Raw genomic sequence first — 131989 nt, 5'->3', positions numbered from 1 at the left:
ATATTTCAATTTGAATAAAGTTATTATAATGCGTTATTTGCACGATATATGCCAATAAATATTTTGAGATCATGGCATGCACTCCAGAAAAAAAATATTTTCAACTAAAGTGGGCCATCTCTTATTCATCAAAAGTTATTCTGCATCTTAATTTTAAAAACTTGATATATATGCTAGCCTAACCTACATGTTATTATGAGTAAAATAAACCATCTTAATTCATGTGTGAAATTCCAAATAACTGAAAGAAAGAACATGTTGTGTTGACGTTAAGTTTGATGAAATCAGAATATTGATTTAAAAAAAAAAAACGCTACAATAAGTCATTAAAACTGGTGTAGTTTATATGAGTCATATCCTATATATAAACCTCACCTGCTTTGATACAAATAGTTATTTTACGGATTTAATTGTTGTTGTTGTTGCGAAGGAGGAACAAAGTTGAACAAAGATAGCTAAAAAGAAAAGTAAAAAAAGAAAATAAAATTTACACTAAAAACAAAACATTAAAAACTGTTTTTAATATATTGATATTAATATTAATATTGGAAGAGTTACAATAAATTTTTTTTTTTTTTTTTAAAGAATCCCACAAGAAATATATTTACGAGGCGTATTCTTTCAGTCTAGTGGGCGGCTCCTTGATCTCATTGCAGGGGGTTGCTGCCCCCGTGCGTTTATATATTTCTGAAAGATTTTAAATGGTTCATCAAACCTGGCGCCGTTTTTATGGGAGAACACTTTGAAAATGTTTGCCTAATTTGAAAAAGTGTACCACTGTGAATTATTTTGTATGCTTTTTGTTACAATTTAACAATCTTCATTGGTTAGTAGGCTACTCGGATAAAAAATCAGATGCCATTCTATTCATAGTTTCTACCATAGTGCCAACTCCCAGCTGTTCCGCACAACAATACACTAATGCTTTCTTTCACGTTGCTTTTAACGCATTAATTGGCACAATGTAGCCTACTCCATTTAAATGATGGTTCGGCCTATAAATTGATTGGGTCAGTTTAGATTTACTGTCACATCAAGCTAAATTGCAGTGACAGTTCTTTAAAAGAAAAAAAAACTAACTGGGGTAATTATACCATGGCGTATAATGCACGAGCTAGATATGGTACACTAACCCATCCTTTGTTAATGAGAGACCTTTTCCTCTTTTCATCTGCTGGCAGAGATACACCAGAGACAGCAGGCAAATGTCAACCTCGTCACTTCGTTGCTCTGGAAAAAAAAAAGACACTGCTTCTGTGTCATTTGTAATGACAGACCTTACATTGTTACTGCTCTCTTCACTTTCTTTCTGGAATGTGGAAGAGGTGTGAAAATAAAATTCCAACAGGTGCAGTCACTATTATTAATGCTAAACAATCAGAAAGGTTCATTTGTTGTCTGGAGTAGTAAAGTTAATGAGATACAGTACTATTTCTCATTTAGAGATATTTCAGCTCTCAGGGTTCCATGCAGGAGAAGTATTTGATTGCTAGTCACAGATGGATGATCCTACACAGCTACACGGCTCTGTGTTTGGCTGAGAAAAGATCTGGAGAGGAATCCAAAGACAGGGTGGTGTTTCTGGCTCAGTTCCGCGGTCACCATCATGCATATATTTAGAACCAGCATCTCCAAATACTTTCCAAACACATAAGACCTGGTCCAAAATCACTTTAAAACCAGATTTCTGTTTTATGCGATTGCATTGTTGATTGTATTGCAGTCTATAAGGACTCTTCATTTAATAAATGCAATGAAAAAAAAACTGTTTTAATTTCTTATTTTAGTTTTACTTTAAAGACGCCATACACAGGACTGAAGTATTCTTGAGGATGTTTGTGCAAAAGAAGAGCAAACATCAGCTGTCGATATGTTTGTGCAGGAAGAGGATGGGTAAACTTTTGTGAAATAGATATGCATGGATGAAGGAAAATGTGCTGTATTTGGTAAGATCTGCATGCTTGCGTGAGTTGGATTTATAAATGATCTAATAAGACACGCTTGAAAAGGTAGGAAATATCTATTTTATGCATCCAATCAGACAATGATGCAAACTAATACTGGTAGTGTTAGTTTTGGTGCTTTTTGTTCAATACACAAATGTAATATATGTACATACATTACATATGAAGTAAAAACTTATGAAAGCTGATAGACATTGGAACTATTTTATAGACACTATAAACAAAAAATGGTGCTAAATAGCACTAAAAGTGGTTAATTGGCTTGTATTCATAGGGGAACCACTTTAAGTGCTATACAGCAACTTTGTCAAATGATGCTACAGTACAGTATGTCGAACCATAAGAGGAACCCCATTCTCCTCCTTAGATTTCAGATATGTTACTTCACTCTCATATGCTATGAATGGGAATTCATTAAAATGGCTGATTTACATCCTTTTTATGCTTTTCTGAGGTCAAAAAGTCTTGTGTGGGGACTTGGAATATTTCCTTATGGGGAGCCTTGGGTGCAAAAAGGTTAAGAACCACGTTATCCTTAGGATATACACTGTATTTTTATGTTGTTATTCGATCCTTTGCCTAACTAAACTAAGAAACTAAGACAGAGTTAGAGAACCTTTAAAGCACTATACAGGGTTATTTGTTTGTCAGTGGTGCTATATAGCACATTAACCACCCAAAGAACCACTGAAGAACTAATCTAAAAAACCTGCCAATATATGTTGAAATTATAGTAAATACACAAAACTTGTGCAAAAACATATATAAACATACAGAATGTGTGTGTGTGTGTGTGTGTGTGTGTGTGTGTGTGTGTGTGTGTGTGTGTGTGTGTGTGTGTGTACAAATCAGGATATGACTTTTTGTTACAATCATTTTCATACATGACTTCTGTAGAGGACACCAGGACATACAGCATGTCAGGCATAATCACAGCATAATCAGGCATTTTGGGGAGACACAACAAGAGAACAGGGAAAGAAATTATAGATCAATATTCCTATGAAACATGAGATATTCTCAATAAATGTTGCCAAGTTATTACTCCCATTATTACACTTCTTTTTTCAACACATTAATATGCAAATTAGATACAATGTACAGATACATTGTATAGAATGGGAATACCAGTTTATGCACATTACACACATATTGCATAAATTAAGTGTTGTTTCAATAATTGCATATAGAAATATATTGTTGGCATATATGGTTGCTAAAAATCCTAATCTAGATAATATTAACACATATAAATATAAAAGTTTTACTATGGGGACTTTGTATATGTTATAAACTTAATCTACAGAGAGAATGCACAATGTGAAAATTATATATACTGTAGCTTTATAGCTAACTATGGCAATATCACTCTTTATAAATGTATGTCATTTATTACATTTCTGTATGGGATACAGTATGCTGTGTACACATTTAAAATGTATTATGCACGATAAATATCGGCACGATATTAATGCGCATCTTGTCAGTAAAGCCGGTTCTGTAATATATGCAAAATATGTTTAGCGCAGCTTGTCAGTGAACAATGGCTCTGTGTAGTAAATGCTGATCCACATGAAAGCATGCACGTGTAGAGATTTACCGCTGATTACAGAACCGGCTTTACTGACGAGATGCGGATTAAATATCATGCCGATATTTATTGTGCATCCCTAAAATGTATAGACTTTCTCTTCCAGTCAAAAAATTGGTGACTCATCTTGATCAACACAGATCAAATTTGTTGATCTTTGATCAAATGTCTCGTCAATACCACCAACAAATGTCTAGCATAATGCTACATTGGGAATTTTCTACTTGAAAGTTCAGAAATCGTATGACATGATGCCTACAAAGCAATTTTGGTTGTAGTTAGAACCACTGAACAATTTTATATTTCTTTCTCTTTTTCCCTCTTTCTCTCGCTCTCAGCGATTTTCATAACTTTTACAGCATAAATTAGATTAATTGTCTTAAAATATGAATGTATGCAGGAGTTTTCAAATGCAAGATCGTTAAAGCCACCCATATCAACCACAAGGCAGTTTTTTTTATTATTATTATTTGAAAAGCTAATTTTAACTGGCAGGGTTATGGTTAGCGTTTGTTAAGAACACCATCAACCTGTTCAGAAATCCAGCTTAACATAATTAAAGAGAGATAATTTGAAGTGTTTCAGTCTGCTGTTACATATCGCTCTGCACTCCACATGCACCTAAGATTTTTGCACATTAGACACTCAAGAGAGAAGATCAGGTTTCAGATGTAGCCATCATTGCAGCAGTAAGAGAAGGTGAATCTGTCAGTGGTACTGTACATTGGAAATTGAAATTGAGAATAGCTCTGTTGTGAGAGACAGACATACACGCCAATAGCCTGGCCATAATTCATGATTCACATCCAAGTTTATTCTCACTGGCTGTCTCTAGATCAAGCCAGCTGAGTCAATCTATTATTTATGATTCAGTTCAGAGTCTCAAAAGAATTCGCCAAAACCTGTAGATCACCTGACAGAACAGGGACTGTTCATCTCAGTGGAAGAAAGTGGCCCTTTAGCTCGACTGCAGTATAATAAGGTGATGACTGGCCATGCGAGGTGTAATCTGAAAAGCCTGAAATGAGTCTGAGATCTAAAAGTGAGAGCAGCATTAAAGAAAGAAGAGAGATGAGTGAGGCAGAAACACTGATCAGAGGACAGAGTGATAAAAATAGAGGCGAGCAGACGGAACTGTGGGAGAAAGAGTGGCTCAGAGTCAAAGGGCTATTCAATAAAAGCAGTGTCAATTAGAGATAGAAAACAATGAGCCATTACAGCTATAGTGAGTGAGTGACATATTATCACCATAATATAATATATATATATATATATATATATATATATATATATATATATATATATATATATATATATATATATATATATATATATATATATATATACTGTATGTATGTATATATGTATGTATGAATGATTCTGCAGTATTTATAGGTCGCAAATTTGTGACACTGACCATGTTAAAAGGTCACAACAGATCAGATATCCTTGATTCCATAAACATGCTTGCTCGAATATTTCCAAAAAGGGAACATATCAAATGCTCAAAATTACAGGAATTCATGTTAATTTCTCAGTTTTTTGCCTTTTCAGTCAAAATGTTTATATAATGTATATATAATTTGTAATTAGACAAAATGGAAAAGAAGCTTTTTTCTCTAGTCTATTGAACCTCACTGTATGTGTTCGATTTATAAAGAAAATGATATTCATAATAAAGCTCTCAATATAAAGCAAAAATGATCATGGTAATGCACAAATGAAAATTTGTTGTAAATGTACTCACCGTCGGGCCATCCATGAAGTAGATGAGTTTGTGTCTTTGTGGGAACAAGTTTAGCATTAAATGCTAACCAAGGGATTCTATGCAGTGAATGAAGCAACAGTTTAAAGTTAAAGCGTCTTAATGATGGATTTGTTTCTTACAAACATGCAGATTTTTACTTCACAAGACATCAATTGATCGACTGGAGTCATGTGGATTACTTGTAGACTTGGATCCATAACACCTGAGAAGAGATGATGTCAACCCCTCAGAGGACCTCAGCTAACTCTGCTAACCCAGAGACAACATACAGAACTACCACATTTTGCTACAAGTTTGATTGCATAATTGCTGTTAATAGTGTTAATCGTCTGTTTGTTTACGTCTTTTATTGATTTTTCTGAACATTTCTGCCGTATGCGCATAAACTGACAGTCATCACTGATAAGCTACTACTAAATATTGTAGAAACTTAATTTTCTGTAAAGTTGCTTTGCAATGATTTGTATTGTAAAAAGCGCTATACAAATAAAATTGAATTGAATTGAATTGAATTGAATTGAATTGAATTGAATTGTGATGTTTTTTATCAGCTGTTTGGACTCTCATTCTGACGGCACCCATTCACTGCAGAGGCAGCAATTGATGTGATGCAAAATTTCTCCAAATCTCATCTTCATCTTGGATGGCCTGAGGATGAGTAGATCTTCAGCAAATTTTCATTTCTGGGTAAACTATTCCTTTTAGGCATAAAACAAAAGTTTATAATATAGATTTACTGCGGGGGCATGCAACAAAACATGTCTTATGGCATGGCAAATGTCAACATCATTATCTCAATTCACTGCAAGACAAAACAACATAAGAGAGGGGGCGGAAACATACATTTCCAATTGAAACTCATCAAGACAGAATAACTCATTAAATGTTATGTAGAACAGAGAAACACCCAAGGGAATCAGATATAATTTTATCTGGCTGAACGAAGAGAGCTGTATAATTCATTAAGAATTCTCTGGTAGGTTGTTAACTGAGCAGGGCCAGTTTTTCACACAGGACCAGTGATACAAGCAGCACTAATTGGCCTTCCAATGTCCCTAGAGGAACAGAAGGAATAAGGTGTGTGTGTGTTTGTGTGTTTATAATTAAGTGTGAGTCAGAAAAATGCAACAGAGGGAAGGATAGACAGAAAGAAAGAAAAAAAAAGAAAGAGCAAATGCATTATAATTTCAACCAAAGTCTGAAGCAGGCAAACCCATTGATCCTTTAAAAGGGAGACATGCTTGCTTAAAAATCTGGTTCAAGGCTCTTCACAAGTTAATAAGATATTGATGTTTGTGCAGCATACTGTATATCTTGTATGATACAATGCATAATAGAAAGTGTTTCACAAGAAAAATGTTAATGTAGTGCAAATAGCAAACAATATTTTTTATTCCATCAGCAAGATAAGTCAGTATCTGTCCATATCAGGGCCCAATAATTTTATTTTTCAGAAGCACTCCTTGAAAATTTTATAAAATGCAGTCATCACATCAAAATTATAATTGTTAGCATTTATTGCTAGTTTGCAAGTGAACATGATCATAACTCAATTAAATACTAGACTTAAATAGCTAACAAAATCATTTAGGCTCATGTAAACACTGTATGTAGAAAATAAACTGAACATAAACACTGCAACAGAACATCTGTGAATAAAGGTAATCCTGTGTGTTGTTATATCCAGATAGTTGTTAAAGGTAAACTTAAAAGGAGAAGACTAAATTTATTTTACACTGGCAACCATATAAACCATCAAAAATGTTACTAATTAAACAAATGAAAAAAAACATCATGGCCTACATTCTGTAATGCATTGTACTCTTTTATGTCAAGGACCTAAATGAGAATTCACAGTGTTTTACTGTTCAGAATGAAATGCAGCATGAGAAGCAAGTCTTTCTCAAAGTGAATAGCACACTGTAAAAAAAACAGTAATATTACTATAACAGTACTATTACTATTGCAAATCCACATACTGTCAAACCTATACACGAACAAGCTAATTAAGGAGTTCAGGGAACTTGAAAATTACAGGCAGGTGTGTTTGAGAAGGGTTGGCACTGAATCGGCAGGAAGTTAGCTCTCCAGGAGAAGAGAATCCCTGTTCTATAAATGCAAACCAGACATGCTACATTCACCATGCTGGCATTTTCATGTGACTTACAGTATGACTGGTGCTGCTTCCATCCAATTATGAATCCTCTCCCAAGGCCTCATGGGATAGAAAAGTGTCCTTCATATGCATAACTCAAAATTGCAGGTAGTAAGTCATCCAGGTACTCTCTGATTTCTTGTTTGATCCTGTTATTTGATGGCCAATCAGCAACTTCAATCTTCTGTGTGACCGACTGAAGTGTACAAACTGATGCTGTCACCTGAAACTGAAAAGTCCCATTCCTCCATGCCAAAAGCAGACATGAAGATGTGGCAGTAGACATGTAGGAAAATTTTTGACAGATCATTGACATATTTTTTCGTACTCAAAGTAAGGTCTACCATGCAGTTGAGTCAGCTGAATCAGATAAAAAACTCCCAGATATCTTTTGTTTTTTAAGATCACATAAAGCTGAGAGAACCTAAAAATATAAATGCATCTGGTTGTGTTGAACTGACAATTGACTTTTTATATGTATATATATATATATATATATATATATATATATATATATATATATATATATATATATACAGTATAGTGCAGGAAAAGAACATCTATAAACATTTTAGACTAAAGGATTAACCAAATATGGACCTGATTTGTATGTAAACATGATCAACTTCTCATGTTGTATCTCATGGTGTCTACAAATGAAAGAAGTCGTTTTAATACTAAACCATTATACGGAGTGCCACTCTACTTTTATGTATGATTCTACAAAAAGCAGACATGGAGAGACATCCAGGTCCATTTGTCACTTCTTAGAGAAGTGCGTTTCATTAAGCTGAAAGAGAACACCATTTCTACAGAACTCTAAGATTCTGTCAGTCACATGAATGATCTTAAGCGTTTTCTTATAAGACTCCAGAGGAAGAAAATACCATCAGCCAATAGTTCCTGAGCATTAAATCCGGACCATTAAATCCAGAGACTCTTTTGTATTTTTGTGTCTTTGTAGTTCTAAAAATGTGTGTTTGTGTGTACATACAGTATGCCAGTGTGTACATATGTTTGTGCTCAAATGTTCAGTAGACATCTATGAGTGTAGCACAGCTACTTGGTCAGATCTGAGATCTTCTAAGTACCTTTTCCAGCTGAATGCATCTCTCTTCTTCACCGCTCAGCTTGTCAAAGAAACCTGTCTGCACATCAGTGCTCACAGCTGGGTTCCTCTTTACATATGAGCTGGGATACTCTTACAAGCTGCAATAACTAAAGCCTGTATGTCTTTATTGTTTCAGAGTTACACTTGTCGCATAAATAATTAGCAAAGACAGAAAATGCTTTTGAGTGTTTGCAACTTACAGAAAAAGAGCTTTAACACAACACAACCTCCTTTAATGTACTAAATGGCAAATGTATTCATCGACACCCTCCCTAAGTACCTAAAATGTTCTTAATGTGAACTATACATCTCATTAAATCGCAACACATTTATGTAATGGTTATGCTCTCATAATTGTTATTTTTCATCTTATCCTAAATTAATCCTAAATCTTATCCAATTTTTGAGATTTATTCCATCAGAACAGTCTTGAGATTATATATATTATATATATATATATATATATATATATATATATATATATATATATACAAAACACCAGTGACGTCTTCTGTCCCATTTCTTTATAATAAGAACATTTGTTTTAACCACAATCTAAACGAATTATTGCATCCACAGATTTTTCATTAACAACCAGATTTAAAACCTCTAATATATATATAAATATATATATATATATATATATATATATATATATATATATATATATATATATTATATATATTGTTTAATTTATCACTTTTTATAATTCATGACATTCATGAATATTAACAACAACAACAACAACAATAAACAGGAAAAACAGCATTAAATTCAGTTATAATTACAACTTCAGTTTCAACTATAAAGCAACTCTACAGTACAGTGTCATTATTCAGGTCAGTTCAAATATGTGTTATTCAATAATGTCAATTACAGTGAAATTGATAAGTTTTACTGAATATTAAGACTTTATTTAATAATAATAATAATAATAATAACAACAATTCAATCCATAAAGGAGCTATTTATAAGTATTATTTTTTAATTATTATTTTTATTTTTTAATTAATTATTAAAAATGATATCAGATGATTTTTATATCATCTGCGAAAATCAGATGTAATCTTTCATAATTTTGTGGTATAACAACTAAATTGTGGCTGTATGTACTTCATTTAATATTATATTAAATCAGTACATGCCTAGCTAATATTTAAATATGTTACAAGTTAGATAAAGCAGACTGTTCTTAATGGGAGTGTGTCTACTACTATCTTCCCCCATTCATCACCAGCACAAAGGAGAAATTAACGAACATAAATAAAACGGTTATAAATACAGTTAATTAGACTTTTCATGCAAAGGGTGGTGATCTAGTCTGGTAATCAGAGAGCTTAGTGTACAAAACTCACAAGAGAAGATGCATAGATCTGCTAAATGACTGCTTGCATTCAAAAATTATCATTGTGTTTATCATACTATTCTCCATTCAGTCATAAAATGCTCTCCCTCTTTTTTAATCATTTTGGAACTTCTCATTCTGCTAATAACAGCCAGTCACACAGAGCCCTGGGTTCACACATGACTGACTCCCTTAGCCTTGGTTTGGTCTTTGCATGGCTCTTTATCCCTGGTTTACCTTCTTCTGTCTCCATGGCTTATCTTCACAGGAATGTGGAATAGGCCGTGTGCCACTGCAACTCCTATAGAACACGCACCATTCATTACGATGCCTCTACTGATCTTTCTAGTGAAATCTGCTAGAGCTATTAGTTGCTGTGTATGTGCATTTGAATATGACCTAGACAGTGAGACAATGTTTCATATAAAGAGACAATTCAATTAGATGTTGTAAGAAGATTTTGACCATATTTTAAAATCTTGCTAAGTCTTTCTGTTTTCATGATTAATGACAATAAGCAGAATTTGCTGAAAAAGTACCAATGCACCTACAGGTCATCCAAAATGTAGATGGATTTATTTGTCTTCATGGGAACAGTTGTGGAGAAATTTGGGTGCTGTCAGAATTAAAATCCAAATAGTGGATAAAACATTAGAAAAATCAGAGTACAAATAGTGGATAAAACATCACAATAGAGGAGTCACGTGACACGATGCGAAAGGAGGCTGAGTAACAGCGAGCTCCGCTTCAATCTGCTTAATTTATCCTATCATTCACTTTGTTCCGATGAAAGTTTTTGTGATTTGGGCGTCTAAGTGTTATTTGAACAAGATAATGTCAAAAAACTCGAAATCCTCGGCCTGTGGGGACATTAAAAAACACTTAGGTTCACACGCGCCCGATGCGTCTCAGGATCAAGATGGCCGAGGCCCAGCCGAGCCTGAAACGGTCTCGGAGTCTCTTGCTGAGAAACACGACATCGCCAATATTTACACGATCCTGACAAAAATATCCGGTGACATGGATGGTATTACGGAGATACGGAAAACTACCGCGTCGATGGAGGCTAAATTATCCGCTCTCATCACAAGGCTGGACGAGGTGGAAAAACGAGTGGAGTTTTTGGAAGGATCCGAGAAAGAACTAAAAGCTAATCCACCTGCCAGTAAAGTCGAGCTGGATCAGTTATGGGACAAAATTGAAGATATGGAAAATCGCAGCAGACGCAACAATATTCGTATCGTCGGAATTCCGGAAGGCAAAGAAGGCCAGGATATGGTGAAGTTTCTGGACGGCATTATTCCGCCTCTGATTGATCGGTCGGACCGGCAATTAGAGATAGAACGCGCGCACAGATCCCCCAGTCAACGTCCCAACTCGACTGACAAACCCCGGCCTATTCTGGCAAGATTTCTACGTTCTGCCGACAGGGACTTTGTGCTTCGTGCAGCCAGGAATAAAGGTAGTCTAAGCTGGGAAAACAACAATATAATGGTCTTCCCGGACTTCGCCAGATCTACTCAGCTGAAGAGAGAGCGTTTTAAGGAGTGTAAAAAAATTCTCCACACGAAAAAGGTGAGCTTCGCGCTTCTGTATCCTGCTAAACTGAGAATCGAAGCAAGAGACGGCCGCAAGACTTTCACATGCCCGCGACAGGCTATGGCTTTCATTGAAAAAATGGAGTAAACGTTGTCACTGCCTTTTCCTTATCCCTCTTTTTATTTTTTTTTTTTTATTTTATTTTTTTTATTTTTTTATTTTTTTTTTTCAATTCCCCCCCCCCCCTCATTTTGAACAGAGGCTTGCAAGGCATGTATCTTGCATGTTTACGGCGATTTTATTTATTTATTTATTTTTTTTATTTATTTATTTTTTTATTTTTATTATATTATTTTTTTATTTATTTTTTTTTCTCGTCCTCACCACCGCTGATGGGAGTTTATTGTCTTTCATTGGATAAGTTATTGTAGAAGCAGACTCTACACGGAGTACCTCCTGATCAAGAGCCACGGACCTCTGGATCATTGTGAGATGGACTTTAGATAAGGTTAAGCGCACTGTTCAGGTTCAGCGCACCTTTTCTTTTTCTTTTCTATGGGTTGTTTGGGGCTTCAAGGTCATATTATTGCTTAGTTATGTTTCAGAGAAACTGGGCTTGGCTATATTTGTTACTGTTTATGAAGAATGTCACTTTCTGATTTAGACAAATTATCTTTTTGTACTTGGAACGTGAATGGGTTGGGGCATCATATTAAAAGGAGGAAGGTGGTGTCTGTACTTAGGCGGAACAGATTTGATATTATATTTTTACAAGAAACACATCTTGCTAACCAGGAAGCTGAGAAACTGGGCAGGGCAGTCGGAGGATTTGTGTTCTGCAGTGAAGGGTCAAGTAGTAGTAGGGGGGTAATGATTTTAGTTAAAAAACATCTACAATTTAGATTGGTTAAACAAATGAATGATACAATAGGAAGAGTTATTATGGTCTGGGCTGAAATCCAGGGCCAAAATATACTGTTGGCAAATGTTTACGCACCCAATCTTGATGATCACAATTTTTTTATAGATTTGGAATCTAAGATGCAAGCAACTAGGAACCACTACGAGATTGTTCTGGGTGGAGACTTTAATTTATTAATGGACCCTGTTCTTGATCATAGTGGCTCAAAAGTTTGTACTACACCTAAAGCTAGAATGGTGCTACAAAGGATGTGTAAATATTTAGGCCTTACTGATATTTGGAGACTCCTGAATCCACAAGGGAGAGATTATACTTTTTTTTCAAATGCACATAATATTTTTTCTAGAATTGATTTTTTTCTTCTGTCAAGATCACTTATCCCATCTGTAATTACATGTAACATAGGAAACATCTTAGTTTCAGACCATGCTTGGGTGGGTTTGCAGATGAAACCTTATATTGAGAGGAAAAAAACATTCAGATGGCGTTTGAACAAGTCCCTTTTACAAATTCCAGCATTTAAACAAATGTTAAAAACAGAAATTAATAATTACGTAGATACTAATTGGGCATCTGTGTCCTCAGTTGGTCTGGCATGGGATGCACTTAAGGCAGTTATTAGAGGGCGTATAATTCAATACGCGAGCTTTTACAAAAAGCTTAAGGAAAATGAAATTTCGGAATTGGAAAATAATATAAAAAAAGCTGAAACAAAGATGAAACGTCATACGACACCTAGTGGCCTCAGGGAATTAACGCAACTAAAATATAGATATAATAACATTTTGTCTCAAAAGATGGAGTTTCTGTTATTTAGAGCAAGACAGACCTACTTTGAGTCAGGGGATAAGGCAGAAAACATCACAATAATCAACAAATAATCTAAATGACTCCAGTCGATCGATAAATGTCTTGTTAAATGGAAAGCTGCATGTTTTTAAGAGATAAATCCATCATCAAAATCCACCAACATATTTGTTTAGAACTTTTCTGGACTGTTTTTACTTGTAAACGGTACTTGATCTGTGCATGTTTCTCTCCTGATTCAGACGAGAACAGCATGAAAATCAGGATAGAGGACTCTGTTACTCTGGATATTTTGGTCAGAAGCAACAATTTGAAGTTTAAACACATTATTGATGGATTTGCTTTTTACAAACATGCAGCTTTTCACGTCATAAGTTATTTTCTTTTCACAAATCACAGTATGTCATGTGGATTACTTGTGTGTACTGTGATGTTTTTATCAGCTGTTTAGACTCATTCTGATGGCACCCGTTCACTGCAGAGTATCCATTTGGTGAGCAAGTGGTCACAAAAAATAAATAAATAATAATAATCTACAATCTTGGATGAGGGTGAGTACATTTTTGTCAAAGTTTCATTTTTGGGTGACCTATTCCTTTAAGGTTTAAACTATGAAACTAGTTAATAAAACACAACAAACTATGTGAAACAATATTGTCTCAACAAAATGATAGTAGATACTGTAAATACGATATATTGCTATTTTAGTTACTTTGTTGAATGCTGTTCAATGCATTTTTTATTTTCAGTGTTATGTTAATGAAAGCCAGTAGTATCCTGAAGCCAGTTAGCTCAAGAATCTCATGGGATATTTAAATTTATGAATTTATTTAAAACGCCTCTGCTTTTTGTTAAGATAAATAACCAATGAAATTTCTGAAACCCAAGGGACAATTCCCATGAAATGTTTAAATAACAAATTTATGTTTTATCTTTCTGAGCATAAAGAGCAAAGGGAGCTTCTTGGCACGTATAGCAGAAATGCTGAGATCTTCCAAGTTGATTTTCTCCTTCACATGTGAAGGAGAAATGGCTCACAGGCAGTGAAAGAAACAGGCCAGTCTGCCAGGGACGGTTAGTGTTTATGCAAGACAAATGCCTCTATCTATTCTGTGTATTTACCTCAATTGTCTTAACTTGTAGAGGAATTTATTATACTTTGCACGGCTTGGGCAATCCTTTACCCTACAGGAAAAATCCATACTCTTCTTTTTTTTTGATAGGTTCATGTTGTATTCAGGTTGTTTAGTGATATTAAATCATATTATTGGCCTGAATAAAACTAGGTAATTTAGACATTACCTCATTAATGACATATCTGGCAAAACTTACAGTGCACTGTAAAAAAAAAAAAAAAAAAAAATTTTTTGAAAAAAACACTGATTAACTGTAAGTTACCTTACGGTAAAATTATATTGTTCTTTAAAAGACAGTTAATTCAATTTTACTGTAAAATAATGTTTAAAGTATAAAATTCCGTTTTCTTCAGTATTTTGGTAGCAGTTTGACAAAAGGCAAATGCACTAAATGTGACAATAGCAGATTGTGGATGACAAAAACATTCCTTATCGTTGACAGCGATCTTGCTTCTTCTCTGGACTGATTTTCGAGAGAGGTATCAAATATATTGTAGTTACAAATAAATGCATATTTACATATGGGCCTGCTTTTACATTAGAATATTTTTATGTACACACACACACACACACACACACACACACACACACACACACACACACACACACACACACACACATTTAATTAGTACATCTCATTGTAAATCCTGATGGTGTTTGTTTGTTTCTCTGTGTGTGGGTAACACTGTGTTCTGTCTTTATGCTATTATCACAGATGCTGAAAAGACAAATTATGATGAACTTTAAGTAATCTGTTACAACACACCTGTATTATTAACAGTGCATTTGACATAATTAAAAAAAAAATGGTAACCTAAAAATGTTATCATGATTTAAGTGTTTTATTCAAGTCTGACTGGTTTTAAGTCAAAAATATTATTTAAAGGGTTACTCAACCGCAAAATGAAAATTTTGTCATTAATCACTTACCAACATGTTGTTCCAAACCTGTAAACACTTTGTTCGTCTATAGAACAAAATTTAAGATATTTTGGATAAAAACAGGAAGGCTTGAGACTGTCCCATAGACTGCCAAATAAATAACAGTGTCAAGGTCCAGGAAAGTATGAAAAGCATCATCAGAATAGTCCATCTACCATCAGTGATTCAACCGTGACGTTATGAAGCGATGAGAATACTTTTTGTACACAAAGAAAACAAAAATAACGACTTTATTCAACAATTCCTCTCCTCTGTGTCTCTCCAAATCAGCGTAGCGTCATTTTGGCAATTCTGAGCACCGATGCACTCTTTGCTTTCAAACCAAATCGTAAATACACGTAAAAAACATATCCTTGTGGCGCAGCTGATACAGAAGAGCGAACACTGCCTGCGTACAGCTCAGATTTGCCAAAATGGTGCTACGCTGATTTGGAGAGACACAGAGGAGAGGAATTGTTGAATAAATCATTCTTTTTGTTTTCTTCGTGAACAAAAAGTATCATAACGTTACAGTTGAATCACTGATGGCAGATGGACTATTCTGACGATGCTTTTCTTTCCTGGACCTTGACACTGTTATTTATTTGGCAGTCTTTGGGACAGTCTCAAGCCTCCCGGTTTTCATCCAGAATATCTTAAATTATGTTCCGAAGACGAACGAAGCCTTTATGGGTTTGGAACCACATGGGGGTAAGTGAATAATGACAAAATTTTCATTTTGGGATGGAGTATCCCTTTAACATGATAGAACAAACCTATATGCATTAACTTATGCCAACAAAAGTACATTTTATGGGTTAAATCAGACAGAAAAAAAGCTGTTTAAGATAACAATTGAAGGTCACCACTTTTTTTTTTTTCACTTTAAGTTTAACAATGTATTTTTCCCAGTAAAAACTCGGACCTGCAATCAGACTCAATCATTCCAAAGACTGATTCCTGCTGGAAATTAATGCTGGAAAATGTCATGCAGCAATTGCAGCTGTGGACTTAAAGTTCATGTCTGCCCAATACTTGATATCTTCTGCGGTGGAGTTCATCGGGTTTACCGTCTCAGAGGGGGACGACGAGAGTAACGCTGGTAACACTGACCTAGAAACACATGTGCTTGTGAGCAGGTCTCACATGAGAGCTGAAACCAAATCCGTTTGTGGCTCGGATAGAGGAGAAATGCCTACTACAAGAACGATCTCCTCATGTTCGAATTAAAAAAAAAAAAAAAATCACATTTCAAAAGCTGGACTTGAATCCCTCTGAGGTCTTTATTTATTACGTAGGGCAAATAGTAAAGAGTAATTAAATTCGTTTCGTTGGCCGTGCGCTCGCCCCCTTTGCTTGCATCACAGCCTCGGAGGGAGACGGGCCCGCGCCTGGGAGCTGTCCCAGACAACATGGTGCTGAAACCGCAGCGAGAGCGAGCCTCCTCCGGCTTTACTGATGATTCTCATAACAACTCGTGTTAGAACAGCACAATGCCTATCGTCGCATGAACCGCAACGCTTTGGATTACCAAGCAGGAGCCACTTCAGTATTGTGCCAGCAATTTGATCCAAAGGAAAGGCACTGGATGTGACAAAACGACGGACTGTGGATGGCAAAAAATATTCCCTCTTCGTCGAAAGCGAATCTGTTTCTTCTCTGGACTGATCTTCGAAAGACATGTCTGACATTACACGGGACAGTGAGCTAAACTCCTTTTTGATTTCTGCAACAAGGGTTGGGTGTTTAAGGAGATAGGCTGCCTGTACTAACAAGACGTTGGCACCTTATATCTTTCAGAAGGGGACTTGTGCGGGATGCATTTGTAAGCGGTCGGACCTGAAACATGAGATGAACGCCAATGACAATTGCTGGCTAATTGTCAAGATTGTGGCTGAATTTCGTTTCACGCAACACAATTTGCATTCACATTAACACAATTACACAGTAGTCGCTTATGGATGTTTTACTAATAAGCGAGGACGATGTGATGTGTCATGAATAACAGAAACTGTGTACAGTGTGTATGGTAGACTTCCAGTTGTTTAATTAAAGAATACCAAGATGCCATTTGTTTGGCTCTACTGACGAATAGCCTGCATTTCTGTTTTGATGCTTTTGATGAATAGATGCCACTGGCAAGATTACCTCAGGGTAGCAGCTCTTTTGTCAGAACCTGTTCGCGGGAATCCCCGATATGTTTAATTCAAATCGGGTTCTTTGTCCGCAGGTTCGTGTTCGAATGTTCGATTTGAGTATCTTTGAGTATAAGGCCAGTTGTTGCAAACGCCCTCAGTCCCAGTAAACTGTTTAGTCAGGTATCCTAAAATGTGCTTCATGTGATAACATCCGAATGAATAAATTTTTTTGAGGTACTCAAAATGACTGAATCAACATTTGGTTAAGAACAGGGTTACTAAAGGTAACACCTGCACGTTACCACTTTTGACAGCTGCTATTACATGTGCTTATAATCTTCAGCTTCTCAATGGAAACACTAGCGCGAGGACTCGCTCATATGACGTAACTCTCAGAATAACTGTTGAAAATAAACAAGTTGTCTTTGCCTTTATATCCAAACGGTCGGTGAGGGTGAGCAGAAAGCGGTGTTGCTCACGGGACTGGACCGGCTGCACAGGTGTTTTTCCTCGTTAGAAACCAAACAGTAAGTTCTGTTATGTGACCTGCTGGAGTCCAGTAACAGATAGCCTTAGCATTATAGGCCGTTTAAAAACATAGACCGCCTTTCCATTATTTATAAGACGGGCACATGTTGTTGGCTATCGGTGTCATTGTATGGTGTTGGGGATTGTTGAGTCGCAGACCGATGCTGCGCCGCCAGGGCAAGCAGAAAGGCCGCTTTTGCGTCTTGTTCAGTGACCTGAAGGTTTTCCTACTCAGGCCACCGGCACCGTCGGCATCGCCACCTGCCTTCACACCCATGAACGAACTAAATGCGGAGGGCAATGCGACGAGCAGCGCCACGGAGAGCCACTCTTTAGCCAACGGACATTATCAGCCGGTAACAGGTGAGGCTTTGGACACACGAGGGCCCGAAGTCTGGACTCATAGCGGAGTGGATCCGCCGAGGACTCTGGACTGTTGCAGCTCATCTGAGGATTGCTCTAAGGAGAAGCTGGACGAGAGGTTATCTCTGAACAGCTGCACGGACAGTGGAGTCAGGACTCCGTTATGTCGGATCTGTTTTCAGGGTCCAGAGCAGGTAGGGACTCCACATGCTGCTACACTTTTTGTGGGGCTTGCTGAATAAATGTCGATTGTTTATTGCACATATTTGCTCCATATACTACATACTACACTGTGGAAAATTCCATCTAACGCCTGCCAAAGTGACAACCTGCAGTGACAAGTTCGTTGCACTTTTAAGATCACTTTGAATGTAATTAGTAATGAAGAAAATCGAGCTGAAACTCTGAAAACTGAAGAAGAATGCTGCAATTTTTGTGTCACATGAAATGGATGAAAACAAAGATTTTGTTACAATATAACAGAACATTTTCACAGACAATTACACTGCCTGAATGTCTCTAGACATACAATGGACTCAAAAGGTATTTGGACACTTAATCCTAAGCCAAAATATATGTATGACATTGCATTACATGATAAATTATCAAAACAAGAGACATGCATTTTAAAGAAAGAAGTCCACTTTTCAAAAAAAAAAAAAATATTCAAAAAGGTGAAGAAACTATTACTTAAGTCACACTTAAACTCTATGAAGTCATTTATTTTAAAGACAGAAAGCACAAGCACACTTTTCAAGTAACATTTCACTATAAAAGATGTTCTGCTCAAAATGTATAATTCAACTGCAGTACATAACGTAATATTAAATCAATAGCATTTATTTTGCAAAAAGATAGCACAAGCACATTTTAAAGCACAGTATCTCAAAAAAGATTTTTTTTTTTTTATATTATAAAACAGTAGATAGTACTGTTCAAAACTAATGCAAATGCATTTGAATACTTTCTTAGTGGTCACTTTGTTAAAACAATGTTCATAGTTAAGGGGATAGTTCACCCGAAAACAAATATGCCATCCTTATTTAACCATACTGTTCCATATCTGTATGACTTCCTTTCTTCTGCAGAACAAAAAAGAAGATATTTCAAAGAACTGTTTTTGTCCAATCAAAAAAGTCAGTGGGCTCCAAACAACATTAGATCCCATTGACTTTCATAATGGACGAAAAAGGACACATATTTTCAAAATATATTACATTTAAATCTTTTTGAAATTGAACTTTGAACTTGAACTTGAAATTTCCACACAAGAAAAAAGGTCAGGTCTGACATCATAAACAACAATCTGACTTCATAAATATAATCACCAAAAGTGCAGTTTGCAAAAGTAATGTGTAAAATGAAAACTGGCGCTTTGAGAAAAGCACTCAGCTCTAGCAATGAATTTCTTCTCATCACACTTGATTTTTTGTTATCCAAATGTGTCTGGATACATCTGAGATTCCACGTCATTGCTGCTGCTCTTGAAGTGATTTGTCCCATAAATCTAACTGTTCTGCCCCAGCGGTTTTATGACAGTGGTATTTATCCACAGCTTGGTGATTTGTTCTAATAGAATGCACCACATGACTGAAAGGTCAAGGGTTTGAACACAGAACATTGATCAAAGATTAAGCAGAACATTATATGACTGGCATATGGACACCTCTGTTGACCGGATTGATATTTGCCCTCGTTTCATCTGTTTCGAGATCATATGCTGTAACATAGTTTTGCATCTTTAGTATTAGAGAGTTTATGCATGTGCAATGCATGTGAAATTGTTTTATTTTCTTTTTCTCTCCTCCTCGTTCGATCATTCTCTCTCTCCATCGTATCCTGTCTCTCTCCTTTTCACTTTCCCCATGCACGTCTCTTTCTCTTTCCTCTTTCCATTAATGTGGGCTGTGGCAGAGTTGTGTGGCTGTGGGCTGATGGATGGGCCTGTGAGTGTAATGAGAGCTGTGCAGAGAGCAGATGGGACTGAGGAGATTCTCTTCACTCTGACTGAGTTGTGTATATGTCTCAAATCCAGACACACACTCCCTCTCTTTCTCACTCTCCTCTCCACTGCATGCTTTGACTTTCTCCAGCTGCCTCTCCCTTTTTCTTTCACTTTCAGAAGCCGAAGTAGTAGATAAGGAAGGTCTCCTGTTCCCCTAAACCCAACAGGGAGGGTGAGAAGGGTCCTTCGTGTGTGTACACAGAACACACAGGAACAATTACATGCTTGGGACACAAAATAATAGTTTTCTCTTTCTTCAATTGTCCTCTTGTTCTCTCTCAATTGTCCTCTTGTTCTCTCTCACCTCAAATGAAATGCCGTGGACCCCCTATGGTCTCATTTTAATCAGTGTGAAAACAAGAAATGGATTGTCACAGATGCTGGAGGTGATTTGAGCATCTCTTTTTCACACCCTGTTGTGAGAAGCCACTTACATAGACATCATTTCACCTTCATCAGAGAGAATAAGTGGGTTATTGGACATGACACAGGCTAAATCATTAATTTAGTGTAGCATTATTAATTATATAAAGTGAGCATGTGGCTTCTGTGGCTTTATACTGAATGCAAAAGAATATTCCACTCTTTGTGGTGGTGTTCATGTGTGGTCATCTCGTAAAATATGGTTTTCTGACATTATTTGAACAAACTGACTACAAAGTTTGACACTGCAGAAATATAAATTAACAAAACGCCCCGTGACAATGCCAATAAAGTGAGATTTCTGGCCATATTTTACCCAAAGTAGTCTGGTCTCATTTTAACTAGACCAAAGTTAAACAGATATATCACTATTTATTGTTTTGTTTACTAAATCAAAGAAATCTAAAGGGTATTTGTAACATAAAAAGTGGTGGAAGGGGTAGTTAGGTGAGAAATAACTTTTTGTCTTCCATACCATGCCTCTTCTAAATGTTTTCACACTCTTTCCTCGTTTTCCATTTGCTCTTTCTCTCTCTCTTTCAAAATTACTGTTCAGTGCTTTGGTGCTGTAAAATGCTGACGATGTAAAATCCCTGTGTGGCCCACATTAATATGTCATTCACATGAAACATGGTCACATCAGTGTTACCAGAAGAAATATAAAAGCTTTAATTTACAGTATTTTGAAAATGTTGTTAATATACAGAAGTGAAAAATAGCTGAAACTGACATAGTCAGCATGACTCAAATTATTTTTAAAAGAATTGATCGCACAAACAACAGTAAATGTAGAACAGTGTGGCCATGCTGTGCCTTTGTGTCACCTCAATATGAGAGTCAATGTCTGTGCCAGAATAAACCTATTGTGGGTCAGTTGTCGAAACCAAGTTAAACATACAGTCATTAAAAAGGAAGAAAAGTTCCGGCATTCCCATGAAAAGGTTCTTATTTCATATTAGTGTACTTATTGTGAAAAAATCATTTGTGTGCACACATATTTTTCACAATCCAATCACTCACCAATGGATAAAATCAAGTCTTGCCCTCGTATTTGGAAATATGCCAGTTTCATGCTAGTTTCGACTTTAAGTCACATGTTGCTATAATTTAAGTCTTTTCCTTACAATGTAAAACAGCAAAATATAGTCAATAGGCCTAAATAATACTAGATTCAGTTCCCTTCAGAAGTTTGGAAAACACTTGGCAAAGTGGGGTATTGGAAAGTATCACCTTAAATCATTATTTTTTTTGGACTGAATGCATTGAAAAAAAACTTTTAATTATCATAGATTTTCTTTTTGATTAGTGTAGACTGAGTACATGCTTCAAAAAAAAAACATGCAACATTCAGATTTTCCATGCAGAGAAAGAATGCTGATGTAAACATGCACACAGATGATGACAGTTTGAGCCTGCATGAGAAATATTTAAATTACAGCTATACCCTACATAATAATTGCAGTAAAGGTTACTGTGAGACATGCCCCTCAGACAACTGTGATGCACGATTAGTGGATTAAACAAGATTAAGAATTTGTTACAATGGCAACGGTTTAATTAAAACAAGGGAAAGAATTAATAACACATGGCCACAAACTAAGTCAGGGGGACCAATTATTTATTCTTTTTTTGTTGTTGTTGTTTCACATGCGAGGCTTTGTATATTTAAGCTCTGCCTGCAAAACTAGTTTTTAATGTCAGAGCAGAATTACCATTCAACATCTTTGTTGCTTTCTTCATGAATGAATCAGTGTCTTTGAATGACTTGATTGAGTTAATGATTCAATGACTCACTCTTAAAAACAGCCACTTGTTTTAAGTTTTTGAATGAATCTGTTGAGTAACTTTGAAATACACTGTAAATCCCCATTACTAATGCAAAAAAGACAAGTGCTATGATTCAAATATAGTAAAATTTCCCAGACTGGATATTGGCCAAAATCCTACATTGTCTTGGGTATTTCCAAACTTCTGGAGGACATTGTAATACAGAAGGTGCGTTTGCATTGTACACATGCAATACCTAATACATTTTGGGTTGTTTTGTGCCAGTAAACATCTCAGGCTATTTTTGAGTCCCAGTCCATCCTTGACTGCAGCCACTTTTACTAGCTACCAACACTGCATCCTTCTCTAGCAGTGTGTGTGTTTAATAGAAAATGACCTTGGCTGAAAAGAATCATTTAAAATTTGCATTGCAGTATGCTTTTAGAAAGCACATTACACACAGTCCAATGCAAAAAGCAAGAGAACTGCACTTCCCTTTATTCTCACTGTCTCACTTTTTCACCACCCTTCAAGTATGCTAATGACAGGAAATACGATTTATTTTATCACCGCTCAGGGCTGTTTACAAGGATTCTCTCTTTCATTTCTCTCCCTCTCACTCTGGCCTAGGCTTGCTGTCTGTTTTCCTTGTTTTCTGTCCCTTCGTGCCTCTTTAACTCACAAAGTCGTGAATAGGTAGTGTATCTTTCTCATTATAAAACACCATGCTCGGTTCTTACTTGTTTCTTTCTGCTTCCATGAATTGGCTGCTGTGTAACGCTGACCTAACATCCAGCACAATAAATTGAAGCTGCACTCAATGCCAAGGGCTCTTAGGGGTTATGTATAAAGCATCAGCCATTCAGATTTTATTGATAGTTCTGCTTTAATACCACAATTAGATAAACTGGCCTCTTCTCCCACTCTGATGAGTCGCACTGTGATCTTCCATCCCACATCTCAGCTGCACAATGTATCATTAAACCGTAAACCATCGGTGATTATGTATAATTAATGTAGAAAGCGAATCTGAATTTACTCGGCAAATGGATGTACATCCAATTCCAAAATCTCCACATCCTCGGATTAGACTCATAATAATGCATGTCAAATGAAATCAGAGGGCCTTTACGCTGGGAATTATCCACATTCAGTTTTTAATGCCCTGCAGTATGGATATTTGATCACTGATGAATCAGTCGAGTGAAGCTGAAAAGCAGTGTCCGTATTTGATACAGCTTTCATAACTGTGGAACTAAACTGCATCAAAGACACAGCTTTTCCAAAAGATAATGTAATCTGTTTAGAGCAGAGACTAGTGTTGAGATTAAGGCCTAACATGGTAATCCTGTTAATTGAAGTTTGTTCATGACGGATGAAATGACACATGCACAATCATACTGTGTTTCTCATAAGAAACTCTAATCCTCTCAAAAAGAGAGGATGTGATGGCCTTGACACAGAACACACAGTACACATATAAACAGCAGTGACTGGATAAGTGGGCCAAGAAGAGTGTAACTTTAAGACTTTTAAAGCAAAATCGAGCTGTTTTTTTGTGTGAATGTGAATGCATGCTCGTTGAAACTGGTTTATATTACCAAATTTAAGTTGAGAAATCCTTTTTACTTTTATGGACTTTGACCTTAACTCATACATATCTTTTCATGTTTGGAATGTTAAATACATTACTATTCAAATGTTTGGGGTCAGTAAGATGTTTATTTTTTAATTGAATACTTTTATTTAGCAAGGACACATTAAATTGATCAAAAGTGATAGTGAATATATTTTTAGTGTAATTTGTTTTGTCTCTCTTGGATGGAGACTTAGGATGTGCTGCAGCTGTTGTTGTCTCCCTGGATGAAGACTCTGAATGTAGAGTATCTCTTTTTTTGCAGGAGGCTCAAAACATGGTCGTATCCGTTACAGTCTCACCTTTACAGGCCAGAGACTCAGAAAGTTGAATGTATCTGGTAGTGTCTCACTGGACATGCCGGAGAAGAATTTGTCTGAATGTGTCTGTTGCTGCCTTCCCTGCAGTGGGCCGTAGGCTCATAACAGGTTGTGTGTGTTAGTGTCTATTCCCTTACTGTACTGAGACTCAGAACTTGATCTGTTTCTATCTCCTACCACGCAAGCCAGAGACTCAGAACATTGGTAGTCTGCTATTGTCTCTCTAGACGGGAGACTCAGAACATTGAATGTATCTGTTAATGTCTCTCTCCTTACAGGACTGAGACTCAGAACAATGTGTGTCTTTTGGAAAGGTACATTAATCCCTTTCCGTTGATGAGGAGATTTCAATTTGGTGCTTCTCCATTTCCATGCTGTGATTGACTGTTTCCATCAGAGCAGGGGAACATGGTGTGGCCCATCCTTTCCTCCTGTGGAACTTATTCGCATAGTCCAAACACAAAGTTAGAAAAGTGTCACTAAAGTTTTACAGATCTTTATGATGTCTTTATCCACAAAATCATCATTGTTAATAATAAGACATATTTCTTGACTAGCAAATCAGCATATTTGTATGAAAATTCAGCTTTGCATTACAGGAATAAATGACATTTTAACATACATTCACATAGAAAACTTATAAAAAAATTATTTAATAATATTTCACAATATTGCCGTTTTCTTGACTTCTTTCAAAAACATTAAAAAAAAAAATACGAACCCCAAACCTTTGAATGGTAGTGTAAGCCCGCTAGCATTTTATCATAGCAAAGATTTGGCCATGACAATTTTGTCTTTAATATATTTTAAATGAATATTACAGGTACAGTTCAATCAACACTTGTTTCATAATGTTGATTATCACAAAGTTAATACCTTCCTTTTCTTTATATTACTTTTTTTGTGTGTTACAGGGAAGCAGTTACAATGTTAAGTGAATAAGAGTGAATAAGCATAGTCACAAGACATAAACAGTATGCATGTTAACATGACTTCATTAATGTCTTCTATGGTTTCTATATCCAGCATCCGTAATGACAGTGATTTAACAGAAGCATTAATCAATCATAAAGTGCTTTCATAAGATTATAAGCCTCACATTTTTGCTTTTAAATCCTCCCAAAATGGAGCCATCCATTGTAAGTGTTTCACTGTAACATCAATTTTTGCTTAAAAAAAGGGGGACAGCTTAAAATATTTTTTTGTGGTAATGAAAATGCCAAAAATGCTGTCAGCTGAACCTAAAATATTCCGTTAAGCAGAATCTCTACAGCTATTTATACAGACATTTAAAGATACATATACTGTTGAGGCAGAGGTGTAGGGCATTCATGACGTATAAGGGGCTGTTGTGCTCATGGGGACCCAAGATTAAGCCTGATCTGGGTCATGTCCCGAAAGCATTCCCCTCTCTCTCCCTTTACATCTCTCTCAGCTCTCCACTGTCCTATATAATAAGGCAAAAGGCCAGTAATTAAAAAATGCATATACATATACTTGTAAAATAATTATAGAATATACACCATCCAAAGTTATTTATTTTAAAACAACAATTCATTTATAATAAATATAGTAAAGCACTTAATAATGACTTTTGTGTTTAGTACATTTCAACAAATGTTTATAGTCAGGAGTGGTAATGTTTTCCTGGAATGACACACACACTCACACCCACACATGCAAGTTCAACAACAACTTCAACATCAGCAGTGATGACCACTGTAACTTTGTTAAGTGTACTTTGGATGCATATGATACATCCCTAATCTGACTCTCACATTCATATGTGAACACATATATGTGGCGAAATATAGAATATATTGACAGATTGATTTATGTATAGTTAAAGTATTATTACAGCTGTGATGGTTATCCAGTAGGTGGCAGTCACCAGGAACAGAACCCCAAAGTAGACTTGGAAAAGAAAAGAGAGAAACAGGTTAGCCATTGTGTGCATTACGTTTAGCATAACTGACAGTACTGATGATTCACACACGCTTGTTAACCCCTTTCTTTAAGTGTGTTACATATGTTCTTCAGCATACCGGGAAACTTGACTCTTCTTCGTGAAGGTAGACAGCTGTACTGATTGTGTAAGAAATCACTCTATCATTAGAGGCCTGTATCATTAATTTAATGGAAATATAAACAGCTTCAAAACACATAAGGAAATGAATGGCAGTGGCAGCAATAGCAGGAATGCTCAGACTGTCAGGATGGATAGAAACACATTACAGAAGTTGGAGTTTTAATGTTCATACATTGCCAATGTGTCAGAGATAGCGAGGGCTGACAGAGAGGAGGTAAGAGGTGGAACCTTGACAAGAAGAGGATGTAGAAACACTACTACTTTTTCATTTTAGAGGATAAATGTTTCTGATTTTAAACTTAAATCTTGATGTTAATGTCAAATAGTGATAAACAGATATACTTTACATATAACCATTTTTGGCCAATTAAGTGTTCCCTTTGTCACTCACTTCCAAAAACTTATAACATGGTTATACTATTACCACACCTCAAGACACTGTTTAGATTATGTATTTCAAGACATTTGTCAGGTTTTCATCCTTAAAACGTTCTTATGGGTGTGAATTACTTGGGTCTGTGTGTCTCTAAACAGCGTTCGGCAACAGTGTTTACTAATTGTTTAACTTCTTCAAGAACAGCGCCGTTACCACCTTGTCTTTGAGAAATGTCATATAGCTTTTCAGTTGTTAAATAATTTTATTGATAAAGTTGCAGGACAGTGCTGATAACTTTGTATGTTGCTGCAATTTTGTATTGTGTAAACTGTAAAGGCATCTATATTTAAGATTCATTTCTAACAAACAAACAAAAAATTAGTTATAGTATCAATAAAATCTTTTAATCTTAAAGCTGTATTATTAAGCTTTATAAAATACCTCAACAATTTTACAAAGTGTGCACCAAGTGAAGTACTTGAAAGGCTCTAAATATAGGGGGGAAAACACATGAATTCAGAGTTTAAGATAGGTATCATGCATAAATAAGAATAATGTTACTTTTAATAGGATAATGTTCATGTGGTAAGGCACAGTTTGTTGTTGTAAATAGTAATGTACCCAATGCCTTTATCAGAACTGATTTACAGAAAAAAATAATCCTGGAGCTTTTCTTTACTGAAAGGCACATCAAAGTCAAAAAGTCAAAGTCTGCTTTATTGTCAATTCTTCCACATGTACAGTACATACATACAGATAATTGAAATTGCGTTACTCTCAGACCCTTGATGCATACAGATAACACTAACAGTAGAGCATAAAATACATATAGATACAGATTAAATATAAAATACAACTATACAAACAAGGGCATGTAAAAAAAAAAAAAAAAAAAAAGTTAAATAAAGCAGCACACGGCACATGGCAGATAGAGCAAACCACTGAAGTAAACAAACAGTGCAGTTAAAGTGATTGTAGTGCAAAAGAGCTTATTCAGTCTAATTAAAGTGACAAAAAGCTCAGAGAGCAGTTCTTTATTTAAACTGACAGAAGAGGTAGTTGAATGAGGTCAGTTAAATGCTGAAAGAGGTAGTGAGCAGACCAATGCTGCACAAAGTGTCTGGTGCAGGTCACAGTTTGTTAGTGGGAGGGGGAGTGGAAGGACCTGGGGATGTGGGAGCTGGGGGGGCAAAAGAAGGGAGGGGTTCAGAGTTCAGTGGTGCCTGGGGCAAAAGAGGGGAGCTGAGTTGGGGGCATGGTCAGGAGGGAATTCAGCTTCCTGACAGCCTGATGAATGAAGCTGTCCTTCAGTCTGCTGGTCCTGGCCTGGAGACTCCGCAGTCTCCTCCCTGATGGCAGCAGACTGAAGAAGCTGTGTAGGGGGGTGGTGGGGGTCACTGCAGAGGGCTTTGCGGGTGAGACGGGTTCCATAAATGTCCTGGAGGGAGGGGAGAGAGACAACAATGATCTTCTCAGCTGCCCTCACTACATGTTGAAGGGTCTTCCGGCAGGACGTGTTGCAGGCGCCATACAACACAGTGATGCAGCTCGTCAGAATTCTCTCAATGGTGCCTCTGTAGAAGGTGCGCATGATGGGGACCTGGGCTCTGGCTCTTCTCTTCTCAGAGACTCTGCTGTGGTTTCTTGGCAAGTGCTGCGGTTTTGTCATTCCAGGAGAGGTCCTCTGTGATGTGCACAGGCAGGAACTTGGTGCTGCTCACTCTCTCCACAGTCACACCATTGATGGTCAGAGGAACATGTTGAGTGTGCACTCTCCTGAAGTCAACAACAATCTCCTTCGCCTTCTCCACGAGGTGGCTCACCTCCTGTAGTTTGTCTCATCTCTGTTGCTAATGAGACCCACTACAGTTGTGTCATCCGCAAACTTAATGAAGAGGTTGGAGTTTTGTGACGGTGTGCAGTCGTGGGTCAGCAGAGTGAAGAGGAGGGGGCTCAGCACACATCCTTGGGGGGCCCCAGTGTTCAGTGTGATGGTGCTGGATGTGTTGATGCCGACCCGTACTGCCTGAGGTCTTCCAGTCAGAAAGTCCAACAGCCAGTTGCACAGCGAAGTGCTGAGCCCCAGCTGGACCAGTTTGTGAATGACCTGTTGAGGGATGATTGTGTTGAATGCTGAACTGAAATCTATGAACAGCATTCTGACGTATGACGTATGCATAGTCTGACATAAATGGCTTATGATTCTGTCTTGATTATTAATTGATTAATTTTATTATTAATACATATTATATGGTAGAAATGTTTGAGCACATATTGAGACATATGACATTTGCACACTTTGTATCATTGTTGAGAGACAAATGAGACAAAGGAGACAAATGTGAGAGCTCCCGAGTCTTTAGTTAAGAGAAAAATCTGAGCACAGTGTGTGATGTTGTTGAGATCTGCTTTGAAACATTGGAGGAGACAAATGTGAGAGATCCAAAGTCTTTAGCTAAGGAGAACTATCTGAGCACAGTGTGTGATGTTGTTGAGATCTCTTTTAAAGCTTTGAAGGAGACATAAATGGGAGAGTGTAAGGGCCCTATCATACACCCGGCGCAATGTGACGCAAGGCGCATCGCAAGTGTGTTTGCTAGTTTCAGTCTGGCGCCATTCGCATTTTCCCGTACAGCGCCACGTCGTTTAATTAGCAAATGCATTTGCACCCATTTGTGCGCCCATGGGCGTGCTGGTCTAAAAAAGAGGTGTGTTCAGGCGCATTGCTGGCGCATTGCTATTTTAAGGAGCTGAAAATAGACTGCGCCATAGACCAACTCAAACCTGGTCTAAAGTCTGGCGGAATGTTTTTTCTTTGTTATTTAAAGAGCACGTTAGTATATATACGGGTCCACATCGCGGGTACACGCTGCTTATTAAACACACAGGGATGCACAGCAGCACACAATGACACAAACATGCCAAATATTAAAAATTAAAGGATGGCAATGCATTCTAATTTTTTGTAGGTTAATTAAATATAAAAATGCCTACATGTCATAATGGATAGTCATCGCATGTATCAGAATTAGGCTATCTATTTGCTCGCACACGAGCAGCTCCGTTTCATCTCGGAGACTCATTCTGTCTTTGCGCTTGCCAAATTCCGCCGTGAACATAGCAAATCCGTCATGGCACGAGCGCAACTGGCTCTTAAAGGGAATGGAAGATGAGACTCTGTTTGGTTTATTGCACATTACGCCCAAAAACACCCATTACTCATTAAGATAATAGGAACAACCCCTTTAGACCATGTGCCCGGGCGCGCCAACCATTTTTGCGTCGTTAAAATAGCAAAAGTGGATTTGGACATGCCCTGAGTGCACCTGCGCCATGTGCTTTACACTTTGCGTTTAGATCATTAAAATAGGGCCCTAAGAGTTTTTGTCTCAGGAGACAAGTTTGAGAAGCAGGAGACTCAAGCAAAAATCTCCATTCGATCGTAAAGTAACCTAATTTCTGTCTAGGAGAAATATTTGAGATGTAAATGATATCTCACTTTTGATTTTTTCTTTCCTCTGGGTACAATAAACAGCCTTTTTTCCCCTTTTTTTTAAATACAAACATTTTACTAAAATTTTACATGGACTATCTTGAGGCCACGCTCATTGACAAAAGACCACTAATATTGAATGATTTTGAATGGTGAGAACTACATGTTTTTCTGATATGGTGATAAAACTACATGATGGCATGGTACACTGCGTTAAAAGTGGGTAGTTTGCCTCTAGTCCTGCTTTCTTAAAATATAACTTTTTCTTGTCAAATTATACCTGGATCATTTGCCACACTGAATTGCACTAGGTGTTACAGTATGAGCAGGGAAGTGATGTGTGAGTGAATGTGTGGAAACGTATGTGTGTGCAATTTGTGCCTGTACAGGAGATTAAGAATAGATGAACATCTCAAATTTGCATCAGTTGTCAGAGGGAGTAAATAAATCAAGTAGATTCCACTAGTAGATTTCACTGGTATAAACAGTTAATGAGCACTATTGTGTTGCAACCCAGAAATGGGTTGTAGGTCTGTTCTGATGCAGACAGCAATGAAAGAGCAATGCTACAGGAAAATAAGAAAATGCAAGATAAAGAAGATAAAGAATGGCAAAATAAATAGTTCATCAACTTTTAAACAGGAGGAAAATAACGCTTCACATGTTGAAGTCAAAGAATATGTGACTTTGTCAAACTCTACAAAAAATGTTCTGCAAAATCTGGTTCCTGAAGCAAGATCCACTGCACAAAACCATCATGGGTTATGAGCAATCCACTGCAAGGGCAATTAATTAATCAAATAGTGAGAAAGGATAAAAATCTATACAGCAAATCAATATTTTATGTATTCATTAATTAAATAAAAGAAAGTTTATTCAAAGCTCTAAAAGTACAGAAAATGTTTGCTGTGTTCCCTTTTGTTTCTGTAACTAAATGGACTTTAAAATGCGATTTAAAACAGCGATAAAGGTAAGTCTGGGTGAACACAAAGACACATGTTTTGCTCAGGTCCTCTTTACATTTACACCAGCCTTGAATATTCTGGCCCAAGTCTAGACTGAAAAACAGTCTGGTTTTCATAAAGAGGTCTACAGACATACTGATATGACCATACACACCTGTTCTCTTCAACAAGGTTCTTGCAGGGGCCAGAAAACATGCAAAGACGTGCATTTTCAGAGAAATTATTCGATTTTAAAACTTTCAAGATTAGTTCAACCAAAAATGAACTCACCCTGAGGCCACCCAAGATGTTGATGAGTTTGTTTCTTCATGAGAACAGATTTGAAGAAATTTAGCATCAAATCATTTACTGAACAATGGATCCTCTGGAGAGAATGGGTGTTGTCAGAAGTCCAAACAAATGATAAAAACTTTACAATAATCCACAAGTAATGCACACAACTACAGTCCATCAATTAATGTCTTGTGAAGTGAAAAGCTGTGTGTTTGTAAGAAACAAATCCATCTAAAGCCCTGCACAGGCCTCAGATTTAGGCCCTAGCCCGGCCCTGGCCCGAGATGCTCAGACCCTAGCGCAGCCCGTGTCTGACAGCTTATCAGAATTACCGGCCCGCGTCTGACCCAAGCCCGTCTTTTTTCCCCTTCTCCCAAAACAGCTTATACCACTTTTCCAGCTATTAAAATAGTTTCGTTTTGTATGTAATGGCAAAGTGATTATATTTCATTTTGTTTTTTTATTAAGTTATTTTAGAAAAACGTTTGGAGCATTTTTTTTGTTTGTTAAATATAAGTTTTTGTTTTTTAAAGTAATGACCAAGTGGCCAGTGGCAGACAGTGAGCCTATGTTTGATCAATTTAGCCTTCTCAAATCATCATGACTTGCCTAAAATAAATATAAAACAGTTCAAGCATGTAACAATGTTTAAACGTTAAACCTAGATAAATGAAGCGCACTTTGCAGGACATGGAGGCACCAGTGTAATCACTTGCAATTTTTTCAGTGAATACGCCATCATTTTTTCTCATAAAGGTAAGAGTAATACATCATTCATAACTGTAAATGGTGTACTTTTATTTGCATGCACTCACAATAGCAACAAAACGTTGTGCTTTTATAAAATAAACAAACATGATGCGCTTTATGCTGTCTCGTCTTCAACAGGAGCGCTTCACAAAAATGAACCGAAACTCAGCGAATAGATGCTTCATTGACATGATAAATATATCTATAGAAAGCTTTAAATTACTAGTTAACAAAAAAAAAGAAAAATTATTTCATTATAATCATAATCATTATCTGTAAAGATGCACTTCTCTATGAAGGTGCATCTGATGAAGAGGTGGCGAGTGGAATCTGTAACTTCATTCTTGCGACATAGACTCAGAAAACACTATTTATTAGGAAATAATTCAAATATCACCTTCCTCTTTTCCCCTGACACATTTGCGGTAAATACTTTTGCCGATGCTTTGCAGCAAGCTTAAGCCTATTGCGTGCATTTGAACGCAGAACTCTTCAGCTGCGATGACGGCACGCATGCTGCTGCTGCTGGACACTAAACACCATCGAGCTGTTCTTGACAGTCACGGTAGCACAGTCTCATGGTGTTTCCACCAATGCGGCAATTTTTTTCATCACTAATTGATGGATGTCTAAAATATAAAAATAAGGAGAAGCATAAAACAGGCCCAAGGCCCGGCCCGCGTCTGAGCTATGACGTGAAAAGTCGGAGCCAGTCGGGCCCAGCCTGAAATGCAGGGCTCTATAATCCATCAAGACGATTTTTTTAACAGTCCATAATCCATAATAACACTTCCTCCACAAAATCATGGCTTTGTTTCTTACAAACACACAGCTTATCACTTAACAAGAAATTAACTGAACAAATGAGACATGTTTTACTTTTTAATCAGGGACAATAAAAGCAAACTCTGCTGTTCATTCTCATCATCAATTTCTCTTTTTTTTGAATGACACTGTTTCCTCATCCAAAGGAGTAGGCAATCTGCTGTCTCATCTAATTTTTTTGTCTGAGTATTTGTCTACAGCTGAATCATTTGCATAAATACATTTGACTGGATAAGATGCAATCAAATATGTGGACCTAAATGAATTTGAGAAAACTAGTGTATCTAAACTATTGCCAGACAAGTCTTGAACATGCTCACTCCAGTCTGGATCTGAACTGCTAATTGTGAACCTCAGCGTGCTGTTGAACTCACCGAGTTCTCTGATGTATCGAGCAGCACAACAATTTTATCAAAATCAGTTGGAGGGCAATAAAAAATGATTGACTTTCTGCTAGGTGTTTCTGCAACCTTACAAGCGAAACTTTAGTGTTATAAGCGACTTTTTTGTTTACTTGAAAATAATAACTGTCTCATATGTTGGCTGCATATGACATTGAGAATGTGTCATTTCAGAAAAGTAACCAATATAAAACTGACTGTTATTCCTTGTGAGGTGTACATTTTTGTAATTTCGTTAATTGCTACTTTTCTTAAAAGAGGCAGCCTCAATGACATATACAGCCAACAAATGCAATCCAAAATTCAATCTCAGAAGACACCACAGCACCTGCAGTTAATTCAAGTTACATTTGATCAGTTTATGTGTTTATGCAAGTTGAACCCATGACCTTAGCATTGCCATTACTAGTGCCATGCTCACTTAGGAAAGCTACATTAAAATCTTAAATAAGGTCTACGACAAAAGTTTTGCATTGGAATAGTTGACACAAAACGAAAAAAAAAAAATCAACTTTTACACTACATTTTACTTATTCAAAGGCATGCAACACACTTATGTAAGGAACAGACAAAAAAAAAAATATTAAGAATTACTTTCGCCTCTGAGGTGAAAGTGACGTGACATACAGCCAAGTATGGTTCAGAATTTGTGCTCTGCATTTAACCCATCCAAAGTGCACACACACAGCAGTGAACACACACACACACCGTGAACACACATCCGGAGCAGTGGGCAGCCATTTATGTGTGATGTTAGTTGAATTTGTCATGTGATATAGCTAGCTATGTGAATGCCAGAACCACTAGATGCACACAAACTGAGAGCTTTTTGATCAAGAAATTATTTGTTAGAAAGAATGCCTACAAAAGTTTCCTAATATCTTCTGGATTTCTGATTGGAAGGTGCACACTGTATGTTTGTTTATTCTTTGGATTTCATCTGTTAATTTGCAAGTTAATGAACTGTGTTATTGACTGTTACTGTTCAGTAAGCTACCGACTTGGTTAAACTGTAATATGGATGGAAACACACTCACACGCTGTGTATTTGAAGGTCATTTTATTTTATTTCCGTTTTTTTACAGTGTTATGACGTAAAGTAGTCAAGTTGTTGAATGGTATCCAAATTGTGTCACAATGTTCAAACGGTGTCGAAATATGATCAAGATGGGGTAATGATGACGATGATGCTTACTCTTTGCAAAGAAGACATTAAACGTTAAGACATCAGTTGAAGCATGATTCTTTTAATCAGAAGAAAACCTCCAGGAGCGGTTATAAGCGTCATGTAGGACAAAACCCCTGTGCATGTAGAGCTAAATAAGTTTGTCAGTTCAGTGAGGGGCATCATGCCGACTGCTGGAAACGACGCTCATTAGCGCCGCTCCTCATAGCTCCAGGGCAAAGTAGTGATCTGTGTTTCCTTTCCCTGCACAACTTGAAGGGAATTTGAGTTGCCATCCTGATCTCTCCTTAAATATCTCCTTCTGAGAATACTGTGGGTAAATAATTAATACTTTATGTTGATGGAAATTCAGTACCCCTTATAGGTGCTAAACTGAAGCCCTATAAAACAGACTGATCAGCGCAGAAAGGTAATTTCTTTCAGTGCCATGGGGATCAGTTTGACACAGTTCCAAAAAGTGAGCAAGTCCAGGCACTCTGTTGCCAGGGACCAAACAGAAGCTTTTATCTGATCAGCCCTCATTATGTTGTGTGTATGTGTATGTGTATGTGAGGCCGAATGACAGATGCCGTCATTGTGTCTGGTTCCTATTTACAAAGCAATGGAATTTGCTATGATGACTGTTCACTCTTGTACAATTAATTCTGTAATTTTGACAGTACCGGATGGATGTAGATATTCTTGATACTGGTTAAATGAGCTCAAAATAAACACACTGGATGAGACAACTATTTGTCACCCACACAAATCTCACTAGAGGCATGTTTGAAACGTGTGCTATTTTGAAACATCGTAAATACTGCTGTTAGGCTTCTGTGAAGATATTTTGACATGCAGCACTTGAAATGTTTAAGCCTGCAGTGGACATGTGATTTCGAGGCAGGAGGTTTGTTGTCTCAGTTTATGCATGATTCACATGATTACTGCAAAGCAGTAATCAATCAAATTTAGTCCCTTTGCTGCTGAAAAACGATTCTGGAGATTTTATTATCTACTGATGTCAAACAGGGGACAATTTTTTTAAAAAGACAAGCTACACTGTTAAACCATCTTTCCCAAATGAATGTCCCATGGGTATGGTTTTTGTGAAGGTCACTAGGGCATGTCCCAAGTAACTCTTATGTAGTCCTCATTAATAATTTGTACAACTAATGGATGGGTCAATGATGTGACATTCATGTTTTGGACTGGATCTATTAATTTTTTTGAAAATACATTAATAATGCAATTCATGCCTACAGTGGCTTGAATAAACCTCTTCCTCGTGCTTTCAATGTGGAACTAGCCACAGCTAGACAGAGTTTCTTCTCAAACCTTATAAACAGTAACTTAAACAACACTCGCACTCTTTCTGCTATTGTTGAGAGACTGACAAAACCCCCAAATCAGATTCCCAGTGAAATGCTCTCAGACAACAAATGCAATGAGTTTGCTTCCTTCTTTTCTGAGAAGATCATTAATATCAGGAAAGCGATTAGCACATCCTTAAGTTATGCAGAGGTCAGACAGATTCGGCCGCAATATAAAAAAGAAGACACTATGTCTATTTTTGAAGCAATTGGTAGAAAAATGTTGGAAGAAATAGTGTAGCACCTAAAATTGTCTACACGCTATCTTGACACACTTTCCACATCTTTTTTCAAAAGTGTGCTAAACTGTTTAGAAGCAGATCTCTTAGAAGTGGTGAATGCCTCACTTCTTTCTGGGACTTTTCCAAACTCACTGAAAACTGCAGTTGTTGAATCCCTTCTGAAAAAGAGCAATCTTGATAACAACTTTTTGAGCAATTAGACCAATTTCAAATCTTCCTTTTATAGGCAAAATTATAGAAAAGGTCATTTTTAATCAGCTGAACAAATACTTAAACTCAAATGGATACCTGGACAATTTTCAATCTGGTTTCTGAAGGCATCACAGCACATTAAGATAAAAAATGATATTCGCTTAAATTCTGATTCTGTCAAAATATCAGTGCTGGTATTATTAGATCTCAGTGCTGCATTTGACACTGTCGATCATAACATACTTCTACAGAGACTGGAAAACTGGGTCGGGCTTTCTGGTATGGTACTCAAATGGTTCAGGTCATACTTAGAAGGGAGAGGTTATTATGTGAATATAGGAGAGCATAAGTCTAAGTGGATCTCCATGACATGCAGAGTCCCACAAGGCTTAATTCATGCACCTCTCTTGTTTAGCTTGAATATGCTCACACTAAGTCAATGAGAAAGAACCAAGTTGTTTTTATGTGATTATAGGAGGATATAACTAGCATTATCACCAAGAATTAGATGTTTTGTTTCCAGTCAAGACTTGGAGAAACTTGTTCATGCCTTTATCACCAGCAGGGTGGACTACTGTAATGGTCTCCTCACCAGCCTTCCCAAAAAGACCATTAGACAGCTGCAGCTCATCCAAAACCCTGCTGCCAGGATTCTGACTAGAACCAGAAAATCTGAGCATATCACACCAGTCCTCAGGTCCTTAGACTGGCTTTCATTTACAAACCCGATTCCAAAAAAGTTAGGACACTGTACAAATTGTGAATTAAAACAGAATGCAAAAATGTGGAAGTTTCAAATTTCTATATTTTATTCAGAATACAACATAGATGACATATCAAATGTTTAAACTGAGAAAATGTATCATTTTAAGGGTAAAATGAGTTGATTTTAAATTTCATGGCAAAAAAGTTGGGACAAGGCCATGTTTACCACTGTGTGGCATCCCCTCTTCTTTTTATAACAGTCTGCAAACGTCTGGGGACTGAGGAGGCAAGTTACTCAAGTTTAGGAATAGGAATGTTGTCCCATTCTTGTCTAATACAGGCTTCTAGTTGCTCAACTGTCTTAGGTCTTCTTTGTCGCATCTACCTCTTTATGATGCACCAAATGTTTTCTATGGGTGAAAGATCTGGACTGCAGGCTGGCCATTTCAGTACCTGGATCCTTCTTCTACGCAGCCATGATGTTGTAATTGATGCAGTATGTGGTCTGGCATTGTCATGTTGGAAAATGCAAGGTCTTCCCTGAAAGAGCAGCATCTGGATGGGGAGCATATGTTGTTCTAGAACTTGGATATACCTTTCAGTATTGATGGTGCCTTTCCAGATGTGTAAGCTGCCCATGCCACACGCACTCATACAACCGCATACCATCAGAGATGCAGGCTTCTGAACTGAGCGCTGATAACAACTTGGGTTGTCCTTGTCCTCTTTAGTCCGGATGACATAGCGTCCCAGTTTTCCAAAAAGAACTTCAAATTTTGATTCGTCTGACCACAGAACAGTTTTCCACTTTGCCACAGTCCATTTTAAATGAGCCTTGGCCCAGAGAAAATGCCTGCACTTCTGGGTCATGTTTAGATATGGCTTCTTTTTTGACCTATAGAGCTTTAGCCGGCAACGGCGAATGGCACGGTGGACTGTGTTCACCGACAATGTTTTCTGGAAGTATCCCTGAGCCCATGTTTGTGATTTTCATTACAGTAGCATTCCTGTATGTGATGCAGTGCCGTCTAAGGGCCCAAAGATCACGGGCATCCAGTATGGTTTTTCAGCCTTGACCCTTACGCACAGAGATTGTTCCAGATTCTCTGAATCTTTGGATGATATTATGCAATGTAGATGATGATAGCTTCAAACTCTTTGCAATTTTTTTCTGAGAAACTCCTTTCTGATATTGCTCCACTGTTTTTCACCACAGCATTGGGGGAATTGGTGATCCTCTGCCCATCTTGACTTCGGAGAGACACTGCCACTCTGAGAGGCTCTTTTTATACCCAATCATGTTGCCAGTTGACCTAATAAGTTGTAAAATGGTCCTCCAGCTGTTCCTTATATGTATATTTAACTTTTCCGGCCTCTTATTGCTACCTGTCCCAACTTTTTTGGAATGTGTAGCTCTCATGAAATCCAAAATGTGCCAATATTTGGCATGACATTTCAAAATGTTTCACTTTCAACATTTGATATGTTATCTATATTCTATTGTGAATAAAATATGTTTATGGGATTTGTAAATTATTCCATTCCTTTTTTACTCACAATTTGTACAGTGTCCCAACTTTTTTGGAATCGGGTTTGTACATTTAGGATTGATTTTAAAGTACTTTTACTCATTTATAAATCACTCAATGACCTAGGACCGAAATACATTGCAGATATGCTCACTGAATATAAACCTAACAGACCACTCATATTATTAGGGTCGAGTCAGTTAGAAATACCAAGGGTTCACACAAAACAAGGGGAATCTGCTTTTAGCTATTATGCCGCCCACAGTTAGAATCAGCTTCCAGAAGAGATCAGATGTGCTAAAACACTTTTAAACCACTTTTAAATCTAGACTCAAAACTCATCTGTTTAACTATGCATTTATTGAATGAGCACTGTGCGATGTCCGAACTGATTGCACTGTATTTTATGAATTGCACTTTACATTTAAAACAGTGATTGTCCATTGTCTATTTTCAGTAGCGTAGATGTGTAAAGCACAACTCACACAGAAGTCACTTTCAAGGGGAGATTTTCTTTCAATTCTGTGCATTGGTTGATGGTTGATTTTGAGATGAACACAGGCTTGCAGGGGCGGGGTTTAAGAAAATTAAATGACTGGAGTCCTGAAAAAAAAGAAAGAAAGAAACATATGCACAAATGAAGATCAATAACATGCATTTAAAACATTTTTTTAATTTGTGCTGACTCAAAGATATGGAAAGATATGACAAGATATTCCGCAACAGGATTTAAAAAAAAATAATAATAAATTCTCAGAAACTTTCTTCTGGCAAAAAGATAAAAAAGTCAGAATTGCAAAATATAAAGTAAGAATTTGTGAGAAATACACTTGCAATTCTGAGAAGAAATTAACTATGAGATGAAAGTCACAATCACTCTTTTTATTTTTTATGTGGCGGAAACAAGTTTCCATATCTTTAAGCCAGCCTGAAATCAACATTTTCTAAATTGCTATATGTAAACTCACAATTCAGAGGGGAAAAAAAGAAGTCAGAATTCTGAGTTTGTAGTCTGAGTTTATATCTTGGAATTCTGACAGAATTGTAAGAAAAAAAGGTCAAAATTGTGACGTTAAAACCTGCAATTAGCATTTTTTATGTTTTAATCCCATGGTGGAAACAAGAATTTGTACGCATTTATTCAAAGTGGAAGGAAAATATATTTTTGCATCTTATCTTATTTATCAACAAGCCTGGTGTTCATGTACAGGGGATTCAGGATTATTTGAAAAATTGGGGGAGATTAGCTACTGCTAACGTGAGCATGTGTTGTGTCCTGCAGGGGGAGCTGCTGAGCCCATGTCGCTGTAGTGGTTCTGTTCGCTGCACTCATGAGCCCTGTCTTATTAAGTGGATTAGTGAGAGAGGATCCTGGAGCTGTGAACTCTGCTACTACAAATACCAGGTCATCGCAATCAGCACCAAGAACCCGCTACAGGTAACTCACTGCCTGCTTGGGGATTTAGTACAAAAGTGCAAAAGTATGTTGCAAAAGTATTATATATTATTTTATTTCATATACTTGATTCTCCTACTCAAAATACCTAAAAGAGAGGGGTCTAACGCCCCAGTCACACAGATAGGACAGAGTTTAGATAGGATAGAGTGGGTTAGAGCTTAGTCTGACATTATGCATTTTTAGAAGTCAGAACACTTGAACTCTGGGCATCATATTACTCCTGGTTGGCTCATTTTGAGTCAGACAAGACCAATTCAGTGATTTGTTAACTTGAGACTTGATCAGCCCGGATCCTTGAATAAGTGTTTTGTGAATCGATGCAATCGGATCAGTTGAATTCACAAATAAATCATTAAATGCGATTTATGAATCAGTTCATTGAAAGTAATTCAATGAATAATTTATTCACCAACCAATCAATTTATCAGGTCTCAGAGCAGGTCTCAAATTCTTTACTTCAAAATAACAATACTTTTTTTCTGAAATGTAGTGGAGGGACCCATATGCAAATGTGAAATATGTACATACAATTTCCATATATGAAGTATATTGTCATAAGAAGTAAAAACACATGAAACCTATTAGAAACTGGAATAATTTCATTAATATATACATATACATACACGGTCCCACTTTATATTGTGGCCCTAATACCTGTGTATTTACAGTACACTGTGGTTACATACTATGTATACATCTAGTTACTATGTAAGTACACATTGGTACATAGAATCTACAGATGTAATGTTTGTGTAACTACACATATATAACAACCCACTGAATGGTATGTGTAAATACAAATGTTTAACAAGGCATTGGTAACTACACTTTTTGGTAATGAAAGTACAAATGTTACACTTTATATTGTTACAGAATGTTACACTTTATATTGTGGACAGTTCCTGAGGAGTTACCATGTAAATACACTGGTATTACAGTGGTGCACTAACTCCACCAACTAGAGATCCAACTCCTCCCACTTTACATATCCCTAAACCTACCCATCTCCACACCCTGGATCAAATGGTTCCAGTTACTCTTATACATATTGTTGTTACAAAATGTAGTTAGTTATATATGTCCTCTTACATATTTGTACCATTCGGAGGGTTGTTACATGTGTGTAGTTACAGAAATATTACAGCTCTAGATACTATGTACCAATGTGTACACTGTGGTTACATACTATGTACACATCTAGATACTATGTAAATTCACGTATATTAGGGCCACTTAATATTAATTGGGACCAAAAAAAAAATTATTAAGTAAAATGCAAATGCAATACTGCAACAATACAAACAACTACCACTTAATATAGACTTCTGGGTTTCGTGATCCTGGTTCACGTGCCTTAATCCATGCAGGCTTAACAGAATCTGAGCATGTGTCATTAGAATATTTCAGAGTGACAGTATAAGATTAATACACAATGTTTTTGCTCAAAACTCACTCTACTGTGACCTGATGCAGATATTGTATATAATAAACTGACATATAAATGTTTTATGAGACAGAACGCAAAGGTTTACCATCACTGTAATGTGAGAATTATGAACACGCAATATTGACTGATGGATCATGTCATTACGAAATTATGGTTCTATTCTATTTAAAGAAATGTGAGCTAAACGTGTGAATACATAATGTTTACACTTATGGAGTAAAAGTTTGTATGGTGTGTAGCGAAGCACTGATTGATTGATTTTGCGTTCCTGTGTCATTGTAACCAAGTATTATCATAGTGTTTAAATATCAAAGCTAATCTCAAGATCAAACCAGAATATTTATTGTAAAAATGTTTCAGTAACAGCTGCCAAAAATAATCTGATTATATATAGATCCACTGTGATCTTTGATATATTTTCAAGGGGAAAAATTATTTATGTTTGTTCAAAAATCACACCCTGTATATATATATATATTAAATACATATAAAAACATACGTTTCATTTCTGTACACTACATGGCCAAAAGTGTGTGGACATCTGAACACGACACTCATGTGTATTTGTTGAGCAAAACCATGGGCAATAAATTTCAAAACCATGGGCATTGATAAGGCATCAGGCCTTTCTTCCACTCTTCTGGCAAGGCTACATGGCAGAACACGGCCGCAGAGAACATTGCACTCTTTCAGACACCAGAGCATCAGTGAGGTCAGACTTTAATATGCTGGGGCCTGGCTCGCAGTCATCCCAAAGGTGTTCAGCGAGTTTCAGGTTTTGTGAAGGCCAGCCAAGTTCTTCTCTACAACAATCAGTAAATCATTTCCTCATGGATCCCGCTTTGTGCAGAGAGCATTGTTTTGTTGGGAAAGAAAATAGTAAGTCCCATTTTTTTGGATATTGGACTGAATCAGAAAACACATTCATTTGAAGGTGATGTTCACAAACTTTGGCCATATATTGCATCTTGGGTTACAATGTATGAAATATGAATATGGTAGTCATTCATCACCATATTATATAGCCATATGATCACTGTGCCCTTGCAACACCACAATACTGAGAGCAGTAGCACTGTGTTTATCTTATTCCTTTCATACTGTTAGCTCAAGTAGTTTATATGCTTGTCTGGGTTCAAAGCTTCTGCTCTCACTGATTTTACTTTTAGTCTTTTTTGATTTTCTTTTGATCTGACCTTCAGATGATAAATATGCTATTTTTTTGTTTGTTTGTTTTTGCTATTTTAAAGGTGCACTACAGAACTTTGGCCTCTCTATTGCCATTTGTGTTTGATACATAAAGCTACAAATTACCCACAGAATTGTTTTTTTTTTTTTTAACATTAGTTGTATTTTTCTATGGTTGATTTTAGGGGTGGGCGATATGACCAGAATCTTATTTCATGGTATGAGAAATTTTATTTCACGATAACGATATGTACCTCGATATAGCTATTTTTATTTTATTTTTTTTTACAAGAAAAATAAGCAAATTACAAGTACAACAGAACAAATAAATATGAAATGAACTTTTAATTGTATTCAGCTACAGTAGACTAGGTTTAACACGTGGTAAGAAATATTACAGAAATTGAAGTGTATAAATAAAACACTGCATAGTCTTCACTGTATCAATCAAACATGGTTAACATTAATAATGACAGACCGTTTAAGACTGACTGCATGGATCCAGTATATTGAAACACATCCGGTTTACATCCAACTGTTTTAGATTTATTTAACATAAATAACCGACTGTGTTTACTTGAATACTCCATTGGCATTATAAAATAACTGTGTGTGTATTTGACCATTCAAGCACAATAAAACATAAAAGGGATCTGTTTTCACATCGCATGCTGTCGAGAGAAGGGGTGTCAATGCGCACGCTTCAGCTATGAGTTCTTTTTAACTGCATATTGCACTTAATAACTCTACCAAGTGCTTCCCACTCTTAATTTTCTCATTCATGCATTTTTCCTTATCACTCAAAAGGTGTATAACATTTAAAGGGTTACTTCACCGCAAAATGAAAATTTTGTCATAAATCACTTACCCCTATGTCGTTCCAATCCCGTAAAAGCTTTGTTCGTCTTCGGAACACAATTTAAGATATTTTGGGTGAAAACCGGTAGGCTTGAGACTGTCCCATAGACTGCCAAATAAGTAACATTGTCAGGGTCCAGGAAAGTTTGAAAAGCATCGTCAGAATAGTCCATCTGCCATCAGTGATTCAGCCGTAATGTTATGAAGCGACAAGAATACTTTTTGTACACGAAGTAAACAAAAATAATGACTTTATTCAACAATTCCTCTCCTCTGTGTCTCTCCAAATCAGCGTAGTGCCATTTTGGCAATTCTGAGCAGTACGCAGGTGGCGTACGCTCTTCTGTGTCAGCCGTGCTGCACTGATGCATTGTTGTCTTTCAAACCAAAGCGTAAATACACGTAAAAAACATATCTTTGTGGCCCGGCTGACACAGAAGAGCGTACGCCGCCTGCATACTGCTCAGATTTGCCAAAACTGCGCTACGCTTTATTTCACGGTAATGATATATACCGTCATACCGCCCAGCCCTAGTTGATTTGCCTATGATTAGATCTTTCATTCTGCATCAAGATCAGCTAGAATATCGTCTACAGGGCATATGTGAAAAAATATGTAGCGTGAGCAAGTAGCCTGACCATTTTTTGTCTATGGATATGATGTAAACCTGAAATTTAAAAACCAACCTAATTGCTCAAAATATAAATCATCAAGGCAAGAACAGAGTTTTGAAAAGTACTTTCGAAAGTACTTGATCAATAATGGAATTGTATTCATTTTTACATCAAAGATCTGCCATAGTGCTAATAATAAAACAATCAATCAATTAATCAATACTGTTAAAAAGTTTGGGGTTGGCAAAAAATTTTTAAAGTGATTTTGAAAGTCTTTTCTGCTCACCAAGACTGCATTTATTTGATCAAAAGTACAGAAAAACAGTAATATTGCAATTGAAAATTTTAAAACTCTTTTCTGTCAGGAATATGAACCTGTTTTGTTGTGTTTTCCCTCCCCACGTGATCCGTGACCCAGTTTCGCCCTTGCTTGATTTTATTCATGTCATCCAGGTGTGTCTTGTAATTACCCTTGTTACCCCATGTATTTAAGTCCCAGTCTGTGCTGTCGGTCTTTGTCGGGTCTACTAATGTCATGTTCATGTGTTACAGTCATTCTGTCATGATACGCGGCCAGAAAGAATGAAGGAGCCATGGATAAACAAAACTGTCATTAATTAAATCCAACACACAGGGTAAATCCACACTAGGAAGGGAAGGAAGACACACATACACAACTGGTAGACCCGACAAACACAGACTGAACAGACTGGGGCTTAAATACACAGGATAACGAGGGAATTGGCAGGAACACAGGTGAACAGAATGACTAATTAGACAAAATGAGACTAGGAACAGGAAAACCATTTATGGGCAGGAAACATGGGAGAAACTCGTTAACGAGCATGTGGGGAGGGAAAACACAACACAAAACAGTCCATTATCCTGACATTACTCCCTTCTCCCGGAGGGCTCGTCCCGCGCCATAACAACTCCACTGGGGAGGGGGGTGGGTGCCCTGGAGGCTGGTGCAGGACTGGGACAAGGAAGGCCTAGAAGGCATATCAGGGAGCTCGGGAAGCCATGGCAGAGCAGAGAGTTCAGGGGGCCATTGTGGAACAGGTGGAGGAAGGAGCCAGTGAGACAACACAAGGAACCAGGGAGGACCAGACAGAGGGAGGAGCGAGGGAGACAGTAGGAGGGACTTGGCCCATGCGGCTGCACTGCCTTAATGGTGACCCACGGTGGAGCCGATGGAGGAGGAAGGGCTGACAACTTCAGGGGGCCAACTGACTGTGGAGGAAGAGCCCGAGGTGGAGACGGAGAGCCAAAGAGCCAGGGTGAGGGGGAGGATCCGGAGGGCCAAGGCGGAGGAGAAGGCTCCGGTGACCGAGGTGGAGGCGGGGATCCACAACCACGGTGGAGCTGAAGCGACAGAGGACTGAGGAGGAGCCAAAGGGATGGAGGAGCCTGACAGAGCTGGAGGGACGAGGCGCAGCCAGAGGAGTGGAGTCCTGAGGCGACGGATGGCCGACGACAGACCAAGGCGGAGCCGGAGGGATGAGGGAGCCTGGTGGAGCCAGTGGACTGATGGGCCATTGCGGAGAGGAGGGAGCTAGGAGCCATTGGGAGGCACTGCGGCCGATGGGTCAGGCAGAGTCTAGGTCTCAGAGGCTGGAGGGTGGGGTCTGGGTTTCTGAGGTTAATGTGGGAGTGGAGGATGCAAGGTGGCGTCTGGGTCTCAGAGGTTAAAGGCGGAGACCAGGGATTCTGCAGCCACTGTGATGGAGGATGGCAGAGGAGGAAAAGAGGGTGGGTGGGTGGGCATTTGTGAGCCTCAGGGCTTAACTTGGGACCAGGAGCCCTCTCAGTGCTGGATGTGGGAACAGGAGCCTTTTCTGGGTTAGACATGGGAACTGGAACTTTCTCTGGGCTAGACATGGGAACAGGAACTTTCTCTGGGCTAGGCATGGGAACAGGAACTTTCTCAGGGCTAAACTCAGGAACGGGAGGGACAGAGTTCACCAATGGAGAAGGAAGGAAAGTCACCAACGGGGTAGGAAGGTGTTTTAAGTTTTCCTCCACTTTGCATTCTCCCAAATCCCTTTTCAGCTCACCCTCAGCCACGATGCAGGGGGTGGAGCTACTCTCCACGCTCTCTCAGTCCACGGCTCTCTCCCTCGTGGCAGGTATTGTAGCCAGCTCTCGCACCTGCTCTGACGATCCATTAGGGTTTTGGCTCCGTGGCGATCCTCAGCTCTGTCGCACTCCTATGCAATGTCACGTCAGTCGCGACAGGCTCTGGCTCTCTGTCAGCGGTGGGCTCTAGCTTGAGCTTCAATGGTAATTGGCCCCGATCCAAAACAGTGAGTTCAGCGTAGCATCGCCGGACACCGTTAAAACGGCAAAACAAAACTCATTTTATTAAATCCAACACACAGGGTAAATCCACACTTGGAAGGGAAGGAAGACACACGTACCCAACTGGTAGACCCGACAAACACAGACTCAACAGACTGGGGCTTAAATACACAGTATAATGAGAGAATTGGGAGGAACACAGGTGAACAGAATGACTAATTAGACATTAGACAAAGAATGGTCAGGAAAAACATATATGGGCAGGAGGAAACACGGGAGAAACTGGTTAACGAGCACGTGGGGAGGGAAAACACAACACAAAACAGTCCATAATCCTGACACATTCCTAGTATGGATTACCCCTTGTTTTGGATTTATTAAACACTGTTTCTCTGATCCACATCTTTGTCGTTCTCTCCGACACAGTGTGTGACATTCTCTACGTGAATGTATTATGAAATGTCATTTATTCCTGTCATGAAAATTTGAACTTTCAGTAGCCTTTACTCCAGTCTTCACTGTCATTCTAATCATTCTAAATCATTCTAATATGCTGATTTGCTCCTTTCTTAAGCGTGTCAGTGTTGAAACAGTTGTGCTGGTTCATATTTTTGTGTAAACGAAGATACATTATTTTTCCAGAATTCTTTAATCAATATAAAGTTAAAAAATAGCATTTATTTGAAACAGAAATATTTTGTAGCACTGACTTTTAAAAAAAAAAAAAAAATCTTGCTGAGCCCAAACCTCTGAATAGTACTGTACCTTTTTATATTATTGTTCTATATTATTATGAGTGATAAGTCACTTATATTATCTTTTGCCTATATTTTGCAGTGACTTGTTTTTTCATGTGTGCTAAAATGTGATACTGGTACTTTTCTATCTATTAGTTCATATTTTTTGTGTCTCCAGTGGCAGGCTATCTCGTTGACAGTGATAGAGAAAGTACAGATAGCTGCAGCTGTTCTGGGTTCACTGTTCCTGATAGCCAGTATCTCCTGGCTGGTCTGGTCCTCCCTCAGCCCCTCGGCCAAGTGGCAACGGCAGGACCTGCTCTTCCAGATCTGTTACGCCATGTACGGCTTCATGGACCTGGTGTGCATCGGTAGGTCATTGGCTGCTCAATAACTACAGCCACCTGGCTCAGCAAAACCAACATTGTGTTTTTTTTTTCTTCAAGTTTGTTTGTTTACTGGACTAAGAGTGTCAGACAATGTCTGTGGGGGAAAAACAAAAAAACCTTTGAGTACATTGTGGCCTCCCTGGCAACCAACATCTGTTGGAACCAGCAGAAAGTGAATAAGATGTTGAATTGCAAGCCAACTTTCCTCTTAAAACACAGGAAAATGTACAAGCAGAACTGAGAGGATTGTATTTTTCATGCATCCATGAGTAATTACTGCATTTCATTTAATATCAAGCATTTTCTGTGAATGTCTACTGAATAAAATGCTTAGCATTGGAAAGACTGAAAGACTGAGAACTTGAAATTGATTCTTGCATAGGTGTGATTCAAAGCCACTTTCAATTAAAATTGGCCAATATACACTGGCTGGCACAATACGAATATGTATAAATCCATAAAATATATACAATTTTAAAACCTTCCAATATTTAATGACAGAATATAAAGCCTAGAAATAACACTAGCAATGCTAACTTAAACTTGGGTAGCTTACCGAATACCACACAGTGTTTACTGCTACTATTTATGTTTGTATGTATAAAGGTATTTATTTTAATTATTTCATTTATTTATTTGGTAACACTTTACAATAAGCTTAATTAGTTAACACTAGTTAACTACCTTAGTTAACATGAACTAAGCATTAATACATTAACTAACATTAACTAATGGAAACTTATTGTAAAGTGTTACCAAAATGTTTATATATATAATAAGCTGGTGTCAAGATCCCGTCAATGAACTTCCATTAATTCACCACCAGAGGTCATCATCCACCACACAGACTCTCACACTACACAGTACACCCTGGACTACATTTCCCATGCTCCATTGCACCAATCACAAGTTGACCTTAAAACAATCACGCCATGAACCTGAGACCAATCACACACACACAGCACAATCATCAGACACGCTTTATAAGCATTGGACTTTCTCTCACACACTGTCAAGTATTGTTCTGCGTATATCCCTCTCCTAGCGATAGCTGTGATACAAATATCTTTCCATTTTAGTTCTCTTAGTCTTGTCTTTGTTTCTAGTTTTCATAGTCTTTTTTCAGTTTCTTGTTTCCATAGTCTTGTCTCTGTTTTTAGTCTTTTATAGTCTAGTTTCAGTTTCTAGTTTTCATAGTCTTGTTTCTGTTGCTAGTTTTTATAGTCTTAGTTTCTAGTTTTGATAGTTTAGTCTTTTCCTTGCCTTGCCCTCTTACTCGTGTTTTGACCCTTTTGCTCTGGATACTGGATTACCCTTCTTGCTTAGCCCTCTGGATATTGTTTGCTCATCGAAGACCCATGCTTGCCCTAGGGTTATTCTTGTGTCTTGTCCTCTATAGACCTGTTTGCCTGTTTGCATAGTCTTTTTTCAGTTTCTTGTTTCCATAGTCTTGTCTCTGTTTTTAGTCTTTTATAGTCTAGTTTCAGTTTCTAGTTTTCATAGTCTTGTTTCTGTTGCTAGTTTTCATAGTCTTATCTTAGTTTCTAGTTTTGATAGTTTAGTCTTTTTCCTTGCCTTGCCCTCTTACTCGTGTTTTGACCCTTTTGCTCTGGATATTGGATTACCCTTCTTGCTTAGCCCTCTGGATATTGTTTGCTCATCGAAGACCCATGCTTGCCCTAGGGTTATTCTTGTGTCTTGTCCTCTATAGACCTGTTTGCCAGTGTTTGACCCATGCCTGTTATGACCACATCTGTCTAATAAAAGCTCGCACATGGATCCGCATGTCTCATCGGCTCCCACGTTACAGAATACTCGGCCACACAAGGATCCAGCGGCTTTTCTAAGGGATCCTGGCCAGGTATGGACCCATTTGAGCAGCTGCTTGACCTGTGACAGGGGAGTTTGTCCATAGAGGAATATGTCACTCACTTTTGTGAATTATCTGCTAAGGTACCTTTTGACGAGGTTGTATTAAAGGACATTTTTCATTTCGGACTGAGTGAACCCATAAAATCATGGTTGCCAGTGGGTAAATTTCATTGTAGTCTAAGGGACTTTATCGACTATGCTTTGCTGTCTGCTGGCTCTTTGTTCACTGTGGGTATCGCAGAAGAGGAACAAGACACTGTGTCTTTGCCTGTAATGGCGGACGCACCAGTTTGCATGCACAAAATGGTGGCAACAACAGATCCTGTTCACAAAATGGCAGCCACAGCAATGCTCCATAATGTCGCTGCTGCCACTCATGAGTCAAGTAAGGTCACTGCTGATCTTCACGAGTCAGGTCAAGTCACTGTTGATCTTTCAGAGTCCAGTCAAGTCGCTGCTGACTTCACGAGTCTCGTCACATCTCGGCTGATGTTCATCCAGAGTCTCATCATGTCTCGGCTGATGTTCACCCAGAGTCTCGTCATGTCTCGGCTGATGTTCACCCAGAGTCTCGTCACCTATCTTCCGCATCCAAATCTTCTGGGATTGGGATTGCTTTAGGTTGCATTTGGGCTGCGTTTATCACCACAGAACTGCCAGAGGTGGCGACTGATGCTGCAGAACCTCTTGGGATAATGACACTCGCAGCTGTGTTCTCCAAAGCAATGGCACTCACTGTGGTTTTTCCCGAGGTGGTGGCAACTACTGCAGAACCTTCGGAGGTGTCAGTAGTATCCACTCATAAATCCTCGTCCTGTCCTGTCACAGCTATAAAGGCCATCTGCGAATCCTAGTTCTGTCTTGTCACGGCTACGGAGGCCGTTTATGAACTCTGTGTTCCCTGCCTCAGTCCCTGAGACCATGAATGCACTGCCTGTGTTGTCTGTCTCTGCTTTCATTAGGCCCCAGTCTCTACCTTGGGTCCCGGCCCCATCTGCCAAGATCTGGTCAATGAACTTCCATTAATTCACCACCAGAGGTCATCATCCACCACACAGACTCTTACACTACACAGTACACCCTGGACTACATTTCCCATGCTCCATTGCACCTATCACAAGTTCACCTGATAACAATCACACCATGCACCTGAGAACAATCACACACACCACAATCATCAGATACACTTTACAGGTGCTGGTCAGATAATTAGAATATCATGAAAAAGTTGATTTATTTCACTAATTCCATTTAAAAAGTGAAACTTGTGTATTATATTCATTCATTACACATAGACTGATATATTTCAGATGTTTATTTCTTTTAATTTTGATGATTATAACTGACAACTAAGGAAAATCCCAAATCCAGTATCTCAGAAAATTTGAATATTACTTAAGACCAATACAAAGAAAGGATTTTTAGAAATCTTGGCCAACTGAAAAGTATGAACATGAAAAGTATGAGCATGTAAAGCACTCAATACTTAGTTGGGGCTCCTTTTGCACTGCTCAGGTGTTATGAGAGCCCAGGTTCCTCTGACAGTGGCCTTCAGCTCTTCCTCTTCACAATACCCCATAGATTTTCTATGGGGTTTAGGACAGGCGAGTTTGCTGGCCAATTAAGAAAAGGGATACCATGGTCCTTAAACCAGGTACTGGTAGCTTTGGCACTGTGTGCAGGTGCCAAGTCCTGTTGGAAAATGAAATCTGCATCTCCATAAAGTTGGTCAGCAGCAGGAAGCATGAAGTGCTCTAAAACTTCCTGGTATACGATTGCGTTGACCTTGGACCTCGGAAAACACAGTGGACCAACACCATCAGATGACATGGCACCCCAAACCATCACTGACTGTGTAAACTTTACACTGGACCTCAAGCAACATGGATTGTGTGCCTCTCCTCCCTTCCTCCAGACTCTGGGATCCTGATTTCCGAAGGAAATGCCAAATTTACTTTCATCAGAGAACATAATTTTGGACCACTCAACAGCAGTCCAGTCCTTTTTGTCTTTAGCCCAGGTGAGACGCTTCTGACGCTGTCTGTTGTTCAAGAGTGGCTTGACACAAGGAATGCGACAGCTGAAAACCATGTCTTGCATACGTCTGTGCGTAGTGGTTCTTGAAGCACTGACTCCAGCGGCAGTCCACTCTTTGTGAATCTCCCCCACATTTTTGAATGGGTTTTGTTACACAATCCTCTCCAGGGTGCGGTTATACTTATCACTTGTACACTTTTTTCTACCACATCTTTTCCTTCCCTTCACCTCTCTATTAATGTGCTTGGACACATAGCTCTGTGAACAGCCAGCCTCTTTTGCAATGACCTTTTTTGTCTTGCCGTCCTTGTGCATGGTGTCAATGGTCGTCTTTTTGGACAACTGTCAAGTAAGCAGTGTTCCCCATGATTGTGTAGCCTACAGAACTAGACTGAGAGACCATTTAAAGGCCTTTGCAGGTGTTTTGAGTTAATTAGCTGATTAGAGTGTGGCACCAGGTGTCTTCAATATTGAACCTTTTCACAATATTCTAATTTTCTGAGATACTGAATTTGGGATTTTCCTTAGTTGTCAGTTTATAATCATCAACATTAAAAGAAATAAACATTTGAAATATATCAGTCTGTGTGTAATGAATGAATATAATATACAAGTTTCACTTTTTGAATGGAATTAGTGAAATAAATCAACTTTTTGATGATATTCTAATTATATGACCAGCACCTGTATAAGCATTGGACTTCCTCTCACACACTGCCGAGTATTGTTCTGCATATATCCCTCTCCTAGCAATAGCTGCAATACAAAAGCCTTTCCGTGTTAGTTCTCTTAGTCTTGTCTTAGTTTCTAGTTTTCATAGTTTAGTCTTTTCCTTGCCTTGTCCTGTTACTCGTGTTTTGAGCCTTTTGCTCAGGATACTGGATTACCCCTCTTGCTTAGCCCTCTGGATTTTGTTCGCTCATCGAAGACCCAAGCTTGCCATAGGATTATTTCTTGTGTCTTGCCCTCTATAGACCTGTTTTCCAGTGTTTGAACCATGCCTGTTATGACCACATCTCTGTCTAATAAAAGCTCGCACATGGATCTGCACGTCTCATCGGCTCCCACGTTACAGTTGGAGAGATCTTTTGTCATGTTTTGTTTGTAATTCTCCGACTGGCTGAATTCTTTCTTCAGGTTTCATTGGCAGTGTAGTGCTTTACCTGGAATTAGTGTGTGTGGGGTTTTTTTCTTTTTTTTTTAAAATTAAACTAAAACAAAAGTTATGGCTTAACAGAGGCAAACAGTATATATTAGCCTGTCTTGAAAGCTTTATGTACAAAAATCTATTTCTCTATTGAGAAAATAGATTTTTTTTTTTTTTTTTTTTACTTCCAGTACACCACTGTTGCTCTCATATGGTACTTTCATTACTTGCTCACTCTCGTTTGGAATGGACGTTCAAGTGAATTACTTTCATAAGGCTATTGCAGTTTACAGACAATCATCCCTTTAAGGAAGTATTTATTTTATTTGCCATTTACATGATTTTATCATGGATTTTAAGATTCTCAATTGTTTTCATATACCCAAAGAATATCAGCAGAATTAGGGTTGCAAAGAGCCAATATTTGATGCAAAAATTTATTTTCTACAACAATCTTAATTTTGCTGCTACATTAACATTCCCATTTAAAATTCTGTGATTATACAGTATACAGATTTCTGTAGGGTGTTCTGAAAATGCACATATTATAGCAATGGCCTCTTACTTCAAGTGCCCTGCCCTTCAGACGGAGTAGGTAGCGCTTTTGATTGAAATTTACCCTATTTGCAGTTCAATCATGTCTGAGAAAGATATAACGATTGTGACATATAATGACTGAATGAATAGTGAATAGACCAAATATTCAGGACTTTCTGTGGTATGTAATACATTGTCACACTGGTCCAAAGTATTAAAGGGAAGGATATGCTGAGTTTGATCTCTAGAGGAAAGGTGAGGCAATGAGAGAGAGTCTAATCAGGCCAGCTTAAGGAGTGATCTTCTTAATGCATCGCTATGAGATGCTCCCTCGCTGCTTCCTCACGATCTGGATACAACTGAGGCAGTAAATAACACACGCACACACACATTGTATGTCTTTTTTTGTCTCTCAGAGGAAATGTGCTCCTAATTAAATGATAAAATTTGTGTTTCAATTAAGCATCAGCTCAACAGCTTAGATTTACATTGCTGTAACAAAACCACTTTCAGGGAAGATGGGGGGTTTTGAATGCCGCAGCAAAAACTAGAGCAACACTTATCAAAAAAAAAAAAAATGTTCACTGACGCTTTTCCTGAAATATTAGAGAACAACAAAGATAAAAACTGTGTGGGAGAAAAACAGAAATGTGAGGTTAACTGTGGGCTAATATACTCAGAAATGAAAATTCTGTCATCATTTACTTACCCTCATGTCATTCCAAATCCATTAGATTTTTTCCTCTTTGGAACACAATATATTTTAATATATTTTAATATTTTTGTCCATGCATTGAAAGTCTATGTAATCAACATTTTCAAGCTTCAAAAAGTACATAAAGATATTGTAAATGTAATCCATAAGAATCAAGACGTTTAATTCATGTCTTCTGAAGAGACATGATCACTTTATGATGAACATACAAACATAGTCAATGTGGCAAATTTGAGGGATTCTCTTCAACACAGTGCAGAATTTTTCAGCCTCAAGTAAAATTTTTAAATGCATAAATTCCTATTGAAATGAATGGTTTTCACCATTAAAAGTTTGCAGATTAGCCAATGTGACCACAGTACTGAGCAATGCCTTTAACCATCACAACAGATAACAAAAAAAAAAAAAAACCTTTTGATGTGACTAACAATTTCATTTTTAGTTTGGATATGCAGCCAAAAACTCTCCAGTTACATCCACTTTTGTTCTTTTTCCATTCTCTTCTGTCCAAATATTTAGCTCTGTCTCTCTGATAACTCAAAACCCTTATTTTCAGCAATTTTCAGGTTTTCGTATGACAGTGACATGAAAGATACCAGTAATTATTCACACAGCAGCAGAATACGGCAGTCAGTCACATTTACAGTGCTATGTATGTTTTCTTTTACACAGTTGAGTTATAAACAAGAATGATACATTCATTGTATAGACAAACTGACTTTAAATTTTCTTTACTCACACCTGAATTTAATATTTTGGTTAAGCTGCACTGGGTTAATGGAATCACACTGGAAAACTCATTTTCACAACATACAGTGCTACTGTATAGCCAGTCTACAATGCACACACACACACTTGATGTGTGTATTTCACATATTCCTGTGGGGTTCTGGTAACTTATGAGCCATTCCAGTCGCTGTTTTCCACCTACGACTATCAGTTATGTGTCTGGGTCCTTCCTGAAAGCTTTACTCTACACTCAAGAATTCGAAGCCACTGTCGGATAATGGATGAATTTGTGTCTATATTGAACTTGTGTATCAAATAATGTCATGTTAACTGTAATGAGGATTTCCAGCGTTATGGAAGTCACTATTTTTGATATTTATTTCAGAGGCATTACAGTTATTGCAAGAACAGAAAAGGGCCTCAACTTTAGCTGTTCCTTCATATACATTCAGGACATTCACACATTCAAACTGCTTATGTAAGCGGTGTATGAACAGGATAATTTGATAGTCACACTTACCTTCACACTTGGGTCGAATATGTGGTCCAAACCAGAGACTGGCCAAAATGGATTCTGTTCACTCTGTATTTTTGGGTCAGAACCGCGGTATGTTTGCATGTGAAAAAATAGTGTTACTTGACTCACTTTTATACCATAGTTTTTTTTAAACTTTGTGTCAATTTCCAAAGTGTCAATACTAAAGGGCACTTGAGTCTATCTGGTGTGAATGTAAGTGCAAAGGTTCCAAACAATGCGAACAAAAATGAGATACATTTATCTCTTTGCTTGCAATGCAGCAGTCCAGCATGTCAGAAAATGGAGTGAGCGATTTGACCAAATTATATGTCATTCACCGATTCACATTCAGGAATTAAAACGATTACATTCATATCAGCATATCATACTTCAATGAGACAAGCCCTCAGAACAGATCTTCAGCAAAGACCTCAGTGACTAGACAACCCCCTTGAATCAACACTGAACTGAATTGAACTGAATAATGACATTGCTGCCTTTTGTAGATTTGCTTATAGCTGAATTGAACTTTTTTCAAATGGATGAACTTAACACTGTTATTGATTTTAACTGAACCAATACACAAAAAAAGCCCTTAAATATAAAAATATAGTAAAGGCAGTCACATTTAGCACTGTTCAGGCAACTTTTGTGAACAAAATCCAGTAAATTCAATAGAATCAATGCAATCTGGAATTTTATGTAAGAGCTAAAGATCCTCAATGCTGATTTTGCATCAGGCTTGGTTGGTCAGTCAGATGTGGTGCAGTGACCAAAAGAAAGCTGCCTGGTTCAAAAATCTATAGACAATAGAAAATGGAGCCTTTTTTGCTTGCAAAATCTTGCTGAAACTTTGCTAATGTGACTGCATCTCAAGTCTGTTTTTAAAGCAAAATTGGTAACACTTTACAATAAGGTTCATTAGTTAACATGAACTAAGAATGAACAATAATTCTACAGCATTTATTAATCTTAGTTATGTTAATGTCAACACTTACTAATGCATTATTAAAATCAAAGGTTGTGCTTGTTGACATTAGTTAATGCACTTTGAATAAACATGAACTTACAATGAACAACTGTATTTTTATTAACTTAGATTAACAAATATTAATAAATACTGTAATAAATGTATTGTTTATTGTCTGTTCAATACATCAACTAACAAAACTTTATTGTAAAGTGGTACCTAAAACTGTGTATGCAAAACTATTGTATACTCGCAAATGACAACTGTATTCTGCTGCTGTATGCATGTAAGCATCTGAATAAATGCACAGGTATTGGAGAGAGGGCTTGCACTAAAACTGCAGTTTGATGTATGTATGAGGTTTAGACAACTCACAGATCGGACATAAAGTCAAATGAAAATTACAACAAGAGCGTCAACAACTGCAGCCATCCACATATGACAGCTGCAATGCAAAATATCTGCTGCCTAGTGCCTGCAGTATAAATGGGCATCACAAAGCTGTAGAACCTGAAGTGGAATGGCTGTTTCGCCTCTCTAGTGGCTCAGAGGGAATAATGAGGTCTTCTCAGAGCAGTGCTGTAATCGTTACTGCAAGAAAAAGGCTGAACAATAGTGATGTTCGGATTGTTTTAGTGGCTCATCCATTTGCGCGTGCGTGTGCTGTAGATCAATGGCAGAGCTCCTCAGGAGTTTCTCACCATGATGTATGGCTCTGTCTCAATAAGCAGCCAGACTGGGAGGGAAACGGAACAAGAGTCCATTCTGTCTGATTAGGTGGAGAAAATGGAGATAATGCCTAAAGGCGATCATTTCATTGAAAACACTATCACTGGGAATAGCATTAACCTTTTATTATTTCCCCTCCCGACAGGAAGGGGGCATCAGTTCCTCTAAGAATATTATGAGCAATGTATCGCACAGCATTTACATGTATTCATTTAGCCGATGCTTCTATTGAATGTGTGTGTGCTTATACAGTATTTTGGATACATGCTGATGAATTAATCTCTGTTTGAGAATTTTTACCACGTTTAAAATCTATTCCACAGACTTCTGCATATTTGTGTCAAAAATCGATGTGAAAAATGCAAGGAGACTTTACAGATTGTGTCTGTGGTTACAAATAAGTAATACAATATAACATAAATGATACATGGAAAGGTGGCAGTAATGAGAAGTGATGCAATACAAAGTTTAAAAAAAAAAGAAATTTGCTGCCAACATTTATTTAAACAACACTGAATAATTTTTATATGGTCACTAAGATTCATAAGTGGAGTGTCATCATCGGAGATATTTTCTTTAGCTGTTTTATCCAAAGTACTGCATGAATAGGGTTCACTAATAATAGTTAGATCGAGGTTACTTCTTGTGACAATGAAAAAATAATTTTTTTTTAAAATAAAATAAAAAAAGTTTAATTATTTTGCAATATATTATTATTTGTCACTATTACCCAAAATATTGCAGCTCATTTCAAGATTGCTGGTGGGACGAAATGTTGCTACAGCCTTCGGTTTAACATTGAAATTTGATTGTGACGTGTGGGGCGGGGCCGAGAGCCGTGGGAACGGAGCGAGTTTTTATGTTGTTGTTTTATGTTTTATGTTTTATGCGGCAGTCGTTTGTGAGGGGCTGCCACTTTTACTTTAGTTTCATGTTTGTTTATGATTATTAAAGTTTTTTTTTTTTTAAATGTTCGCCGGTTCCCTCCTCCTCCTTCTCGTAGCTACGATCATTGTTACAATGATGTAATTTTGCACCTAATTATAGTAATTGGTTTAAAATCATCTGCCATAAGATAAATTCATCTGAAAGGAAAGTCCTATGGGGACAAAAAATGAAGGAGAATGAGAGCAAGATTGAGAATGAAGCTAAGAGAAGAGACAAGTGGCAAAGTGGCTTTTCACAGCCGAACCTTGTTCCCATCCACTGTGGGACTGGTTGGGAGCCAAAAAATCCCACACTACAGCAGAATAAACTGCTGATAAAAATTCAAGCTTTGCCCTGGGAATTTCCTTCAGCTATCCTCTCAGCTCAAGGAAAATGTGTGTGTTAAATCAATACACATCTCACATTCTCTCCTTGTAATGAGAGGATGTGCAGTTCCACTAGGGAAGAGTGGCTGAGAGAAAGAGAGAGTCTGGAAAATCAGGTTGCAGCAGCAGCAATAAGCATCTTCATGATACTGGAACGCTAATAAACTCCCCCACAACCTAATTTCAACTCGTACATATTTGCTGCATATAAATGCCACTGTGAATATATTAATTCTGTTCTGTGTATAGAAACTTCAGTAATAACAGTAACCACTACAGCATCAACTCTAGGATTAGCGCTTTCCCCCACATTTAACCGAACAAATGTGACTGATGTGATATGAACTTTGAAACAAATTCAGTGCATTTCCAGCACTGTATAGTTTTCTCAAGGCTGGGACTTTGGCTTAGGCTCTTGTAGAAAAGTCTATTGAAAACTGTGGGTTGTTATTACCTTCTCACACGCTGCTTGTTTTAGTGGTCTGCAGTGTTTCAGTGATAATGTGTGTTAGTGGTGTGCCTCATTGATTGTGGAGCAGCTAGAGTGAGAGGAGAACCGCAGGGCTCTAGGGAGGGCACTAGCCTTTCACAGCCATCCGAGATCGCTTTCAACTCCACTAGAAACAAGCATTCGTAATCTAACATTCGCAGAGAGCTGGATTGTAAAAAAAACTAAAAGCTGTCATCAGAGCTCAGAGAGTGAAAATCGAAAGAGGGGAAAGATAGTAGCAGTCTGGTGCGCTTGTGCAAAAAAGAAGTGTAGAGCTCTTGCAGACATTCAGAGGGAAACCCAGTGTCACATAAAATATTAATGCAGATCACCGTTGTCTTTCTATTTGGATCTCTGACGAAACAAATTCAATGGTGTGTTAAACCAAGCTGGAGGTGTAAAAGTACAAAGAAATCATATTGACAACACCTCAACACTTTCCTGATCTATATCACACCGTGTTTGTTTGCTTAGTCTGCTCCCCAGACTGAGCTTGGTTTCTCCAGCGTTCTTCACCGTGCACTGCAAATTTCCGTGATCCATGATGTCACTGAGATTTGAAATGTTGCAATTAAAATGCCGAAGTAAACCATTTTCTGCAAGTGTGGGGAAAGTTTCTGTATTAACATTGTAGCCTCAAGACACACACTGTTTACTCATAGCAGAATTACACTGGATTTAAGAATTTACGTAATTAAATACAGAAAAGTGGTGCACTATTTGATGAAGTAGTCATTTTAAATAATCATGTACTTATGTTACTGAAACGTTAATTCAGTATTGGCTTGTAAAATGTCATGATGACCTATGCACTTTGGAGAGCTAAATTAATTGTGGAGTAAAAAGTAAAAAAAATTTTAGCCTGGGAAATGTAATTGAGTAATAGTAAAAGTGTTTTGAAATAGAAGAGAGTAGAACTCTTTATATTGTGATGTTTTATCTGTGAAGCTCATGTGTTTTAGTGTGAGAGTAACTAGCTACTAGTTATTACACGGCTCTTTGGAACACATGGTTCTGACTGGTCAATCCTCCCATTCAATAGAGTGATATTTCCGGTTATCCAGTCATCTGAAACCAGCCCTACTTTCATATCTCAATTGTCACACCATAGAGTCTTATGTTTTAAAGAAACATAACTCAACTGCCGCCATCTTGCGTATCAGGTATGCAAGTAAACTGTAGTAAAAACAAAAAAACAAAAACGGAGTACTTAGATATTAATATTACTGTAATATTTTTGCAGTTACTGTCTTGTTGCTAGGGTGATTGTTTCTAAGCAGAAGATTTAAGTGCATAATTTAAAGGCACTAATTGTTAACACACACTACTGTCCAAACTGTGAGTTTAATAAGATTATTTTAATGTTTTTGAATAAAGTCTATTCTGTTCACCAAGGCTGCATTTGTTTGAACAAAAATACAGTAATTATGAAACATATCACAATTTAAATGAAAAAATGTTATGTGAGTATACTATAAAATGTAATTTATTCCTGTGATGCAAAGCAGCCATTACTCACATGATCCTTCGGAAATTATTTTAATATGCTGATTTCCTGCGAAAACAAACAAACAAAAAAAAAAGTTCAATGTTGAAAACAGTGCTACTTCATATTTTTATGGAAACTGAGATACTTTTTTTCAGGATGAATAGAAAGTTCAATGAAAAGCAATTATTCTAAATGTCTTTACTGTCACTTCTGATCAAATGAATGCACCCTTGCTGAAAATTGTTTCCTTAAAGAACCAATTAAAAAGACTTTCAGCAAATGGGATCACTTCCTAGGCGGACCCATTTGTTTATGACACTGCCTGACTGTACATTATTCCTCACTTAGCAGATCCATCTTTTCTTCTCTTTTAGCTCTGATTGTCCACGAAGGTCCCTCCGTATTTCGCATCTTTAACCGCTGGCAGGCTGTTAATCAGCAGTGGAAAGTCTTGAACTATGACAAGGTGAAAGACAATGAGGAGCATCAGAAGACCGGTGCCACATTCCGGACCCTCTCTCTGCCGCTGACGCACCGAATTGGGCCAACCGGCACGGAAGGTGAAGCCTCCACCTCCACGTCCTCCCTCATGGCTGCAGCTGCAGCAGCAGCCGCGGCAGCCACCGCAACCCCTACCACAAACTCTGTCCCGTTGGCAGCAGGTGCCACGACAGAGCCGCAGGACTCATCTGAGCCCAGCAATGGGCAGCCCTCGCTGCCAGACCACCACTGTTCTTATAACATCCTTCATCTCCTCAGCCACCACCTGAGGCCCCAGGAGCCACGCGGACAGACCAGCAACAGCAACCGCGAACTGGTCATGAGAGTCACTACAGTGTGAGGCCTTCGATGAAGTCCAGTTTAAGGTTGAATCTCTGCATGCAATGTATTTAAAAGAAAGGATTCACTGAGGAGAATTAAACTGTGTTACCTGACGACCCAGTACAGTGCTGTCCGGGTTCAAGGCGTTTGTTTTTTCTATTTTTTACAGTATTGAATAAAACAAGGAAGCGGTTTCTCTCACAGCGGCTACAGGAAAGATTATGGCCATAAAGCTTCTTATGTGAGCAACTGAGAAAAGTCAAAGGTCAGTGGGGTGGAGTCTCTGAGTGTATTGTCAGCTCAAGGCCACAGTCAGAGCTGTGACCGTTCTGAAGCACAACCATAACAATGCAATCCAGTTTCTACACTGACAGCCACTGCTGAACTAAAACAGCTCAGAGTGAAGAACAAACATGTTTGTATGTAAAACATGCAACATCACACTAATTTTATGATTGCTACATGTTGTATTTTCAGATAAAATCCTATTATTAATGTCACTTGCGACGATAAGCAAGTCTAAATCTATTCCTAACAAACCAAATGGGGTATTGAAGGATCAAACCGTTGTGTTTACACTCACAGGCAGTACATTTTTTAGCGAAATCAATCCTCTTTGTCTTCTCTCAGTCTTGTACATCAATAACAGGAAACCAGGTTACAGTGGAGACAACATGCAGCAATCATACATTCCGAAACTACACAAGGTGGCCCAGTTTGAGGCAAATTCTTGGTCAACTGACTTATTTTGTTTACATTTGTTAAATTTATGTGAGAAAAAGGTTGCTAAATAAAAAAAAAATGTTGTATGTGTCTATTTCTCTTCTGGAAATAGCTGCTGCCACACAGCATCCAATCAAATTATTCATTTCAGTAATGCATTTATTGTGTTTCCTTTCCAAGCCTGAGGCTTCAAGCAATCAAGAGCACTTGAAATGTTTACATTAATCCCATTTTTATTGTAACACGTACATTTTTTTTTCTCAAAACAAATACAGACAGAAAGTGGATCTACTGTAAATGGCTCAGTACTAAAAAACAGGAAACCGCTCCAGTGCCTCCTCCAAGCCTGACCACAGTCTGATAGTCTGTGAGTAATCATATCTGCCTTCTCCTTGTTAATGCTCCGCTCCTCTGGATTTCTCAATTTAAGAAAGAGAGGAAAAGACTGAACAATTAAAGCTCAAGCAAATTAACTGTTTGAACAGTGCACCTCCAGACCTAAGAACAACTTGTGCATAAATAATCACAAATGGAGTTTAATGCCTTTGATGACAGAAATGAGGTACAAGTTCTATGGAAACACTTAAATAGATCAGTGTTGGAGTGGTGATTTGAAGATGAAGAGTGAATAGGCCCATTATGTTTGAATAATCATGGAGCTGAAAAATCATTGCATAATATGACTTAATAATTAAAAATGAGTTGCAGCAATGCAAAGCATTCAAAGCACTTCCTCTAAACAATGCTAAATGTACACAAAGAGCAGAGAAAGACAGGAAGGGAGTGTCCACAGTTTACACTGACTGAATTTAAAGATGCTTTCAAACTGCTGCTGATGTGTGGTTAATTCCATGTGAAACAATAAAACCTCCAACGGACGACCAAGGCACAAGAGATCATAAGTGTTTTGACATTTCCTTCACTAGAATCCAGCTAAATTCCAGGCAGATGGAAACATTATTGTCATAATGAAAAAAAGGAGTAAAACCATGAGGGGGAAAAAACGGAAAACAAATGGAGGAATGTTCCATCTGCTCTACTAGTGTCTTTGTTTGCTCATCCACAGCGACTGATGATCTTCAGAACCTGCAGGTGATCTGCTACTCCAGTTCCACCAGTAGATCTCCCTCTCCGACTGTATCTCCAGCTTTACAGTGCACACTCTTCACCTGAACAATAACACACATTCTATTAGGAGAGTCCAAACACTCTGCATCTGAGTCAGTCAGAGATGTCAATCAAACACTGGACACAGGAAACTTCAGAGAAACAATGGAGAAAATATTTAACAAGAAAAATAGAAAACACTGTTTAATTAAAATCACACAAGAAATATCTTTACAACCACCTGTACAAATCTTCCTACACAAATGCATATGGATGATTCAGTTAGGGCAACACTGCGGGCCCCTAGAATAACTTTAAAGTAATTTCTTTCTTTCTTTTTCTATAAATTATAATTTATTAATTTTAGTACTTTTAGGATACAACCGATGTTAATGCTTAAGTGATTCTAAACTTTACTATGAACCTTGAGTATTTTAAGAAAAATACACACACATGCTGAATGAAGCTGCATTATTTTAGTATCACAGAGATACTATTATAGTTTTCATTAATGTTTTGAATTTGTTAGATTTCTATATTTTGCATTTTCATTTTCATTTTTGTAATTGCTGTCATTTTTACTCGTTTTATTTACGTCTATATAGTTTTTTTTTGTATTTTTTTTTATTAATTTGTTTTATTAATTTCAGTCCTTTTAGTACATTAAATACATCAATCAAACTAAGTCCAAATAAGAAATGTCTTGGCCACTATCTGGAAAAAAAATATATATATGTAAAAATGTTTCACATAAAATGATTTTTATGGTTATAGTTTTAGTTAAATATAACAATCCTGACATGAAGTACAATGAAATATCCAGCCATCTATCAAAGGAACCATAAACACCATAATCTGGTTTTAGCAGTCTTACAAGGAGGGAGAGACTTTTTCCAGTAGCTAAGTGGTCTGGTCAGAATAGTGTGGATAGTGGTCAGTGTGGATAATGGGCCACGGCCCCGCTCTCTATCTCTCTCTCTCTCTCTCTCTCTCTCTCTCTCTCTCTCTCCCTTGTGGTGTTGGGTACTGTAATGTAGCTATGTGGAAGAGTGTGTTCTTTATGTCATATATCGATTTATGATGCACAGAGTAGTGAGGAGGATTATATATCAGCTTATGTATGTGTGTGTGTGTATGAGCTCACCTTGGCAGTTTTAGCTGCGGTCATGCTGTTTTGCATCTTCATGGCTTCAATCACACAAATCTCCTGTCCCTCTGCAACTTCAGAACACCAAAGAACAATAAACCACAACAGCTATTCCGCAATGAGTACTTTATAATAACTTCTTGAAACACGTGACTCATAGAATATTTCATAGACTTCTGCAGGTCTAGTACATAAAACCTGAGCACAAAGAGCAGGGGAATATTGTAATATAATTTTCATAAAGGCTCATGCATTAGAAGAGTCATAACAGTTAACAAACGCACAAAGCTCACTGTAACGTGAGAGCAAAATCAATAAAAGAGACTTCTGTTTATATCTATCAAACTCTCCATTAGGGAAATGGATTATGGAAATAAGCGAGCACTGAGGAATTACTGGTTCCCTCTATCCACAAGGATTAATTTCTGTCTTATCGATACAGAAGTGCCGAAATCAGGTGGTGTGTTAGTTTCTGTTGTGTGTGTGTGTGGTGACTAATCAGTGTAAGAGCTCTTCATTGCAGTGCTCTTGTGTGTGTGTGACGCTGCTGAGTGAATGAGATGTTTTACTGGAAGGGCTCAGATGTATTAGCCAGACCCAGCCGGTCTGTGCATTATATATATCATATACATTATATAATATATATATATCATATAAATTATATATATATATATATATATATATATATATATATATATATATATATATATAATATATATATATATATATATATATATATATAAAACTGGTTCCCTCTATCCACAAGGATTAATTTCTGTCTTATCGATACAGAAGTGGCGAAATCAGGTGCGGACATTTGTCATACTGAAGTGCAGTGTCAGCTTTACAGATGATGTCAACCTAATGCAAATCACGTTATTTATAGCCATAGTTCACTCAAAACAGAAATTCCGTCCTCATTTACTCGTCATTTCAAACCTGTATGACTTTCTTTGTTCTGTGGAACACAAAAGGAGATCATTTAATGAACACCTGGAAGTTTGAAAAACAACTCCGTATTTAAAGCTACACCGTGTAATTAGTTTTGGTCAAAATTAGCCAGAAGTAACAATTAGAAGTTAAAAATGTCTTGATGAGTTTGTTACTTATAAACACACACATAAACGGCACCCATTCACTGCAGAGGTTTTATTGGTGAGCACATGATATGCTAAATTTCTCCAAATCTGTTCCCATGAACAAACACACTAAATGGTCTGAGGGTGAGAGCGTTTTCAGCAAATTTTCATTTCTGGGGGAACTATTCTTTGAAATAATGATATTAATTATTTTATTTTTTTGAAAATGCCTAGCCAGATTGCACTGGAAACTCCAAACTCTTGCTATTCATACCTATGTGTTTAAGTTTTCTGTGCGCCATCTAGTGCTTCATATACTCCAGTTAAGTGGGTGACGGAAATGTTTCCATTTACACCAATGTAAAAGGGGCATTTTTACTGTTCAACTGCTTCAATATCAGGCTGCCTTTTTATTAAGCAAATTGATCTGAGAACTAGGAAAATGATACACAAGCCACATGTACTTTTTGCTGCATGAAGGTAATGGTGAGTAAATGATGACGGCATTTTCATTTCTTGGTGAACCATCACTCTATGAACTAACACAAGATAAAGTGTACTTACATACTACATTTATTGCCAATATCAATGTATTCTTTCTCATCTTGTTTCTAAGTGACTGACATGTGACTACTATCTCACTGTTTTTGTGTGAAATATTTAGGGTTCAGCTTCCTTAAAAGTAACAATTATTTCACCCTTTGAACAATCCAAATTAAATGTGAATCCATTTGTTAAACAGGGAAATGGGGGGAAATCTAGTTCTACTGATTGTGCAGTGTATTTGCACTCTTTCCAGTAAGTGACTTACATTGTCTCCTGGTTTAACGGACACAGCCACCACAGATCCTGGCATTGGAGAGCGGAGGATACTACTGGTGTCTTCTGGAATCTTCTCTGGCATGTGCTTACTGAGGTATGCTGCCAGTTTACTCAGCACACGCAACTTAAACTGAGCACATGAAACACAGAGAAACGGTTACACATAGACCTCAATTATACAAACAACATATAATACAAGTTAATGAGACACTCCAAAAGAACATCAAACACACACAAACACATTTCCCCCAATTTTTCTTTTATTTTTTAACAATATAAAGTCTAGTGCACATTATATCTTATTCAGACCAAATTATAGCCTTGTATGCTTATTTAAATAATAATCACAGAAGATTGCACATCCAAGAAAATTATGGAAAATTACTTGCTTGCAGGGCTTTCAGATACTTGGAAATGCTGCAGAATCTACCCATGCTTTGTGCCCATGTATATTTAATTTTTTTGCCTTAACTGCCTTTGACTAATTTTTTAAATCTCATAAGTTTTGGTAAACCCACATGAGTAATGCATCTTCTGAAGTGCTCTTTGTAGCATCGGAGTGATTTATAAACTCCTTAGACTTCCTTCTGTTTGGAACTGCTTTTCACCGGTTCTTGTTATTTTTGTGTAAAGAATGTAAAAGACAAAGTGTGCTGGTTTATTTGGTTATAATGACCCCATTAGGCCCTGGTGTTAGATGCTGTAACTGCATCTTTTCATTGACTGCCTTTCAAAATTAGTCATTTATTCTGAATGCAGTCAAGCAAGAAACACACACTAGAGGTTTGAAAGAGGTTTCTTCTGTTCACCAATGCTGAATTTATTTGATCAAATTAGAGAACAAACAGCAATATTGTAAAATGTAATTTATTCCTTTGATGCAAAGCTGAATTTTTTTAGCATCATTACTCTAGTCATCAGTGTCCCATGATCCTTCAGAAATCATTCTAATACACTGATTTGCTGCTCAAGAAACATTTCTTTTCATTATCTATTTTGAAATTGTATAATAATTTAAATGTTTGGATTTTTTACTTTGTCTATTTAAGATTTTTTGTCTTCACTGGCATATTTGATCCATTTGATGTGTCTTTGCTGAATAAAAGTATTTAATTTCTTAAAAAGAAAATAAAAAAATAAAACTTACTGACCCCAAACTTCTGAACACTGTGGCCAATATTTAATTATATGTGACCCTGGACCACAAAACCAGTTTTAAGTTGCTGGGGTATATTTGTAGCAATAGCCAAAAAAATATTGTATGGGTCAAAATTATTGATTTTTCTTTTATGCCAAAAAAGATATTAAGTAAAGATCATGTTCCATGAAGATATTTTGTAAATTTCCTACCGTAATTATATCAAAACATAATTTTTGATTAGTAATATACATTAAAAATTCATTTGGACAACTTCAAAGACTATTTTCTCATGATTTTGATTTTTTTGCACCCTCAGATTCCAGAATTTCAAATAGTTGTATCTCGGCCAAATATTGTCAGATCCTAATAAACCAATGGAAAGCTTATTTATTCAGCTTTCAGATGATATATAAATCTCAATTTTGAAAAAGGTTTTGTGGTCCAGGGTCACATATTATAGCAGATCTGTCACTAGTTCCAAGGCCTTTTTTTTTCTTTTTTCTATTTTTTGAAGGCTATATTTTTTCCCATTTTAATGTCACAGCTCACAACAAACAGCTAAGAAATGGTTTGAGAGTGCAAAAGCTCGTGATTTTCTCCATAGCCTCCCATCTTCACCTTTAGATGGCAGCACAAATCTGTATCCGATCACATGCTGGGCAGGGCAGCTAGCGGTTTATTTCACTTTGTGTGTCTCAGACAGATGAAAGGCTCTGTCAGTGCTCAGTCTAATTCAATTAACAGACGAGTGAAGCCTGGCCCTCCGCACTGCTCAGTGAATGAAAAGCAGTTTTGTCAATTTAATGATTACCAACGCAAACACACACAACCTCTCTCCCTCTCACAGCAGCAGCAGTATGCCAAGAGCATCCGCCCCCTGCTCTCCATACAGACACTAATGGAGAGCCATTAGCTCATAACAGCCTGCAGAGCAAATGAAGAGCTTATTAATACAGTCACAAAAAGAACAGGGCACTGACACTACAGGATGGAGGGACGAGCATGTTGTGAGATGAATATTTGAGTACAATGGGGGTCATTCCTCCACACCATTTTCACAGCATTATATTCAAGGAGTTCAAGTTCTCAGAAAAAGCTTCATAAATTATATATAAAACGTTTCTGAAAACTTGTTTCAATGTTCTGCCAGAGTCCATCCTCAACAAAAGTACCAGATACTTTCATTTTACGAGTTTTTTATGGGTGTGTTCATACTTGGATTCAAAAGGACTGTGGTGCGACTGCTCCGTTAATGTGGTTCATTTGAATAAGTGTGAACGCTGCCATCTGAACCTCGGTTTGCACCAAACAAACTGACCAAGACCTTCTTTTTCCACTTCCAAACAAACTGCTGCAGTTCGACAGAAATATGAATGCAACGTGGACCAAAGACATCTAAACGAACTAAAAACATTCTCTTAGCATATGAACTATGGCAAGCGATATGAGCTCATCATGTTCATGCTCATGGCCAGTTTGGGACAGGCATCTCTTTGAAGCGGATGTCCATGTGTGCAGCAATTCTGCCAATTTCTGGCACTGTTTTGACTCCTTTACACATTCTATAAGCTCTTTGTGAGTTATTAGCTGTTAAGAATACCACCATATGTACACACATCCAACAAGCACATTTAGCCCAGCACACAGCATTGTTTGGTAAGTTCTGTTGCAAAATATACATAAAAAATGCTGTCCAATCAGGTTGTGGATGTATCTTTGTGCCTTTTGTTTTGTATTTTTAGGTTTGGTGTTAAAAATGACGGGAATATGTAAACCAGGAATAATTGGATCAATTTCTTTTTTTGGTCCGGACCAAAAGAACCAAGTGCCAAGCGTAAACAAACCCTACGCATTTCCCACCCTCAGTGGTACTTCCTGACCAGCGTGTCATTGTGAAGAGCCCCTTGTATATTAGTGACGATGTCATTTCTGAGCTATATTTAGCAGAAAGGAAAAGGTGGCTCACTCATTAATCACTGGTTAGCTCTCTGAAGGGAATATAGCTGCTTTCCAGGAATTCAACCAAGGAAGCCTTACATCTTGTGTGTTAAGCTCAGTTCACACACGTAATGAAGGGTGATGATTCTGTGACCGGGGTCAAATCACTAAATCTCTGAGCAACAAGGTGAAGTCACAACTGAAATATTTAGTGCTTGCCAGCATGTGCTTAGAAGTACCACAACACAGCTGGGTATTTGAACTTTAAATATAGAAATATAAAATGTGAACTTAAAATGAAAAAAAAAAGTCTGAAATTACTATAACTAATTTTCCACGATTTATCATTACAAATTACATTACAAATCAATTACATTACAATCTGGGGTCAGTTAGAGTTTTTAAATATTTTGATTCTCTATGCTCACCATGACTGCATTTATTTGATCAAAAATACAGTAAAAACAGGAATATTGTGAGCAGTCATTACTCCAGTCTTCAGTGCCACATGATCCTTCAGAAATCATCTGTTCATGAAAAAAAATCTTATTATTACCAATGTTGAAACCAGTTGTGCTGCTTCACATTTTTGTGGAAACCAAGAAATATATATTTTTTTTTTTTGTAAATGTCTTTACTGCCACTTTTGATCAATTTAATGCATTCTTGCTGTATAAAACTATAGATTTTTTTACTGTCCTCAAACATATGGCATATTACCAGTATAACAATTTGAGTAAAAAAGGTGAATTAAAAATTCAGAAACATACATTTTAAACTGCAGGAACTTTGGATATGGCAGATCTGTAATCTGTTATGACAAAGCCCAATTTACAGCATTCATTACTTCAGTAACACTGTTACATAATTCTTAAGAAATCATTCTAATGTGCTGAATTGGTGCTCGAGAAACATTCTTATTATCAGCGCAGTTGAATATAGTTGCGCTGCATAATGATGTGTGAAGACTGCAATAAAGCTGCTAAAGCACTGAGTGCACTAAAGTCCCTGTACACTTGTGAGTAAAATTTAAATATTTTAAAAATGATCAAAAATGAGCATTTCTATACAAACAGAGCAGTCCATATTCTATTGCTGTTTTAAGAAACTAAAGCTATTCCAGGTACAACCTGTAAAACTGAAGAGAAGACTTAGGCCTCTGAGTTTCAAAGAAAATGCCACATCTGCTACTGACAGATATTATAGATGGACTGGAATAATTAAGGTCAGATGAATCACAGTTTGAGGTGTTCCTCTGCAAGGTTCGCAAAGTCTGTTATAAGCCAATCACACCTAGTGGAAGCGCTGCAGAAAACATGATATGAGACTGCACCTGAATATTTAAAAAAACCGATTGCCAGAATGCACAAGGTCTGCACAGCTGTGTCACATGGAGGCTTTCTACACACATTGAAGAAATGTAAAGTGAACTGTCACAAAATCATGCTCCATTCTAGAGCAAGGGGTTGTGGGGGATATTAGCCCGTAAAGCATGCAAATATGCACACATCAAAAATCAACCAGAAACATTATACCATCCTGGCACCACTGACATCATTTTCAATTCACCTGGATTTGGGACACACTAATCCTAATCTTGCATACCATTTAAGATGGATAATATGCAAATTTGGGATGCAGCCTATAAGGTCAAGATAAAGTTTTGATTATTAATAATAAGGATAAAGGCATGATACTGTTTCTGGTACTCACTAATAAATTTTTACTCATAAATTAGGTTAGAAAAGGCGGTTTGAGGCTTGAGGTAGTCTACTGATGGTCTCACAGCATTTCTGAGTGCCATTCCTGAGAAGAAACATCTATATTACTTTTCTAACAGGAGGAAACTCTGAAAACTGTTAAACTCTGGTTTCTGCCGGACATGATGGAGAAACAGACAAGCGCTGAGGACCACAGCCCCACTGTCCCGTTAACACAGAATGAACGGAAGGCATCCCATAATAGCCGTGACCCCAGGGAAACTTTGAAACAAACCCCTCAGAAGATCTTTGAAGCCGAGACCCCCCATGAAGCACACACGTGTGCAGTCTGGAAGCCGGCATTTCCTCTTCTTTTACAGAGTTGCTGTGTTTTTGACCTTGTTTGTTTGTTCAAGCTGGTGATACGCTGATGCTGATTGTTTAGGTGGCTTTGGGTAAACAAAGACGGGACAGCTTGGGTTGATTTGTAGTTGGGTTAAGACACCTGTGCATTGCTTTGGCCACACTGAGTGTGAGAGTCTGTGTGTTTGCGTGTTTGGCTAATCGACTGGCGTGTAAAGACAGGATACACACTCCTGAGAGTGACATTATATAGCATGTATCACCCAGCATGCGGTACACCATAGAGGCTCATGGACATATAGTCTTAAGGTACGTTCAAAACAAAAACAATAACTTTAACCAGAGCCTAAAATGAATACTTACCAAGCTCCAAGTGTGTGTAAAATCAGCACTGGTAAATATGTGAAACAGTGTTTCTCGCCAGTTGGCCAGTAACTTTTTTATTAATTCTAACAATGCCTGAGAACGTGATATGGTTTAACACAAAAACTGTGTTGCAATTATATAATTCATTATTTATGAATTTATATTTACTGATAACAGTGTTTTCAGTGTCTTTGTTTGCAGCAAATGCTGCTCCACATGAAGTCCATCTATGCAAGTGCTATGAGTTTGAGTCACTTATAATGTGCATTTAAAAATGGAACATGCGCCAACCATCTTCCCAAGTTTGAAATGAGAATTATTATTATTGTTATTATAATATACATTTAAATTATTATATAATACTTTTAAAAAAATGGTTCGGAAACGCTATTATTTCTCTGTGTCTTTATCATTATAGCTGTGATGTGGACTTCACTATTCCCGAATTAGAACAATTATTAAAACAGTATCTTTTTACATTATAGCTTTTATCCTTGGTGTGATTTCAGTCATAATGGTACTTATCAGCTACTGAACGACTCACACAACCAATACTTGATGATAGACTACAGACAGATAACTAACAGACACATCTGAGACTAGAACGGTCTTTAAAAACATTCATATTAGCAATGGTTCTCAACTGATGGGTCACAAACAAACAAACAAACAAACAAAAAAAATGTTTCTGACAGTGTCTTGGACAACAGGAAAAAACTAAATAGTAGTAGTTTGGCATTGGTTTGGCATGCTCATCCTTAAAAAGGACCCTCATCTGTTATATACTGAAAAAACATAAAAAGTATGCAAGATAAAAGAAAATATGACCTGAAAATTAAATGCGAGTTAATTTAGAGTGAATCTGAACATTTGTGCTGTGGACAATTATTTGCTTAATAAATAATACATAAACTAAATAAAATAGTCCAATGTTAAAATCGAAGAACAATTTGATTGACTTTAATATGATAGATTTTGCTAGGCCACCATCTCCATAATCTGGGTTTTGAAGTAAAACCAGTTGAGAACCACTGATATATAGTTCATGCTACTACGAGGTGCTTGTTTAAAGACTTACTGAAGTGCCCAGATACTGCAGGGTGATTTCTCCAGCTGCTGTCCGCAACAGACACTGCATTCAGAGACAAAACAGTAAAACACAATGTGTGTTAATGTACTGCTTATACCACAGCCATGGTGAATTCTTCACACGGTGAGTTCTGACTTGCCAACATGTTTCTAGTGTATTGATTCATTTCATTAAATACACAGCTGGTTTGATGACCTCATAACAGCTGCATATAGGTGCCATAAGAAAATAGTTCTACACACAGCAGGTTTTTAGGGTCAAAGAAAACATAGGTAACCATAGTATAACTAAGGGATACATGTAAATAGTATATAAGGGATATAACTATACAAATAGTTCCAACTCTAAATTCTGTTTGGATGAGTATGTTTGAAGCAGTTGTAAAATACAAATAAACACACTCATCATGATGCATTCTATTATAATAAAGTTACTACATTGTTAATCAAAAATAAAATAATTGTTTATACATTATTAATTACGGAGCCCCGCACATGCGCACGATTTACTAATTTGTTTCCTTGATGTACTAAAATGTGCACACAATTACTATTTAATTCCCTTGATTTGCTAAATCGTGCATGACTTAGCAAATCGAGGGAATGAATTAGTAAATCGTGCGCACAATTTATAAATCGAGGGAACGAAACAGTAAATCGTGTGCATGACTTAGCCTACTATTTTTTCCTGCATGCCATGTGCGAGGCTCCATAATTAATATTAAATTTAATGTTGTAAAAAAAGTAGGTAATTTCCTTGAAGGGATTTATTTTACATAAAACAAATATTTTAAATTTTTATTAAAAAAAATACATGACATTGATTTTGTCTGGGATGCTAGTCAATTTATAGCGGAAAAAAGAAAAATCACAATGCAGTTGATCAATCAGAATCAAAAACTCCAAAGAGCTGCGTAATAAGCTGAATAACTGACTCTGGATCAGTGGCGAGGCCAGTAATCTCAAAGGTGACTGATGTTTGTGCAATAGTGTAGTCCTCTATTCTGTGCCTCTATCCAATAATATTACGGGCTTATCTAATGAATGAACAATCCCAATTAAGGTTACAACATCAAACTAAAAGGGATACATTTATACTAAATATAAATAAATAAAAAAAAAGAAGAAAAAAATAACTAATTTAAAAATACTCCCTAATTTGTGTAACTTCATAGTTCATGAAGACATGAAATCCCATGTAGGAACTCGAAATTCTCAATCATTTTGGACATTTACAAGAACCATTTGAACACAGCAATTCAGCAGAATAAATCAGGCTTTCCAAAGATAAATGAGCCTGTGTAGGACAAATTAATTCATTAGAATGAATCAGACTTTCCTAGTTTAGAAGTCTGTTTAGAACAAAAACATTCATTAGAATAAATCAAACTTTATAAAGCTACATACAGTATGACAAAAGAAGGAGCATTTTGGGATTAATAGATTCACTACAATAACTGAACAATGCAACATTGCAAGCAAGCGCAACAGTGTGGTTGTTCACCTCCATTCTTTTGGCTGTAAAGTAATAAAAATGTGACATTTAACAGCAATCTTTATAATAACCCGATAAGGATTCAATACATTGTATTCATTAAAAACAGCAGTCGCAAATCTCGAGAGCGAAAAAAAAAAAAAGGTATATGTGTATTTGTATAAATGGTTATTTTGCAGTTTTATTTCCACATTGTTAGTATATTTTGGCAGCTTTGATTGACTAAGTGGACCGGTCAGTAATCTGGGTCCTTATGTGGCCTCTGGACAGCTGGACTGATTGGACAGTTGAAAAATGTATTTACAACCACGGTGTAAATATTACCACCTAAGGTGCATTACTTATCAATAATTCATCATAACTTTGCAATAATGATAAGAGTCAATTATTCCCTACGTATGCATATTTATGTTTGTCAACCTGGAGATTCCGGTGTTTGCCGTTGATGGTGATGGGCAGCAAAGCTGAGGCCAAGTTCCATTCTCCAGACACTTCAACCTTCTCTCCATCTATCTCCACCTAAACCAACAAACACACACACACAGTAGGAGTTAGATGGAGGACAACAAAGTCTGTTATAATTGAGTTACACAGGAAAAGGCCTGAGCTGATCTGTATGAAAGAAACAGCAAGACAAAGAAATCAAATGTAAGTTTCTGAACTCATGTAAGGTCAGTCAGTAGTTTCTGCACCCAAATCCACCTGATGCCTGTTAGGGGAGGTGGGGGGTTTCATGTTAGTCTTTTCTTAAAACCAGTGTCTCTGGTCAAACTGATTACCCTCAGCCCTCAAACACTTGTCTAAACAACAGTTCTGAATAATCAGTTACATTCCCAAAGCAGGCTGGGACACTGAAACCTCCAGGGCCCTCTCAGGAGCAGGGGGTCCAGTTTGAAGTGCAGTTCTGGGAGAGAAACACATATCCAGCCCTCAGCTGTAAGAGAAAGAGAGAGAGGGGTCCACAGAGATCAGGTGAGGCCCCTGAACCCCCGAGGCTCCTTTTATCCCTGACTGAAGGGCCACAGGTGTCTAAACACACAGTTACTGAGTGACGTCTTAGGGAAAGTGTGAGAGCTGCCACTCTGTGAGGGTCTTTCAGTAACAGAATAGGAAGACACACAGATCCTAAAGTGATTTAGACTCAAGAGTTGAGGGATTGATTTCAACGCAAATACCAGCACAAAGAACATGGGCATTAGCGAGAGAGCAAAAGCGCTCACTAGGAGTACTATAACAGAAGCAGAGAACATACCTTCTCACAGAAATCATCTGAATAAGCAGCATGAGTTATGATTTAATGAGGACAATATTTGTTGAAACTGCGTGAAATCTGACATGTTTGCTTATTGGAATCACAAAAGTTTGTAAGTCAACCACCTGAGCCCCAGAAAAATGCCTTAGCTTGACAAAAGACAAGAAAAGAAAAGAAAAGAAAAGAAAAGAAAAGAAAAGAAAAAAAGGAAAGAAAGGAAAAGAAAAGAATCCTCCCAGCGCTTTCCTGTCATCTTTCTCTACTGTCTTATCTATAAAAAAAAAAAGTGCATAAAAGGCCCATAAAAATATATTTAAAAAAAATAAACAACAGAAAGCTTGCAAGAGCATTCCCAAATTAAATGCAATAATAAAACATACATAAAAAACATAGATAAAACATAATATACTGGCCATTCATCTAGGGTGCTTCCCTGTCTATGGTCCGAGATACTGGGACAGGCTCCTGAATTTTCCACGACCGTACACAGGACAAGTGCACTACTTAATGTATGAAGTCTTGCACCACAGCTCCTACTAAGATGTGACATGAGATGTAATATTTTGAACAATTTCACTCACTGTATAGTTGTTTCCAGCCCGAGACACACCCAGCATGTGTACGCCTTTATCAAGTTCCACACACAACTCCCACTGTCTGCTCTCTGCAGGAACAATGGACACCCTGGAACACACACACAGAATGTTTCTCATTAGTCATAATGGGTGCTTCAAATACACTGTCTTTCTCTCTATTTAAGTCAATCACAAATCTCTCACTGTACCCATTTTCAGCTATAAAGTGTCTTTCCTCTACAGATGAACTAAACCCCAACCGCACACACACACACACACACACACACACACACAAACCACCTGGTTGCTGGCTGTTTGACTGACAGCTAGGAGACCTAAAGTAAATGTATTAGGAGGAATGCACTGTTTTTCCACTGTGGTGGGCTGCATTTACTACAAAGAGAAAGTCCACCCCCCACCAATAACTTGTGGAACACATAAAAAAGAGAAAAGAAAGAGACAGAGAAGGGGGAAACTGGAGAGATGTTTAGACAGATGGCCTCTCTGCATCTTTTTTTTTTATGTAAATTGGTGGCCTTTTTCACTAGCCGAGTCTAAGGGGTAGATTGACAATAAATTAATTTAGAAGTAAAAGAAGAGTTACATTAAATGTATTAAATACAACTTCTGTTTTTTGTGGTTATACTTTCAAAGCAGTTTGATAGTTTCATACACTCAATGTTTATTCGGAGTGTTGTACGCTGGCCTGCTGGGCTTCAATTGTAAGCAGATTACGGCCAAGCGCATTTCCTGTTTGTTTGTACATTCGGAGGTTATTGTCTTTACTTTGTATTTTACCTGGTATATTGTGTTAATGCTTGAAAAAGTAATAGGTGGATTTACACAGCATTATAAGGAAAAGTATGGAACATGGTGCCCCTGAAGCATAAGCTTTCTTTTACAAGCACACAGAGAGATACTGGACTGATGCAGATATTCGGAACTGAAACAGCTTCAAGGAGAGAAGATCCTTTTGGAATATTCTTTATTACGCATTATTATCTGTTCCCGTGAACTCATCTACATCTTTAATGGCCTGACAGTGAGTAAATATTCAGCAAATTTTTCACTTTTGGGTGAACTATTCCTTTAATAATGGTCATAGAGCACTTGGAAATGGTGATGATTGTGAACTACTGTTTAACTAATGACAAGAGTGTCCATAGGTGTCAGTGTGTGTAATGCAGACGCCCCCCTATCGGTCTCTCACCTCAGATCTCCCAGGAACTTCTGAGATCGGAGCTGTGCAGCTACATAAAGAGCCGCAGTCGTAGCCAGCAGCTCCCGTCTCTCTCCTGCTGTTAACATGTGACCTTTGAACCCATCAGGATACACCTCCGGGAGAAACTTAGTGCTGATATCACCAGACACAAACCGAGGGTGGACAATGATCTCTCTCAGTAGAGGAATGTTATGGGTCACACCTGTGCGAATGAGAAAACTGGAAATTAATGAAATGTGGTGCATTTGAACTATTTTGGCACTAAATTTCTGCCTACTTATGGAATTTACCTCTGATGACATAATTATCAAGTGCTTCTTCCATTTTCTTCAGAGCTTCTTCACGTGTTTTACCGTATGTGACCAGCTAGTCGACGTCAACAATAATAAATCAGAGGACTAGTCTGACAGTTGAAATGAAATGAGACTTAAGATGGTCTTGTATTACTCTTCTATTACCTTAGAAATCATGGGATCATAGTAGATACTAATGTCACTTCCTTCTTGAATTCCACTGTCCACTCGAACCTTTGAAAGAAAAGAAAAATAACAATAATCATCAAAAATCTAATTCCCAAAAACAATGCATGAACTGGCCTGCTTAAAGAGCTTTTGCAGTATGTCTTTTATTCATATGGCCTTCTTCACAAAAAGCGTGCACTGCATTTCATGTGATTTTTCAAAACAAATCTTTAAGGCAAAAATCACCGGAACACAAAACTATTAATAACCACTGAACACATCACACAATGTTATCTTTTTGGCCCTGCCTATAAATGAAAGAATAATTTGTAAATATCCTCAGTGATGTTTGCTTTCTTTAGACATTTAAACCTCATCCGTGTATATCTTTGCTTGTGTGTTTCTGAAATCAAAACATTTTGCTCATCCTGTCCTGAGCAGCTTCCGGAAACCAGTGATCTTTCATTGAAGAGGACGTGTCTTCCTGTTCTTCCTGTATTGATTGATGTGTGAATCTCACACACAAACACATTTACTCTCACCTGAACACACTTAATTATGTAGAATAAAGAGGACTGGATTGTTTTCCTTTGTCCTTAACTCGCAGACAACGTCAAAATAATCTGTCATATTTTGGATCATTCTTATATACACATATGAAATATTACTGTTACGAATAGTATTTAATATAGCAATTATTTTATAATAACAATAATAATCTTATTATATATATTTACCTCCTCTCTCTCTCTCTCTCTCTCTAAATATATATATATATATAGTATTATTCCTACAATTAAAAGGCTTGATTATATTGAAATCAGAATGTTATAATTGCCCCAATAAAATGTTACCCACTATAAATCAAATATGAGCACACATTAAAGTAAAAATATATTATCTTTGTTTAATGATATTAAAGTTTTAACTTTATATGGCTTGATTTAGGAAAAATTTGGGTTTTTGGCAAAATAAACTAGAATACAACTTTTAAAACAAACAGAGATAAAATAAATACGATTTACATTCAAAGGATTAAAAGGAAACAAATATACCTCAAATCATACCAATTATAGTTTATAATGTCAAGCGATCACATTTTTTTCTCAGGCAAATAAAAAAAAGGTTTTAAATAAGTGTCATCACTCTAGATTGGTTGTGATTGAAGTTGTTCCCAGTCTCCACTAAACACTCACAAGAGAACGGGGAAAAAAATGGGCTAAACAGATCCGTGTACTAACATTGGGCAAGTTGAGTGGCTCCTGGTACTGTGAAAGCCGGCCGATGGAGGGGAGACCAAATGATTTGTACGGATCCTGAAAAAGAGAGAGATAAAGAGAGGAAATATTAGTTCTCAAATAAAACACAGGAAACAAAAGGTCACGTGTCTGTCCCTAAAGTTTATGTCTTAACTCGATTCAAACTGTGGCTCAGTTAAGCTGAGTTAAGATGGCCTTTCTGGTTTCTCTCCTCTTTGGCGGGCATAAACACTTCTCCCATCCAGTCTGGGTCATGCGGGCAGATTTTAACATGACATGAGACACAAGACCCACACTGGGTTGGAGTCAGTTCACTGAATATAGATGAATTCAATATTCTCATCATCTGATTAGGTGTTTTTCAGGCTTATTAAAATGTCTGCCTATAATAATCCTGAACACACAAAAGACAGGTTGTTTAGACACGGATTAAGGTGAGTCCAGGATTAAGCAGATCTGTTGAGGGAGTGAAAAAGCTGTGCATCCCACTTAATCTTTTTTTAAACCAAAAAGCAGAGGAAAATCTTAAAGCTGAACTTTAAAGCATTCAATGTCATTTTATGGCAGATAATCCATCATCATGAAGACAAATCTTTTAATAGGACAGGACAGGAAAAAATATGTGGGCAAATCTGTCAATAACATGTCCAGATCATGAGATCATCTGATTTTTTTTAAACATTTTATAATTATTTATTAGTCATATATTTGATGAGAGAGTTAAAAACAGCCTTTATTTGAAATAGACATCTTTTGTAACATTTTAAAATGTATTTTCTTTCTTTTTTAATTATTTTTTGCTAAATAAAAGCATTAATATCCTACTGACCCCAAACTTTTGATTGGGAGGGTATATTTAAATATATAATTTTATATATAATTTTATACAATCATATTGTTTTTACACATGTATATTATATTTTTATATTTATATTTATATTATATATATATATATATATATATATATATATATATATATATATATATATATATATGCCCAGCAGCTTTCCTGATTATCTGTTGATTTTCGGTCATTTTGAAATATTGGCCCACCACTGATTTGAGAAATACTAAGAACTTTAGTCACTGATTGTTTGTTGGTTTACCTCAGCATAGACTCTGCTCTCGATGGCCCAGCCATTTATGGGTATGTCAGACTGTTTTTGCTGGAGTTTGTAGCCCTTTGCGATGCGGATCATCTGATGCACCAGATCCAGTCCTGTGATACACTCAGTGATAGGATGCTCCACCTGAGAGAGAAAGACAAACTTACTAACATCTCAGGACATGAGCAACTGTCTACAAACAGAACTTTAAATGCTGTGTCAATCTCATTTTACCGAAATAAGCAAAAATTGGAATACATCATCACATTTAAAAGGCTACCAATTACCTCTCACCAAACACACTCAAACACTACATAGGTGTTTAACAGACACGTTAACCAGACAGCACCGCTAACAACTAGTCATTAACCCTGAGCGGAAATATTAAACCCTTTTCCTGCCCATGCTACCCTTCCTCATTCTGCGTTTTTTCCTTTGGAGGTCCACACTAATGAGCTTTATAGACACTTTGATGTCCTGTGGCTCTGGGTTCTAGTCAGGTGGCAAGTGAAATAATGACGAAGATCAACATACTAACTTACTAGATAGTGTATGTGCTCTGACACTTTCAGCCGTGGTGCTCTTGCACGGACATGAGGTCAAGTCATCTCTCCAAGCAGTCATCCTGGGTTGTGTTCTTCTTTATGTGTCACGTAATACATTTGAGATCTTCTAATTTAGATAATTCCTGTTGTATTAATTAGGTTAGGTCTGCATGTATGTTCTTTAAATGCAGATCATGTCATCACACATTAAATCAGTAGTTCCCAACCAGGGTCCACTCCCTTTCAAGGAGGCTGCAGGATCAATTAACTATATATATATGTATGTATGTATGTATATATATATATAGTTAAATAAATTATATATAATTAAATAAAATTATTATTGTTATTATTATTACTATAATCTATCTACAATCAAAATTATTACAAAAACCAAGACGTAAACTATATTTCTTTCTAACATTTTTTGGTTTTTATGCAGATCTTCAAACTTGAATTATTATTTTCATACATCTGGATAAGAGTTTTAATTAATATTTTAAAGAATTTTTCTTCATTTTCTGTTTTCATTTTAATTTGAAAGTAAGGTTTTAGTAATTTTTTGTGTGTGTGTGTTTTGTCAATATTAGTACATAAAGTTAAATTCAAACGAGAAAAGCCGCCTTGGAAACCAGCAGACTGGAAAGTTTTTATACTTTAATTCAGTTAACATTCATTTTATTTCAAATACTTTATTCAGTCATTTTCAGTTTCAGGGTTACAGTTATAACCCTGATATGTACTTCCAGTTTCTGTTGATAAAAAAGCCTGATCAATCAGTTTTGTCATATTTACAACAGGGGCCTTGATATTTAATGACGGCATGATCACAGTTCTTAATTATGGAAGCCTTTCTACAAAGATTTTCTGGATCTTATAACTGCCAAAATAAGGGGACAATAAGGGGTTCATTTAAATGTTTAATGTGTAAATGTGTAATCTGTTTATTACATTATACATTTTTCTAATTTTGAGAGGTTTTCTGTGTTATATTAGTGTCAGAGTTGTTAATGTACTTGACCTTAATATATAATTGACCTTCATATTTAATTTAATTCTACCTTAAAAGTACAGTTTTCTACTGGTCACAGCAGACAACGCTGTTGAAGTTCTCATTAAGGCCGTCTGTCTTGTTAATGAGTGCCTCAGACAAATTGCACAGCAAATGTAAGGCTACAATACAAAAGTGTTAAATATGATAAACTAAAGGTCCCTCTCTCTCTTTCACAATCACTTAACAATTCCATAAGGTTCATCAATAGCAGTGATTCTCAGCATTGACTTTAACAAGATATACAAAAGCCACCCAAATAGGCTATAATCTGATTAACTACTTGTGGTTTTCGTCATTCCAAAAACATATATTTCAACAGAGTAAAAAGGGTGTGTTTTAAACATAATCATGCACATACAAACCTGCAGACGTGTGTTCATCTCCAAGAAGTAGAAGTTCTTTTGGGAGTCAACAAGGAACTCCACAGTGCCAGCTGAGGAGTATTTCACTGCTTTCGCCAGAGATACGGCCTGCTCTCCCATCGCTCTCCGGGTGTCTGGGTCCAGAAAGGTGCTAACCAGGCATATGAATTCAAACATAGCAATGTAGGTAGTTGCATAAGGCTGGAAGTGTACTGTCTGCACACAGCTCTAAACGGAATTCACTTTTCTATGTCCCAGTAATGCCTATTTTATGTTTAAACTTCTTGCTGAAAATTATTTGCGCTGTAGCAGGTAAGTGTTTTCTGAACAGCCCTTTGCTATACAGCTTTGACTATTATGTCTACATTCACTTCGGCTGTTTCTGTCTGAAACATGAAAAAAACATCTGTTTACCTGCTAGAAGCCAGTGCAGGTCAAGTTAATTCAACTATTATTTTCTAACTATTAATTTACTTGTTGTAAACTACTTATCATTAAATCTTACCTTTTTTTTATTTATTAAAGTAAATGATTGAATTAAGTTAGGGATGCACAATATTATTGGACCAATATCGGAATCGGCCGATAATGGCTTTAAAGGGGTCCTATTATGCTCTTTTACAAGGTCTTGATTTTGTTTTGGGGGTGTACTAGAACAGGCTCTCATACTAGGTTGTTCGAAAAACACATTATTTTTCACATATTTTATATTATTACAATACCTCTCTCCCCAGTCTGGCATGAACGGCTGGAATAGTTCCTGTATCAAATGAAGGCCTGCCTTCTGAAATATGAGATGTGCTGTGATTGGTTAGCTGGGCCAGTGTGTGCTGTGATTGGTTAGCTGGGCCAGTGTGTGTTGTGGTTGGCAGCACTCGGCGCCTGGTCGGGAAATATCATACCCCTTACCATAGCAGCCTGCTGTGAGCGTCAGTGTAAATATTGCGTCAAAATCAAATCAATTTGAGCGCTCTAAGCTTGTCTGCCTTGGGGACACTAGCGTGTCTCCGACATAGTTATAACACTTGTTGCCTTCTCTAGTGCAGCTCAACCAGGTCTCGTCCCATTCGTCAATCTTTGTGATATCACAAATCACGGAAATCATGCATTGTAGTCCAAACGAGTGTTCGTTGTAGTTTTTGAAAAGTGATTTCTGTTAAATAAAATATCTCTTGGACTTTGAGCTTTGCAGATCTTTTTTTATGCTCAAACAGCAACATTACAGACTAACTAAAGTTGAAAAAGTGAAAAAGCATAATAGCACCCCTTTAAATGTAAATAAGGGCATCGGCCCGATATGAAAAATTATGCCGATATGTCTTGCCGATAAGAGGAGTAACTCACATGTGCTCAGGGTGTGCTAGCGATTAGATCATGTCAGCATCGTGGCTCATTCTTGAAGCAAAGTTTTGCCTGAATGGTGATTGGATTCACTGTTTTGGATCACTGCATTTTAACTGAGAATGCACTTACAGAATAATGCCTTCTGTGTGTGATACCGAGTTAACCATAATAGCAGGTGCAGTGGCAGCAGCAGCAGCCTCCCCAGGGTCTTAATACCCGCTCAGTAAGGAGTTTTAATTCCGTAGGGGGTGCTGTTGGCCTACTTCTAATAAAATGAAAGCAAAATGCACAATTAATATTTTAGACTGTGTTAATAAATAAAATCATGATTATATTTTGATTTAAAGGTTAGAAGCTATAGCTTACTAGGAAAAAAAAAAGAAAAAAAATTCACACACGACACCTAAATTAAATTATTTTATATATACTTATTTATTCATTTATGTGTAATATGTTATATTTTTTAAACAAATTATGAGCTCTAAAAGATGTTCAGAATTTTTAAAATTCTTTTGCTTTGGACCATTTACAAATGCTAAATCTTAAAATAAAATGTTAAGATTACTACTGCATCTTTCTGAAAAAACAAAATGCAGTGATGAATATGTAGTTTATTTATAGTTATTTTCAAATCTTCAATGTACTGTAATTATAAAATAACTTTATTATTTTTTATTTAATTGTAACAAATAAGTTCTTGTTAAAAAACTAACCAAAATTAAAAAATAATTATATATCGGTATTGGCATCAGCTATCGGGCAAAATGAGTTGAAAATTATCGGCATATCGGATATCGGTAAAATTCCAATATCGTGCATCCCTAAATTAAATAAATAAATTAAATTAAATAATTAAATAATTTTTTATGCAACACAGTGTAGTCATGTGTATATCATATTTTTCCCCGTTCTTCCACAATGACTCTCTTGCACATAAATTGGTGCATCAAAATAACTCTCAGGTTGGCTTCAACTAAAGAAAAAAAAACTGCTTAAACCTGGGTGCCTCCTCCACCACTTTCTGGTTTCTTCTCTGGATGGAGCACTCTCTCTCATTCAACCACAGAGCATTGCCATGTTTGTCCGCCAACACCTGCAAACAACAAAGGACACCGTTAGCAAAAATATAATATAATAAATAAAATAAAATATAAATGTCACTGTAGACAACAATGTCTGCTGTAGAGAAAGATGCAGATATGGTAAAAGACTCACATTGGAAATTTAGAAAGAACTCAAATGTGATTGTTCAAAATCCAGACTATTTTAAAATGTTCCACAACAGAGTAAATGATGTTATTTGTCAGGCATCTAGCTTTATAATCTAGAATTTAATCACATTTACAGCTTTGTAACATTTACAAGCATTTATCCAAAGTGACTTACTTTGCATAGAAGGTTTACATTACCCATTTATGCGTTCTCTGGGAATTGAACACACAACCTCAGTGTTGCTAGTGCCTTGCTTTACTGTATTAGCTCCGGGAATATTATTGAATCTAGAAGCTTTATTTAAAATAAGTTGAGCAGAATGTGGAACCTGATGTTAACAGGGTTTCTGCAGGATTTTTAAACACAAATTTAAGACTTTTTAAGACCTTTTTTTAAGACCTGCAAAAAAAAAAAAAAAAAATGAATACCATATGAGCGGTTTAGGTAATAGAAATTAATACTCTTTAATACTCTTAAAACTCTTTTCTTTCATGTTTTCAGACCAAAATTGACACCATTTACAACAACCTGTCCTCTTCTTCTGTCACCACTATCTGCCTTTTCACTCCATCATTTGTTCCTCCCCCCTTTACCTCTCAGTCCCTGTCTCAGTTCTCCCCTGTGTCCAAAATAGTAACAGGAATGAAAACATCTACACGTGTCCTGGACCCCATTCCATCCAACCTCATCAAGGACTTACTACCTGCTATCTCCACACTCATCATAGAAATCATTAACTCCTCTCTCAGCTCTGGCTCAATCCCCCCTTCACTCAAACTGGCTGCTGTCACCCCCATCCTTAAAAAACCCGGACTCAACCCCGACATCATGTCAAACTTTCGGCCCATCTCCAATCTCCCCTTTCTGTCTAAGAGACTGGAACGCACTGTCACCAAACAACTTAAAACTCACCTCTGCTCAAATAACCTTTTTGAACCATTTCAATCTGGTTTCCGATCACAACACAGCACTGAAACAGCCCTCCTCAAAGTCACTAACAATATCCTCCTCTCTGCAGACACTGGTCACCTCACCATCCTCATCCTCCTTGATCTAACTGCAGCTTTTGACACTATCAACCACACCATTCTTCTCTCCCACCTTGAATCTTTTCTTAGTATCACCGGCACTGCCCTCTCCTGGCTCCAATCTTATCTCACTGACAGACAACAATTCATCCATATCAACAACTGCACCTCCTCCACTGCTCCGCTGCCCCAAGGTGTCCCACAGGGTTCGGTGCTTGGTCCTCTCCTCTTCATACTATACCTGCTTCCCCTTGGCAATATCATTCACCACCATGGTCTCAACTTTCACTGTTATGCCGATGATGTTCAGCTCTACATCTCCACTAAATCCATCACCTCTGCCACCCACTCCACTATTACCAACTGCCTCACTGACATTAAATCCTGGATGCACACCAATTTCCTTCAACTCAACTGCGAAAAAACAAACATGATCATCATCGGTCCCCGTACTCATCACTAAAACCATTCACAGTTTCTCCCTCACTGTCGACACCTTCACCCTGTCTCCATCCCTTCACAGTCGCAACCTCGGAGTCATCTTTGACAATAACCTCTCCTTTGAACACCACATAAAACAAATCACCAGAACTGCCTTCTTTCTCCTCAAAAACATCGCCCGCCTCTGTCCATCACTCTCTTTCTCTGCTGCAGAAACCCTCATCCAGGCCTTCATCACCTCCAGAATCGACTACTGCAATAGCATCCTGTACTGTATATCATCCAAAACCTTAAATAAACTCCAATACATCCAGAACTCTGCTGCTCATCTGCTCAAATATATACATTTTCTGCCCCTGTCTTAAATTATGTGATAATTCTAAATGCATTTTAATAGACTGATTACGCACTCTTAATGCACACATGCACTAGTCTAACCTAATGTTACTAGACTTTATCACCTAATGTATGTGTGCACTCTTTAAGCGTGTTTTGTGTTTGCTTTTCGCAATATACTCAATATCAAATCACACATAATTAAAACAACAATTACTATATTATCGCAGACCATACATATCACACACCCCTATGTTTAGATATGTATAATGCATTGTCTTCTTATCGATCCACCAGTTCACATTTAAAGCTCTGCGTGTTTGGGTTGATTTTTGCATTAGTCTGAACTCTGAACAAAACAACAGTTTTATTGAAAATGCTCATTCATTTTCTGCCAGCAGGTGGAGTGTTTGGTAGAAATATAACTGTTTCCCTGGTACCGGCAGAACACAAAGCAGCACAGCACCAGACTTTGAATGTGCAGTGCTCATGTTTATTCAATGAAATCATAGCTTTTTGAAGTTTAATCGTCACATTCAGCCATATCACAATTCTGCTCTTTCCGTCCCCAAATTTAAGACCTCTTGAAATCATAATTAAGACTTTCTTGTACAATTTAACACTTTTAAGACCTTAAATTTGATACAACTGAATTTCAGACTTTTAAAGACTTGTTAAGACCCTGTGGTAACCCTTGTTAAGCTGTTTACTTAACGGCACAATGACAACTGAAAAAAACTCTGAGGATAGATCCAACAACCTTCTAGTTACTGGCCCTGAGGCTTAACCACTACACCAATTACAACTAACCTCCTCCAACCTAGAAGGTAATCCAAGTGTAACATTAATTTGATAAACAGAATGATTTTTTGTGCCTTCCTGAAGTTCAAACATTAGAGCATGGCACTAGCAATGCCAAGGTCATTGGTTCGATTCCCAGGGAAAGCAAGAACTGATAAAAATGCGTATGATAAATGCATTGGATAATACCGTCTGCCAAATTCATAAATGTAAATGTTTGGGTGAAAGTTAACTTAAACTGTAAACGGTTATGGTCACACTTTATTTTAAGGTCCAGTTACTCACTATTTACTAACTATTAACTATGATTTTTGCCTCAAACTCCTAATTACTGCTAATCAATAGTTAGTAAGGGATTTGTTAAGTTTAGGTATTGTGTTGGATTAAGGATGTGATGTAGAATACGGTCATGCAGAATATGTGCTTTTTAAGTACTAATAAACAGCCAACATGCTAGTATGCATGCTAATAAGCAACTAGTTAATAGTAAGAATTGGTCCCTATACTAAAGTGTTACTACAGTTAATAAAGAAGTTAATAAAGACAAAATTACTAAATTGTGCTCTATTCTATTCTATTCCATTCTATTCTATATTTTGGACATTAATTATTATATTTTAGCTGCTTAGTTTTAGTAAACAAATTTTAATTTAAACTGAATGAATTGGTCTCAATGCAGCTAGTGCCCACTTAACTGCTTTTCAGCAATCGGTTACAACTATGGGTGGTCAAACTGGTTTCTAGGGCTGGTCTGAATATCATTTTTTGAGCTTCGAAGCTTCGGTAGTAATCAACACCGAATATTCGAAGCTTCGGAGGGAGGGGCTGAACATATTCTTCTCTCTAATAAAGGCAGGAATCTCTGTGTGTCTGTCTGTATTTTTATTTTCTTGAGAAGCGTTCATCCAATCGACTTCACGCGTGGCAGGTGTGTTGCTGCGGACCCAATGGAGTGCAGTGTGCATTTTGGTGCAATATGGACACGCAACACGTTCAGAATTAATAAACTTTTAATAAACTACAGAACAGCACAAGCCAGAAGCGGTGTGCCGCACATGGGCAGGGCTTATATGCTCTGAGAACAGACACTGCATTAGTGATACAAAACACACAAAACTTTTAATATAGACAAATTATTATTAGGCTGGGCTACTGTACATTTTTTTTATGACTGCCATTTTCTTAAGTATTTTCCAAGCGGATTAAGTGCACGTTTTTATCATGTGTAAAATTACTGATTAGCGGATAAAGGCAGCTTGTTTTTTTTTTAAACCAACAATAGGTGATTTTTTAAACTTGATGCAGCACACTGCTTCTGTCTTGTCCTCACTTGGTGCTGATAACAGAGCTATTTGGAATGCAATACAAATGCGTAAGTTGCTTTGGTAACGCAAGTGTAATATAAACAGCGATATGGACGATGATCAGATATTTCTGTTTTTGGGACTCCTTTTTACTTCGTTCAATAATAGAAAAAAAAAAAGGACACAACTCTTGATGTGAAAAATAAAATAAACAGAAGGCGACGATGGGTATAATATCAATAAGCGCAAATGTTTCCCCCACAGACCAAACTATCTCAGACATTTTTTTCTTTTTTATATTGAACATAGTGTAGCTGTTTACTTGGCTGTTTGATCAAATAGCGTGCTTCCGCTTATTTAGCCAGCTATGGAGAAATTGGTAGCCAGGCAACAGAGTGACAACGTCCACACATGCACTCTAACAGCACCGAGATTGTCTAACCGTGCCGAGAATTCTGGGCTGAGAACGGTTTGTAATCGTACAGCACCGTACCAGGCTCACATGGAAATACAACTGTAACCGTACCTGACAGTTCTTAGAACTGTTTGCCCCGATAGTAAAAAAACCTGCTATTTTCAAGATCAAATGAGAACCGTTTTGTGGGGGATCTGAGGTGTTTATAAAAAAAAAAAAAAAAAAAAAAAAATTGATTTTTCGAATCTCAAAATTGAAAATCGAATGCCAAACCCACCGAACAAATATTCGAATAATCAAATATTCTGGTCCAGCCCTACTGGTTTTATCTAATTACTATTCATGAGCCAGTCTGAGGCTATTTCTAACTACGAGTGTCCAGCAGAAACACTACCACTCAAAAGTTTGGGGTTAGTAACAGTTATTTTAAATTGTAACAATATTTCACAATATTGCAGCTTTACTGCATTTTTTATTAAGTAAATGCAGCCTAGGTGAGCAAGAGCAAAAAAAACAAACAAAAAAAAAAAAAATTCTGACCCCAAACATTTCAAATTCTTTCAAGACTACTAAAAAAGCATCTACGGTGAATATCTCATTAATCTGGCTGGAAGAATACCCAGAGTGTAATCTAGTTGGAATCTAAGCAGAATCTTTTGAAGGAATTAAATATTTTAGTTAATTCAAAAGATTATGCAAAAAACATTGGATTTATTGTAATATTTTTGAGTCTTTAAATATGTGATGACTACACTACTATTCTAATATAAATCCTTTCAAAAGTGTTTATGTATACACAAGTATGGTGGCAACTATCCAGTAAATACCTGAATCTCAATATGTCTGGGGTTATCTATGAACTTCTCAATCAGCAGACGGTCATCTCCAAAACTAGATGCTGCCTCCTGGGAGGAAAAACGAAAGCCTTCCCTGAAACAGAATATCAAAACTTCATATGACTTCATCGCTTTATAATAATAATAATAATAATAATAATATTCATCATTTTTAATTCATAATCTTAAAAAAAGATGATGATTATTCATATTTGATTATATATCAAGCACTTGTTTGTTATTAACTTCTGTTTATAGTTAGTTATAAGATTTTTTACTATTAACTTCCATCAACTACCATTCATGTCTAGTTATAGAGAAATGAGAGAATGACTGACTGTGAACTAACAGATCTAGCTTGAATTGGTTAAACTGCCTGGATCTGGGTTCAAGTGGCCGTTGTAAGGGAACTTGACATTTGTGGCAAGAGGCTTCCTCTTTAGTAGATAAGCATCTATTTGCCTGAGTACTCTCTCTCTCTCTCTCTCTCTCTCTCTCTCTCTCTCTCAGTCTCCATGTGTGACTGTTTTGCCTCTCAGGATAAATCCAATTAAAGCTTAAACAAAAGCCTGGTTTCAGCTTATGACAATAAAAGGCACAATTTAAGTTTTTATTAATATTCTCAAGAACACAGGAAGATAAGGAGGGAGGGAGGAAGACACAGAGAGAATCTAAAGGGTTGATGTGTGTATGTACAGTGTGTCTCTTAGTTTACTACATTTATACGTGGATGAACAAATTAAAAACAATAATTTAACACTCTGGTCACTTTGTTTCCATTCCTGATTCCCCATACCACTGACTAAAAACAAATTTGTTTAATTAACTAACGAATTAGTCTAATAAAACTTAGAACCGCTTGAATAAGAACCTCAGACTGACTCTCTCCAAAGAAAACTTACACAGGGTCTCAGCTGGATCTGATATCTGCTTAAAAGCATCCCTGAATCTGCATTTTTCATGTCTCACCTGGTTTCCTCATCATTCCAGGAAATCCTCATCCCTTTACCGCCTCCACCAGCAGACGCCTTTATCATAACAGGGTAGCCTTTAAGAGATGGACACAAATTCAGAGTTTGCTTTATCACTTTACCTTTTTCTTGATAGATGAAAAACATTATAATGTCGCCATTTGAATGATTCTTACCAATTTCTCCTGCAATTTTAACAGCCTCTTCTGCATCCTGAAATAAAAAACATAAACATCACCTTGCTTAGTAAATGCATATCTGTTTGTGAAGATGTGGCCTGCAGCACCCAAGGCAATTCAGCTCCTCGTCATGTCCAGCAGGGGGAGCAACATAGCATAATAGTTTTATTATAGTTTTTGTGATTGAATGATAAATGTTCAGATTTGACCAAAAGTCACCTGATTAGCAACTCATATTCATGATAATTATGTTTAATGGTTTTAATCTTATGAAACCAAAAAACTGATGAGCACTTTTGGATCTAAGTTTATTTTCTAAAAGACCAATATTATGATTTTGACTGTATTCATTTTATTTAAATCAAAGTTTGGCTCTGAGACAAGGGTTTAACAATAAAATATATAATTACAAGAGTAGGCAAAATAAATGAAGTAGAAAAATGAATGAAGGGCAGGGTAAAAAAAAAAAAATGCACATTGGTTTTTAATGTGATTTAAATATGATTTAAAATATTTAACTATTTAACAAAAACACCTGAAATTGTCTTGTTTTAATTAAAATAATAATAAACAAAAACCTGACACACCAGTGACTGAATTGACTTGAAGAAACCCTTATTCAAATCTTATACTTGTATAGTACCTGCAACTGCATAAAAGTGTTCACTACACTTCAAGAGAATTCATCTGGAACAGATGTGCTTTGTAGTATAAATAACATTAAAAACTGATGAGTGTTAAGGCCCACTATTACTTTTCTGCAACATAAGTTTTTTCCATTTCCTTGTAAAAGAAATGTTGGAAGTGAGAAATTAATAAATAAATAAATAATATTAAATACTGGAAGACTGCCGCATTTCATCTAAAACAGTGAGCAATGACCATGTTGTGCATTTTTTACGCACTGAAAGAATCAAATTGTTAATATTTTCCTGCCAAAACTGCTGATGTGATTCCTTTCAGACTGCAAGCTGTTAGAAGCAATTTTAACATGTTTAGTGACAATAGGTCATATTTAATTGCTTTAAAAAAAATTGCAATTATGCAAATGCAAATTGAAAATGGAGACAAAGTAATTGTTTACAAACAATTACTGAAATGGTGAAACAACCACTGAAAAGTTCTTTCTCACCAGATGTCAAAATACATTAACAGCAGAGTTCTACGCCAGCGTTAAATGAAGTTAGGGTAAGGTGAGAAATCCAGCAGAAGGGACTAAGGGAGAGATGTTCACGTGTGTGTGAGAGTCAGACTGTGATCAGTTTGCTGATGTTATCAGGGTCGTTGAGGAGGTTTTCACAGATGGTAATGCCCATACAGTCAGAGTGTCATGCGGCACATCTTTGCTTTATAGAGCCCTATCAGCTCAGGAAGTGTCAAAACGACCATTAAAGGCCATTTAAACAGCAGGCAGGAGGAGGAGATGGATGGGGGAGGGAGAAAAGGAATAGAGACAAGAGAATTGAGTTTAAAGACATTTTTGAGGATTGGTATGTAGCTTTATTGTGGTTAAGAGCTTTTTTATATGCTTTGCAACAGAGAACACACACACATATAAACATACATACACACATCTCTCTCTCTCTCTCTATATATATATATATATATATGTGTATATATATATAAAATTATTATTATTTAAATATAATGTTTGAGGATGTTAGTAGAGATCTGCGCAGGATGAATTTTTCAGTCCCACTCCAGCAGAAAAATCTCTTATCTGGTCCTGCTCCAGCCCGCATAAAAGTAATCTAAAGTTTTTTTTTTTTCAGCACATCAAAGAAATTTACATTAAATGGTTCTGTAACATCTTCTAATATCCACAACATCGCAACATAAATGCTCCCGATAAAATATTTATTTAGGCTAAGCATCAACATTCACAAACCACTGTTATTTTTAACAGAAAAGCAAGCATGGGCTGCTTCGTGCATGGTTTGGCATGGCAGAACGCGAGAAGTACTTCCTTTAATCACTAAAAGCTGACATCTCAGTTCATCGCGATCTTATAAAGCTCTGTTATAACTAGACATGTGCCGGTAGTCGTTAATGCGATATATCACGGTAATGAATATGCACAATATTGTTATAGTGGGCACTTCTAAATACGTGAATAATTATATATTACAAATTACTCAGAATTTGGAATGCATTTTAAGAATACTATTCCCATCAACTGGTCAGAATGCACAACACCTATGCTGCTTGAAAGAGCATGTGCACTTTGATGTAAACAAGCATGCATGAGAAGCACATGGAGGAACTAGTGAGAGACCGCTGAATGAAAGCACATTCACCCTCTGACAGCAGATGGCACTAAACTGCAGAAAATGCAGCCCTTACCCTGGAAAGCCCTTACCCTGGAAATAAATAAAGCTACTTTCTAAAACATATTTAAATCATTTTAAATAGCCATTCAGATTTGTGGATTTGCTATGGTGTTCATCACAGTGCCAAATACTTAAATATTTAGACTTAATATCCTATTTTCAAACTTTTTTTTTTTTTTTTTATCTGGAAAATCTGGATCGCATTTACAGTGATATCCTTGACTTGATTGCAAATTATTGCACAGATACTATTTAAACTGAACTGAGCTGCATGATGACATCACTGAATTCAATGATGAACTGGCTTTAACTGTCATTTTGCATTATTGACACTGTTTTCATAATTAATGTTGTTCAGTTGCTTTGACACAATCTTTTTTGTTTAAAGCGCTATATAAATAAAGATGACTTGACTTTACTACAACATGCCCTAGACATTGTTTGAAAGTGTTTTGATTCTTTTATTGTTCGTTCACACTTTACATTAAGGCTTCATTAGTTAACATAAACTGCCAATTAAAATTATTCTGAACATTCATTCATCTTAGGTATTCCAATATTTAATAGCACGTTGTTAAAATCGAAAGTTGCAACTGTGTTATTTAATGAGCTAACATGAACTAAGACTTGTATTTTTTAACAAAGATTAATAACTTCTGTAGCAAATGTAGCTATTGCTCACTGTGAATGTTAATGCATTAACTAAGGTTAACTAATGAGGTCTTATTGTAAAGTGATACCTATGGGTCTTTATAGTTCTTTTGCACGTTAATCTGTGTAAAACTTTTTGCACATGCAAAGCATGCAATGACTATGGCAACTTTAACATTTGAAAGGATACTATGGCAAAGTTATTGCTATCCTTATATATTTTTTTTTTTTTTTTTTTTATGAATATATGGTTGACCTGAAGAGTGAAAGCCATATCATACACTTGGAAAAAACAATAGGGGTGCGACAATAGCTCACGAGATGAAACAAAATACAAATATTTGGTTCACTAGAATGATACAATATTTTAATAGAATATTTAAGAAATTTCCAATGACAAAATACTTGTCTTTTGAATTTCTAGTAGTAAAACAATGCAGTTGTATTTTGAAATATTACAACTAATCTACGGCTGTAACTAATGATTATTTTGGTAATCAAGTAATCTACTGATTATTTTGACAACTGAGTAAATAAGTGAAAACCAGGCTTTTGTGTGACTATTTATATATAAACTAACGATGAAGCAATAATAATTGGTTCAAATAAAATACGAAAAACGTAATTAAATGGTTTTATTGAACAACACAGTTAAAATACATAATGTAATATTCCTATATATAATATGAACATAACTAACTTAAAGTCCCCATGATATCAAAATTAAAGTTTTTTGGATTTTAGTATCAATATGTTAGTCTTAAAAAGGTCATATGATGCGATTTAAAGTTTTTTAAGCTCTTGATGTATAAATAAGATCTGTAAAGTTGCAAAGACTAATGTCTCAAATCTAAAGAGACATTCTTTATAAAAGTTAAGAGTCAACCACACCCTCCTAAAACAGCTCATACTAACACGCCCCCACGTCTATGTCACGATGTGGGAAGATTTGCATAACGCTACCCAAATGTTCATGCAAAGACGACGTAACTTTTATTCTCGCTGTTGCTGCTGCCGACATGTTGTGGAGACGCTGTGTGTTTCGTTGTGAAAGCGAAGCTACTTTGTTTGGTCTTCCAAAAGAGGACACAACTAGAAATAAGTGGTTAAGTGATATTCACAACACTGTTCCAGAACAGTACAACCCAAATATTCAGATGTGTGCAGCACATTTTATGGAGTACTGTTTCCTGATCCTGGAAGAGAAGACTACAATGCCGGCTGTTCTGACTGTAAGTCTGTACACAGTATGTAAGTACATTTACATATTTAAAGGATTTGCCACAGATGATTCAAACGCGAGTGGTTCAGTGGTTCTCAATTCCAGTCCTAATGCCCCCCTGCTATGCACATTTTGTATGTTTCTCTTATCGCTTCAGACAATTGTTCTATTCGAATATGAGTACCCTGCGAAGTGGACATCACCATGATTCCAGTTGGAAGCGAATGTATATGTTTCATTCAAAGTGCACTGAAGTGTGCGAGACATGAATTTAATGTTCCGAAGTAAAGTTAACTTCAACAGATTTCCCCTGCTCAGGAAGTAGGAAGCAATGAACACTGTGTAGAAACCATGTCAATGGGAACAAAGTTCATGCACGGAGCTCACTTCTAACAAGCTGATTATCTGAATCAGGTGTGTTAAAGAGAGACATGCAAAATATGCAGAGCTGGGGGCGCGAGGACTGGAATTGAGAACCCCTGGTATTGTCATTATAATCCGTAATTATGTCCCCACTGGATGCAACAAATGCCTCGTTTATAATGGGTTTTCATGTTTTTGTCTCTGCGCTCCAGGAAACACGGCATCACAGTATAGTAAGGGGCATAACATTTCAGTCACACGTTTGAGGTATTCGGCCAATCACAACGTACTGGATAGCTGGCCAATCAGAGCACATCTTTTCAGAACGATGAGCTTTGGAAAAATCGATACGTTTCAGAAAGGCAGAGCACAGAGGAGATGTACAGTAATGTACAATAATGTACAGTATGTTGAAAATAATTTGTTTTTTGAAACTTATGTCGCATGCCACCGAAATTACCCGGAACAATTGTACCTGGAACTTTTTTCCCCAGGAACTATTTTCCCCCCAGACCTGTTGCTCCGAAGCGCCCACCCCGTACACTATAAATAGACGCTGAAGCTGCGGCTGAGATCGTCACTTTGTTCACAGTGTATTTCCCAGATGGACACTGAGTAATTCCAATTCACCACATATACAGAGGAAGAGTTTAGCCCCTTTCACACATACAGTATTTACTGGTAAATTACCAAAAAGTTACCATTAAGAGATCATGTGTGAACAGGACCTTTTCAAAAATCCCGGTAAATTTGTTATGGCAATCATGTCGTTCTTATGGAGATGACATGATTACTGTTTACAAAGCTCTGCTGATTTTTAACTAGTTATTCTATGTAAATATGCGCTAGATGGACATCTCTGACCTTTGCACATCGCAGCTTTTTCAACGTGTCACGCTTCTCCATTCATCAGGGTTGCGCGTTTATAAGAGCAACAAATTCTGATTGGCTAGTAATGTTATAGTTTGGTTTGGTTGAGAGTGAAAGCTGTGCTCATCTCATACCATTGGTAGGCGAACTCATTGACTCGAAAGTGTTATCAAATATTTTTTTCAAAATGCAGGGTTATTTTTTTCTGCAGCTAAACGCTGCACGCCAGAGATCTGGCACGGTGCCGTAGAACTTTAAGGCCTACAATTTATATGTTTTGAATAACAATTTATATGCTCCCGCAAAAAAAAGAGTTGTCCAGCGCCGGGTCCTGTGGTACTCCCGCAGGAGTGCAAGTCTCTAAATGGTAGTGTATATAAGGCAACTTAGTGATTTGGTGAGGTCTATAGAACCATTTGTTTTGTGATGAACATCACAGTATGCACTTTCAACAACAATCCTCCCTGCTTTACCATGTCTTTCCATAACATTCTGGATTCAGCTCCTGTGCAACATGAAAATGATCAAAATATGCAGTTCATAACAGAAAATGGCTGGAGCTGCACAGTCTATTAGATTATTTCTGCTACTAGTTGGCACTTTGGGTCTGTTTTGACTAGTTGTGGATCTCATGGCTAGTGACAGCAGGAAGAAAGCTCCTTTGTCCACAAACTGCATCACACTGTCATGTACCGGTGGACTTTGGCAATACAGTCGGAAAATGTGTAGGCCTATATAGGCTGCATTACAAAGAAACTAAATATTATATCAAACAGTATTGACTCTTTTTATTTTCATTTTAACATATAAATAGATTAATTGAATAAAGACCAAAGAGAACCTGTTAGATTTACCCAAAACTAATCATATTTTATGTTTAACCAATAAAGAGACATCAGAGCCAGCTGCAAATGTCAGAAGGACTAGCCGAGTTGAGACTGCTCTCGTCGGTAAACATGAGCTCTGAGCACCGAGCTTATAGTCTCCGAAATCAGTGAAACACATTTTTAAATAGGTGCTGTCTTTATAAATAAACCACATATTTGAGTTTCAAACAACTAAATTCTCTGCGGGCATGAGTGAAGAACGGCCGGCCGATTCGATGAAGGAGCGACAACAATACTACAGCGAGAATAAAAGTTACTCCTTTCTTTGTGTGAACATTTGGGCGGTTTTATGCAAATCTTCCCACACAGTGATGTAGACATGTGGGGGCGTGTTTAAATGAGGCATTTTAGGAGGGCGTGGACCAGTCTTAACTTTTAAAAAGAATCTCTCTTTGGATTTGAGACTTTAGTCTTTTGCAACTTTACAGATCTTCTTTATGCACCAAGAGTTTGTAACACTCCAAAGAGAAAGGAAAAATTCAAATCGCATCATATGACCCATTTAACAAATATCTTACCAATCCCAAATATCTGAATGGCAGTGTATTCACTGTACATTATACTATATAACATATGTACGTCATTACCTGCACGACATATGCACTGTAGCTCAGCTTGGAAAGTATTTTTGTTATTTTTTTTGTTTTTGTTTTTTACAAATTTTGATAAAATACCTATCTGGATGCAGGCCTAAAGAAAAAGTGTTTGTGAAAATGCCTTTAAAGATAAACAGCATAAGTATGTGAAAAGTAATGGATTCTTGAGAAAAGACTGAGAACAGAAATAAAAAAAAAAAAATAAAACATCCCAAATGTTGATCTGACCTTGACCACCCCATCAAAGCCTGGGATGGTGTTGACTTTGGCAGCTTTGGCGATGAGTTTGCTCTCAATCTTATCCCCCATGGCCTGGATGGCATGCGTGTCAGGACCAATGAAGGTCACCCCCTCGGCCGCCTGTAGAGGAAGAATTCATAGGAAGGCATATTTTATGTCATCTAAGTTATTTATTCTGAGCAGATCTTACGTACAAATCATGATTATAGGCATCAAATCTATTAAGACAACCATCAGAAAATGTCACGTCACGCTGCACGACTCGCATGACTCAGAGATAATCTGATCGTACATCATAACATACACCCACAGTTTTTATTCCCACATCAAACCTCAACACACCTGCACATTACGTGATCCAGCTGTACTCTTCTGGTCATGATAAACAGCTGTGCATCACGATCTGATTCCACTTTTGTTCACAGCACCAGTCAAAAGTTTGGACACACATGACTGATGTATGTTTCTTATGATCTTAAGAACTTAGACTATCGTTCAAAGGTTTGGGGTCAAAAATACAAATATAAATTTTTTTTAAAGAAATTAATACTTTCATTCAGCAAGGATGCATTAAATCAAACAAAAGTGAGAGTAAAGCCATTTATGATGTTACCAAAGATTTATATTATATAAAAAATATTCAAATAAATGCTGTACTTTTGAAATGTCTATTCAGCAAACAATGTATCTCAGTTTCCACAAAACTATGAAGCAGTAGAATTTTTTCAACATTGATAATTAAAAGAAATGTTTCTTGAGCAGCAAATCAGCATATTAGAATGATTTCTGAAGGATGGTGTGACACTGAAGACTGGAGTAATGGCTGCTGAAAATTCAGCTTTGCATCACAGGAATAAATTACATTTTATAATATATTCACATAGAAAACAAGACATTTTAAATGTAAATAATATTTCAGAATATTACTGTTTTTATGGTATTTTTGATCAAAGAAATGTAGCCTTGGTGAGCAAAAGATACTTTTGACCCCAAAAACCTCTTAAACATGAACACTGGTGTAAATAGAAATGTTTAACTTGTTTTGTAGACAAATATAAATCTGTACATTTCTTTACAAAATCATCATCTTCATATATTATTATGTTTACAGATAATTATAACTTCATTTTACTTTTTTTTTTTTTTTAATCATACCTATATAAAACATTTACTATGAGCACTGGCCACGCACAGCATTCTAACATCTTGAATATCTAAATCTCTCAACCTCAAAAGAGGTAAACAACCATACTTTTTTTTTTTTTTTTTGGCCAGGAGAACCAAATCCCTTTACAAAAAGAAGAAGAAGAAAAAAGACCCCCAGGGTATGAACCTTGGTGAAGTAAAGAAAGGTAGCTTCAGGTAACGCCTGCAGAAACATACAACTAAATAACAAAGCCAGAAAAAAAGGAACGGGAAAAAGGAGATCTGTTCTTTTCTTTGTTAGTCTCGAGAATCGGGAGACTATTGCTTCCTGGCTAATATACTACAGATAGTATGCCTGAGGCGCGCAGAACCCACAGAGCTCTGTAATTAAAAGAGGGATTTGACCACATGACTCTTTCAGCTCCAACTGGACCCATGGTGTCATGAGATAAAGGATAAATCTAAATGAGGCAAAAAAAGTGATCTGTTTGTTCTTGACAAGTGCTTGGGAAAAGAAACAAACTAAAGTGTAAACAAAATCAGCTTCTGTAATCAATTAAAGTCAATTACAAATCACTTTTTCCATAGGGGAATTTATTTTTCACTGAATCAGAAGTTTGCAAGCCCAAAAATTTAAAAGGTTCACAATTCTCTTGTTTATTGCCAAATATGATAATAAATAGTATAAAAATATAGTGTATTTCCTTGATTGTGACAAATGAATCATTAGAGCAACTAACGACCATTTACCATTTCAAACAAATGACTGAAAACAACTGAGCTGTAAAAAAAAGGCTATAATAAATAGCAAAAGTCCCAAAAACAAAAGAACTCCAGAATGAAAAAAAAAATCTAAATAAGACAAAAACAACTAAAATTAGATACAAAACTAAATAAAAAAAGAACTCCAGAAAAAAAAAACCCACAAAACAAAAAAGAACATCAAAACAAAATGTCAAAAAAACAGGGGAAAAAAACATAAAACAAACTACAGAACAAAAAAAAACACAAAAACAAACAAAACTAACTTTGAAACAAAATAACAAATGTAAAAAAAAAATACAACAAAACAAAACCACAAACAAAAAAAACAGTAAACAAAACAGGAGAGAAAAAAGTCACAAAAGGGTCACATGAAATAAAATACATAAACGGGACACAATATCAAGCTTTAAATTCACTGACAAATTATGGCGGCCCCAGTCACGCTAGAGACCTTTCCCTCAAACCCCTGTCTGTGTCTCGGTTGAGTTCTGGAAAATTAAATCCAATAAAACGCTTGGGCCCATTCAGATGTCACTCAATCTCTCTGCTCCTCCTGTTCAATTTTATAAGTCCCTCATGTGTATTTGTGCATGTGGTACAATCAAAGGGCTAAACAACCAGCAAACCGCTACAACAAGAGTAAAAAAAGAGTGTGAGCCTCTAGAAGTGTCAAAAACTTGTGTACAACTGTGAACAGGAGTGAGAGAACACTAGGATAATGAAAACATCTTGTTCAAGACAACATCCAAAGAGTGAAAAGGCATGAAAACACACACACGCACACTCCACTCAAACTCAATCTCCTCTCTGCTATTGAAAAGCGCTTCTCTTTTAACATGCTAAAGAGGCTGTAGAGGTAATCCTAACAGAGCTCTCTAGGCTGAACCTGCGCATGCCCAGGGGCTCTGGCCAATCGTTTGCACTGTGTAAAACTGTACTAACAGTTGAGCAGAGGGGGCAGCTATTCAGGATGGGGGCTCATTCACCTCTTATTCATGTGGGGGGTATTGCTATTCAACTGCTAATGTAATGACATCTTCATTTCCACGCACACACAGAAGGCAGTGGATGGCCCACTCATCTGCGCGCGTGTGTGTTTGTGTGTGTGCGCGCACATGCGTATAAGGCAATGTAAAAGAGTGAACGGGGGATGGAAAGGTAGAGACAACAGAGCAGGTACAGATGTGGTTCAGGAATTGGTTATGAAAAATTATTTACATTTATTCTTCAAGCAGGCACGTTTATTCAAAGCAATTAAGTATACATACATGGTAACTGGACAAAAAATGTCTGGAACATAATAAAACAAAATATTAAAAGCAATTAAAGAATACACTATATTTTTGTCGGTCACGATTGTCACTGTGTCAGATAAGATTTTGACTCCTAAAATCTTGTCGTGTTGTGGACAAGAAACATGTCAGACTACATGTTAATTCCCGACCATTCATCGCGTGCCGTATTTAACAATGTATGTGATGTCCTCGACAAGGCGGAACTAGCAACTCACTTCTGCTATCGTTCACCAGCATTTTGCTTTTTTTGTTCTGTCGTGATAGTCCCTCGATGACGCATCATACAGGCAGGAGTACTGTTGCCACAGCTCCACGAACCTTTCCTCCATCTCATAATTCCACCTAGCAGCACCATCATCTCTCCTTCGTTTCACTATGTTTGAAAACTGTGTATGCAAGAGCTTCTGTGCTGCTACTGGTCAATGTCACCAATGTGACAGAACTCATCGTGGACAACAAAAAAAATAAAATTCAACATGCTAGTCTTTCTGTCTTGATGTCGTGAAGCATCGCAGATGTGGAATAGTTTATTGTCCACTATGACACACTACATGAGCTGAAACGATGTAATCTTGCGTCCCGACTCCCATTGTCATTTACAAATCCTCACGACACCCTACGTCAAGCAAATCGTGGCAAAATCGGGCTAAAATCGTGTAGTCTGAACCAGACATAAAACAAAAACTTCTAAAAGTTTAAAATTTAACATTAGTCTGACAAATGGTTTAAATTAAATGCTTATGCTTAAACCACTTTCTGTAAGTGTGTGAATTAACTATTTTAAGTAAGAAATGCATTAATATGACACTCCTGACTCATTTGTAAGCCTACACACAATCAGAATGTTTTTTTGTTTATTGTTTTTTTTGGACTGATTTAGGGGGACAATTTGGGGGATTTAATCTCAGTAAATTTTTAGGGGGATTTAATCATAGCAAAAATATGTTTAAAAGAGATGAAAGTACTATTATTATTAGCTAAAAAGGAATTAATGCCACATTGTTTAATGTAATCATATTTAAAGGTAAAGTGTGCAACTGTTTTGCACCATTAACGGCAGCAAACAGAACCACAACAAACTTTTTTTCAGACTAGTTTCACACCTCCCCATCTGCCATTATTCAAGTCAAATAGGTATTCTACCTACAAACTCACAACATTGGCTGAAACAATGCTGTTATGGACAATTCAATTAAATAGAAAAAATGAAAAACTGACACAAACTGAAACAAATAAATAAATAAATAACAATTAATTCTGAAGTTTTGCTCTTTTTAAATGTCATTCTATGAACATAGTTTGTGTTTGAATAGTTTTTAACCTGAATTTAGCTAAAATTGTTGCTGGCAGGGCAATCTTATGGCGCTTTTCCACTGCATGGTAAAGCACAGTATGGCTTGGTATGGTTCACTTTTGGGGTTTTTTTTGCACTGGGTATAGTACCTGTTACCTGGTACTTTTTTTTAGTACCACCTCGGTCGAGGTTCCAAGTGATCCGTACCGTGACCAAAACATGATGTGTAAACTCTGCTGATCACGGATTGACCGGAGAGAATCGTTGCTACCTGCATCACCGAACTTGCAACACAAACACAAAAGAACCGCTAAATTTAAATCAGTACAGCGAGTGAAGGATCAATGCAACTGTTTTGAATGAGCGCGCCTTTTTTTAACAACTAAAAAGTTTTGTTGTCTGTTGCGGAAGTACAGACGTTCCTCTCGTTTGATAGCAGAGGAGTGGATCCAGCCAGAGCTTGATGGGGCAATGTGGAATGAAAAAGTTTTTTTTAGGAGTCGTGGTAGAAGAGGTGGTCACAACTATAACAACATGTAAATAATCCCACCCACTCTAAAGCGATACTGAACTGCCGTGGAAATGCAAACCGTGCCGAGCCGAGCCGTACTGTACCGTACTGAGCCGTGACGAGCTGAGTCGTACCATACAGTGGAAAAGCACCATTAGTGACAAAACGTATCCTTTTCAGTGCATTTACATATCGATTCAAGTCACAATAAACATGATAGCAACTAAAGAGCACCATAGTGACGATGCTTAAAAACACTAGAAACAATTCAGTTCATTATACAATTGTTATTAGCCATCAAATAAGCATTCTCACTGGCTGCATCTGAAATCTCAGAGTAGATAGACTACTTCTTTTGAATAAATACTTTTTGACCATTAAAAAAATACACTCTATATTATGAAAGTATGTAGTATCAACACAATGTGGAAATACTACATTCGTCATGTTGTCATTCTCATGTGACCTACAGCATCAGTTGTGTTTATTCCCTGCCATTCGCAACTCCGTTTACTGGATCCGACCTTCAAAATCTTACCAGAATAAGTAGGTCACCGGGTGCTTTTTGCCTACCATTTTATGAATACTTCTCTTTTCATATACTGTTGTTTGTCTACTACATAGTAGGAAACTATGCATATTTGGACACAGCCTCTCTCTTTTCTCCTTGGTTGGCTGTGCAAATTATAAACCTCAAATCTGCATAATTTAACAACTGCTTTGAAGAAAAATAGCAGATAACACATTTTGCAATGTCACAATTCATTCCAGCCAATGGGAAAAGGTCGGTTGGTTGGTTGGTGGTGCTAGTGATAACTTCAACTTTCAGTACAATTTCATTTATAGGGGAGTTTTGCATTAACATCACACATCACATCAATACACATGAGGTGGGAAGCACTTTGTAGAATTCATGTATAGCCTACTCATGTAATTCTAATAACTGAGGTATAATCCAAAATGCAGCAAAACTGCTTCTATTCATTCTGAGCTGCCAGGCAGATTTTCCTCATAGAGTTGATGTAGATTAAAAGAAAGAAAAAAAAGCAGTAGTTTGTGACTCATTCACTGCAGGATAACAATCAAATCGAAAGGTGTCCTTTACATCAATGCAGTCGAAAACCTTGAGACATGAAACAAATCTGGGTTCAGCTCGGCTGATTCGGGTCCCTGACTTCTTAATATTTAAAACTTATTTTGACATGCTGATGCATTTTTAACAGGCTCTGTTGATTAACAGTATGATGTTCTGTCGAAAGCCTTTAAAACAGCACCAGAAAAGCTTATTTATTTTAGATTTTTAGCTAAAAATTTGATCTACAACTACTTCTAGGCAACCTATCAACGTGAGCCCGCCGTTGCTGTGACGACGCACCGCGTGTGTTTCCCTCCTGCCTGAATGTGATTTATATCAAAGGAGATCTTGCGAGCACATCAGCGCAGCTGCAGGAAACTCCAGGAGAGTCTCACGGCGTACTACACTCAAGAGAATAAGACATGTAACACGACACACGCACCAGAGATGTGTATATTGCACAATAAATAACCATGACTGACTATTGTAGACAAAAGAAACAGAACGTAAGAAGAGAGGCGTGTCATCTTCCCACATCTCTATTCTCAAATTCTGTCTATTCCTCTTTTCTCTGTTCTACGATGCAGCAAAGCAGGCAAAAAGAAGATATCTGGCAGAAGAAATCTGGAATCCTAAAAAAAAGCAAAAATATCTAGATCAAAAGAGAGAGTGGCAGCCCCATGTGAACTCTCTGTGTGTGTTCGAGGCCTGCCATGACACAAAGCATGTCCTTATTTAGTCATAATCGATTGAAGGGTTAAAAAAAGATGGTAGCTACTGAGTTTAGTTGCCATGGCAACACTGAGGCACAGTTGGAGGCTTGGAGGCTGGCACATGCACTTGTCAGTACCAGAGTGCTCGGCTCAATTATTTTGGGGCACAGGGGTTACAGGGATAGTTCGCAAAAAAAAAAAAAAAAAAAAAATGAAATTCTATTAAACATTTATTAACTGTATTGTTTCAAAATTGCATTATCTTCTTCCATGGAGGACAAATGAAATATCCAAAGTATTTTTTGAATAATATTCTGTATATTATAAATGCCTTGTGAAGCCATACAATAGAAAGGAACAAAATATATAATTCAAAACAAAGCAATGTCCAATTCTTGAACAAATCATACTTTTGAGTCCAATATTTTTTCTAAGAATCAGTTGGTTCACTAAACTAAATTGAATTATTTGTTCATAAATCTAACAAATTTAGATATGGCTCTTAGCACTTAACAAGAATATCAATAAACAATTATTTAAATTTTGGTTTGTTCCTCACTCAAAGCTAAGACTGGTATAAAGCCATTATAAGTTTTGTGTCCTCTTTGAAGCCTGAACGCTCCCGGCCGCTCCTATTAAATGTTATTGCATATGGAATAAATATCAGTCATTTTCAGGGTGAGCTACTTTAGGATTATTGAATATAAACCACCTACACTACCGTTCAAATGTTTGAGGTCAGGGAGATTTTTTGTTTCTTTGATTTTTGTTTTCCAGGAAAAAAAATGATATTTTTCATTAATAAAAATTAATAAGAATTTTTGTTGAGCAGCAAATCAGCATATTAGAATGATTTCTGAAGGATCAGGTGACACCGCAGACTGGAGTAATGTCTGCTGAAAATTCAGCTTTGCATCACAGGAATACATCAAGTGTTAACATACATTCAAATAGAAAATAGTTATTTTAGATAGAAGTAATATTTCACAAATAGATGCTGGAGAGACTTCTTTTAACCAAACTATTGAATGGTAATGCAAGTACACTCAATATTACGTAAATTGACTAATACTATCAGAACTGGCTACATTCTAAGAAATACAACACCGTCCTTCAAAAGAAAAAATGGAACTGAATGTAAATGTGGAATGAGTCTCTTTATCAAATGACCCTTTTGGCCTTTCTGCCTTCATTTGGGTTGCAAATAATCTTCTCACCTTAGAACTCACACCTTTAATTAAATTACTACTGGGGGGTCTGAACTGTTAATTACGAAAACTGTGTGTGTGTGTGTGTGTGTGTGTGTGGGAGGGACACTGGCCGATGTAGAACAATAAGTAAAGGAGCTACTCAGCCCCCCAACTCTAACACAAACTCATTTAAATATTTCTTTTCTTTAACTCTTCAAATTTCTTTCTCACCAGTCTCTTAGCAAACTCCTTATTTTCAGACAGGAATCCATAGCCAGGATGAACCTATAAGACAGAGAAAGAGACTAAATTATTTACCTACATGCATCCATAGAATTAATGTTATACAAGTGACATTTAACAGCTTCATTGCATTACTCAGTTTATCGATAATAACATTGTCCAGGGCACCATGTGATAATATATGACATTGTTTACACCAACATGGATTAGGCTCCAACTGTGCTAAATTCCCCTGTTTCATCTTACACATGTACACACACACACTTACAGCTTGAGCTCCAGTCTGCTTGACGGCGTTCATGATAGCATCCATGTTCAGGTAACTTTTACTTGTAGGGGCAGGACCAACACACACAGCCTCATCAGCCATCTTTACGTGTACCTGACGGAATGAAAACACAGGAAAATAGTCAAAGTCAATATAAAGTCAATATATATATATACATTTTACATTTATGCATTTAGCAGATGCTTTTATCCAAAGCGACTTACAGTGCATTCAGTGCATGCATATAAATATAAATATATATATATATACATATATATATATATACATATATATATATATAGCATTTTGTGCCTTTCTCTAATTTAGGGTCATTAGCATGCCTGCAAAGTGTCACTCTGATGTGTTGTGGAATGTGCGTACAAAATTTCGGTAACACTTTAGTATAGGGACCAATTCTCACTATTAACTAGTTGCTTATTAGCAGGCCTACTATTAACATATTGGCTATTTATTAGTACTTATAAAGCACATTTTCTACATGACCATATTCTATATCCCTAATGCTACTCAATGCCTGACCTTAACAACTACTTAACTAACTATTAATAAGCAGCAAATTAGGAGTTTATTGAGGCAAAAGTCGTAGTTAATGGTGAGAATTGGATCTTAAAATAAATTGACCAAAATTTCTATTTTGATATTTATAGGTCAGTTCTACCCATTTATTTCATTATTTATGGCAGCTGAACAGACCAGATTTATTTATTTAGTGTATCTTTTTTCTTGTATTTTTTATGCCAGTTTCTCAACCATCCTTTTAAGGGAATTACATTTATGCATTTGGCAAGTACTTTTGACCACTGAAACTTACACTGCCTTTAAGGCGTACATCTTGACCAGTTCATGAACATTTAGATTTTGTTTGCTGGAAATTAAACCCACGACCTGGGTGTTGCTAGCACCAGGCTCTGTACTTTAAACATTTAAACACTTCATTTCATTGTTGTTCATGCCAGTTAGTCGTCTGCGCAAATATCTGTGTGGCCAAGATGTCGTCACACACGGTGTGAAGCAACTGTGACAGTGAGCTGACGGAGTGACAGACCTCACAGTGGGGAAGCATTAATACTGACAACTGCATCAACAGGGGAGGTTTGGAAAAGACTCGCTAGCCAACTGCTGCTTCTCTGCTAATGGTTTCCACACATGTGTAAAAAGGGACACAAAGTTGTTTTCCCTCACATTTAACGAGGGTGACGCAAACAGAAGTAGAGGAGTTTCCAAGACTCAAATGAGCCCAAAAGACTTTAGCGCAAAACTTGACGGCTCCCCACCATTTGTTTCAGGAGCCTAATAAACTTCTTTTTCTGTCAGCACCAACCCTGTTAACTGGAGAGGACGCAAGATCTGGCATACTTTTAAAGAGGTCATCGGATGCCCATTTTCCACAAGTTGATATGATTCTTTATGGTCTTGATGAAAAGTATGTAACACAGTTTGGTTAAAATTTCTCAGTGGTAGTGTAAAACAACACCCTTTTTACCCTGTCAAAATCAGCTCTTTTCAGAGCAAGCCGTTTTGTTGCATTTTCCTTTAAATGCAAATAAGCTCTGCTGACCCCGCCCCTCTCTTCCAAGCCCCGCTCTGAGAGATGATAAACTTAACTGCATTCCCCGTGAAACTTGCTAATTAGCACATTGTTAGGAAAGGCGATTTGCAAAGATTCATTAAAAAAACCTTATACTCATTTTTTCTGTTGGTGAAGCTGGATCACGAATGATTCGCGCAAACATAGAAGCATTTATGTAGATCGGGGGTACATTCCCTTCAAAAACAAATGTAATGCACTGTGTTTTCAGCGGCTCAGATGTCAGTGAGTAAATGACGACTGCTATGTTCATTATTACATCCAACAACAGAACACCTCAATCGCTTAGGAGACATTCTTGTCTACATCTGCTCCGACGGTGAAACAATGGCGGACTGATGACAGCTCACTCAGGGCGGGTCTAAGGTAAGACGCCAGTCCAGTCTGTGCTGAAACGCTACTGTCAATCAAACTAGTGTGGGAGGGGCCTGTTTTTGTGACGTCACACAGACTTAATTTGAGGAAGGGGAAATGATTTAACGAGATACGAGAAAAACTGGGTGGATTTTTATTAATATAAGGTGGTTGTGCACACACTGCCAACACACATTTCAGTTCAAACAACTTGTAAAAGTGCATGTAGCATCCGATGACCCCTTTAATGGACCACTTTAATGTAAACACTAAATTTCTAAATAAATTATTTTATCTTTCATGATGTTTCAGAAAATGACATAAAAGTTGAGTTGAAAGAAAGATTCTGCATTAGGAATGTGTTTGTAAAATATTCGAACACATCAATCCTGGGGTCAGTATATGGACTTCTAATGTCAATTTGTTCCCCCATACAGAGTCCAGATTATCCCCCACTGCTCTGGTTTAAACATCTTCATTTAGATGCTCTTTGGAAGCTGCAAATCAAATGCAAAAGATCCCCACCTCTAACCCCCCATCATTCCCAAAATCCAGCACAGAACACAGCAGGGGGACGAGCTGAGTTTAAAACACTGCCTCTATCAAACTCTCATGCATATGGAATAGGAGGGGGTGAAAACTGACAGCTATCAATCATGGCAACAGAGGATTACACTCCATGAAAAAATAAAGGTGAGAGGAGCAAAAGCTTTAGTTTATCTTGTAAATGCTTGTAAAAGTGTAGTGAGGTCTAATTTAGATATTAGTACCAGACTGCCTCCAGATGACTAACCTGCTTCAGCCAATCTAATTATTCGTTTCAAATGCAAATAAATGAAGAGGTTTCTATTTAGCATTTTTCTAATTTAATACAAGAATTTTAATTAAATGATACCATCAGCATAATTATAAAGAGAAGTTAAAATGAAAAACGTATAGTTCACCCAAAAATGAAAATTCTGTTATCACTTGCATTAAAAATTCCAATCCTGTATGAAGATAAACAGTAACCAATTGTTTTTTCACCAGCATTCTTCAAATAGGTCATACAGCTTTGGAACAACATGAGGATGAGGATATGTCTTTTTAAAATCATCCTATTTATTTGCTTTAAATACTTCAAAATTCTAAAACTTTTGCCGCCTTATTTTCTTAAACTATTCAAGCATCAAGGCTAATTTCATGATAAGAAACATAATAGTTTAATACATAATGACAACCAATAAATAAACTTACAGCAGAAACTTCGTTTTTGAAACAATGTGCTCTCAGACTTTTGAACCTCAATGTATTTGTCTTTTTTATTTAGGTAATATTAATTTTTCTCACCGCACTAGAGTCCACATCACTGTGAACTGCGACTGTCTTGATGCCCATCTTCTTACAAGTTTTAATCACCTATGAATAGAAACAAAGGGGATATTTAACTGCAAATGAATGTGAATGTTTTTTTATTTCATAGTAGTAAATCTGTATTGAAGGCAAAATACATCTAGAGATCATACATGTAGGACTTCACCCTGATTTAAAATGAAAATAGAAAGACAAATCTAATGTTTTGCATTAAACACACTGAAAGGATCCTTCCTGGTGAAGAACACACACTCTCACTCACCCTGCAGGCGATCTCCCCTCTGTTTGCAATGAGGATTTTATCAAAGGTCTGTGGAAAGGAAAAAGGAACAGGGCGATTAAGACATTTGTTTTGTCAACACTTGATTTGTCCACAGTGTGTGTCTCTATTAACCCTGACTAAAGCTCAACTCTTCTGGCTGTAAGTGAAAGCTGTTCAACACACTGCTTTTCAGATAACAAGAAGAGAGAAGAGATAAAGATCTTAGAGAACAAGTTCTAAGTGCATAACTAATCATAGTAAAACTGTATCAGGTACAAAAACTACTTGTATACTAAACTACTGTTGGGTCATTCCGTGTCAACTCAACCAGAGTTGAACCCCGGCTCAAATTTTGATTTTGTTAATCTTTTTTTTGTAGAAAGACAAACATAAATAGTGATGAAAAACAAAATATTTCATTTAAAAATGACTTTAGAAAGCTGGCAGCATGAAGTTGTTTTTACATAAAGTCTGGTAGGTCTATTTGTAAAATCGGTTGACTTAAGCCATTTTTGTTTCATTATATGCCAACAGTGAGAAACTTTCCTTTTGGTATCGTCTTTTTAAAGGCCCTCGATGTTTCAATCCCAGAGATATGGAGATCTTAATGTGGCTCCATGAGTAAACTGGTCAATTGTAAACTGGTCTCATTCTTAATAAACTTTCCTTATATGCCTTATATGGTTCAGTCCCTAGATATTGAGACCCCAATTATAAATACACTTTTGAGAGCAAGTTAATGTCCCTCCACTTAACTATGTTTAGTGGATTTTTGTTACTCAGAGAGGTGTTTTATACAGTTCTTTTGATAGAAGGAAACAAGATACATTTATTCACTAAACAATATTTATTCTTCAGACATTCCTCTTTAAATGCAGTAAGAATCAGCTGTGAGCACATGCTGAACCACATTTGGTTTTTGGTCATTGAAAATGTGCCAAATTCAACAAAATTTGAACATGGAGGTGCTTTGAAATCCCCATATCTAAGGAAATGAACTACATGGGGATGAACAATTGACATTTCAAAAGGAAAGTTTATTAAGAATGAGAATCTAGAAGAATATTAAACTATCTTGAATACTTTTAGAGTTGCATGCAAGCATTTGCATTTGTGTTGACATAAATCCACAAGACACATTTCTAGTTTAAACATCATTTGTTCTTCAGATATTTCTCTTTAAAAGAAAAAAAGTATCCATAAGCCAAACCCTAATCCTAACCATATAGTAAGTAGTACATGTTGTTAATTAATATTACTCAGTACTATATAATTACACTGTAGCAAGGACACATTAAAATAAAGCGTAACCAAAAATTGCTAGTGTCAACAGATTTTACTAATAGACCTACCGATCGCTGTGTAAAAATAAAATGATGATGCTGCCAGCTTTCTAAGGTCATTTTTTACCCCCATGTAATTTGGCTCTGAATCTCGGGTGAAAATTGTCATTTTGACCCCTCTCTACAAAATAGTAGATTATTCCATAAATATACATCTTTGACATTTAATTTTTTGGCTTTCATCACTATTTATGTTTGTCTTTCTACAAAATATATATATCAACAAATTCAAAAATTTGAGCGGGGGAAGTTTCCAAAATGTGGTTGATATGACATGGAATGATCCTGTTATCTATTCCATGAAGTGCAATAATAAACATACACAAGTTTAAAACGAGGGAGATCTAGATGATTCTGACTGTTAAGGTGGATGTTAGTGTGCCTTAAAGATCAAAGCATGGGGCTTTGCTAATGTTGTCTGCCACGTGTAAACAATTTATGTTATAAACCATGTGTCAAGATTAGCCTAGGGCAACGTGTATTGAAGAACACATTCCTAAACTCAAAGCATATTTCCCCATTTGCTCATATTGCTACACCCCCACTCCCACAACACACAGACACACCTCCAGGCAAAGGCTGATTATGGGAGAATGAAACATCAAAGCTACATGGATGCAACAGGCTTTTGGCAGTGTAGAGGCTGAGAGAGTGTGCAAAGAGAATTTGGACCCTGATATATGGGGTGTTTCACAAATAACTGAGGCTTCCTTGTTTCCTCCATGGATATCTATAGGCAGATACCACATTCTGCTCCAGACATGTCAGTATGTCCGTCATCTTGGAAAAGATGCTCCTCATCACTATCACTAAAAACAATCCCATTATTTTTTTTATCAAAAATGCTGCAGCTGTTTGCAGCATTTGATGATCTACTGATCAACTAATATGCAGAAATATCTAACATTAATGATAAACTAAATCCTCTGAAAATCAGCTTCTAAAGCCTACTTTAGATATAAATATTCATGCACTACTAGTCAAAGGTTTGAAACAATTTAAAAGTTTTTGAAAGATGCTTTTTCTGCCCACCAAGGCTGTATTTATTTGATCAAAAATACAGTTTTTGCAGCTCAATATTTTTGTGGAAACTGCAATACATTTTTACTGTTTCTTTAATGAATAGAAATTGCAAAAGAACAGCATTTATTTCAAATATAAATGTTTTGGAAAATTATTAATTATAATTTAGTGCATTCTTGCTAAAAAAAAAAAAAAGTATTAATTTCTTTTAAAAAATCTTAATTACCTCAACATTTTAATAATAAGAAATGTTTCTTAACCAGCAAACAAGCATATTAAAATGATTTCTGAAAGATCATGTGACACTGAAGACTGGAGTAATGGCTGCTGAAAATTCACCTTTGTATCACATTTTATAATATAAACAGAAAACAGTGGTTTTAAATTGTAATAATATTTCACAATATTACAGTTTTTACTGTAGTTTGGATCAAATAAAGGCAACTATGGTGAGCAGAAGAGACTTTATTTAAAATCATTAAAAATATATTTTGACAGTAGTGTACATATGAATAACTAGGTTGCAGATGCAGTCAACTAGCTCTCAAGTGTTCAGAGCTTTAATCACTGCTAATATGCCAACTACGTATAAATATCAGTGGTTTCCTCCGGCATCATGAAGGACATGTCAATTGACATAAAAGACAGCTGACAGTGCCATGATTTTTATTTATTTATTTTTACCCAACATCTCACTTGGATCCTATCATAGAGTCTAACAAACAAAAATTACATAAAGCGATTAAAATAGTGTGGTATTCATGCACTAAGATGCAGGAAAGGCAACAAGGATGCACAAGTAAAGAAAAGTGAAGCATACATGAATATCAAACACTCCTATTATGAGACTTACCTTCTCATTTGGGTCATACACTGTAGAGTACCGGCAGATTATAACGCCGCACTTCTGCTTAAGACAGACATGCTATAAAACAGAGAAACAATGCTGTCACCACTGACTGAATCAAACTCTTTATACCAGAGATGCCCAACCAGGACCAGCAGGCCAAAGATGACTAGTGATGACCTTTGATTTGGCCCACCTCTGGAGAAACATCCCATGAAACAGCACACAGCCCTCAATTAATCAACTTTTGACTCTTCATAGTAAAAAGTTTGGGCACCTCTGATTTATAAAACTTCATTCAACACAAGTAACAAATGTATTAGGACCACTAGCATTGTGTTCAGTTACAGTAATGAAACATGAAAGACAGATTTTTTTAATATATATATAAAGACAGTAATAAAACTGTCTAAATATTATTTTGAACAACAGCAGCATTTGTGTTAGACACACAAGTTTTGTGATTTCCAGTTTGAAACAGCAAAAATAACTGACTGACTGTCATTGATAAAAGTGGAAACTAGATCCAGTCAGATATAAACTAATTTCAAAGTTATTATCAGGAATCTTTCAGTCAAATATTCAATACATTTTCGCTGCACCACAGACAAAACGTCTTTAAATAAAATCGGCACAGCTGCATCAACTAAACACTTTATGAAATCATTTTGACATTGACATGAATTCACAGTCATCAGCGATAAAGACATTTGGTCGTGATTTCTGCAACGATAACAATGAAGGAGACACCATAAACTTATAAGGAAAAAGTGATGTTTCATAAATAATACTTGACAATTAGGAATCAATGAGACTGTCAGTGTATCGTGTCAAGTGAAAATTTTCTAGCGGATCTTTTACGGCAAGTCAGCACGCTTAGACAGATAACATGGCAAATCAAATCATTAGACAAATCATTAGATTCGTTATATGAATTGTTTCCCATCATGCAGCGACTTCAAATACCAAAGCTCACCTTAAAAGCAAGCAAAACTCTTTGAAAACCTGCAGCGCTTCTGTAAGCCGCCATGATAGTCGGAGCTGCGGAGAGCAGAGCGGCGCGCTCTTATGACGTAACGCACATAATTTGGGGGTGTTTGCCCTCCCGACCAATCAGATGTGTCAGAGACCGAAATGTGCCCGAAGAGGGGGGAGACAACAACTGAAAGTTGGACGAAAGGTTGCTGATAAAATCCGTCGTGACCTTGAAGACTACGCTATTGCATCTGCACGAACCCTAAAGTATGCATTAAAGATTATTTTAAATACTTTATCAAAATGCGTGGCAGTTATTAAAGTTTGATTTTTATTTTTTTTTGGCATGTATTGTTTTAAAATAGTTTCCATTTGCGAACAGATCAGGTAGGCTATGTACACTTATTAATAACATTATTGTTTATTATTATTATTATTATTATTAGCCTATTATTATTATTAGCCTATTTCTTTTATCTGTATTGGCACTTCCCTGAGAGTAAACACTAAGAAAACCAATACTGCAAAGGATGTTGAAAATAACCGTGATAGCCTAATTTCTATTTTATTGAAAATGTAAAGGCAATCATACAGCTAGTCTACTCCCTGAAACTTTTTTTATATAAGGACTTTCAGGACATCTGTGTTTGTAAATGTAAAAAAAAAAAAAAGTGAAAAATGTGAAAAATGTCAAATAAAAATAGGCTATGAATTACAATTCTTAATATTATAAATTGTAAATTAACGAATGAGACTTTTGGTTTTATTTTTGGTTTCATTTTATTGTCTTTAGATATATTTTCCTTCATTTTATGGATTGGCATTAGGCCTAGTTATCGCATGAATTTACATCTTAAAACTGAATAACATTGTACAAACATTTTAAATGTAACAATTCTGTACATATTTTAGTCGAGGAGTTTATCATAAATATTTTGTATTTTTAATCAAACATAATAAGCTATACCATAATTTAAAAACAAGAGGCTTTTCTCAAAATTACTCGAAGTGGATGATTTCCAGACATGTGTAACATTCACAGAACTGTTTCCATTTTAACGCACTACATTTGACTTCGGCACTTAGGATCCCCGTTAATACTTTCATGGTACAATCACGATAGCTCTAATAATCTATCTGACAGAAATATTGTGTTCAAACACCGTGACTTGACACGACCTTACTGCAAAACATTTCTACAGTCAGAAATATACATCCATCCTTCGTCTTTGGCAAATTACCAAAGGACATTTTATTCATGTAAGAAAACAGCCTTCATTTTAATCACATAATACTTTCAGTCACAGTGCAACACTGAATCTTACACATGCTGAGGACATAAAACCTCATTTACTATTTACAAATAATATTTCCTTTTATATGCCGTTTTTGGCGAAGTCCTTAAACGTACCACTCGCTAAAATTGGACGTTAAACTGCTGTGTGCGCTGCTGTTGAGCGCGGCAGTGTCCGGCGACATGGTGTTGTGCGTTTCCGAGCACGGAGAAATCAGACTGGAGGGAGTGGAGGACTCGTACCCGGAGCTTCCCGCAGGAGAGGAGTCGACCACCGGAACTTGATCCTCGTGAACCTACAAAGGGCATCAAACAGTTAGAATCAGTTCATTCGGTCTAAACCATGATATGCAACGCAACAGATCGGTGAACAAAGAATAGTCTAGCTGTCAGATGGTTGAATTCTCACCTTCATGTGTTTCCTTAAAGAGCTGGGATGAGTGTAAGACTTGTCGCACAGTTTGCACAGATATGGCTTGTCAGACGTGTGAACGTGCATGTGCTTCTTCCGGTCACTGCTGTTGGCGAAACGTCTGTCGCAGCCGTCGAATTCACACAGGAACGGTTTTTCTCCTGAAAGAAAAAAATATTTTCTATTTAGATTACACGCTGGTTAGAACGCAGAATCGATGAATGCTACTATTACGATTACTCTCTCAAACAAGCAGGCTGATTTTGATGCTGCTAAAGAGGTGATGCGCAACCAAATTACGCATTCAAATTTAAGAGCAGTTCACACTTACAAAATCATCTTTTCTACCCTTAAACTAACTTGTCTACTGACTGCTGAGACACCAGTTTGTAACAAACACTGGAGAAAGTGTTGTGTGGCATTACTGAAGAGCAAGGTCAAAGTTCTGGATTTGGTATTGAAATGACAATTTAAACTCAAGTAGACCTACTGCGTGAATAAATCAAATGTCGTATTTAAAAGAACATTGATAAATAATCACCTGTGTGTGTCCGTTTGTGTATTTTCAGATTCTCTGAACGCGCGAACACCTTGCCACATCCCGGGAAGGGGCATGCGAAGGGTTTCTCTCCCGTGTGCACTCGGATATGATTCACTAGTTTGTATTTTGCTTTGAATGGCTTGCTCTCCCGTGGACAGTCCTCCCAAAAGCAGATGTGGTTACATTGTTCTGGCCCACCGACGTGCTCCGTGGACACATGTGTGACCAGCTCGTGCATTGTGCTGTAAGTTTTGCTGCAGCATTTTTTTGGGTCACCAAGCTCCGGGTCGATCCATTTACAAATGAGCTCTTGTTTGATGCACTGTTGTCGCATGTAACGGAAGAATGCGCCGGGATGGTGCGCCATGTTCATACTCATATTTAGGCCATACTGACTGTAAGGATCAGCCCGTGCATTGGGCACTTGGTGATACTGCTCCGTTCGCCCGAAAACCTCACCGGGTAATCCAAGGCGTCCGTTCAGGATGTTTGGAGAGCCGTGATGGGACCCATGCTGCTCGTGGATTCCAGGGAAAAGTAGGTGGCCCTGACCTTCTGGATGAGAGTGATGGAGAGGCCCTGCTGTGGAGCTGAAGATGGGGTGTTGTCCGCTGCCCGGAGTCGAATCCCCAAAGCCTCGGCTGCGCAAGAGAAACTCCCTGGTGGAGTTAAACGTGGAACTGGCGTACGAGGCAGCGTGCGCCGCAGCATGCGCTCCAAGAGCGGCCGCGGAATAGCTGGTTGCTTGGGGCGCAAACGCTGCGCTCTGGCCCGGGGACAAATCGGGGTGGTTCAGTTTGAACGCGCCCATGTGTGCCGATTCCATAAAACTCATATCTCTGTCCTGTGTCTCGCTCACAGCCGAGGGATGCCTTGTGAACGTTCCAACCCCTAAACTAGAGATTTGGTGGCCGGCATCCAGTAACATCACCACGAGTTTTGATTACAAGATGTGACTACACCCGAGTTTAAAAATAAAACGAAAGTAAGATATAAATAAATCGAGTGGCTGTTAATTGCCCGTAATACGGTTAATTAAACCTCATACCAAGTGATGAAGTTATAGAGTCAAATCAAATAAATCCTTTTGGCACGATGGAAAAGCTGCAGAAATGTACAAAATTTGTACATCGGTACAATTCGTGCGCCAAAGTGAAACTTGTAGCAGTTGCGCAGGTTCTCTGTGCGTCGTGTATCTGAGTGTTTTTGCGCTCCTGACTGCTCTTATCTCTGGGGTCTCTCCAGGGCACCCCACGCCCCCTCAAGACTGTAACCCTGTTTCCCAAATCTAAGAATCCCATTGGTCTGTGTAAATCCCAAATCCTGTTCACTCGTCCAATCAAACGTTTACTCACCGTGAGTAATCAAGGCTGACGGTTCTTTTGGTTCCGCCCCGTTTTATGCGTTTACGAGAGAATAATCTGTGCTTGAAGTGAGGGGGCAAATTAATGAAATACAAACCACTGTGGACTTATATGACAATATTATTATTTATTATTAGGCTATTACTTGGTTTGAATTTAGCAGCTGTATTAAACACATCGGTTTAGTAAGTTATAACATAAATTTGTAGGTTTCTCTTATATATTTACTTCTGTAAAACATATTTCTAGACTGAACAGATTCGATAAATCGCTCGCTGTGACGTTTAATATTGTCCTGAGTGGAAGTTTCATTTGGGAGCTCATTTTAATTCTAAGCTTTTACTATAAACTAACGTCACCTAGGTGTAAGACATCAGTGAATGGGGTTTTAATGTTTATGTCATGGGTTTGGGTGCAGATTTGTGCAGTGCGCACTATTGCGTTATGGAGACCCGCACCATATCAGTGTTGAATTCGTTCTCGTTTTTGTAAATATTTTGTTCGGGAATCACCACAATGCACAAATGCATAAAACGATTGCTTTTAGGTTGATCTTTAAAAATCTAATATTTAACGAAAATGTCTACCATTTTGGTCTCCAGAGTCAAGATGTAGCTACAAGTTATTTTTTTACAATTTCACAAAATCGTTTTTTTTCCCCCAGTGAATAAATATTTCTGTGTTTTGGAAAGTCACGTTTTGAGCTGTGTGAAATAGATAATAATGAATCACTTTCACACTTTGTTTTTAATTCGAATCCCGCACAGTGAACTCAGTTATTGAGATAGGAATAGGAAAACACATCTCCTTCTCTCCAGCGTCTCCGAAAACCAACACTTTTGTCTATAGCTTATTTGGACAAGGGCTCAAGCCATAGGTCTCAGAATGAGCATTGAAAGAGAAGGAAGGAAGGGACACGAGAGTGTTGTAAAGAGGGAGCCTAAGTCACCGGCTTTGAACTGACACTTATTATGGGCTCGGATGCCGCGAGGGGTTGTCCTGACAACGGCAGTGAGATGGGAAGTCTCTCCATTGTGGATGAGTTGTTTCTCTTCAGAGGATATCTAACCTTTAGACACATATTTACGTGGCGAGTGTTGAATTGGTGACATACACATACGGAGAGACGCCGCTATGTCACGAGTATAAAATCAACAACAGTTTCAAGAGGTTAGAATGGAACAACTGACCCTTTTCGCCTTTTCTAAAGAGCACAAAAACTTCATGAATATTTCAAAAACATTTAGTACTCCACTAGTCAATTAAATTATCTCAGGCTCACTAATAAAAGGACAGTCTGAATTATTTTGCGCTCAGATTTATAAAGAAACGACAAATGTTCAAGACAAACGTGGCTTTATTATAGGCTATATTTCCTGTCATGTTTCTCAAGATGGACGTTAAATAAAATAAGGTTTAAATGTCAGCCAACACATGGTCTTAACAACTGACCTGTAAATAAATTCAAAATAGATTCATTAAATCAATTATCATGAGCACCTCATAATCGTTCGCCCATTGAACCGTTATCAACATATTTCAAACTTTTCAAAAGGTAGGCTACTAAACTGGCTTATTCATGTAAAAAAAAAAAAAATCAGCATGGCATAGACTATGTCTGTCTTGAAGGACCATTTACATTTTAATACTTTTTTATTTTATGATGTGAAAATTAAAACCAGATTGTTTGGTTGTTTTAAAAAAAATCTTTCTACACGGAGGTTGTTTAGCAAGTTTAAATAGATAATAGCAACTTGTTTTCAAACGAAATCTTGAGTAAATACTTTTAGGTTTGAAAATGTTGCTCTTACTTTTAGAGGTGTTTCAGATCACTGCAACATTTCACCGCCAATCACCTTTAAAAAAAAAAAAAATGCAAAACAAAATATGTTTAATCTAAAACGTTTTACAGATATGATTTATTCAAAGTATTTTGCCATATATTTAGACATACTTAGTAGCCTAAATTTTACCCACTGTTGCTCATTGTGAAATAAAAAAATGTAAAATAATGACCGAAGGGGACGGTGGGCATTTAAAACATTCCTAATCGCAATAGACTATATAGGCCTATATATTATTTTTATTTTATATTTATAATTGTTTTGTAATTTTACACTTTTAAAATAATAACAAATAATAATATTGAATAATAATTAATAGCCTATATGAATAAATGTGTTTATTTAGAGACTAAATTAAGTAGAGAACTTTGGAACAGGTGGTCAGTTTTTTTTATTTTTTGCAAATCCTGGAAGGATGCCAGTTTTATGTGCATTTCTGGTCATCCAGAAGTTTTAAAACAATTGTAAATTCAATTACGCATAATTTAATTTATGTTTAAGGGCTATCTGTGTGTAACTTGTAAATTTGGGTAATGATCCCCGGATCTGTTAAATGGTGTCTCCCATACTGTATACGACATGGGCGTGGCTAGGCCATTTAAGGGGGGTTTTCTGCTCAGCCCACCTAAAAATTTTGCGATTCGCACCATAAACTGTACAAGAATTCGTGATCACCTCAGTCCCCTTTAAATTTCACATGAAATCGGCTTCAGAGTTCGGCTCCTCCCCGTCTTTCAGCGCGTTCTTCAATCCGCAGCCCGCTATGGCCTACTGTCGTCTGTCACTGTCTTTAATCATTTCTGATGCTGTGGTGAGGGGTGAACGGAGAGAAAACTTAACAGTAGATGGGAAACCGATTGCTCCCCATGACATTTTATAAACTTTTTGATTTTGACATTTTATATTTATGACACATATGCGCCGCCGCAGTCTGCAGATAAACACACAGGTTTGTAGGCTACCTGTTTACTTGAGCTAAAGAAAGAGGTTTGTACTAGAAATGCAAACAGTAAAATTTTGGGTTTGCACAGTAAATCGGTGTGTGTGTGATAGGGAAGATTTGTATTTGGCTTATTCATTACTCAAATGTCATCAATGCAATACAGTTTAGTAGGCTATATCACCCTACCCTATTAGTCAAACTTTTTTTTTAACCTATTATTATTATTATTATTATTATTATTATTATTATTATTATTATCAGGGTGCGATTTTCCGGGGGGGATGGGGGGGGGATTTCCCCCCCTCTGGTCTATGCATCCCTTCCTCTGCTGAATAACTTTTTTTTATCCCCGGTGGGGATAAAAACATCATGCAAACCCGGTGTGACGTCCCGATCTGAATCAAATGATTCGCGATACACGCTTTGAAGTCCCGATCTGAATCAAATGATTCGCGATACACGCTCTGACGTCCAGATCTGAATCAAATGATTCGCGATACGCGATCCGATTGGAGCGCTTCGAAACAGTGAATCATTTTGCGATGCAATGGTTTTAACTGATTCGGAGTTTCAAAAAGCTCCGTTGTGTTCTTTGCTCGCTTTCTCTATGTATAATTTGTTGTTTGAATAACCGTGGACATTAAATCATTACAATTAATAGGCCTAACGTAGGCTTACAATGTTTTTATTAAACTGAGATCACACTAAATACAATTTCCGTCGTATTAAAAACATTTCATAAAAACTTTCAAAAGCATCCCCCCCTCTGTTTTTTTCACAAATCGCACCCTGATTTTTTTTTTTATATATTATTATTATTATTATTATTATTATTTTTATTTTATATATTATTATTATTATTCCCCTAAAATGAAAATCCTAGAATAGCCCCTGTGACTTCCTGATATTGAATAAAAGGTGCAAAATGTCCTCATTAAGCAATTTGCAAAATGTGTGAACCCAATCAACCATGCACACACATTTGCAAAGCTGAATCACCCATACTGTATGCTGTTTCATGTTTCTGCACTGTCAACTGGATCTCTCTCTCTCTCTCTCTCTCTCTCTCTCTCTCTCTCTCACTCTCTCTCTCAGAATCTGTGTGGGCAAAATCAGTGGGATTAACCACAACTTTAAAGTTCTGAAATTCTGCCATTCAGAAACACAAAAGCCTTTTTTTCATTCAGTCATTGGGTTGGAGATTTCCTTTCAAAGTGAGCGGCAGAAAATGAAGAGAGTGAAGAAGGGATGGAGCCACTTATATATTCAGAAATGACAGAAGAAAACGGCTACAGACTTGTGCAGAAAAACAAACAAATCTTTCCTCAGCTGCATCATCCTCGCTGGAGTCTGTGCTGAATCTCACATTTGGCATTTATTTTACTGCTGGCATCCAACTGGCAATAAAAAAGGAATCTATTGGACTAAATATTTACTTTTAACTGGTCAATAAAAAAGGTCAGAAAAGATCTCCTGTCAGCTGAAATTTGAGGTTTGGTTAGCCAAAAATAAAAATTATGGTGTGAATGTGATATTTTTATATATATTTTATTATTATATATATTTTTAGAAATAAAAACAGGCATTCAGCAGAAATCTGACGTCTGAATGGTAAATCTGACACATCTGGTACATTTGCATAAATACAATAAAAAATGTTTCATAATCACAGTTCATCTCTTTTTTTCTTGTCCCTTTTTCTCAAAGACACACACACACACACACACACACACACACACACACACACACACACACACACACACACATAACACACACACACACACACACACATTTTTTGAGGTTCAAACCCTTAAAAGCCTTTACTATCATTTGAAATTGCTACTCCCCAGGAATAATGCTGCTATGGCAACCATATATATAAAGGGTAGTTTGGAGGGCTTAGCATAATAACAGCACTGATAGACAGGACGGCACAGAACTGCTGCAGGGAGAAACAGGAAAGTGTGTTTGGTCATATCGAAAACAGCAGCAGCAGGCATCACGGCCTCGTCCCACCTGCATTTCTCAGGAGTGTATGTTTGGGATCCTGCAGTGCACTCTTTATGACAAGTTTGTGATATATATATATATATATATATAATACAAATATAAACCATGTTTAAGTATCACTTAGGATACCTCTAGGCGATTCATGATCAAGTAGATTCTGTGTTAAATTTCAAATGTTCAATATTAAAGTTTTAAAAAAATTATTTTATATTTTATATTTTATATTATAAGCTCCATATAAAGTAACTTTTCTATGAAAATATATTAAAATGTAATGTATTAATGTGATGTGAAGCTGAATTTTCAGCAGCCATTACTCCAGGCTTCAGTGTTACACAATCCTTCAGAAATCATTCTAATATGCTGATCTGCTGCTCAAGAAACATTTTATATCAATATTGAAACATATATATTTTTCAGGATTATTTAATGAATAGATAGTGCAAAAGAACACCATCTATTTCAAATAGAAATCATTGTAACATAAATGTCTTTACTGTCACTTTTAATCTATTTAATGCATCCTTGATGAATAAATGTGTTAATTTCATAAAGTAATAAATCCAATAACTACATTGTAAATAAAACTTTGCAACTGGTCAAAATAGCAACCATATTCATTTTTGAAAAATATATATATATATATATATATATATATATATATATATATAATATATATATATATATATATATATATATTATATATATATATATATTAGAAAAAGACTTTTCATGAAATACAGTGTAAATTAAGCTATACACATTTCTATGGGATCAGAATCCCGCCAAATGTATTGCAGTCATAGATCGAAAAATAATAAGCATAAATAAAATATTTAAAAACACATGTAAAATAATAACGCACAAAACTGAAAAACAAATGCAATTTTTTTTTAAATAACAAACAACGCGGTCATTGATCGAAAAATAATAAGCGTGAATCAAAAATGTAAGCACATTTAAAATTATATTGCACAAAACTGAAACATGAATTTAAAATTTTCCAAATCGCAAACAAAATCAGGTTTCCTGCTCATATGTTATTTTTTTGTGTGCTTATGGTCTTTTCCCCTTTGCTCTTTGTTTCCACGTTCTGCGCTTGCGTTTCTAAATGTTGCAGTTAGAGTTTCATGTAAATCAGGGCGGGCTTCAGCATCACCATTGGGCCACAAGTTCTAGATTGACAGCTGCTCCTCTAGCCAATCAGCCCAAGGGGGAGTTGACGTCACTCCAATGCGACTCGTGGCTGCTGTGGCAGGGGTGTGAAGATGGATAATCAGCGTCAGCAGGCAAATTCCGGACGATCTCAGGTAATTAGCCATAAATATTTTGTTAATGGGTGACAGAAACATTCCCTTTGTGTGTTATGATATTTTCTGCAAGCTCTATGTTGTCCGAGTAGGCCGATATGTAGCCCGCTAACACGTGTCTTGTTAGTTTGGTTTAGTGAGCAATACTTTATATTTTAGGCAGTAGGGCTGCACTATAAATCGCACGCGATATTTTGATGCGCAGCTTGTCAGTAAAGCCGGTTCTGTAATCAGCGGTAAATCTCCATCACCTGCGCACTTTTCATGGAGCAGCCATTTACTACACAGAGCCGTTATGCTGCTCCATGTGAAAGCGCGCAGGTGATGGAGAATTACCGCTGATTACAGAACCGGAATGCAAATACAGTATTTTATGTGTTATATTTGTGGTTGTAGCTTGAAGGGATACAGCTACAGGAAACCAACATTGAATATTTTTTTTCTTACAATTAGATTGTGTTTTTATTAAAGTTTACACCTACCCCAACCCCAAACCTACCTTTACAGTAATGCATATACATTAAAAATCATTTTTTATCACGAGAAAAAGGACGCGACATTGATGTGCGCATGCGCAGTAAACCCTGGTAGGAAACGTCAGGACACCGCTTTTACTGACAAGACGCGCATATCACGTGCAATTTATCGTGCAGCCCTACAGTGCCTAAAATATAAAGTATTGCTTACTAAACCAAACTAACAAGACACCTGTTAACGAGCTAGATCGGCCTAGTCGGACTACACAGAGCTTGCAGAAAAGATCATAACACACAAAGTGAATGTTTCTGTCACCCATTAACAAAATATTTATGGCTAATTACCTGAGATCGTCCAGGATTTGCCTTCTGACACTGGTTATCCATTCTCACACTAGATCTTCACACTATTAATCACGGGATTGGGACGGGACTGGAAAAAATGTCAGCGGGAGTGGGCGGGACCGGGAATCGTAACACTTTGATCCCCAACTTTATACACAAATATAGCCTACCTTTTAAATAAACTATAAACTGTAGGCTTATATTTTAACTTTGAACTCAATTCTACTTCCCCTGTGTCTTTATGTTCTCCTCCTGTCTGCTTTGGCGTGGCTGGTTCAGTGAATGACCTGCGCGTGAAGGACAGACCGTTAATGGCTGGTCTATGTGGTAATACAGTAGCCTACATCGGGCAGGACATCCAAAAGCCCAGCTATCATTCATAGACCTCAAATATAGCTTTTCATCTAAAAGATGTATGTAGTCATAACTTTACATGGCCGCTCAATCTAATGTTAACCCACAGAAATGTGCGCTATTGAAGTGTGTGCGCAAACTGAACAGCAGCGCGCTCACAGCAGGACAGATAGGCACCGGTGCTCTCACTGGCTCTTAAAATACTCCGTAATCTTTGTTCATACAGATAAAAGTAATAAATCTTTCGAATCCGTATACGTTCATTTGTGTGCACTTAGAATAACAAAGGAACGTGCTTCTGTAAAATAATTAAAGCAAACGATGCGGTTTCTGTCGTCTCGGTCATGTGAACTTGAGCGAGAAACTTCGAAACTCTGTGTATGAAAAATAAATCTATAGACAGAGAAATGTCTACGCTCAAATGAAAAAAAAAAAAAATAGAAAACGTGTGTGTTAGCATGGATGTTTTACATTAAATTTAATGTGTGTGCAATGCACATTGTGCATTAAGATGGCTTTCAGTTCAATAAAATAACAAAAAAACTACATTTTGAATTTTTATTTAACTAAAGTGGGCATGCTGTGATCTGTAGGCTACTGTATTTTATTTTTATTTTTTTTGTGACAGATTCCGGCCAAAAAGAAATACAACATAGTGGGAGGGAACGTGAGTCATTCTTCCGGGATTGAAATGGGACGGGATTTTCCCCCAGTATTTTTTGTGTGATTGGGACGGGATGGGATCTTTTTTTGCGGGAGTGGGACGGGAGAGATTTGAAAATCCACTCCCGTGTCACCCTCTACTTCACAGTGTGAAGTTCACACACCTGCCACCACAGCAGCCACGAGTCGCATCGGAGTGACGTCAACTCCCCCTTGGACTGATTGGCTAGAGGAGCAGCTGTCAATCTAGACCTTGTGGCCCAATGGTGACGCTGAAGCCCACCCTGATTTACATGAAACTCTAACTGCAACATTTAGAAACGCAAGCGCAGAACGTGGAAACAAGAGCAAAGGGGAAAAGACCATAAGCACACAAAAAAATAACATATGAGCAGGAAACCTGATTTTGTTTGCGATTTGGAAAATTTTTAATTCATGTTTCAGTTTTGTGCAATATAATTTTAAATGTGTTTTCATTTTTGATTCACGCTTATTATTTTACGATCAATGACCGCGTTGTTTGTTATTTTAAAAAAAAATTGCATTTGTTTTTCAGTTTTGTGCGTTGTTATTTTACATGTGTTTTTAAATATTTTATTTATGCTTATTATTTTTCGATCTATGACTGCAATACATTTGGCGGGATTCTGATCCCATACCTTTCCTTCTCTTCCAGAAACATTCCAGCTTGAATCATTGTAGCACTGTGTGTTAATTATGTGGCAGCTGTGATTATCTGACCACATAACCCTTCATAACAGTGACCATAGGTATGGGACCAGCTTCAGTTAATGCTCTCTACTGGAGAGAGAGGCACATAGGCTGAAGGGGACAGATTAAATGTTTCTCGATCTCAGGAGATCGTTTCACCATGGGGGAGATCTGAGAGAGATTATAAAGATGATGGAGAGAATGTGGTACTAGAAAATGACATCTAAATCAACGTCACATTAAATCAACATTACTGTCTTATAATATATTTTGGATCACTTTGAATTGTTTTATTGGGAAAACGTTACAATTTATTATAAAGTTTTTAACCATAGTATAAGATTTTAAGTTTGTTGTAACATGGTTATAACATCTTTATGACATATTTATAAAGTGAAAAAAAGTCATTGTGACCCATACTTAGAATTAGTGCTCTGCTTTTATCCAATCCTAAGACACACACACACTGTGAACACACACCCAGAGCGGTTGGCAGCCATTTTTTGCTGCGACGCCCAAGGAACAGTTGGGGGCGTGGTTTCAGTTACTGCAGTAGCGTTGTGGCAGCCATGTCAGGGAGATGCTGTGTGTTTCTGTGCGAAATCAAAAGCACTTTATTTGGCCTTCTGAAAGTAGATGCAATTAGGAATAATTGTTTAAGATTTATTTACAACAGAACAGCACAACCCAAATGCTCGAATTTGTGCAATGCATTTTATGGATGACAGTTTCGTGAACCTATAGAGAGTACAAGGCTGGCTATGCTCTGACAATCTGCCGCTTCTGAATCAGCGACTGTAAGTTTGTTTCATTGTTTGTTTAAGTATTTGCTACTGACTGTTCAAATGCGGAGTTTTGCATCGTGTAGAGTAACGCATCGTGTATGTGTGTGTTAGAGGGGAACAAGGTCACATCACAGCGGAGTGTACAGCCTGTCAGCTGTCTTAACCGTGGCTTGTGTACTGCAAATACATACGAGCATCATCACTGTGTCTGTCACGCGACTCTGTTAAACTTTCAGGCTTGAACTGATGGTAAAACTAACAACATTATTAACTGTCTTTATATTTACTTTGAAAACTGAAGCTCGCGATTATGGTGGTGGCTTGTGGTGTTCGGCCAATCACAATGCACTGGGTCAGCTGGCCAATCAGAGCAGACTGTTCTCATCGGGAAGGAGTAGCTTTGTAGAAAACGACATGTTTGAGAGAGGAACTACAATAATGTACAGTATTTGAAAAATAATTTGTTTTTTGAACATTATGTAAACATATTCTGTTAAGACTTTCTGCTTTGAATGTCTATCATATTGAATAACACACCAAATCACACATAATATGATTGCAGAATATGTCTCTTGAACAATTCAGTTACTGTGAATCACAAGTGAAGAATCAATTCTCCTGTGTGCTCATAATTTTATGAGTTGTTGCTAAATGACCAGGTCACAAGATATCTTGATATCACAAGATATCACAAGATATCTATGACAGAACCCCCATCATCTTTGAGTCTCGGCTAAAGAAGGGGGGACAGAGGAACTGATGATCGGGCCGAAGAAGCTCTGAAGAGGCTAAAGGTCAGGGAACAATGCCTATAGAGAGAAGGGTTACTGAGATGGACGACACATGGCCTTAGGCAATCCACATCGGAGGAGGCTCTCACCCGCAGGGCATCTGTGGATAACAGGTGATGGAGGACAATACAATAGTGTTTCATGGCCTTTAGTTCAGCATTATCTTCACATAACCGCACGTTAACACAGACTAATGCTGGAGCCACAGGCAAAGAAGACACTATTGGAGTCTCTAGCTGTGAAGATTGTTTCAGGTCCCAGGTTATTATGGGTTCGCACAGTGGAAACTATATGATTTACTTATTTTAAACATCTGGTTCACTTCAACTTCCTTGCTGTTTTGCCTCAGAACTGAGAAAAAAAAGAGCTGGTTGTGAAGTGCTCTCATTAGATGTTTTAGTTTGAAGCATATATGAGAAGATACCATTTATGTATGATATTTATGTATATATTTATACAGAAGCAGAAACAAAGTGAAGTCAGAGGATTGGAGCATAAACACTCTCCATCAGAGAGGTCCATCAGTTTTTGATGTCACACTGAGATTCTACTGATGTGCACAAGTTGCAGAGTCTGTCTTTTCACTAAACATACTAGATCAAAGCAGACAGTCATTTCAAGTTTTTTAGAAATTCTTGTCCATAAGCTCAAATTGGTTCATATTTTTTGTTATGTCTACACATTTGATGAATGAATGAATGAATGAATGCCCAACAGACATAAAATACATGGATGCAAAAAGAAACAAATAATGGATCTATAGATGGCTGATAACCGATAAAATTTTAAAACTATTTTAATTTTAAAAGTAAAATCAATGGTTTGGAACAGTGGTCAATTTTATATATTTTTATAATTATATTAATAAGAGATTAATTAAGACTCTTAAAATGCTAGGGAAAAAAATCACGAATAAATCATATTTCTTTTCCCCCTCAATAATTTTTTTGTGTGCTGTAAAAACAATTAATCATGATTAATCGCATCCGAAATAAAAGTTTGTTTACAAAATATAAGTGTGTGTAATGTATAAATACATACATACATGTATATATTTAAGAAACGTGTACTATATATGTATATTTATGTATACCTGTGAATATACAGTGTTGTACACACATATATTATGTAAACATAACATTTTATTATGGATGCAATAAATCATGATTGATTTGATACCGCTAATTTTTTTTATCAAAAAACAAAATCAGAATTGTGAATCTTAAAGAATAAAATGTGTTTATATACTATTATTGTTTTTATAAAGATTTAGATTTTTTAAAAATATATTTTCTTTTTTTTTGTAGTTTTGTTTTGTTGTTTTTATTAGTTTTTAAAACATGTTTTAATATGATATCGTTTTTTAGTTTTAGAACATCAGATTAAATTAAATGAAAATGAGAAATGCTGCCACTGGAACTAGCCGAAATAAAAGAAACGTACGTTTTTATATATTTATTTTATTTCACTTAACATTTATGTTTTTATGGTTTAAGTTTTAGTTGAGTTAACCACAGTAACCCTGGTCAACACAGTAAACTAAACTTAACTAAAATAAACTAAAGTAAATTAAACTAAACTAAATGAAACTAGTCAAAAATGTTGCTATCCGATGGTGTGTGCAAATTAATTTAGGCATCACATTATAACATCTTCAGTACTATATATATATATATATACATACACACATATATATATATAGATATATATATATATATATATATATATATATATATACACACACACACACACACACATATATATATATAGAGAGAGAGAGAGAGATTACAGTGTTATTAAATTACTTATATTTTTAAAGATCAACTTTTACTGAGTGCTAAATGATGGCAAATGTAAATGTAAAATGTTAAAATATGGGAAATTAACATGAACAATTAAATACCCAATATCATCCAATACAGATAAATGTAAAAATCTATAATATCATCTGATAACCGATATAGTATTGATATATTATGCATCACTACAGAACATTATGGAATAGAATAGAGTAGAATAGAATAGAATAGTAAACTTTGTGTTGAAATCAATTAAATTCAAGAATAGAGAATAGATAAACTACACTTAAGCTAAGAAGGTAAAAGTGAAGGATGTGTGTCCTACAGCTCTTAAGAGGGTTTAAATGAAGTAGTTGAAGGCTGCTTTACTTGAGGGTGTCAAGGATCCTCAGTGACTTCAATAGGGTCTAAATCCCATCATCCACGCTTCCAACCGCCCCCCAGTGTCAGTCAGAGTGAGACTTACTGGGACACATTGCATAATTAACACCAAAATAGAACGGAAAATAACTGTACATACTGACCTCTATGAAATTCCCATTCTTATTTACACTTCAGTGGCACCATTTTAGTCAAGTCACAAAGTATGTGAATGGAAAACAAACCTCAAAACTACAAAACAATCTCAGAGGACATGAAACAGGTCTTAGTGGAGTCATTAGACAGGATTAAGGCAGTGTAGTGTATGCAACAGGATAAAGTGGGATTAATTAACTTCAGGAGTCTAATCTGATCTCTTCTAAAGGCCACTTCTACCAAAGAAACTACTACACACAATCTTCAATTACTCAACACTATCAACTGTTATAATGTGGGGGAGAACAGACGAATTTGGTCTAAATGCTCACCAACAGATGATTCTACCAGGATGGTCTGGAAATGTGGTGTAACAAACATCCAAATTCAACAGATGCAAGTCAGTCCTCTTAATTAATGAATAACCACCATCCATCCTTCTTCATAAACAAAGCAAGAGAAAGCAACTGTGAGACAGGAGAGTCTGATTCGAGGCAGGACCAGTACAAGAACTGGGAGGGGTTTGCAAGCTAGACGAGGTCATCTTTTCAAGGCCTTGCGTTTTTATTGACTCCTAGCAAACCAAATAACCAGATTGTGTGATCCGTTATAGAAACAGGGACATTGTGGGGCAAGTGAGGATTGGACACGGACACGCTGGCATTCCACGGACCTATTGTGACCCGACTGAAAGAGGACAAAGAGACACCCCACTGATCAGAATCTGACGGGACGCCCCAAGAGACACAGGGCCACAACTGACCCTCTTTTTCAGGTGAAAAGAGGTTGAAAGAGTGAGAAAGAGAGAGAGGAAAATAAGAAAGACAGCAAGAGAGAGAAAAAAGGGTTGAGGGCTAAAAAGGAGAAGGGGAGTGACGAACGTCTGCAGTGTGACTGAGGGACAAAGACTTCAGAAGAGCCGTGACGGGAAAAAGAGAGTGAGTGGTTGTAGTGGGCGGAGGAAAGAGAAAGAGAAAGATAAAAGAGGGAGAAGGGGGACAAAAAGTGTTTGGTGAGGCAAAAAAAAGCAAAGACAATATATGCCAGTTGGTCATTTCCGGTGCCACCTTGGACAATATCCATAATCATGACTTATACATTTAGATGAAGTTATCCTAAAGATTAAATTTGGCCGCTGCCTTGATCAAAGACCACCATCACTGAACATTCCTCATATTATCTATTTTATATATGTTTGTGTGTGTGGGTGTGTGTATAAGACACCTCAGTGTTTGAGTGAACATTGCTAACATTATCCACAAATAATGCTTTTTTCAACTCAAAAATAAAAGTGTGCTAATTGAATGAAAACAATTTTGGAAAAAAAAAAACTGAAAATGTTGTGATTTCTTGTTTTGTTTATAATGTTTCAGCAATGTGTATGTAAACATAATCATGGCAGTAAAGTGCTTTATTATTTTTAAAGATCACAGAGTAGCACATCTGATGAGTCACTCTTAAACAGATCATTTGTCACATGTCATGGTTTCAGAGTTGGTGGTTTTTAAGTTTCAATTATTTATTAATCTATTCATGATGGAAGGATGTGGTCATAATA

At 37.0% G+C, this 131989-nt stretch overlaps 3 protein-coding genes across 5 annotated transcripts; 1 reads left to right on the top strand and 2 right to left on the bottom strand.

The window, feature by feature from the left end:
* Positions 1 to 16205: 16205 nt before the first annotated feature.
* On the top strand, positions 16206 to 62198 carry LOC109069270 (E3 ubiquitin-protein ligase MARCHF4). Of its 3 annotated transcripts, none has more exons than XM_042756914.1 (5): positions 16206 to 18482; positions 40097 to 40252; positions 47598 to 47790; positions 60728 to 61219; positions 61345 to 62198. In XM_042756914.1, exons 1-4 carry the CDS (start codon positions 18030 to 18032, stop codon positions 61192 to 61194), a joined length of 1269 nt encoding a protein of 422 aa, XP_042612848.1. In that variant the 5' UTR covers positions 16206 to 18029; the 3' UTR covers positions 61195 to 61219; positions 61345 to 62198. The 3 variants fall into 3 exon arrangements, with proteins under 3 accessions (XP_042612848.1, XP_042612842.1, XP_042612854.1); XM_042756920.1 differs by having other exon boundaries at positions 16209 to 17924; positions 18161 to 18482; positions 60728 to 62198; XM_042756908.1 differs by having other exon boundaries at positions 16208 to 18482; positions 60728 to 62198.
* LOC109069271 (propionyl-CoA carboxylase subunit alpha) lies at positions 62114 to 114567 on the bottom strand. Its single transcript, XM_042756904.1, has 23 exons — positions 114275 to 114567; positions 113305 to 113376; positions 110086 to 110133; positions 109800 to 109868; positions 106508 to 106621; positions 106228 to 106281; positions 97996 to 98127; positions 90846 to 90882; positions 90668 to 90746; positions 89690 to 89792; positions 84324 to 84418; positions 81982 to 82132; positions 80021 to 80164; positions 78897 to 78971; positions 77653 to 77721; positions 77485 to 77560; positions 77183 to 77396; positions 75979 to 76081; positions 74566 to 74664; positions 72640 to 72693; positions 66043 to 66183; positions 64150 to 64227; positions 62114 to 63067 (listed from the first exon to the last, which is right to left on the bottom strand). The coding sequence occupies exons 1-23, from the start codon at positions 114326 to 114328 to the stop codon at positions 62999 to 63001; spliced, it is 2130 nt and encodes a 709-aa protein (XP_042612838.1). The 5' UTR covers positions 114329 to 114567; the 3' UTR covers positions 62114 to 62998.
* Positions 114568 to 115040: 473 nt separating this feature from the next.
* On the bottom strand, positions 115041 to 117733 carry LOC109069274 (zinc finger protein ZIC 2-like). Its single transcript, XM_019085908.2, has 3 exons — positions 116521 to 117733; positions 115977 to 116140; positions 115041 to 115863 (listed from the first exon to the last, which is right to left on the bottom strand). The coding sequence occupies exons 1-3, from the start codon at positions 117446 to 117448 to the stop codon at positions 115675 to 115677; spliced, it is 1281 nt and encodes a 426-aa protein (XP_018941453.1). The 5' UTR covers positions 117449 to 117733; the 3' UTR covers positions 115041 to 115674.
* Positions 117734 to 131989: the final 14256 nt, after the last annotated feature.

Source organism: Cyprinus carpio, chromosome A1 (assembly GCF_018340385.1).
Source record: "Cyprinus carpio isolate SPL01 chromosome A1, ASM1834038v1, whole genome shotgun sequence".
NCBI lineage: Eukaryota > Metazoa > Chordata > Actinopteri > Cypriniformes > Cyprinidae > Cyprinus > Cyprinus carpio.
The sequence above is the reverse complement of the archived record's forward strand: the minus strand, read 5'-3'. Positions and strand labels throughout refer to the sequence as shown.

What these genes read in the sequence shown, in the direction of transcription:
- LOC109069270 (XM_042756914.1), top strand. Translation starts at nt 18,030, where the DNA reads ATGTTGTTGGCTATCGGTGTCATTGTATGGTGTTGGGGATTGTTGAGT. An exon ending in GTTTTCAGGGTCCAGAGCAG is followed by an intron (nt 18,483 to 40,096) that starts GTAGGGACTCCA and finishes TGTGTCCTGCAG; the next exon opens with GGGGAGCTGCTGAGCCCATG. An exon ending in GCACCAAGAACCCGCTACAG is followed by an intron (nt 40,253 to 47,597) that starts GTAACTCACTGC and finishes TTGTGTCTCCAG; the next exon opens with TGGCAGGCTATCTCGTTGAC.
- LOC109069271 (XM_042756904.1), bottom strand. Translation starts at nt 114,328, where the DNA reads ATGGCGGCTTACAGAAGCGCTGCAGGTTTTCAAAGAGTTTTGCTTGCT. An exon ending in TGTATGACCCAAATGAGAAG is followed by an intron (nt 110,134 to 113,304) that starts GTAAGTCTCATA and finishes TCCTTTCCACAG; the next exon opens with ACCTTTGATAAAATCCTCAT. An exon ending in CCGTTAAACCAGGAGACAAT is followed by an intron (nt 64,228 to 66,042) that starts GTAAGTCACTTA and finishes TGGTGTTCTGAA; the next exon opens with GTTGCAGAGGGACAGGAGAT.
- LOC109069274 (XM_019085908.2), bottom strand. Translation starts at nt 117,448, where the DNA reads ATGTTACTGGATGCCGGCCACCAAATCTCTAGTTTAGGGGTTGGAACG. An exon ending in ACACAAACGGACACACACAG is followed by an intron (nt 116,141 to 116,520) that starts GTGATTATTTAT and finishes TTTTTCTTTCAG; the next exon opens with GAGAAAAACCGTTCCTGTGT. An exon ending in CTTTAAGGAAACACATGAAG is followed by an intron (nt 115,864 to 115,976) that starts GTGAGAATTCAA and finishes TGCCCTTTGTAG; the next exon opens with GTTCACGAGGATCAAGTTCC.